The sequence below is a fragment of the Macaca mulatta genome, chromosome 6 (assembly GCF_049350105.2).
Source record: "Macaca mulatta isolate MMU2019108-1 chromosome 6, T2T-MMU8v2.0, whole genome shotgun sequence".
NCBI lineage: Eukaryota > Metazoa > Chordata > Mammalia > Primates > Cercopithecidae > Macaca > Macaca mulatta.
The window spans coordinates 2,560,170-2,670,356 of NC_133411.1; the positions used below are offsets into that span (position 1 = coordinate 2,560,170).

The window sequence follows — 110,187 nt, forward strand, 5'->3', positions numbered from 1 at the left end:
TCCCTCCCTCCCCGTCCGGGGCCCCTGCGGTGGCCCCGCGCTCCAGGGACCACGTCCCTCCCAACCCGCCTCTCCACGCCCTGACCAGCGGGCTCGGGACCCCGCTGAGGACTCCCCACGCTTCCCGGCGTGCGGGCTGCGGAGACGCGGGTCCTTCCGTGGCTTTGGGGTCTCCACGACCTCGAGGCGACCGGCCGAGCCTAGTCCTCCCCTTGCCGGCATCTAGTGCGCCTACATCGGAACCGAGGGGCTCGCCTCGCGGTCGCATGAGAAAACCATTTCCCAGGACTGGCCTGAAAGCACTGGCGATTGGTATCTGGCTCCAGGGCCGAATGGACTCCGAGGCTTTCCCTCCGAGATGTCCGGGCGGGATTTCTTCCATTCAGCTCGCAGAGGAATGAAGCCCCCGGGCCGCCAAGGCCCAGGATGTCCAGTTCCTTAGAAGGCACGGAGGTGAGTGGCCGCATCCAGCTCTGCGTGTCGCCCCTAGGGTCACCCAAACCCCGGCGTTCCTCCCCGTGTACCCTCCGTGCTCCCGTGAGCACCCTGCCCTGGGCGTCCAGGCGAGCCCTGGGGCTCTCCAGCCATTCCAGCCTGCAGCCCGCGCTCAGCCGTGAGGGAGGCAGGGCCCCTTGGTGCCTGACCCCGCAGTACCCGCCGGCAGCGCAGTGCCCCGCACTCCCGGCACCCCTCACCCCGGGGCTGGCACTCAGGCAGAAGGCACTCAGGGTTGTGCCTCCATGCTGAGTTGGAATCAAGTGGGAACCTGGTGATCCCCTGGGGCTGCTATGACAAACACTCCACAGCCTGGGGGCTCACACAGAAGCCTTTAGTTCTAACAGTTCTGGTGTCCCCAGGCCAAGGCCAAGGCCAAGTCCTGGCCGACAGGGCCGCTTCTGGGTTGCAGACAGTTCTCTCCCTGTATCTCCCCATAGTGGGGACTGTGGAGAGCTCTCTGGAGTCTGTTTTATGTGGGCACTGGCCCCATTCCTCAGGGTGGAGCCCTCCTGGCCTGACCACCTGAAGGCCTCCTGACACCACCCCCATCAGGGGTGGGACTTCATCACCAGGGAGGTGAGGGGACTTCAGGAGAGGGGGATGTGCCACCTCGAAGCTGTAGTGTGGCGGTGGCCCCCACAGAAGGAATCTCTCTACCCTATAAGCTCCATGGCACAAGTTTCAATAAAAAGGAGGGAGCAGGGGCTTGGCCCCGGAGCAGCAGGGTTGAGGAAACAGTCTCCCAAGGAAAAACCTTTGCAGGTGACTAAGGGAGGCCATTAAATAAAACACACAGAGAGAATGGATGTTCAGATATATTAAAAATACACAGGCCGGGCATGAGGGCTCATGCTTGTAATCCCAGCACTGTGGGAGGCCGAGAAAGGAGGATCTCTTGAGGCCAGGAGTTTGAGACCAGACTGGGCCACATGGCGAAACCCTGACTTTGAAAAAAATATTAGCCAGGCATGGTGGCCCACACCTGTAGTCCCAGCTACTCGGGAGGCAGAGGTGGGAGAATCGCTTGAACCTGGGAGGTGGAGGTTGTAGTGAGCCAGGATTGCACCGTGGGCCACAGGATGAGACCCTGTCTCAAAACAAAACAATACACAGAGAAACAACATTTCGGAAGGGATTGCAAGCACTGCAGGAGTGCAGAATTGTGACCCAAAGCTAACAGCATACAGGGCAGGAAGGAGCAGGGACCAGAGGTCACACAGACCCAGGCAGCCACATCCTTACTCACCTGTAGCACACAGAGAATGCACCTGCCACGCTCAGGAGGGACCACTGAGTGATCACACGCATGCAACCTGCACTCTGTCAAGACAAAAAGCATTCCTTCACCCCTGCCTCAACCCCGACCTCCAACCACATGAATTAGGATAAAGGAGCTTTGGGTGTTCTAAGAACAAACCAACTGTGGGAGTTGGGCTCGTGGATGACACAGACAAAGCGCAGCTGCCAGACCCATGGGTCTCCATCCTCCCCCAACAGGAATGCTCTTTGAACTGCACTGGTGGAAGCAGTGTGATTATGAGCTGATCAGACCTGATCAAACGGCCGACCTTTGCATGCTTGGAACTTTGCCCTAAACGCCAAATCGGCTTTATTATCATTGCGGTCGCTGCTGTGGCTGCTGTGGGCTCAGGGCGTTGGGTGCAGGCAGGTGGAGCCCCTCTGCCTCTGCACTTCCTGCCCATGCTCTGTGCCTCTCCCCACTGGCTGAGACCACAGCTGCAGAGACCACAGGGAGCCCCCGGCTGCTGACTGATGTCTCCAAAGCAGCCTTGCCCCACGGGTCTCCCCCTTCTTGGGTGCTGCCTCCTGGGAGGCCCTCAGTGCTGGACGTTGCCCCGTGTCCCCCCTGATTTGGAAGACAGCATTGGTGCTCCCCCCATGAGTGCTCTGAGAGGGGACAAGGACAGTGGGCCAGTGCGCTCTCAGACAAATGGCAGTGAGGTGACAGTCATTTACCTGCCCACGTGTTTACTCCATCGAGGGTGTCCTGTGTGCTTTCAGAGGAAGTTCCAGGGAGCCCAGCTCAGACTTGAAAGACCCTGACCTCTCACTGGTGCTGGGAAGGCCCTGGGGGCGGGGGGCTCGGGGAGGGCAAGGGTGAGGGGCCAGTAGGCAGGAGTGGCTTTTGTCCAGGGGTGAGGGAGGTCAGATCCCAGACCTTGTATGTCCAGGTTCTGAGAATGATGGAAGGCTCTGGCCCAGGCAGGAGGCCCTGCTCACTGCTGCACCCCTGTGCCCTCCCGGGGGCCACCTCAGGAGGAAGACAGTGTCCTCTCACACAGCAGGGACAGCAGTACACTTCCAATGTCTTCTCTCAGAGCCGTATCATTTTCCAGCTCACTGCTGGTTTTAATCACAGACATCATGATGGTCTTGCTACTGCACAGTATGTCACAGTGGTCTGCCACACTGATGACATCAGGCTGGGGAGCAAAAAAATGAAAAATGCCAAGATGCTTTGGTAAGACACATGCTTGCTAAAAATTGAAAGAAAAAAATAGCACATTTTCAAAGCCTGCCACCTTGGTGAAGTTTCTGTGGGTCCATTGGTCTGATTGGTCAAAATATATATCCAAAATGAAAGAAAGCATGCTGCCTCTGGCAAGCCTACCCCTAAGAAAGAAGTGTCGTACCTGGTGAGGCTCTTCGGATTTTCGAGGCGAGGTACAAGACACTCAGGGATGCTTCTCTGGCCCGTTTTGTGTGTTATTCATAAAGCGTTTGGTTTCGAGTAGGGCCCAGAGTAAGAAAGGTTCTGCTGCTGTACAGGCAGGCCACCCAATCTGGTGTTGTTCTCAGACTTTAGCTGGCATCAGAGTCACCTACATAAACCTTTCCATGCACAGGAGGCACAGATCACCTCGCTCCATCCTCAGAGTCTCAGGTTCAGTAGGTCTGAGGCGGGACCTGAGGACTTGCGTTTCTAGAAAGTTCTCAGGCGATACTGACGCTGCTGGCCCAGGAACCACACTTTGAGAAACACTGATCTGCAGAACCAGTGGGGCTTGGAGGGTCCGTGGCAGACGGAGATGTTGTAGGCAGTTGAGTAAGAGCTGAACCCTTTCCTGAAAATACGTCTTCTCCTTTGGAATAAGAGTGCCCCTGAGCCACAGCAGAAACTCAGGGAGCTCTGTCACCATAGCAGCGGAGTGGCCCCGCAGAAGCTATTTGTTATCGGACCCACAGAAGTTGTGTAGACAGCATCCTGCCTTCATCAGGCGGAATGTTTACGACACAAGACTTGAACAGGTCTGGAAGGCGCGGTAAGTTCCACAAACAAGCGCCCACTCTTGCTGCGTTGAGACCCCTTCCTTAACCCAGACCTCTAGCTACATGAGAGTTTCTTATGACATTGAACAGAGGAAATACATACATTGGGGCCTGGATTACATGGGTCTGTACACAACATACTGCCCCCAGCTGAAAGTGAAAGGTTGTGTCATTGTGGCCTCCTGTGAAAGGCCAGTGAAAGAAAGCTTCCCAGTGGGCACATATTCAAACCACGCGCCAGGTTCGTCATTCAGCCAAGGAAGGACGGCCGGAGGATGGCCCTACATGTAGTCATAGGCGGTGGCGAATGGCTTGGCTACAGAGCAGGGGACTTCAAAGAAAATTGAAATATTGATGACAAGATTTTCTTGGTAGATTTCATGTTTGTAGACAATCTTGAAGAATTTACAAAAAAACGACTAGAATTTATAAATGAATTTAGCAAGGCCGTGGGATCTGATAAAAATCAATTCTATTTCTATGTATTGGCAGCAAACAATTGTAAAATGAAACCTAAAATAATTTCATTTACAATAGCATCCGAAACAAAATGCTTGGGGATAAAATGTATCTGAGACTTGTGCACCAAAAACCTAGAATCCATTGCTGTGAGAAACTTAAAAACCTAGACTAGCAGAGGGGTGTCCATGTTTGACTGTAAGGCTCAATATTAATGAGATGTCAGTCCTCTATAAGTTGACATACAGATTCAATGCAATCTCAATCAAAATCGTAACTTGGTTTTTTGAAGAAATTAACCAGCTGGTTCTAAAATGTGTTTGGAGATGCAGGTGACGTAGAGTAGTCAAAAGAATCTTGAAAAAGAACAACATTGGAGGACCTAGGAGATACCTAGCACGATTCTGCCATCCTAACAAAACTAATTGGACTTTTTTCTGTAATTATATTGGCATTGGTGTCTTTTTAAAAACAGCCTTACCGAGGTGTAATGGATATGCAATATTCCAAGTAGTACGATTTGGTGAGTGACTGATGGGGTCATGGCAATGTGATCACATGCAAGATGATGGCGGTGCTCATCACTCATTGACTTCCCTCCGTCTGTGTCTCTTTACCTTGCCCCATCCCCAGGCAACCACTGATTTGCTCTTTTTTTTGAGATGGAGTCTCACTCTGTCACCTAGGCTGGAGTGCGGTGGCACAATCCCAGCTCACTGTAGCCTCTGCCTCCTCAGTTCAAGTGATTCTCCTGCCTCAGCCTCCCGAGTAGCTGGGATTACAGATGCCCGCCACCACACCCAGCTAATTTTTGTATTTTTAGTAGAGACAGGGTTTCACTATGTTGACCAGGCTGGTCTTGAACTCCTGACCTCAAGTGATAAGCCCACCGTGGCCTCCCAAAATGCCGGGATGATTTGTTTTCTATGATTATAGAACAATGTGTTTTTAATAGAATTTTATATAAATAGGATTATACGGTAAGTACTGTTTTCTGGGTCTGTTCTCTTGCATTCATCGTATTTGAGAAGAATCCACATCATTGCATTGGCAGCTAATTCTCTTTTATTTATTTGTAGTATCCAGTGTGTGGATATGGGATATGATGTACTTGGTTTTTCCATCTGCCTGTTGATGGACATCTGGCTGTTACAAATAAAGCTACTATGAACATTTGTGTGCAAGTCTTTGTCTGAACATAGGCTCTCACTACTTTGGGGTAGGTAAGAAGTACTTAGTTGTGGAATGACTGGGTTGTTTGGTAGATATATGTTTAACTATTTTTTTAAAACTGTTAAATTCTTTTGCAAAGTAGTTGTATCATTTTATATTTCCATGAACAGTGTATGAGAATTTTAGTTACTTCCTATTCTAATGAATACTTAGTATGGTCAGTCTTTTAAATTTTAGACATCCTAATATGTTTACAGTAATATCTCCTGTACTCCTCTAATGAGCACGATCTTTGAGCAATTTCTCACGTGTTAGCTGCATCAGTGCCACTTCGTGTCAAGTGTCTGTTCAAATCTTTTGCACCTTTGGGTTGTTTAATTGAGCTTTGAGAGTTCTTTACTATTCTGGATACCAGTCCCTTATGAGATACGTACTTTGCAAATATTTTTCCCAGTCTTGGACTGTCTTTTCATTCTCTTAATAGATTCTTTCAAAGAGAAGAGTTGTTAATTTTGATGAAGTCTAATTTATCCATTTTTCTTTCACAAATCCTGCTTTTAGTGTTGTATTTAAGTAATCTTTACCTAATTCATGATCACAAAGATTTTCTCCTAAGTTTTCCTCTAAAATTTTTTAAATTATTGATTGCATATTTACACATAGAATGCATTTTAAACTAGCTTGGTGTAAGACACCATTTGAAGTTCACTACTTTACCTCTGAAGAGCCAGTTGTTCCAGTGGTTTGTTGAAGGCAGCCCTTTCCCCACCGAGTTGCTTTTGCACCTTTGTTGAAAAGTCAGTTGTGTGTATGTGTGTGAGTTTATTTCTGCGCTCATTGTTTTATGATCTGTTAATCCATTTTGATGCTGATACCACACTTGCTGTGGACTGAATTGTGTACTCCCAAATTCATAGGTTAAACCCTTAACCCCTGAAAGGTGACTTTATCTGGAGATAAGGTCTTTAGGAGGCGATTAGGTTACCTTAAATTGTAAGGGTGGAGTCATAACCAAGGAGGACTGGGACCTTATAAGAAGAGGAAGCTCTCTCTCTCTCACTTTCTGCCATGTGAAGATAGAGTAAGAAGGTGGCCATCTGCAAGCCAGGAAGAGAGGCCTCACCAGGAATCGAATCAGCTGGCGCCTTGATGTTGGATCTCCAGTCTCCAGAACTGTGAGAAACAAACGTCTGCTGTTAATTCCCCAAATCTGGATATTTTGTTGTGGCAGCCTGAGGAGATGAAAGTAGCACTATCTTCATTATGGTCCTTTTGTAATACATTTTTAAATCAGGTAATGTAAGTCAGACAACTCTTTTCGTTTTCAAAGTTGTTTTGTGTATTCTCGGTCCTGTGCTTTTTCATATGAATTTTGGAATCAACTTTTCAATTTCTTCCAAAGTCCCACATGGGATTTCTTTGGGTGGTGGCTGCCATCAATTTTTCATCATTATTCCTTTCTGAGGCCGGCTTCATGTCTAGATTTTCTTCTAAGTTTTGATTTAGCCAAATTCCAAAAGGTTTGATATGTCATTTTGTTTTCATTTAGTTCAAAATATTTTCTGATTTTCCTTTTGATTTCCTCTTTGACCCATTGTTATTTAGATATGTGATTAGTTTCCAAATATTAGAATATTGTCTGGATATGCTTCTTTATTTTTTGCCAAATGTATTTTTCGTTTCAGTATCAAATTTATTTGCCTCTTCATTAGAGAACATGCTTTCCATGACCTGAATCCCTAAAGGGAATTGTATGGTCTGGACTGTGGTCTCTCTTGGTAAGCTTTTCACATGCATTTGAAAAGAATGTGCATCTGCTATTATTGGGTGAATTATTGGATAAATATCAAATAGGTTAAGTTAGTTCATACTGTTTTTGAAGTCTTCTGTATCCTTAAACGTTTCTGTGTATCTGTTCTATCAACTATTGGGAAAGAGGTATTGAAATCTCCAAGTATAATTGTGTGAACTGCTGTATGTCTCCTTGCAGTTCTGTCAGTTTTTGCTGAATTCATTATGAAGCTCTGTTATTAGGTACATAAACATTTGTCCTTTTGGTGAACTGACGCTATCATAAAATAACCTTGTTTAGACACAATCTTTTTTGAGGATTCCCATGGCTTGCATATCAGGTGGCTTGAAGTCCCACAGTTCTCTGATGCTTGGTTCATTTTTTTGTCTTTTTTCTTTATTTCATTTTGAACAGTTTGCCCTAACATCTGTGTCTTCAAGTTCATGTATCCTTTCTTCTGAGATGTTAAATCCACCCCTCATCCCAACCAGTGCATTTTGCATCTGAGACATTGTGGTTTTCATCTCTAGAATTTGGATTTGTGTCTTTTAAAAAATATCTGTCGGCCGGGCGCGGTGGCTCAAGCCTGTAATCCCAGCACTTTGGGAGGCTGAGATGGGTGGATCACAAGGTCAGGAGATCGAGACCATCCTGGCTAACACGGTGAAACCCCATCTCTACTAAAAATACAAAAAATTAGCCGGGCATGGTGGCGGGTGCCTGTAGTCCCAGCTACTCGGGAGGCTAAGGCAGGAGAATGGCGTGAACCTGGGAGGCGGAGCTTGCAGTGAGCTGAGATCCGGCCACTGCACTCCAGCCTGGGCGACAGAGCAAGACTCTGTCTCAAAAAAATAAAAAAATAAAAAAAATAAAATATCTGTCATGCCTCTATTAAACATGTTCAGTCTCGCCTTTGGCTAGCTCTTGGAATGAGGTAACAGTTATGATTGTCAAGGCCTCTCTAATTCTATCATTTGAGTCATCTCTGGGTCTGTTTCTATTGACTGTAGGTCACATTTTCCCACCTTTTTGCATTGTGCTAATTTCCAGTGGATGCCCAGCATTGTGAATTTAACCCTGTTGGTTTGTGGATAACACTGTACTAATGAGAATATTCTGGGACTTTGTCTTTGGCCACTGGTAAGGTCCCTGTTGTAGTTTGGTCATTCTTTTAGGTTTCGGTTTTAAGCTTTGTCCAGGAGGACCAGAGCAGTGCTTTATTCAGGGCTGATGCTTCTTCCCTGCCGGGGCAAAGCCCATCTTAGTTTCCTGCCTGATGACCACATTTCCCAACGAAGGGTAAATCCAGTCTCTACTCTTCCATTTTGACTGGAAGCAAAAATTGTGGACCCATTAACTTTTCTTTTCTTTGAGATGGAGTCTTACTCTGTTGCCCAGGCTGGAGTGCAGTGGTGTGATCTTGGCTCATTGCAACCTCTGCCTCCTGGGTTGAGGCAATTCTCTTGCCTCAGCCTCCAGAGTACCTGGGATTACAGGCATGCCCCACCACACCCAGCTAATTTTCATATTTTTAGTAGAGACAAGGTTTCGCTGTGATGGCCACACTGGTCTTGAACTCCTAACCTCAGGTGATCTGCTTGCCTCAGCCTCCCAAAGTGTTGGGATTACAGGCATGAGCCACTGTGTTGGGTCCCCATTCACTTCTCTTACATTTAAGGGAGTTAATCTGCACCTCGCCAGCCCTTGACAGTGTCACATGACAGACAGTGGCCTCCTCATCAGTATTGCTGTTTCTGCTGTCCTTCCTCAGCAAATGTTTTCCAGTTACTCTTATAGCTTCTCTGCCAAGTAGCTCAGTTCTGCCCTGGGGAATATGGGCAGAATTCATGACATTTAGCTTCATTTAGATGAAAGAACATACTCTGTGTTATTTAAACATCTTGAAATTTAACTGTGGTCAAGCATATGGTCTATTTTGTCAACTGCTTCATGTGCACTTGAAATGGCACATCATTTGGTGAATAGAGCTGTTTTTCTACACAACTACATTTTTCCCTGATGGTTATATCAGTTACCAAGAGATCTATGTTAAAATCTCCAACTATGTTTGCAGATTTATTTCTCCTTTAAATCCTGTCATTGATGCTTAATATATTTAAGCTATGTGATTAGATACATGCACTTTTAAGCACTGTGTCTTCCAATTAAATTGAACTTTTATCATCATGAAATGTCTGCCTTTAACTCTGCTAATGCTCCTAGTCTTTAAAGTACACTTAGTATGACAATCTTGCCAAATAAACTTTCTTAAGGTTCTGTTTGCATGTTATAAATATTTCCTATTATTTTACTTTCTTACCTTTTCATTTTTTAATGAAAATTAAAAAATAATTTTTTTTTTTAATTCTCTGTCTTGCTCTGCCGCCCAAGCTGGAGTGCAGTGGTGCTATCTCAGCTCACTGCAACCTCTGCCTTCAGGGTTCACGTGATTCTCCTGCCTTAGCCTCCCAAGTAGCTGGGACTACAGGCATGTGCATGTCCAGCTAATTTTTTTTGCATTTTTACTAGAGATGGGGTTTCACCATGTTGGACAAGCTGGTCTTGAGCTCCTGACCTCAAATGACCCACCTGCCTCGGCCTCCCAAAGTGCTGGGATTACAGGCATGAGCCACTGTGCCCAGCCTATCCTTTTACTTTCAATCTATATTTAAACAGCATATAGTTAGGTATTTTATTTTTTATTTAGTCCAACAAATGTCATTTAGGAGTTTTTAGTCTATATTTAATGTAACCACTAATATGATTGGATTTAAATTTACCATTTTGCTATTTGTTGTATATTTATATTCTCTGTCCTTTGTTCATTCCCTCTCACCTTCCTTCTTAGTTTGGGTAAAATTTACATTTATATTAGTCATACTTCTTTGGTCCTGTTTTCTATTGGCGGGGTGGGGGGGGGCGGTCTTACTATGCGTATTTTTTTTTTTTTTTTCTTTGAGATGAAGTTTTGCTCTGTCACCTCCGGCTGGAATGCAGTGGTACGATATCAGCTCACTGCAACCTCCACCTCCAGGGTTCAAGAGATTCTCCCATGTCAGCCTCTCGAGTAGCTGGGATTACAGGCACCCACCATCATGCCCGGCTAGTTTTCATATTTTAATAGAGATGGGGTTTTACCATGTTTGCCACAAGGTCTCCTGACCTCAGGTGATCCACCCACTTCAGCCTCCCAAAGTGCTGGGATTACAGGCATGAGCCACCATGTGTAGCCACTAGGTGTATTTTTAACTTACCACAATCTACCTTCAAATGCCAGATTTCTGCATGGTATTCTCATATTTCTGCCTGTAGAACTCTGAACATTGTTGGTCATTATGAACTACTGGCAGTGAATTATTTCAGCTTTTGCTGATTTCAAAATGTCTTATTATGCCTTGATTTTTAAAAGATGTTTCATTTAGCACAGAATTCTAGGGTGACCACATTCGCCTTTAGTCTCTTTGAAGATGTCATCTGTCATCTGGGTTGCACAGTTTCTGCAGAGAAGTCGACTGTCATTCTTAGCTCTGTTCCTTGAGAGTATGTTGTTTTCTCCAGCTGCTTTTAAGATTTTCTCCTTTTCAGTGGCTTGCAGCAGTTTGTGATGTGTGCCTCGCTGCGTTTTTGTTGTATTTTTTCTGCTGGGTGCTTACTGAGCTTCTTGAGTATCTTAGTTTATAGATTTGGAAAAAAATTCTGGCCATTATTTCATCAAATAATTTTTCTGTCCTATCCCCCTCCTTTCCTAGGGCTCCAATCACACAGGATGGGCCTTGTGGCATTATTCCACGGCCACGTGTGCCATTTCTTTCCATCTGTTTCTCCCTGTACATCACTGGGATCACACATAGCTGTATTTTCAGATTCACTAATATTTTCTCTTGTTGGGTCTAATCGACTATAGTCTCCACCAGGGTATGACACAGGCAGTGGACGTCAGTCTGCCTCTTTCCCAGCCCACCCAGTGTTTACCTAGTAGAACCATTCACAGACTGGCACTGGAAACAGGGTGGAGATAAGTGTGGATCAAAAACACAGCTGACCCATCAACAGCAGCCTAGGCCGAGGCAGTTATCACTGGACTCCCAGCATGTCGGAAGCAGGGTCCCGTACTTAGCCCCAGGTACCATTCCTGGGAAGGGGACTAGCAGCCCCCTGGAGACAGGCTGATCACACTGGACTCTTCCATCATTGAGGGGAATATCTCCTGGTTTGTTTCCATTATTCCAGATATGGATATGTCTTTGCTGTCAGTGTTTCTGCCAGTGCCATCTGTGGGCTTGATGAATGGCTTATTCACTATTGCCCACCTCCTATTGCATTGTTAAGGAATTTATGTTACAGCAAAAGCAGCATGGGAACAGGTACACACTTGGAATCCCTACGTTTCCCATCACCCAGAGGTGGCAAGTCTGAAAGCGTGAGGATGACTTCTTGACACTTCAGGTGTGCTGCCCATGGGGAGGCAGTGCCCTAGAACATTGGACTGCCATCCTGATGTAAAACACAGAGCCTCAAACTGTGGACCGAGACATGGCACAATTTCATAGCCAGAATAATGTCTGTAATGTCAAATGGGTGGAATTAAGACCAGCCCTGCTCACCACCACATCCAACACTTACTGCAGGGTGGCTGGTGCTGCTGTTCAGAAGATCCTTCACCTCCTTTGAGGGGCTCGCTTGGAGGACTGTCCATCCCTGGCTGTTGAATTTAGCTGTGGCCGTGTGGCTTACTGTGGCCTATGAACCAGGAGTGGACCTGCTGTATTTTGCATCTGTGCGTAAGATTTACCATCTAGGCAGGCTCGTCACTGCTCTCTTCCCAAAGTCATCTGACTGGCCAAGTCCCAGGAGGGGCTGCTGTGCAGGGCTGGATGCAGATGGTGACGTGGAGCAGAGCTGCAGCTGACCTGCCTGGAAGAGATGGGCGAGGACCACATCTATTTAGCTTGCCCTTACATTTTATTGGCTTACATTTGTTACTGCAGCATCAATGATCCCAGGTGGGCTGATAAACCCATTCACATATTTCTGCTTTTCTCGTCTGTGACGCTGGGCTCTTTTGCTTTCAAGGTCCTAGTTCCCAAGGCTGGAATGTTCTCACCTGGGACCTCAGCGATCCATCTGCTGCACTGAAAGTTCAGACAGTCATCAGCTATTTGGGCTGCTCATACCACTTAGCTAATAGTTCAAGAAAAGCGTGCTGTCTCAGTGGGGATTGCTAACGCCAGTGAAAGGGCTATCTTGGAGCTCAGTGGATTCTCTAGGTACTTCTTAGTGTTTTCACGACTAATATTGTGACTAATAAAGGCAAGACGACAACTGCTTCAGACACACTGAAATGAAAATCTGAGTCTTCTCACTGGGTAAAGACCCTGACCATCCCAAGTACTGCTTAGGGTCAAGAAAACATGGAATGGATAGTGGAAGAAGGAAGGTGTAGCTGCTTTTCACAGCGTCACAGCTAGCCACAGCATGAGGACAGTAGCAGGCATGCAGGCTGTCCTCTTTGGTGTGTGCATGTGTGTGTGAGCACGTGTGGGAGCATATGTGTGTGTGCATTAGTGTGAGCATGTGCATACATGTGAATGTGTCTATGAACGTGTGTGCACGTGAATGTGTCTATGAACGTGTGTGCACAAGAATGTCTATGAACATGTGCATGTGAATGTGCTCGTGAGCATGCGTGTACATGTGCGAGCATCAGCATGAGTGCATGTGAGCATGTATGACTGTGTGAGCATGTGTAGATGTGAACATGTGTTGTGCATGTGTATGTGCATGTGCACGTGAGCCTAGGGGCACGCATGCCATTTGTTAATTGATTACTCCTTTTTCCACTTCTCAGTATCCCCACTGTTTTACACAGGGAATATTAGTGGTGGCAGATGGTGAACTTTGAAACTTAGATTTTCATGTCAGAGAATATCCAGACGGGTTTGTGGCTGTACCAGAGAACCTGCGTCCCCCAGAGATGTCGAGGAAGACTCTTGGGTCTTTACTGTTTCTGGGGAAGGTAAAAGCACCTGTGTTGGGTGGTGTGAGTACAGCACTGTGTCGGGACCTGTTCGAGTGTGTGGCTTACCTGTGGACACAGAACAGCTGTGTGTGGGCAGTGCTGGTCCTTCACTACCTCGTTTGCCCTCAGCCCCACTTCCCACATCCCAAGCTCTGCTTCATGGCCTAGGAGGCCTCTCCTCCCAGCCAGCTTCTGGTTAGGATCAGCACACGGCAGCAGCAGCGGCTGGCCGGGAAGACGAGCCCATTCTCTCTGCCCTGGTTCTGATGGAGTCTCCGGCACAGCAGGTGCAGCTGTGTCAACTCTTGCGTGAACACCAGGGGTGGGTTCGCTTTTCCTAAGGGCCCCACCTTCATTTCTCCTGGCTCCAATGCTGGGTGGAGAACTGAACACACAGAAGCAGAGCATGTCCGATGACAAACACGTGTGCCCCAAATCACACGAGTTACCCTGCTGTGCACCTCCCCGTGTGCACATGCCAGGCACGGCCACCCTGCCCACAGCCTGCGCCTGGAGCCAGACACTCCTCCTCCTCGGTCTCACGCCAGCTGCATCTTAGCAGTGGCTGCCCCGTCCAGCACTGAAGTGAGACGTGCAGAGCTAGTCTTTGTTTTAACCCTTGCTTTACTTAAAAACTTGGACATATTTAATCAATTTCAAAGGCAGTATTCATTTATTAAAAATGGCAAATGCATACAAGCATGAAGAAGTAAAAATTGCTGTTGCTTGAAATAATGTCATTTTGGTGCATATTCTCTGAGTGAGGTCAGACTGCACAGCTCACTAGTAGCCCACGTCTGAGACTTACCTTCCTGAACAACAGAACGATTCCTTTTTCACCCTGTCAGTATCCCCCATAATTGTACACAGGGAAATGAGTGGTGGTGGATGGTGAACTTTGAAACTTAGTTTTTCAAAGTATTAAAAAGGAGAAAGGCCTGCAGATTGGCCGTTTGCAGGCTTTGCTCCTTAAGTTTTCTTCCATACTTGATGCTGGTGGAGACACAATCTTGATTCTTCACATGCAGTTTTGGGGAGTGTAACAGGTGAACTCCGTCTTTTACCTCTAGTTCCAAACCTTTTACTGATTCAGTAGGACTAAATGCCAGATCCATTTTCCTCTTTGCCTGACAAAACATGCTTAAGGTGCACGTGCTTACAACTGAGAAATTACGTTAAGTCAACCCACCAGGCAGGCAGACTCTGTAAAATGTCTGCTACCGTCCACAAAATACCAAAACACTCCAGAGCATCCCTTTGCCACCAAGACAGCGTTTTCCATAGAATTTCAATTCTTGTGTTTTCCAAACATGCTAGAACCACACTAAGAAAATCTCATCTGGATTGGCTGTCCTCTCACAAAGGCTGTTGTTGTCTTTCTAATAAAAAACCACACAAAACAACATCACTCCCAAGTATAGAATACTTTATGTTTTATTTATTCCATTGAAAATCCCAAGTTCCTTCGTGGTGACCGTCCCTCTGCCCTCACACCTCAGCAGGTCCCTGCAGGCCAGGGCCCATGCCCCACCTGCCCGTGGGTCTGGCTCCCAGGCCACCAGGGGGCCCACTGCGTCCCGTCGCACACACGAGGGATTTAACTCAATGCTATGTACATTCACAGTTCTGAATACCCGCCAACTCTAAGTCACCACAAAGAGAAGAGAGAATCAGGAGGAACAAACATCCATTCAAAGTCTGTTTATCAGAGATTTTTTTCTGAAAATGCACAGTGGCATTTCATTCAAAAAAAAACCCTTCATCTGCAGACCTGCGGAAGGGAGACGGCCTGGGTCCCTTCCCTCGGAATATCTTAGTTTATTTACCTCCTTCATTGGCCATTTGCAGGCTCTTCTCCTTGAAACATGAATCTTTACGCATTCTCCAATTATAAAATCAATGACTGTTAGCTACCAAAGGCTGCACTAGAATTTCTTCTGTATCCAACACGCCGAGAGCCCTGAAATTGACTTCGGTTTACTCCGTCCCTGTCTGTCCTGCTGGCAGTGTCCATGCTAGAAACAAGTCGAGGTGATTGATTGAAACGGAGCTGAAGGTTGTTTGTTTTTAAATGTCTGTCAGTGGAGAAACGCGTATCACGAATCTCTGAGGAAGTTAGTAAACGTTTTTCCTGTACTTACTGGCCTTGGTGGTCACTTTCTATAGAGATGCCCCAAATATAAAAATCAATTCATTTCAGAAATCAAAAAAAAAATTTCAAATACACCCGGAGCCTTTGCTTTAGGAAGCGAACTAAAGTCTGTGATGATGATTGTGCTTGAAGGATGGGTTTCTAATTATGTCATAAAAAATGATGAAACAAGGTGACGTCATGGGGACTTCAGGTGACACCAAAATACCCCCTTCCCAGGGCCTGGAAGTCCCTCTGCCTTTGACTCTAAGATGGGGCAGGACCCCTGCTCTCAGTGGGATATGCCCGCGACCCTGGCGCCGGGAGGCAGTGCTGCAAAGAGGAGTGGTGTCCACGCAGCTGTCACCAGACATCCTCGTCACCCTCTGCACCGCATGGCCCAGCGTCTCCTTCCACAAGCAAAAGACTGCAGCTCCCCTCTCTGCAGGAAGGTCAGCCACACTCAGGCGGCTGTGTCATGCCAGTCACCATGGAAACCAGGGCTGAGAGGAAGATGCAGCCGCTTCCAGCAGGTACCCGGCCTGAGAGCAAGGGAGGAGCGGCACGGTGGCGGCTGCCTTGAGCTTCCAGCTTGGGCCCTGCTCATTTGAACAATATTCAACTTCGGATTGGAGTTTAGGCTACAGTGAAGTGGATTACGTTATGCCGAAACAAAAACACCAAACTGCCAACGTTTATAAAAAAAGAGAGGACTGGAAAAGGATTAAGAAAAGCAGAAAAAGTGTTTTGGGGCTAGATCCTTGAGTTCACACCTCCCCAGGGGACCCAACGGAAGGAGAGGGATTACCTGCTGGAGAGAGGCCTGATGGAAATTTAAGTCAAAGCCCAAACAGCCTCAGATTCTATACTAAAAAAAAAAAAGGCCTATAAATAAATATCCTTTGACCCTAAAAGGAAAAATGAAGTAGAAAAACAATTTTCATTTTTAAAAAAATGCTGCATGTTTCCTGAAGTACCTAAATGGAGTTTATAAAATACTCATGAGCTCCAGCACACAGGTAGAAACACTGAAAACTCAGGCGACGGCTCTGCCAGGCTGTGGAACCAGAGAGGCAGACGGAGGTTTCGTGCCAGAGCGACACGCAGGCGCACGCTCCGTGTGGTAGGCGTGTGCTGTGTGCACGGAGGCCCGCCCGGTGCACGCTGCCGCTGCAAGAGGCTGTGACAGAGACTCGAAATCAGGACCCCGTGGGAGAACACGGGGCGGCACCGGTGCCCCCCGCCCAGCAGGGAACCTGACCCCATGGGGTCCAAGCCAGGCGAGGGATCCGCGTGCGCGCCCTCTGATTCTCGCACAGTACGCGCCGGTTCTGCAACAGAGACTCTTCACAAAGGAACAAGACACAAACAGCCCCCGAAGCCCTTGGAACTCGGGCTGAAGACAGTGCCTGGACAGCAGGAGTGAGGAGCGGAGCCCAGAGGTCACTCGCAAAGAGGCTCATGGCGGTGATGGCCACGCGGGAGGGGCCGCGTCTCTCCGCAACCCTCGGTCCTAATCCAGCTTCTTGCGAACGGGCTTCCGCCCAGCGTCCGAGTTTTCCGGGCTGAAATCGGCACAGAAGCCGTTTGGGATCAGCGCAGGCGGGGTCTCTGCACAGCTTTCGAAATGTGTCTGATCCGGGTACAGGTATTCCTCCGCAAAGTCAGGGTACATTTCTGCAAACCTGTGGAAGTCAGCTGGAAAGACAAAGGCACCTGTGGTTATGGAATGGGGAGCCGCAAACGTCTAGGATGTGGAGGCTCTTTTCCCAGGGCCCTGGTGGGTGTCCCGCTCACGCCCTTTGGGGAGCGTTAGAATCGTCTGTGAAATGGATGCTTTCAGGGTGGAGACAGGAACTTGCGCTTACTTTCTTTGCAGTGCACGAAGTCACCCTGACAACGGGGGCAGGCTGAGTGTCCTCCTAGCTACTCCTGCTTTGGGAAAACCTATAGAAAGCTTCTGGTTTTGGATTCGACAGATATATCCTGGGGACTTAGCACTTCTGAGGCACTGTAACCAGAGGAGCTGGCTCAGGGACATGACCAAGTGTCTGGGTAGTGATCTGGCACTTTGAGGGGGTGCCCTCGCCCACACCGGAGGAACCGGCAGGCAGGGGGCCGTCCTCACAGAGCCTCGGACTGCACTTCCTGGCCACTCTGTGCCTGGTTCTCAGGTGAGCACCCTCGGCTCCTACCGATGGCCCCATGGAGGCTTCTGGCGGTGCTGGAAAGATGGTGCAGGGGGCTGGTCATGCTAGGCAGCTCCAGAAACACTCAGAACCCTGGCCACGCGGCGAGGAATCCAAGGATGGCTGTTACCAGAAATTGTCTGCAGCTGGTCGGTGCCCGCTACAAACATCAAAGAGCCCAAACACACAAAGGGGCGTTGTGTGCTTTCAAAACTGAAATAAGCGCGCGCATGTGCACATGCAAACACACGGTAACTAAACACACATGCGTGCACACACACAAAACAAGCGCACGCACACAAACTAAACACACATGCGCTTTCAAAATGGAAACAAACGCACACATGAGCACACACACACAGAAAAGCACGCACATGTGCACACACACAAACTAAACACACGTGCGCTTTCCATACTGAAACAAGCACGCGAGCACACACGGTAACTAAACACACATGCACCCCTACACACACAAAACAAGCACACATACGGTAACTAAACACACGTGTGCACACACACACAAAACAAGTGCATGCACCCACAGGGTAACTAAACACATGCGCACACACAAAAGCACATGCACACACACAGTAACTAAATACACGTGCGCACACACCGACACAAAAGTGCACGCACACACACAGTAAACACAGGTACACACACACAAGCGCATGCACACACGGTAACCAAACACACATGCATGCACACACACAAAAAACAAGTGCATGCACACACACAGTAACTAAACACACATGTGCACACACAAGCACACACAGACACAGTAACTAAACACATGCGCGCACACACACAAGCACACGCACAGACACGGTAACTGAACACACATGTGCGCACACACAAAACAAGCACACGCACACACGGTAACTAAACACACGCACACACAAAACAAGCGCACGTGCACACACGGTAACTAAACACACATGCATGCACACACACAAAACAAGCACATGCACACACACAGTAACTAAACATACATGGATGCACACACACAAAAGTGCACACACGGTAACTAAATACACATGCATGCGCACATACAGAAAACAAGCGCACGCACACACGCACAGTAAACACACATGCACACACACACAAAAGCACAAGCACACAGACACGGTAACTAAACACACATGCATGCTTTCAAAATGGAAACATGCACACACATGCACGCACACACAAAAACTAAACATGCACACTTTCAATACTGAAACAAGCGTGCACATGCACACACACACACGTGTGCACACATGATAACTAAACACACATGCACACTTTCAATACTAAAAGCATGCACACGTGTGCACACACACGGTAACTAAACACACATACGCGCTTTCAATACTGAAACAAGTGCGCACATCTGCACTTCCGCCTCCGGACCCCACGCAGACGCTGTGCACGCAGCGCTCTCGCGTGTCTTCTCATTTGCTCTGAGGCCACACTTCAAGGTGGGGATTGCGGCATCCACCGTGAGGAGCGAGGCCAGAGCCTGCAGCCCTCGGAGCCCCGGGTGGATGCAGCGTGGCTCATTCACACTGCAGGAGAGGGAGGCGCCCCGGGCTCGGGTTTGCGGATTTTGCACAGCAATTTAAAAATATCAACCGCCATTTCCCAGACACCGACAGCTCGTGCTCTGGAAACAGCGGTGTTACCAGTCACTTCATCAGACATCCAGACAGGTGAGTTTTCTCGGGAGGAAGTCGCCCTGGGCGGCACGGTGGTCTGCAGTGCCCCTCCTCGTCTCTCCTGACAGACCCCTCCCCGGCCGGCAGTGACAAAGGCCACAGCCAGTGGCCTCGAAGGCTGGTGCGGGTATCCTCCACCTCCAGGCACCTGGATCCCAGCCTGAGGCCACGGAAGGCTCAGAGCTTCGGAACTGGGCTTGCAGTTTGGTTGTATAAATCACCAAAACAGATTGGAAAGCTCCCTACGAACTTTGCCGGGTCTCCAGAACCTTCCTTCTCAGGGGTTTCTGTGATACACAGGGCAGCCTGGTGAATGGAGGCATGGCAAGGACTCCACTCCCGTCCTGGACTCCCACGGAGACTCGCCCCACACTGCCTGGCCCCTGCCCAGGGGCTACGAGCACGACCCCACTCCTGCCGGCTCACCGAATGTGATCTTCCCCTTCTCCTCTTGGTCAATGGCTCGGAACAGGTCGGTCACGGTGAGCTCCGCCACCCCCAGGGCCGTCTTGAGGATGCAGGACAGGTCACCTTCGCCGACGCTGCCATCCTCCTGCGCTCCATACATCTGCAAGGCAAGCTGGGTGTCACCTTGCGGCCTCCTCCCCTGCCCACCAGGCCCCGCTGCCCAGGGACACCCCAGAGGCCCTGCCCCGCTTTCTCAGAACTGCTGGGCACCTGCAGGGTTGGCGGCTGGACACGGGGGACTTGAGCTTCCGTGTGGAGCCACGCGGCAGGGCCCTGTGCCTTGGATCTGGCCCCTCCAGGTGCCTTGTGGACACACAGCAGATGCTTCTCGGGCAAGGACTCAGACGCTGCCCACCCCACCCGTGATAGCTCAGCAAAGCAACCCGCACCTGTGGCTGTCATTGGGAGGCCGCAGAAGGGACCTGCCTGGGCCATGGGCGAGCGCGGCACAAGCCTGGGCTCCAGAGTCTCCCCACGGCCCTCTGCCTGCGTAAGTGCAGGCTACAGCGGAGGTGTTCACAAGCATCAGTAATAACATTTAAAAAGCCCCGATGGTTAGAAATCGACAGGGCAGATCAAGAGCAGAAATGAGAATGACCTGGGAGGGCCCCGGGCGGAGCGGAAACCAGGACTGGGCTCTCTCCTGAGCCTCACATGTGAGGCCTTCTCTCTTCCTCCTGCTCCAGCTGTGGAGGCGGAGGCTCCGGCCCTCTCTGTGCAGGGACCAGGGGCGAGGCACCTGCCGCCCGCACCCCCCAGCTCCACGGTGCTCCCCTCCTGGCTTCATACGGACCCTGTGACCTGGGGATCCCCCACACCCCTTGTTCAGGGCCTGCCCGTCCCTCTGTCTCCTCGGAAACACTTCAGCTCCCTGTGGGGTGCAGGGTCCTGCCCCAGCCCTTGAGGCTCGAGCCTGGTCCACGGGCTCTGTGGCAGCACCTTCGTCTCAGACGCCGCCGTGTCCTTCCGCTCCAACCCCTGGGCTCCCTCGGACCCCTCCCTGCCCCCTCAGATGGGCCAGCTCTTCTACCTGGTTCCTGCCCCCAGTCCTCTACCTGGGGATGCACTATCCTCCGCCGCCCTCTCTGCCTGGGGCCTGCGGTTCCCGGGACTCCTGACAGGGCCGTCGCCCTGACTCCGAGCTCCTCCTCCCCTTCTCCTGCTCCAGTGCGCTATTATCTTGTGAGCATTCACTCCACCCTCGGAGAAGCGGGCTGCACGTGAGGGGCGTTGCCCTCTCTTCAAGGAGGGGCTGCACGTTCACCTCACCCGGCTCCTCCTCGTGGTGCTCAGGGAAGAAACGCTGACGCCTCCAGCCCGCTGGCCTGGCAAGCTGTCCCAGGGATCACACCCTCTTCCCGAGGCTCTGCCTCTACTCCCGCAGCCTACTGCCGCAGGCTCTGGGGGCCCCATCCTCACCCTCCACCCTCCTCCCCTGGGCCTCATCCCACAGCGCTGGTGCACGCGGCCACCCTGTCTTCTGTGGACTACGTTTCTCTCCTGCTTTTAGATTTCCTGAATCAAACATCTGCAGACAAAATCCAGGCTGGTGCTGCTAGAGCCTCAGCACAGGCCCGGTCAAACCCTCAGGGCCATGGCCTCCAGCTCCTCGATCAACCCGGATCCCACTCAGCCCCCAGGGAGCAGTGCCTCCTGCCCCCCAGTGGCTGCAAGGCTGCTTCAGAGGGGACGACCTGACATCGGTGTCCGTTTGGACATGAGAACTGCAGGTGCGGACTTTCATCCTTCAGCCTGGTGTAGATGCTGCATGGGAAATGCAGAGGTAGGACCGAGGCTACTACAGGCGACAGACTTCAGGTTCTCACTGTCCATTCTCTGAGCCACTGCAATTTTTACCAGGACATCTTAAGGGTTTACACAGTAATAATAATGAAAAAGAACAAAAACAAGGGGCCCCAAGGCGTATGAAGCACGTCTGTGCGTTGCACATCTGGAAAAGTTGAGCACTGGCATGTGCCTCTGGGGTCCTAGGTGCTAGGAGTTCTGTGGCCACAGTCAGCCTGGGAGGCAGCGTCCTGCATCTGTATGTCCCACGGGCAGCACGCTGGTGCAGCTGCCATGCTCTCTCACACGAGACTGCTCCGTGGAAGCCCTTCCGGCTACACGCAGCCCCCCTAGAATGTGCCAGGGTCCCAGGGCAGCAGAAAAGCAGTGACCATGACATCAGGAAATGACGCCATGTAAGGTGTAGGCTGCAGAAAGGGGACACGGGGAGGCAGCCTGCAAGAAGGTGGGAGGAAGGCAGGTAAGCTGAAGAATGCCAGGGCATCTCCTGTCGGGGCAGAGCTGCTGAGGGTGGAGGTGAGGCGGGACCCAGGCGTCGTCGCCGGGACGCAGACGCAGCCACATCAGCCGGCCTGGAAGCCTGTGAGACGGGATCACCCATCCTGCCCCTAGGGGTCACTGTAGGGCAGCCTGGGCCTCACCCATCACCTGGTTCACCTGAGAAAGACCTCCCAGCCCACCCCAAGCAGGGACCCCGTGCACACTGTCCTGCCCGGCAGGCGTCCTCAACCCTACCACAGCCAGTTACCCTGCCCACCTGCAGGCGGGGCCTCTGCGGGGGGACGGTTGGGCTCCACAGCCCACTGTTTGAGAAACAAGGCAATGCCACCCCCACCACTGCTATCATTCAGTTCCAGATTATACTTGTAGCTTTAGAGCAGGGGCTGGTGGGGCCAACAGAACAGGGGGCGGTGGCTCACGCCTGTAATCCCAGCACTTTGGGAGGCCAAGGTGGGCGGATCACTTGAGGCCAAGAGTTTGAGACCAGCCCGGCCAACATGGTGAAACCCTGTCTCTTCTAAAATTACAAAAATTAGCCGGGTGTCGTGGCATGAGCCTGTAATCCCAGCTTCTTGGGAGGCTGAGGCACGAGGATCGCTTGAACCTGGGAGGCAGAGGTTGGTTGCAGGGAGCCAAGACTGTACCACTGCACTCCAGCCTGGACAACAGAGTGAGACTCCGTCTCAAAAAAATTAAAAAAAACAAAAAACCAGGGCACGGTGAAAGCAGGGCCAGCGGGGGCCGTGAGGCCACAGGGCCTGGCTGAGACCAGGGGCCCTGGGACGCAGGCTGCCTAGGCCTGGAGGAGGCGTGGAGGCCGGGCTTTCTTACACAGGGCCGCCAAATGTGGAGGTCATCCAGTTCATCCTGCCTGGGGTGACCCCCACAAGCCACCTTTGCATGTGGGGACATTCCCCAGTGTTGCTATGGAGAGGGTGTGCTGGCGTCAGAAGCGACAGAAGGGAGTTCTTGGAGCAATGAGAGACAAGCAGCTTCCTGACTCACACATCAGGCCCTCGAGAGTCTGGCTGATGTGAGTCACACCCTGTGAGAAGCCTTGGTAAAACTGCCTCTGTTACAGGAAAAGCCGGCCCCGCTGTATCCCAGATGAAATCCACATTGGTGCTGCTGGAGCCTCAGCATAGGCCAGGCCAAACCCTCAGGGTTACTTAGCCTCCCGCCCTCCAGGCCTGACCCAGACCCCACTCAGCCCCCAGGGAGCAGCGACTCCCTTCCCCTACCCCCTGCGGTGAGGCAGGTCCTAAGGGCTTCCCAGGAGTCTGCAGCTGGGCTGGGACCCCAGACTCCGCCAGTGGTGAATGACTGGGCTCTGACATGTAGCCCCTGGGGTTAGCCGAGGCGGGCAGCTCCTAAGCCATGCTTTCTTCACCAGTCCACAGTCCGAGGGGGAGAGAGGGCGAGGCGTGTGGCCCCTGTGTTAGGTGCCCTGCAGTGTGTGATGGGGTGTGACACCACCAGCCCCACCCAGGTGCCCCAGGACCCAGGAAGAACCTCACCCATGCCTTTCTGATGAGTGTGGATTGCTAATTCCAGCAAGAAATAAATCTGGGAGTTTTTTTGGGCATTTTACAAACAACAGCTAGCATAAAAAGCTTATGTAAAAATAGCAGTTGGGCAAATGATCAATTAACTGATATTATAAGGAACTAGAGAAATGAACAGTGGTGCTGACGTGACTGCACCGACCTACCCCCAGTCAAATCCATGTGAACTGTGCACTCACCTTGAAAGCCAGCTGGATGGTGTCCAGGGTCCGGGCCGGCCGGCAGACGACAGACAGGGCAACCACGCACTCTCGCAGGTCCACCTGGCCGCTGCCGCTCTATGGAGAGAGACGCTCTCAGCCACAGCTCGGCCGCCGCCTTTGGCACTGGAGAAATGCCAGGGCTTCCCACGGCTCCTGGTGTTAATTAAGGGCCAGTCCCGCTCTCACTCGGGAACGCCTGCCCACGTGAAAAGGGAATCTTGGAAGGACATTCCACCAAGTGGGTTCTCCAAGGTCACTGTGCTGCGTACACTTTTTGGGGCCATTACAATGAATTCCCAGAGTTCACAAGGCTGCCACAGGAAGCACCTCAGCAAAGCACACGCAATGCAGTGCCTGCCACCTGCCGAGACTTGCATTTGAGAAAACCCCACAAGCACCAAGGCTGCTTCTGGGCTCTAGGAATTTAGTCTGTTTATGGCAACCCATCCATCCTGCAGAAAGAAGGTGAACCCGGAGCTGTGAGGTGGAGCTAAACGCGCAGCCTGGGCCAGCTGTGGAAGCCAGTCGGCCCTGCGCTGACCATTCTCAGTAACTCCTCACACCCAGCGTCTCCAGGGACATGCTGTGAGTGAGCAGGGTGGTAAGAGGCACAGGTCAGGGCTGACAGGGTCTGCACTTCTGATGATGATGGGGACGATCTGCACGTGGCTGCAGGGTGTGCCCAGGCCACAGGAAAGAACCTCCCAGGTCAGGGCTGGAGGAGGTGAGGAGCACCCTGGACAGGGGGAGGACTCTGTTCAGAGAGCAGGAGATGAAGGGCAACCAGGAGTGTAGGGAGGACTCCCTGGTCATAGAGCAGGAGGAGGTTCCAGGAGGACAGCAGGAGGAGCAGGAGGAGAATCCAGGGATAGAGGGAGGACTCTCAGGTTGGAGAAAACAAGGTGGGGAGCACCCAGGGTAGGGGGAGGACTGTGGCCAAGAGCAGGTGAGGAGCACCCAGAGGCAAAGGAAGGACTCCCTTGTTGGAGAGAGCCAAGAGAAGATGAGGAGCACCAGGACAGGCGAAGGATTTTGGCCAGAGAGCAGGTGGTGAGGAGTACCCAGGACGGGGGAGGACTCTGGCCAGAGAGCAGGAGGTGAGGAGCACTCAGGAGCAGAGAGAGGACTCTAGTCAGAGAGGTGGAGGTGAGGAGCACCTGGGGCAGAGGGAGGATGCTCTGGTCAGAGAGCAGGAGGTGATGAGCACCCAGGATAGGGGGAGGACTCTGGCCAGACAGCAGGTGAGGAGCACCCAAGAGCAGAGGGAGGACTCTGGTCAGAGCAAGAGGAGGTGAGGTGAGGAGCACTCAGGGGCAGAGGGAGGACGCCCTGGTCAGAGAGCCGGGGGTGAGGAGCACCCAGGAGCAGAGGGAGGACTTTGACCAGCAGTTGCCCCTCTACGCTTGTGTCAAACACAGGCTGTAGGTGCTAGGGGTGAGGCGCACACAGGTCCCTGAGGGTCTTCTGAGGGAACTGACAGCTTTCTCTGCGCTACGCCACACCCCTTGCAAGGCATGGGCACCGGGACTGGGGCTTGGGTATCTGGCAGGTGGAAACGACGACAAGTCCCTGGCTCGGGGAAGGTCTCAGCCTGGGGGTCTGAGGTCCTGCGTATAAACGGAGAATATTCCTACCTCGTAAGATCATGCGCATTTGAAATTGCAGAAAATAAAAAATTAACCGCACAGTGTCATAAGTGACCTCGGAATGCTGCCTGTGAAACCAGCATTCACTATTTCGCATTTCAATTCCAACACCGTGGTAAAGCCCTGGGTGCAAACGCAGCCGCAGCTGCACGGACACCAGGCAGGCCTCGCATCCGAGACGCCATTTCCAGCTGCCCCGTAGCAGAGGCCCCGTGGCTGGGGCCCCGTGGTACCTGTGGGAGAACGCCCCGAGCCACACACTGTGATCCTTGGTTCACGCTCTGCACACGCGCGGGGCGGCCTCCTTCCCGTCCTGGGTGCTCCTCATCTTCTCCTGCTCTCTCCAACCAGGGAGTCCTTCCTTTGCCTCTGGGAGCTCCTCACCTCCTGCTCTCTGGCCAGAGTCCCCCTGCCCTGAGAGCTCCTCACCTGCTCTCTGGCCAGAGAGGCCTCCTGCCTGCCCGGGCTCCACCCGGGGCGGCACTACAGCTGCTCTGTATTGGTGCAAAGCACATATCGCACTGTCACACGGGGAATCCCACGACGCTGTAGCGGGACAGTCAAGGCTGAAGGAGCCCTCTACACATACCTGGCGTGTCACCGGCTCCTCTAGGACCGCAGCGTAAGTGTCCATGCTGTGACACTGACACCCAGAAAAGACCAGGATTGGCCGACCTGTGGCTCGCCGTGGCAGCCTGTCCCGCCCCTGCATACCACCTTGCACCTTCCTAAAACCCCAAGGCTGCCCACATGTTCAGGCCCAGCTGGCATGACCATGGATGCCTCATCAGTTACGATGAGGACCTGGGGATGACGTGTGGAGGGCGGAGGGGAGTGGGCGGCTGCGCCAGGAGGAAGCCCTCTCACACCCACAGGCTGGCGGGGGGCCTCCAAGCCCATCATAGAGGACGGGCGCATTACTAGAAATTCTGACGCTGCAAAGAGCAGCTCTGGTGAGCAGGGGCCCTGCAGGGGGTCCCTTTGGAGACCCCAGGCTGGGCGTCAGCATTTGATATTGTTAGACTCCATAATCAGACTAAAAAAACCCCCAAACCACAGGCACGTTCATCAGTAAAGGGCAATTTAAACGTCTAATGTGTACATGTATTTAAAAGCACGGGAGGAAACACCCTCACAATGACAGGGTGGGGTAGTGAGGGGTGGTTTCCCGTCTCTGCTTTCAAATTCGTGTGAAAATATATTTATATTAGAATGAGAACAATCTATACTTCAAAAAGCAGGAGGTTTTGCGGAGACCCCGCTCCTCAGGCGACAGCCCCTACCTCGTCAAACAGTGAAAACATGTCTTCCAGCAAGTCAGAAACAGGAACTTCCAGGGAAGCTGCAAACTCCGCAATGCCCATCTTCTCTCCTCCCTTCTTCCTGGCACTTTCTGAGTATTTGTCCAGATCTTTTTCAAGTTTTTCCGGTTTTAGCCTAGACAAAAAGAGAGGGAAAGCTTTCTTTCTCAATAAAATGGCGCACGTTAACACTAGATTTAGTTGTCAGATGCATCAAAATATTAGAATTATTTACAGAAGTAGCAGCAAGTTAGTTTTCAAGAAAAGGCATTCTCCTAACTGGAAGGTGTGAGATGTGTTCTGTCCAAGTGTCAAGCCAGGTGCCTGTGCCCCTGAGACCCGTTCTCTTCCCCAGGGCAGGTCTCGCAGGACACAGGGTGGCCCTCCTGGGGCGCCACCCACACAGACAGCTGGTGCCAGGCACTAAGGGATTTAAAGACACTATGTAGGCTGAAGTTGATGTTTGAAAAAAGCCAAGCAAACACCAGAATAAACATCATTAATAATTACTTCCTTAGCTCCCCGCCCTGCAACCCCAGGGAGCCCCCGCCGGCCTTGGCAGCACGGGTTCTAGCTAACGCTCAGGTAAGGAGAACCAGGTACTCACCCGAGGCCCCGCACGAGCCTGGCAAATTCTAAAAGGCAAGTGTCAGCGGGAAGACGGAGCTGTCCTTCCGCCAGGGCCAGCTGGCAGTCCTCGAATGTGTAGTCCGTTACGGAGACGCCCAAGGCCCTGCAAAGAGGGCAGCACCCCCGTCAGCCCAGCCCCATGGCGGCCAGTTCCCACCGCCCCACCGGAGTAGCCGCCGATGGCTCAGGGGAGAGGAGGGCTAAGGAGAGGCAGTGAGACAGCGGAATGGCCTGTTGCTGGGGCAGTCACACATGTATCGATGAGCTTCACTCTCATAGGGGTGCTCTGAAACAATGGCAACAGTCATACCAACGGTCACCGATCACAGACTGCCATCACACGAGAACCGTGAAAAAGTTTGAAACACTGTGAGGATTACCAACATGTGATGCAGAGACACGACGTGAGCTCATGGTGTGAGAATTACTGAAATGTGACCCAGAGGCGCCAAAGTGAGCTCACAGTGCTGGAAAATGGTGCTGATAAGCTCAACACAGGGTTGCCACAAACGTGAAGCAACTGTCTGTGAAGCACCGTAACATGAAGCAGAGTGAAGCGGGGGGCGCCCTCACTCCCACAGCTGCCCTGGCCGTGCCGTGTGTGCTCAAGTGATGAGAAATCGGTGCCTCTCCAGTCCTATTTGAGAGCCGCTCAAGTTCCCCTTGGCAAACCTAGGCATCACCATTTGGGAACAGGAGAGTCTCAGGCTATCCACAGGAAAGAAGGACAAGCCTAACTGAGGGGCTGCCCATGAAGCTCACAGGAGCCCTGGCTGGGAGAACCACCCACCTCCGCCAGCCACACCTGGGGCCATCCCCGGCCTCTCCTGATGGCCCGTCCTGGGTGGCACCTCTCTCCAGGCCAGCACTGCACATGTGTCATTCATCTCAGAACCCTGAATGACACGGAGGCCAGCCCCATCCCAGAGGAAAACCAAGGTCAGGGAAGGATGTGTGCGCTCTGCCACCCTGGGGTGCCGCTGTCCTCGCAGCGCGCAGGGGAGGAGAACGTGCTTCCAGCACTGCCTCCTAGGACCCGCTACGGGATTGGAAAACCAGCCGGGAGGCGGCACCGCCAGGGTCCCTCTGCTCGTGACCAACTCCACGCCCTGAGTGGTGCTGCATGGGGCACCCGCCCAGGCCCAGGAGTCTGAGGCTGCTTCTCCCTCCCATGTTCCTTGATGGGGGTTTTGCTGATGGTGGTAGACCCCTCAATGGCCCTGACGTGATGAACACAGCTCCTGGTAATTCAGAGTGGGGTTTTAAGAGAATTCTGAATTACTACAATGGAAATGGCGGCACTCTCATACCCTGAAAAAAGGTGCAGGTTCCTCAGAGTCCGTTTGAAATGGAGGGCTCTAAAATAATCAGTGAGGCCCATAGGCAATCTCTCCTTGAGTTCTGTAAAATGTGTTTTCCTCCTCCCAAGTCCCCAAAAGTAGCAGGTATTGGCAGCAGTCCGGATCACAGGTGCTGGGCTTGGAGGTGGGAATGCATTCCCCTGGCTTGGCACCTACTCAGCTTTTTGTATTGTTCAGAGCGGCCTGTGGTGCGGTTGTGTGGAGCTTTGGGGGACAGAGACTGCAGGACCCATTTTTACCCTCGGGTACATGCCCTGGGAGGGAGAGGACGGGAATGTGAGGGAAAGGGCCGCCCAGCTGAATCTGCAGGGTGTCAGCCGAGTGCGAACAAAGTGACTGGGAGGTCAGGGCCAGGTACACTCTGCTGGCCCAGCCATGGCTGTGTTCCCCTCTGGGCTCTCTGGAGAGGCAAGTTCCCAGCCATGCCCCATCTGCTGCAGCAGGAGCCTGGGGGTGGGGCCGGCGGACTGAGGTGGATGTGGCTCCCAGGTGGCTCCTGCAGCTCAGGTCTGGCAGCCGCCTGGTGGAGGGGAGGCTCCAGCTCCACTGGACAGAGCTTTGCAGGAGGAAGCACTAGGGAGGTGTCCAGGTGGGGGTAAATTCAGGTGGGAGGACCTGGTTGCAAGGACAAGTTTTAGGGGAATGGGACCCTGAGGGATGGAAGGTGTTGAGGGAGGGAGATGGGGAAGGTGTGTGAGAGAGGGAGGGGGGAGGGCGTGTGAGCTGACGGCACTAAGGGAGGAAGAGGGGAAGGGCGTGTGACCTGACGGCACTGAGAGAGGCAGAGAGGAGGGTGTGTGAGCCGACAGCACTGCTGGCCATGCAAGCAGGGGACCTGGGACCATGGGAAGCGAGGACATTCCCTCTTCCTAACTGCATGCATGAGAATTGTGTAAGTAGCACAAGTCACCTTACAAGATTAAATGTGCAGCCACCGCTCTGCCCTGCCAGATAGGGTAAGGGCACTGGTAAGTATCACACAGGCGGATGAGCAAAGGCAGGCGTGGAGGCCACCACACAGATGTGAAGTTGGCCCAGGCCAGTGCCCCGTTGGATCATTTAGGGTGCAGGGAACATAGGGCCTGGGGTGACCAACAGCTGCAGGAAGGTCTGGAAAAATCAGTCATGCATCTTCCAAACATCAAAGGCGGTGAAATGCCATCAGAGGGAAACAAGGGACGTGCAGCCCAAGGCCAAGCACACTTCACCAACATGCATGGAGCTGGTTCCTGTGCTTCAGCAAGAATGCCTTTTCCTGACACTGTTGGCTATTTTAAACACACAGGGAGCAGCACTCCGGGAGACGCCCCTGACTCAGCAGCGGGGCAAGGAGCTGCTCACTTACTCGGCCATGACTCGCCGCACGTTGCTGGCATACAGCGCGGGGCTCCTCTTCTCCTCCTCAGAAGGGCTGTACACGGGAAGGAACTGAGCACACAGAGAAGCTGCGTTAGTATCACCAGACGCTGACCTCAGCAACATACCATAACGACAACTGGGAGGCTGACAAATTAAGATCTGTCAAAGCAATGCCCATTAGAACCGTCTTCAAAGTTGTCATGCGCACACGCGTGCACGCACACACTCACCCCAAGATGCATGAACTGCACACGTGTGCACCTGAACACTCACGCCCGTCCGTGCTCCTAGGAGCACCTGCTGCCTACGGCAGAACATCCAGCTCCCTGATGTACACTCACCCCATCAGTGCTCCTAGGAGCACCTGCTGCCTATGGCAGAACATCCGGCTCCCTGATCTACACTCACCCCCGTCAGTGCTCCTAGGAGCACCTGCTGCCTACGGCAGAACATCCGGCTCCCTGATCTCACAGAGGGCTTACGCCAACTTCTCACGGAATCCGTTTTGTAATGGGGATACTGCAGCACGTTATTCCGACATTTGGAACAGATTATTGGCACCTTGTGCATTTTGAAATTAAAAGAAATTGTCCAATGAACTTGTCCTTGCCTGAGTGACACTTACACAGCAGTTTAAATGAATGTGACCCACAGTGCACACGGTGCAGGAAAGGGCAGAAGACCACCCTGGACGTCCTTTTCTCTCATATGGAATATTTCAGAATACAGGAACATCCTGAAACCCCAGTTCTCGCTGTTATTTCTAGAACTTCCGTAAACTGCCATGGCTCCTCGCATCAGCATTTGCATCTTGTATGAACAACGTAAGGACAGAGCAGTTTTGCAAAGCCATTCACTTTCTTTTCAACTCTTAAAATTAGAAACCAGGCCTGTAACACAGCCGTTCAACACCAGGGAGCCCTCAGGAGCTCAAGCTCAGTCCCTGTGTTCTGTGCTCGAGGCCTGGCCTGCACCCTCCCAGCCACTGCCCATCCAGCCACATAATCCTGCTGGGTGGGGGGACTGCCGCCCTCAGGCCTGGGCCGAGGCCCTTCAGCCCAGTCCTCTGTAATGAGAGTGGCTTATCCTCTGTGGAAGTGAACAGCTGGGCTGAAAGCCGGGCTCATCGGTATATTTCGTAATGCTCTGCAATATTTAAGGCAGCAAATTGTTTTATTAAATATTTAAGTTGCATGTGACTCATCTTTTATTTCCAGTTGCAAGAAGTGCATATTAATTCCCCTTTCAAACAAAAAAAGAACGACTCCTCATTGACTTAGATAAAATTGTGCAGGCTACACAGAGGTGACTATTTAGCCCAAGGTCTTGACTCTGGAGACCTGGGTCAGGCTGAGAAGGGGATTCTTTGACTATGTATTAAACAGAGCAAGGTGCTATGACAAGCTCAGCAGTATTAAATATGTCAAGTAAAACTAAAAGCCAAGTGAGTAATTCTTTGCATGTGGGCCAGCTTCATATGCCCTTAAGCTACAATATCCATAATAATGAATGGTAGGTTTAAAAAATTCCTACACAGCTGGGTGTGGTAGCTCATGCCCGGGATCCCAGCACTTTAGGAGGCTGAGGCAGAGGACTGCTTGAGCCCAGGAGTTTGAGACCAGCCTAGGCAACAAAGCGAGACCCGTCTCTAAAAAAATTAGCTAGGCATGGTGGCGTGTGCCTGTGGTCCAATTACACGGGAGGCTGAGGTAGGGCGATCGCTTGGGCCCAGGAGGTAGAGGCTGCAGTGAGCCCAACGCTATACTCCAGCCTGGGCAACAGAGCAAGATGCTGTCTAAGAAAAACAAAGAACAAAAACCCAAATCGTATCCAAGTGGTTCAGACTCATACAAGAGACATAAAGTCATTGATGTAAAGTAACCAGAGGCTCCTCTGCCAAGCCCTGAGAAATGGAAAGAGGGAAAGCAAGACAGGTGCTACGTCACATTGTACAAGGCTTATCTGGGCATCCTGGTGTAACCTTGTGTCTGCATCAGCCACTGTGAAGAGCACTGTGTAACTCCGTATCCATACGAACCTCGATTTCCACTTGGTTGTGAAACTGACACAGCGTGAGCCACAGGATTTCCAGCCTTTAAAACAGATTGCGCAATGTTGAGCAGATTTACAACACAGGTTAAGAAGTAAATTACTTCTAATTCTGGAGTGAAACCTCCAGACGCGCCCTCCAGAGGGCACTACCGGGCAGTCAACGCTCCCGCGGAGGGGGTGCTGTGCCCACCCAGCCCGAGCCCCAGTGTGACATGCAGCTGTGGGTGGAAATGCTGCTTTTCTGATTCAACACCTGCTGATGTCTTTGGTTCATCTAGCAAGACACCATCTCCTGCTTGTTCTCCAGCTCAGGAGACCTCGTACAGCCCACACCCATCCCTCCTCCCTCCACACCTGTCCCTCCTCGCCATCCCCAGGCAGCACAGGCCCTAAGTCATGCCGCCCCTCTAGCCTGGACCCAGAGTTCCCAACCTCAGAACCAGGATCTCCATGCCTCTGCTGCAGGAGTTGACATGGGAGACATTCGGAGCTGCTCCCAGGGCCACACGCCCCCAACAGACAGCCCACCGCCCCAACCCTGTTTCTGCCCTGTCATGCCAACCCCAGCCCTAGGCCCCAGGGACCCCAGAGCGCCCATACCCCCCAGAGTCCCTTCCCAGCTCTGCTCCCAGCTGGGAGCCTCCACACGCCAGCCTGGGAAGCACGGACCCAACACCTTCACCTGAACGCACCAGCGGACCCATGTCCTCCCAAGCGCCTGGGATGCAGCTGCTCTCTCTTGGACTTCTCCACTCCCTCTGCCCTCCCTCCCGACGTCAGCTCAGACATCAGCACCCAGGAGGCCCTGACGAGCCTGTGGCCCCGGCTTCTCCTCTGGGGCTCATTCCCGTTTCCGTGGGGTTGTTCATCATTGCATAACTGACCTTCAGTGTCTGTGCCGGGGGACAGGGACACTGACTCACAATAGGGGCTGGCCTCCCACCCAGCACTACTCAGTCCTTGCGCCTGTGCAGACGGGGTCCCCCCAGACACCCCTAAATCTCCACTTTCCTTACCAGGGGCCGCCAGGTGGACGACGGCAACTACTGAGCTGGTGAACTCAAGAGCAGAACGTGAGACTCACCGTCCCCTCCCTGCTGGTGCTGAGGACGCAGAACTTAAGACCCCAGAATCCAGGAGTGTCAGGACGGGGCCACGTCTGTGCGTTTAGTTTTCACAATGGGCTGAACCTAATGGCTGTCCCACAGCTGCTTTCACAACTGCAAAAGTAACTAGTGTGCACAGCAGACCCCAAGCAGCCCCTACGTGTTCACGGAACAACAGGACAAAGAGGATGACACGGCGTTCGACTTACGCTCCAGGTCCTTGCCACGTCCACGTGATGGTGTCCTGGGGAGGAAGAGGCAGGGTCAGTCAGCACAGGGCCTGAACCCGGGGCTGAACCTGAACCTGTGTGCTGGTGCCAGCCTCTCCCTGCACCTCCTACCCCACAGAGGCGCTGCAGCCAGGGGAAGGGAGGAGGGTGCTAGAGCTCCAGCTTCCCAGAGCCCCTGAGGATCCAGGACTCAGACTAGCCCCCAACCTGAGGTCCCCAGAGCCTCTAAGGACCCAGAGAACTCTGGGTCTCTCTTGGACTTCCCCGCTCCCTCTACCCTCCCTCCTGACGTCAGCTCAGACATCAGCACCCAGGAGGCCCTGATGAGCCTGTGCACCCAGAGACCTCCTTACAGGTCCCCAGAGTTCCCCCAAGATCCCCAGAGTCCCTGAGGACTCAGAGCCCCCTCTTACAGGTTCCCAGAGGCCCTAGGATCTGGGAAAAGGGTCCTCCCTCCCTGCTTGCTCTCCTCTTTCCTCATAGGCCTGGGGACACCGATTCCAGTGTGCGCCCAGGACCCCAGCCCTCCCCCGCTCCCCGCTCTCTCCAAGTGCCCTGGGTATTCCCCCAGCCACTATGCATGTGCAGGGCCCCCCCACCCCGGGTGCTCTGGAAGTCCCATCTTCAGCCTCAGCGCCGCCGGGCAGGGACCACACAGCAGGGGCCCTGATGGCAGAGGCCCGGACACTGTCACCCTGGGGTGGACCTTCTGCTCCCCTGACGGCCATGCTGGGTGCTTCTTGGTGCGTCCAGCAACAGTGTGTTGCTTTAAACACTGATGAAACAATCTTAAAAAGTGGAAAATCCAGAGTTCTGCACAGATCAGAGTCTGTTGTCCTTGGGTTGATTTTTTTGCCCATAGGAGTTGCACTGGGGCATGGTTTCTGCAGCAGAGGCAGGAAGGGGCCCTTGGCCAGGAGCCTGGCTGACAAACGCATGCCTCAGTTAGAAGGACGAGGCCTTTCAGTCGTGTGACTACCTGCCCCGACTCCATTTTATTACCTGACCATCAGCCCTCCGGGCAGCATGAAACCCACAGGCATCGGATGGGACAGGCCCTGAGGCGGATGGGCCAGAACCCCGGCACCCAGAGGTCACCTGTATTTCTGCCCCACTGTGTCCTGACCCGCGAGGTCTTTCTTTCAGTGCTTTCCTTTGCCATCACAAAGAGGAACTGCGATAGACGGGAAGCTCCCTGTGAGGGACAGGCCCTCCTCGGCGCTCTCCCAGATGGATGCTCTACCAGGAACCTGCAGTGAGCCCAGCACCAGTGGGCTGTAGGAACCTTGAGTCCGCCTGGGCCGTCTTTATGCTCCAGGAGCCCATGAAGGGGCAAGGACGTGCGGGAGTGATTGCAGTGGAAGGGGAAACACAGCTGGCACCAAATGAATGCCCTGAGCTCAGCCGCAGCCTGTGAGGCGAGGCCGCCTAAATGGGGGGCCGATGGAACCGGAAGTATTCTTAGCATCCAAGAGCTCCCAAAGGAAGGTGCAGCAGCCACCTTACAGGTGTGGAGACTGAGGCGGGACATGGGCAGGGGCGGGGCCAGGGGGTGGGGCTGAGGCCAGGGGCATAGCCAGGGCAGAGCCAGGGGATGGAGCAGGGCCTGGGTCAGGGGTGGGGTGGGGCCGGGGCATAGCCAGGGCAGAGCCAGGGCAGAGCCAGGGCAGGCTGGGATGGGGTGGACCAGGGCAGAGCCAGAGCAGGCTGAGCCTCCTCCAGAGGCAGCAAGTCCCCATGAGGAACTGCTCTGAGGCCTCATCCAGGCTTTCTCCCCAAAGGTGGGGTCCACCACCTTCACCCAAGGAGCTCTGGACCCCAAACGCCTTCTTAATTTTGTTCTCTTAAACCAAACAAAACCTGGGCACTAAAACCACAGAAATGACAGTCACCTCCTTTCTCTCCAGCAGCCTCTGCCTTCCAGAACTTAAACGTTCTTAATTTTTAAACTTCCTGGAGCATGAAGTTTAATTTTTAAACTTCCCCGGGTACTGAAAGCTGCCGGGGACCCTGGCCGGTGACGCGGGGTTGGGGGGTTCCCTCTCCAAAATGTCAGGTTTGGCCACACAGAGGAAAGAGCAGCTGCTTCAGGACCTATGGAAGCAGGGCTCTGGGATACTGGGGACCACTGTGGAATCACGGGGTTGATCAGGGACACGTGTGTAGAAAAGGCCGCACTCGGGAACACGGCGCACCGAGCCCAGGGCCCAGGCCTGTCCTGCCCTCTCCAGCGCTGAGGCCAGATGGACTCAGCACAGCCGAGCGTGGGCCGTGGCGCAGATAAAGGGTGTGGAGAGGTGGAGACACAGGTGCACAGAAGCAGCTCGCAGTTCCCATTCCCAGAGAATTCCCTGGAAGCCGACCCCAGGAAAACACAACTCACCAGTTTATTTGGATATCGTAAAACCACAGGCTGGACGGGTGCTCCCGGGATGAATGCACCTGCCGAGAAAGGAACAGTGGTGTGACCACGGAAGCCCACGCAGGACAGCATCTGCTGCGTTTCTCATGCTGCTCTTGGGATAAAAACGAGCTTTTCTGTCTAGGCCTTCCTGGTCAGCAAGGGCACTCCATGCCTGGACTATCTCAACATCTGTCCTGACCGTAAACACCCAGCGCCACAGCACGGATGGGCGGGAACCTCGGCCAGGGGCGCTCCCCGGCCAAGGGACACTTTCTGTTACAACATCTCGCACCAGCTGGAAGGCGTCGGTGGGAAGTGAGGGTCCTCATCACTGGCCATGCCCATCCACCTGATGGGGTCAGGGTCTGCCCCCACCAAGCACACACATCTGCCTCGGGGCCCCACCCACCACCCTCACCTGCCCTGGGGCTCAGCTCGAAGGATAGGCGGACTTGGTCACAGCTGCAGCAGGACCTGCCTGGGACCTGCCACTGTCTCTGAGCGGCTGCCACCTGATGGGCTCCCAAGGAATTAGGAGGAGCCCCAGCGAGGCCCAGCTAGAGCCACAGGCCACGGAGACTCAGGAACCTTCCCGTTCCCAGTGGAACTGTGGCCGCACCCAGCTGCCGCTCCGCCTTCTCACTGGCTGAAGCTGTGCCCTTGCAGGCTGGAGCAAGGCACCATGGACTCTGTGGATTCTGTTTCTATTTTAAATTCTATTTAAATGTCTATCGAAAGATTTTGTTTTTAACTGGAAAACTCAGGCATTAGAAGTACTCAAGTTTTAGAACAGGACAGGCGGTCTGAGAAGGGCTCCCCCGCTGCCTGACAACCTGAGGCCACACAGGTCAATCCCCAGGCAGCACGTTCCTCCCAGGCTGCCAGCGAGTGCCACTGTGGTCAAGAATCTTGGGTTGGTCCTGGCTGCAGGATTCTGCACGATTCTGGGAGAATGGAGCCCATGTTGGCCCCTGGAGCTGCCAGGAGCATCTGTCCCCAGGGCCATTTCTCCTTTCGCGGTGGCCTGAGGCCAGAGGCCCGTGTCAGGGCTGAAACTTCGAGCTGACAGCCCAACCCACTCAGCTTTCGTCTCATGCAGGACATCCGCCTGCAGCCTTGGTGTCCAGCCAGCACCCCAAGTCCCTGGCCTGTGTGCCGTAGCTCCCCCATGTCCAGTGCTGGGTTGCCCCTTTCCTGCTGTGGGCTCAGCAGCATCTGGGAATGAGCTCACGCAGTTCACCCTGCACTTCTGTGTACCCAGGTGGACGGCTGGCTGTGTCAGGGGAGGCGGAGGACGGCAGGGCTGGCACAGACCCAGGCTCAAGCCCCAGCTCCAACGCCCGGCAGCCGAGCCCCAGCCCCTCAGACATGCAGTGTGGAGAAAACAGTCCTCACTGCCCAGGACCGAGCCCAGGAGCACACATGGAGTGGCGAGAGCTGCTGCGGGTGATAATGGCTTTGCTGCTGCAGCTCAGCTGACCGTCTCAACCACATGTCAAGGGGACATCACTGAAGAAACTCAGTAAGAATCAAAGAACACCTCAACACACTGGGGACCGCTTGGGAAAGTCCCCAAGAGCGCAGAAACCCCCCCACGAGCCTGAAAGGTCAGTGACTTCATGGAAATCCCGGTGGGAAAGTCTGCAGGGGTCTCCGGCCTCCCTAGTCTCCCAGGGGCCCCTGAGGGTCAGCAGCACCCAGACCCCACCAGCACCAGGCACCCAGGGCAGGCTGCACAAGGGTCAGGCTGGGAGAAACCAAGACGAGGGAGTCAGAGCCCAGGGCTCCTGAACGCAGGAACAAAGCTGAGGGGAGGAGGCGCAGGCTTCTAAACTGCGCAGAAACCTCCATATTCACACATACCTTGTGCTGGGCATGGGTCTAACTTCACTAGTTGCAACAATGAGGCTGGAAGATGGCTCAGCAGAGACCCCTGAAGCCCCCAGAAGGCCATCACCCCTTACTCATAATGCCCATCCCCCACAGCCCACCCCACAGGAAGAAACAGTCCACCATGGCCCAGAGAGAGCCATGTCCACATTTGGGCACAGCCCGTGCAGGGAGGCCACCGCGGCCCAGGGAGAACCGCAGCCATGTCTGCTCACAGCCAGTGCAGGGAGGCCACTGTGGCCGAGGGAAAGCTGCGGCAGCCACATTCGGCAGGCCCAGCCTCTGCATCCTCAGGCAGTCGGTGCCATCGCTGGACCCACGCAGCATCCTAGGGCCTTCTCACTGTCTGTGTTCTGCTCTGAGAGCTCGGAGCTGGCAGGCAGGTGGGGTGTGGGCATGTGGAGGGTGTGGGCCCAGGACCTTCCAGGAGGGGGTCTCCAGGCACCCAGTCAGCCGATCCTGCTCTAGTGCCCTCTGACAAAGAGGGTGAGTGTGGACACTGGAGAGGAAGGCCCCACATGGGCCTGTTTCAGGTGCAACTCGATCCCTGCAGAGCCTGAGGGTCCCAGCCCTGCCGGAACCCACCACATCCAGCAGACCCCACGGGGCTCTGCTGAGCTCTGTCACTCCCACCTCAGAGGCGGCCAAGCCCAGGGACTCCCTGGCACCCCTGGCCTGGGTCTGCAACAGGGGGACTCAGGTGGACAGTGCAGCACAGACAGGAGACGCTCAGGAGAAAGAAGGCCCCCACGCCCAGGAGGACCCTGGCAGAGGCTCCAGGAGCCTGAGGCTGGAGGCTGGGCCCGATGCAGGAAGGTCTCCGGGGATGAAGGCGGGGAGTTGGCAGTGGTGCCCAAACAGCGGTGACCCCAGCAACGTGACCCCAACATCAGGCGATCTGATGGAAGGTGGAGGGAGGGGTCTGAGTGGGCGGGCCACCATGGAGCTGGGGCAGCTTGAGCCCAAGACACCAGGGAGGTTGTGGGTGCCTCTGGCGTCAGGCTCAAGGCAGGAGAACCCCACAGCTCTGGAGGGCTCCCCCATGAGGCGTCAGGATCACGCACCACACACCCATTTCACCTCCAAACAGGAGGCTCCAAACCTCACTAAAAAGTACCCAGCTAAGACCCACGAGGGCCTGCGAGATTCCGAACACGTGACTCGAGGCAGCCGGAACCCTGTGCCTGAGGGTGACATGCGGAACTCACAGCTGGACCCACTGGAAATGGAGACGGGGATGGGATCAAGCTGCCGTGTTGTCTCCCCAGACGCTGTGGAACCCACGTGCGGCACAGTGAGCGCCCTTCCTGGACTGCACGCAGTGAGCTCCCACCGGGCACCGCCGTGACACCCCTCGGTTTTGTGATATGTGCTGAGAGGTGCTCACACGCCCTCCTCACGTCTACACGAGGGCTGCCAGCTCCAAAGGGCAAGGCGATGGCCCTCCCCAGGGGCCTCCCCGCAGGCACGAGGCTCCACTCCCGAGGAACGCCTGCCCTTGAAGACAGGGCCCGGCACGGACCCCGGCCCCACACCCGCCGAGGAACAAGACCTGACGTACTTGCCAGCTGTCTTCTCCCTGGAGCCTTGGAAACACAGCCCACTTTCAGCCTTCATCAAGGTTGCCCACAGGCCATGCCCAGGCATGGGCCCAGTGTGGGGGGGGCACGTGGATTCTTGGTCACTGGGTGCCGCCTCCACCCTCTGCATCTCTGGTTCTGATCAGAATGACTCAGAACCACACGTGGTGAAGACAGTGGAACGGGAAGACCCAGTACCTCCCATGGAGCTGCACTCTGAAGGCTCTGCTAGCAACAAAACCTGCCATCTGCCTGCTGCACCAAGGAGAGTGGAGGGTGAGAGCACGCGCATCTGAGCAGGAGGAGGATGGCCACAGGCCCGGAAACCACGGCGGCACACGTAGGCAAGCGACTGCACACTTCCTCGACCCAGCTCCCATAAAAGCCCAGACACTCAGGTTGTGCGGCCCCACAGGCAGGGCGGCCGGTGCCAGTCCGAGCGAGGTGCTGGCTTTTCCACGTGGCTCTGACCCAACCCCGGAGAACAGGTCTGCGTGCCCCAGTGTGGACACAGTTGATGAGAGCCACGACTTTCTAAAGTAGCCCAAGGGAGACGACAGGATCCGGGTGGACCCTCTGACATGCCCAAGGGTATGCAGAATTCCAAACAGACTCAGCGCAGAAAGAACAGTGGACTCTGCTGCCTGCTCACTGCCACGCTTCCCACATCACGGGTGCAGACACAACACTAGACCCGGGTGACCACCGCGGGAGAGACCCAGTGCCTGCTCACGGCAACACTTCCCACGTCACGGGTGCAGACACAACACTAGACCCGGGTGACCACCGCGGGAGAGACCCAACGCCTGCTCACGGCAACACTTCCCACGTCATGGGTGCTGACACAACACTAGACCCGGGTGACCACCATGGGAGAGACCCAACGCCTGCTCACGGCAACACTTCCCACGTCACGGGTGCAGACACAACACTAGACCCGGGTGACCACCGCAGGAGAGACCCAACGCCTGCTCACGGCAACACTTCCCACGTCACGGGTGCAGACACAACACTAGACCCGGGTGACCGCTGCGGGAGAGACCCAATGCCTGCTCACAGCAACACTTCCCACGTCATGGGTGCAGACACAACACTAGACTCAGGCAACTGCTGTGAGAGAGACCCAAGTTCACATGCATTTGAGTCCCCGCTTCCCAGGGAGAAAGAACTGTCTAACTGGGGACCTGGGGACCTGAGGCCCTGGGCATCTGAGGATGGCTCACAGGGATCTGCACCTGGGATTCCCAAGCGGGTGTTGGGGGTGAACTGCAGGCCAAGAAGGGCACCCTGAACCATTCAAAGGCAAGGAGGCCCCTTGTGGACCCAGGACTCCCCTAGCCTGGATCTCAAAACAGAGGCAAACCTCTGTCTCCACCTCACTGGAAACGACCTGAAACCATAACTTCTCCATCTTCCTGTAAACACGATAATCCGTGACTCAAATTCTCCAAGTTATTTTGTGACTTTTCTTAGGAATACCTCTAAGAACCCCAGCATACAGGATAAAAGCAGAAACTGTTCTTATGGGCACAGCACATTCTTCAGAAACATTACTTTAACATTTTCCTTTTCTCTAGAAGAACAATAAACAATTAAGAAAACTACATACCAGGTTTGAAGGTAATTAGGCAGGTCCTGTTCGTACAAGTTCCTTCTGGAAAAATCATTATCTGGAAGTGGGAGGAAGAAAAAGATCAGCATTAAACTGTACATAATTATAATTCAGAGCTTACAGACGCCAATCTTCGCAATATATTTTCTTTGCTACTGACATAAGTTAGACACTGGAATCAGATTCAGTATCTAAATTATTAAAAAGCATTCTGGAAGCACACACTGACTTCCGCTCTGCTGGTTTTCTGAAACTGTGGCAGCAGCGTCCACGCACAAACGGCATCTGTCTTCTTCAACTACAGCTCCTGGAAAGCCGGGTCATCGCGGCGCCCACCTCTCAGACGCTATGAGAACCAGGTGCAACTAAATAGAACCCACGGTTGGCACAACATAAACACCCCCTGGGGGCAGCACTCATTCTCCTCAGGACGAAGGCGGAGAGGAGAGCAAAGACCCACGCATGGCAGTGCCTGTCTGATGGAGCCGAAGGAGGGCTGGGACCCCAGCAATGGGCTGGATGAGCAGGGGAGCTGAGCCCCAGTCAGGCAGCACCCTCCACACTGGGGTTTCGGTTCCTCCCATTCACACCGGCCTGCAGAAGCAGAAACTGCACTCAAACTCCCAGCCCTGCAGGCTGCTTTCAGTTCCGGGCCCCGCGAGGAAGACAGACCTCAGGCGGGCCGGCATAGGTCCACCCAGACCTCAGGTAGGCCGGCATAGGTCCACCCAGACCTCAGGCGGGCCGGCGTAGGTCCACCCAGACCTCAGGTGGGCCGGCGTGGGCTCACCCTGGCAAGCCCAGGGCCAGGCAGGCCAACTGGGTGGGGGAGGAGGCTGCCTGTGCTTGTGGGGGCAGAGCTGGGGCACCCTGGAAGTCACAACCCTCTAAGGGGCTAGCTCCAGCCAGACCCTGCAAAGCTTCCTGAGCAATCAGATCCCAGACAGTTCTGTGAGTGTCCAGCTTCTAATGCTGGCTCAGTCGGAAGGAAAAGAGCGTCCAAGCTCATGTTGGCCGAGCTGCCCCTACAGCTGGGGTCAGGGTTTCTGAATGATGCCTGGGAACCAGCACACAGACCAGGAAGTTTACTCCGGGACTTCTGGAACCACCCAACACACAGCAGGCTGACACATCAACTCCAAAATCAGACTGCAACAGGAGGGTGGATGAGCAATGCTCTGAGTCAGAACTTAGTTCAAAAAAGATGACTCAGGAAGCTGAGATGCGTCTGAGAATTGTTTTTCCTTACTTTAACTTTAAATTTTGGATGCCAAAACCAAATGTGCCTGGCAGCACTCTCCTGAGTTCACGTACTCACTAGGAGAAGAGATTCGGAATCCAGCCCCAGAGGAAGGGCCCCGGTTTCTTCCTCCCTACTCTCGAAGTTCGCATCTTTCAGAATAAAACCACTGAAACACATTCGGGGCTGCGTGCGTTACCTGCGGCCACTTTCCGTTTGACTGCGCCCGTCTCTTGATTTCTTCTACTGTTTTCCTGCGAGAATCTTGGTCTGACCGGGACACGAACACAGGCCGTATATACCGGATCAGAGCTGGAAGAGAGGAGGGGAGACGGATCACGTGGAATGCATGGCTCCTGCCAGGCAGGGCTGGGCAATGAGGGGGCTGCTGCACGGTGCCCAGTGGGGCAGGAGTCTCCAGATGCCCCAGGGGCTGTGCCACGGGTGGGCTGTGAGTCCCTGACTGAGGGAACGGGAACAGCACCTGGCCTTCCCACATCTGTGACAGCAGGAAGCCCTGTGTCCTCAGTGCCACAAGTAACAAACACCAAGTCCACGGCACCCACTGAGGACACGGAGCACAGAACGGAAGTCAATGAAAGACAACCGCCAGGAAGCAGAAAGTCTTTAGTCCTGGTCTTCACAGAGGACAGGGTGGAAGGTGCCGGGTCGCGTGGATTGGGCCCCGCCCACCCCGTGTGGCTTGAACTGCATCCCCTAAAAGACAAGCTGAAGTCCTCGCTCCTGGTACCGGGAATGGGACCTCATTTGGAAACAGGTGGCAGCAGATGCTTAAGGTCCCGGATGAGAGTCCCTATGGGAGGAGGAGACAAAGCAGACGATCAAGCTAAAAGTCCCAGATGAGGGTCCCTGTGGGAAGAGGAGACGAAGAAAGGGAGAGAAGGCCAGTGATGAAGGAGGCGATGGGAGGATGCGGCCACAGCCAGCATCTTCCCGCCAGGAGCCAGGAGGGCTGAGGGAGCTTTCAGAAGAGCCCAGTGCTGCCAGCACTTTGTTCTGGTGCTTCTGCTTCCAGACGCGGGAGAATACATTCCTGTTGCTCTAAGCCACCAGTTTTGTGGTGCTTTGTAGCGCAGCCCCAGTTCTAACCACGGCACCCCACGGCCTCCTGGAAGGTGCAGGGTTGGGGTACAAGGGACACCCTGCCATGAAGGCTGGTGCTCAACCAGGGCAACACGGCCACGGCACCTGTCTTTCTGCAAAAGGATTTGAACGTGGAAACGCAATTCTCAGAAGAGCAAACTCTGAAGACTTTAAAACGAAACTACCCGAGTGGAGCTTCCTTTTTGAGGACGGTGAGCAGGATCCACCCACAGCGCCCCCCAGGCCAACTGAGCGTGTCTCCGACCCCACCATGGGCTCCCAGGCTGCTGCAGGTCAGCTCCACCTCCCCACCCCAGTTCAGTTTCCAGTTCAGCTTCTTTTCTTCGTGTTTTTATTACTTGTAAGGAGTAGCATTTCATGACTTTCATTCTTTCTTGGAGGTTCTTTCCTCCAAGAACAATGAGAAAATTGAAGCCAAAAAAAGAAAATTCCTTCTGTCCTGTGGCTGCCTGTTGGGTCTGTGGGAACCTCCTGTAAAATCAAACACACACGAGGGTCTCTGTGGTCTTTCCTATGTCTTGAATCATTTTGCTTTTTCACGATTCCAGGACTATTTCATCTTTACTCATTGGTTATTCCCAACTCTGCCAAAAAGGACGAAATCAGAAGGGAAGAATGACAGAGTTGTCTCACAGGATGGTGCACGCGTGAAAGAAATGGCCCAGACTGCGTGGTCTTTCGGTGCCCACTGTTTTGGCCAAAGCGTCCCATGGTCATCCCGAGGGCACACGGGGTCTGGAGATGCCACCCTGCCACCTTCGCCATCTTGTCAGCTGGTTTGTTTCATGAACAGAGTCAAGATTTCAGAAGTTGTCTATAACGGCGAAGAAAAGAACAGTGGCATGGGGGCATTTCACGCTCCTGTGGGGTCCGGGGTAAATGTGGGGGACGCAGGGTGAGGACTCTGCATCCCAGCGAAGTCTTGGGCCTGCATCTTTGGGTGGGTTGCCCGGGGTGCGTTTCACACTCGAGCTCCGAGAACTGGGCGGTGAGGACAGCAAGGAGATGCAGCCCCTCCCCGGGAGCCCTGAGGAGCGAAGGGCGTCACCACGCCGTGTGCACACCACACTGGGACTGGCGCACTTTGCCAGCAAGAAGGTGACAGCGTTCTGCTGTCTTTTGGGCATTTGAGCCTCAAACTTTCCTTGACAAGGTTTGTAAATAGATGGTACAGATATGAAGGTCACTGAAAGGAAACTAACAACGTGAAAATGAAAAAAATCCACTTGGTTGATCACTCTAATTGGTATTGATACATCTAAAAATGAAAATATTGGCCGGGCGCGGTGGCTCAAGCCTGTAATCCCAGCACTTTGGGAGGCCGAGACGGGAGGATCACTAGGTCAGGAGATCGAGACCATCCTGGCTAACACGGTGAAACCCCGTCTCTACTAAAAAATACAAAAATCTAGCCAGGCGAGGTGGCGGCGCCTGTAATCCCAGCTACTCGGGAGGCTGAGCCAGGAGAATGGCGCGAACCCGGGAGGCGGAGCTTGCAGTGAGCTGAGATCCGGCCACTGCACTCCAGCCTGGGCGACAGAGCGAGACTCCGTCTCAAAAAAAAAAAAAAGGAAAGAAAATATTTTGAACATTTTCAACACTCATGTCTTCAACAAAGTTGTGAGCTGTCACAGGGTCCACGAGAGGAACCAGAAGTCACCACGAGCCGGGACCGGGGAGACGTCTCTGAGCTGGGACCTGGGGAGACGTCTCTGAGCTGGGACCTGGGGAGACGTCTCTGAGCTGGGACCTGGGGAGACATCTCTGAGCTGCAGCCTGGGGAGATGGTTCTGAGCTGGAGCCTGGGGAGATGGTTCTGAGCTCCCGAATCAGAGGGTGCTCCAGGGGCCCAGTAGAGGAGTCATCAGCCACGCCCCAGGATGATGGCCCTTTCAGGTCAGGACAGCAGGGAGCAAAATGTGGTTCCTGCTAAGTTTGAATCCTAACAAAAATTTCTGACAAGCCTGTTTGTCACTGTCCTTTCCCTCGCAGGTCCGGGGATTATCTCTGAAATGACGAGAAGCACACAGGGCTCCACGAGGGCCCCGCACACAGCAGCACGGCCGCGGCCATTCTTCCTGCTGCGCCGAGATGAAGGGCAGTGCTGGGCCACCTGGGTTGGTCCTGAAGAGGTGGACTCCGGGCCTCTAGAAAGATGGGACTACAACGTCCAGCATCACCGTACCAAACACTCCTTCACGCTGGTGATCTCCACAGGGAAGCACCAACGGCACGGGGAGAGCCCGGCCAATGCTCAGGTTCACTCTGGGTGGGCAGCCCCCTCCCCAAGGACCCCTGCAGCTGCGAGGGTCCCTGGGCACACAGCTCCACAATCCCCCTCCCTGAGCGGATGACGAAGGACCACGGGCCTTTCGGTGGGGGCACAAATGTGGTTTCCTGTGTGTGCCGGAACCACAGGATGCAAACGGTGCTGACTGGAGCTGGGGCTGCCCCACGGGCCAGTGGAGCTTGCAGAGCAGGGTGCATGTGAGAGCCAAGGCCATCACTCGGATGGTGCCTGCAGTCCAATCTCCCTCCACTGCCGGCCTGTCCAGCCTCCTCCAGGCTTCCCCAGCCAGCTGAGTGCAGCCAGCCCTAGAACCTCCAGTCCCACGAAGGACCATCCCTGATTTCCAGGCCTGTCCCAGGCAGACTCAGGCCACCCACAACTGCCCAGCTGCAGGCACAGTCTGGACACCCTCTGGCTGCTGCAGGCCCAATCTCCCACCGGCCGTGCCGGGGCTTCCTCACCCCACTTCCAGCCTTCCTATCCCAGCTGTGGCCGCCACCCTCAGTGGTCAGCACCACAGAATGTGTCCCCCCCAGATATTCTCTAGAAAACTGTCACATGAATGCTCACGTTAGGTGCTGCGTGGAAACAGCCGGCAGGAGCGCCCAGGTGAGGGCCCCGGCCACAGACGACGCCCCTCCTCCCTGCGGCTCCTGCCCGCAGCACCGCCCACTGCCAACCCAGGACCGCTGTGCCCCAGAACCTGCTGTGCTGTGCTGATGGCACCTGTGAAGGAAGCACGAGGACAGAACAGGCCCAGCCGCCCTGAAGAGCACCGAGGACAGAGCTCTGGCTGTCAGGGCTGCACACAGCTGGGTGAGGGGCCACGCAGGGCTCCAGGGCTCCCTACAGTCCTCCCAGAGCCGTGAGTCCATGGGATGCGGCCCCCAAAGATGGGTCCACATGCTGACCCTGGAACCTGTGAATGGAACCTTATTTGGAAAAAGGTTTTTACAGAGGAAACTCGTTAAGGATCTCAAGACAAGAGCATCCTGGATCATCCAATGACTGGTCCTTATAAGAGACACATGGAGGAGAGACACTCGGAAGGAGGCAGGCTAGTCGACCACTGAGGCAGAGGCAGAGCGATGCAGCCACAGCCCAGGATCGCCTGCAGCCCTCAGAGTGGGAAGAGGCAGGAAGGGGCCCCACAGGGTCTTCGGCCCAGAGACGCCTTGATTTTGAACATCTGGTCCCCAGATGACGAGAGGGTGGGTCTCTGCTGCAGTGAGCCCCCGGCTTTGGTGAGGGGTCACGGCAGCACCAGGTGCTCAGGCCCCTGGGTTCACGGCACAGCCCGGGTGCACTGCCGCCCTGCTCCCAAAGACTTCCAGAGCTGCCATCTGATAAAGGAGAGCCACCCTCGCCAAGCAGACCTGGAGCAAGCACTGTAGCCTGTTATGATGGTGAAGGCACTCAGGTGCCAATAAAAATAACAATTACAACAATGAAAATCACACAGGAAACCACAACACAGAAAATGGGGAGAAAGGCCAACGTGCCCGGCGGTGGGGGCTCGATCACTCCCAGCAGCGTGGGGTGGTCCCTCACTCCTGGCAGGGGGCTCTCACTCATTTCCAGCAAGTGGGGTCCCTCGTTCCTCGCAGGGGAGGGATCTATCATTCCCAGAAGAGGGGGGTCCCTCGCTCCCAGCAGCAGAGGGGGTCTCACTATTCCCAACAGAGGGGGGACCCTCACTCCCAGCAGGGGGGGAATCTCTTATTCTCAGTGGCAGGGGGCTCTCTCATTCCCAGTGGAGGGGGGAACTCTCATTCCCAGCAGGGGGGTCCCTCACTCCCAGCAGGGGGGGAATCTCTTATTCTCAGTGGCAGGGGGCTCTCTCATTCCCAGTGGAGGGGGGAACGCTCATTCCCAGCAGGGGGGTCCCTCACTCCCAGCAGGGGGGTCCCACTCACTTCCCCAGATCGGGATATCTCTGCTCTCTGCCTTCATCACGATGGAGGACATCGTCATGGTCACAGGGATGGCGTCGAAGTAGGATGAGTGAGGCGCGAGCGTGAGGATGGCCGCCTCGGTGGGCAGCGCCTGCCGCCCCTTCACGGCCACCCGGTGGAAGCCGCCGGCGAACCACATGGTGCGCATGATGGCCTTCAGCAGGAAGTCCACGACCCTGCAAAAGAGGGCGCTGCGTCACGCGGGCACACGGGCATGGGTCCGCGGTCTCGGAGGCTGTGTGAGGCACGGGGCAGTCCCACGGGAGGGCCCTCCACGGCGCAGTCCAGGCCACGGGCTTCGTGCGGTCGCCGCTCCTGGGACATCTGCGTGAGGGAAGACAAGACGCCGCGCCTTCCTGGCCTCCGCCGTGCCCTCACTGGCTGCGCTCGCTCCTGTGAGGGAGGTCGGGGCCCTGTGTGGCGGTCACGGCCACGCGACAGGCAGTGCTAAAACAGCATGAGACTCCCGAACACAGACAGCACAAGCCCCAGGCCAGAAGACCTCGGACCTTCATGTTAGCAACTTATTTACCAGCGTCCCATCATTTTGAAATGGGAAAAACATTAAAACCCCTAAAATGCATATCGAAATATGGAGGGGCTCAGAGCTGACAGCAGAAGCTGAGACCTGCGTGCGAATGTCCCCACCTCATCTCCACAGGAAGCCCGGGGTTCCCACAACCAGGCATTGTGTTATTACAGTGAGCTGTTTCTGGAAGAAATTAGATGGCCAATAATTTGGAAAATAAAGTAAAAATCAGCCTAGGTTAACTGAATTTGTGTATCCTCGATCTCTTTTTAAAATAGATACAAATTGGCCGGGTACGGTGGCTCAAGCCTGTAATCCCAGCACTTTGGGAGGCCGAGACGGGAGGATCAAGAGATCAGAAGATCGAGACCATCCTGGCTAACACGGTGAAACCCCGTCTCTACTAAAAATACAAAAAACTAGCCGGGCGTGGTGGCGGGCGCCTGTAGTCCCAGCTACTCGGGAGGCTGAGGCAGGAGAACGGCGTAAACCCGGGAGGCGGAGCTTGCAGTGAGCTGAGATCGCGCCACTGCACTCCAGCCTGGGCGACAGAGCGAGACTCTGTCCTCAAAAAAAAAAAAAATACAAATTTAGCCTTTTAAATGTGTGTATTTGCTTTCATATGAGGTTACAGATGAGGCTGTTATTCCACACGTCAGGGAATTGACAGGCAGCAGACAGCCATGGTGTGTGAGAAGCCACAGGCCACGCACACCTTAGTCCACAGAGAACATGGTTCACCCTCGTGAAAAGCCACGTCTCACTCGGCCACTGGGTTAAGTGGGGGATCACACTGGGTAAAACCACGGCACAGAGAAGCAAGAGCCTGAAGCCTTACTGGATTCACATTCCCCTGGGATGGAGGATCCTCTCAGAAGACTTCCAGGACAGGGGTCCCCATGGATCTGAGCCAAGGCGGTTGCTAGGAGAGCACAGAGCCTCTCGCGGGGCCACCCTGGAACGGCCTTTGTGTATGCAGATGATAAACAATGGTGTAGTTACGTAAGGAGACGCTGGGGACCAACCCAGGATGCTGCTTTTCTAAAGGAGAGGGATTACACAGGCTTGCACTTCTCCACCACCTGTTCAGCTGAACATTTAAAAATGTACTTTTCTGGCCAGGCAAGGTGGCTCACGCCTGTAATCCCAGCACTTTGGGAGGCCAAGATAGGTGGATCACCTCAGGTCAGGAGTTCAAGACCAGCCTGGCCAACATGGTGAAACCCTGTCTCTACTAAAAATACAAAAATTAGCTGGGCATGGTGGTGGGCATCTGTAATCCCAGCCACTCAGGAGGCTGAGGCAGGAGAATTGCTTGAACCCAAGGGGCGGAGGTTGCAGTGAGCCGAGACTGCACCACTGCACTCCAGCCTGGGCAACAGAGTGAGACTCCATCTCAAGAAAACTAAACTAAACTAAAAAATAAAGATGTACTCTTATGTACGCATGTTATTTTCCACAAAAAAAAAAAAAAAAAAAAAAAAAAAAAAAAAAACAAGCACAAAAACAAAAGCCAACAGACAGCAATTGATGCCTAAGATGGAAGAAACAAGGCAACGGGAGAAGGAGAAGTGAGGCTGCAGAGGAGGCTGTGGCAGGCACAGGAGCTGGTTCCGGGCAGGGTCAGGGGCAGGAGAGAGGACAGCAGAGAAAAAGGGATCCAAACCTGGGCAGCCCTTGGAGGAACATACCTGCCAGCCCCCAAATCGAATTGCAGGGTCAGACCGTGCTCAGGGGAAATGTACTGGGTGTCGGGGAAGGGAAAAAACAGCCTCTGCTTTCTCTCTAAAGATCTTGGAGGACTTTCATACCTAAACCATCCACGTGTGAAAACCCGGCCTGCTGGTGCAGATGACGGCCTTAGAGAAAAGCTCCGCTCGCTGTGGGGTGGGGGACCCAGGACCCACTCACCCCAAGGCAAAGGCAGCCAGCTCAAGCCCAAGGTGCTCAGGTGCCTGGGCAGCCCGTTCCCAGGCGAGTGTGAATCAGGAGACGGATCTATCTGCATACACAGGAGCGGGGATCTCCATCAGCACCCCCGGGAAATCCACTCGGTCCTACCGTCCTCACACAGACGACACCCAAGAATCCTGAGACGTGTGAGCAGAGCGGCTGCATGGCAGAGAAGCAGAGGCCTGACCCCAAGGAGACAGAAAGGGTGGGCATCAGAAGAGGGGTGCAAAACATCCACCATCGCGAAGAGAGTCAGGAAGAACGGGGGTTCTGAGGGGCATCAAGGAACAAGAAAACACTCTCAGAAACCAAGACTCTCACTGGGGAGACAAGCAACTCACCGGAAAGCCTGGGAAATGAGGAGGAGGAAATCTCCAGAACATGCAGGGGAAAAAGGAGAAAGGCCGCTGAGGCCTTCATCCCCTCAACCCAGCTGGCGTGTGGAGGTGGGCGGGGGAGGCCCACACAGCCAAGCGTGAGGGGCATGCCCAGGCCACGGCTCTGCAGGTTCCAAATGTTCTGCTGCGACCGGAGGCAAGAGGCGGAGAGGGCCCTGGAGAGGACCTGTACGCAGGTACACAGCCTGACTGCTGGCTACGGTGCCGGTAGGGCAGGGCAAGGGAAGGGGCCCTGGGGCCACATCTGGCAGGGCCTCAAGGAGCCAAGTCTGGTGCTGCATGTGGACCGGCCTAGCTGGGTCAGGGACAGCCCCTGGGCAGTTGGTGGGGGAGCTGTGTTGGGCTGCAGGTGTGGAGGGGCAGTCCCAGGCTGCGACACAGGTGGCAGGAGCTGCTGGCTTCTGGGAGACTAGATAAAGTGGATCGATGCTCAAGTTCAAGCTCCAACCTCCAGGCCGACGTACGCGGAGTACCTAGAGTCATCACGGGGATGGCATCCCCAAACTTGGGAACGGACATTCCCACACAGAGCATTCAGGAAAGGGCACCATCATCTGAACCGTCCAGTCAGCCAAGGGACAGCCCCTGGAGGGCCTGGCCCAGCTCAGGACTTGGCCAGCGGTCAAGGATCCAGCCCCAGATGGTCGGGTTTTGCAAAACGATGCTACGGGTTTTACAACACTGTGTGTTTTGAAAGTAACTTAAAATAGTGCCTTTCGCAAAACTGTGTCATTCTTTCACTGAAAGCCTAAGATTTTTATTTTAGGAAGGTTTGAATGACACTAACTTACATTCAGCAAAAATGCTTTAATTCAACATCAATCTATTCAAAACTGCAGAGCAGAGCATAACGTGAGCCAACTGAAGTCCCCACCGACTACGTAATTATTATTCAGCGGTACACTCTGAATCTGCTACTTCAAATCCAGCTTTCTCCTGATCCCCTGCGTCCCTAACTACGGTGCTTTTGTGACTAGGTTTCCCTTTGGGGAGTTCAGAATTCAGGGTTTGTTCTCTGTTTCCCTTCAAGCACCAAGCCAAGCCCAGGACTGTGCACCAAAGAGCTTTCATCGGTGCTGCTGAAGGAGACGCCAGGAGCTCCAGGGGTGGGATTCAATGCCAGGCAGCACGGGCAGCTTGAGTGCCCACGAGCATCCGTGCATACTCTCTGACATGCACACACGTTCACCTGCACACACACAGGCACACACTCACACACATACGCACACATCGCTCTCATATATACTCATACACACATGCACACACACTCATACATATGTACACACATATACTCTCATACACATATGTACACACATGCATATGTGGACACCTGTACACAGGTACGCTGCACATATACACACATACACACACGTACACAGTCACAACACTCATACACACGTACATGCCATCATACACGTACATGTGCACGATACATAGACATCCATCCATACACACATATATATGCACTCACATGTACACACATGCAATACACACATGTACACAGCACACACATATACACACTCTCATACACACGCATACTTGCACCGGCTGCTCTCATACACACATGCAACCACACACCTATGCACATGTACCTACTCTCGTGCATGCACATACACACGTATGCACACTGACATGCACATATGTACACACATACACACACGTGTGCACTCTCACATACACCCTCTCTGCACACATACACAGAATGATATACAGTGAGTCTCCACAGACCCAGATGCCCAAAGATCTCATGAAGCAGAGGTGACAGGAATCCCAGCGTGTCACTGTCATGGTACGCTGTACGTGTGCATGAGATGTACACAGGAAAGCGTCTCTGAAGGACAGCTGCTAGAATAAGAGTCTGTCGTGGTCCATTTACCGCCTGATGAAGCCAAGTCAATTATTCATAGATAAGAAAAGCCACCAGGGTTAGCACGGGGAAATGGAAAATTGCCCCAAGCCGTCTATTTTTGAAAAGTGGAGCCTGTGCTTGCACTGGGCTGCTGCCTCCCGAGATAGAACAGAGGAGGCGGGGAGCTCAGCCCAACAAGGACACAGGGGTAAAGAGAAAGGGTGCCAGGAAAGCACCATGAAGCCACTGCGACCCACAGCAGCACACTCAGCCAGGTCACCTGCAGCTTAACACCACAGAACCCCCACTTCCTAGCTGTGGCTTCTCAACTCAGCAAAACTCAAAGCCTGACTTTGATATGGCCTTGATCTATTTTGCTTGGTTATATATTTGATACCCAATTCCTATCTTATGGTTAAAACATTTCAAAAACAAACCTCAAGATAAAGCATATTCTTCAAACAGAATTTTAAAAATCTAGAAAGGCAAAATGAAGAACCAAAGCCAGTGATAATCCCATCACCCTAAAGAACCCAGGTTGCCCCAGGTTACCACCACCCAGCGAGCTGCTCAACGTCCACCCGCTCAGCAGGGCCCGGAGTGAGGGGACCCCAGCGCCCAGGCTGCCCTCAACTACGACTGCACCATGTCTGCACGCAACGGGGCGGCAAACCCGGGACCCTAAGTGGCCGTCTTTCCCCTGCACCTAACTGCGTGTCTGAGTGTGGCCCTGGGTATCGAGGAGAACCGAAGCTCAGGCAGATGTCAGCTCCCGTCAGCCTCTTGGCCATGAACACTTTGGTGTACATACAGCTCACAGATCAGACACTTTCCAGAGAAAGGAGGGGCCTGGGCATGTCCACTACACCTGTCGGCGGCCAGGCAGTGAATGCATTAGGCTCTACGGCCACACGGCCTCTGTCCCAACCACCTGGCCCGGCTCCCCACCAATGCAGCCTGAACATCACGCAGGCGAGTGGGCGTGCCCGTGCTCTGGTAAAACTTTATTTACAGTCAGGCAGCAGCCTCCCGTTAACTACTAATAATCCTCTTTCTGAATAAAAGATTTTGGGAGCCCCTTCAGGACGATGAGAGACGTTAACAACACATGGAAGGGTTGTCAGAGCTGTGGTTATAGGACATGAGTGATAACTTCTAAGACACTGAAAATATTTATCAAAATATTTATGATATCTCAACATTTTCATTTGCTAATGGCAGATACTTTCAGGAATTTAAATGAAACAAGAAAATATTGTGATTTAGTTTAATTTTTTGTGGTCTGTTTTGGATCTTTAGTTTAGATGTACTCCTCATCGGATAGCTGTGCTTTATTTATATTCTGTGCTTAAAAGCAGGAAGAGTTTAGGTCCACAAAGCAAGGAGAAGACGGCCCTGGAGGGGCGGTGCCAGCAGGCAGCAGGCCAGGCCAGTGTTGGCTGACATGCAGGCTCAGAGGGTGGGGAGGGCCCGGGCCTCCTGTCCAAAGGCAGGGCTGGGGCCTGGCTCCTGCCAGTTGCTGGCCCTGGGGAGCAGTTTCTGCTTTTCCAAGCCTGGCCAGAAATGGTGATTCTGATGTCAAGTCACTGAACCTTTATGATGCGGCAACCTGTTCCCACTTAGCCCACTTTTAATAAGACCAGGTTGGCAGGAGATGTCACGGCGGCCACCTGCTCCCCGAGCAGCCGTTCCCCTCATTGCTGCTGCGCTTACACCTGGAAGACGGCCCCTCCCGGGCCCACAGCAACCGTATCAGGTCCAGCTGCCTCTGCATGGGGGCCACTCCGGTGGGGACCTCCCTAGGCAGGAGGCCTATGTCACTGTGGCACCCTGTCAGTGCAGCCCAAGAGGTCGTCCACTCACAGCCTGAGGGTCTGGGGGAGGCCACTATGGACAGGGCCAGAGCTGAGGGCCTGAGGTGGGAGGGGTAAGGGGGCTGGAGTCACAAAGCCAGGAGAGGGTGTCCAGAAGCCTGACTTCCATCAGCAACAGGGAGCCCCGGCAGGTTCCGGAGCAGAGAAGGCCACGGTGTAGGGGGATCTCTGTGCTCAGGGATTGAAACAGTGGCCACACGTCCTGCAGAGCACTGGAAAATGAAGCCTCAGAGCAGGACTGTGGCGGAGGCGTGGAAAAAGGAGGCAGCAGGGAGGTGGCCGAGTCCCCACTGGGAGGTGGCAGCCCTGGTGGATGCTGGGCTCGGAAGGGAAGGACGGATGGGCTAGGGTGGAGAGACAACCCCACTGGGAGAATGGGTTCCCACTGTTTGGCCGCGTGACCCCCCCACAAGGAGAGCACAGCACATGCTCAACTTACTTCCTCCACAGGGCCAGGGGCTGCTCGGGTTCCTTCTCCGCAGAGCCCAGGGATGCGACAAGTGCGAGGGGCCAGGCCAGCAGCATCATGGCAGCGGCAACCAGGAGGCGGACCGGGAAGAGCGTCAGTGTCATGAGGGCCACCTGCGGACAGAGGGGGGCGTTATCCAGAGAATCTATGTGGGACACCAGGCAGCTCCCCACCCGGCGGAGGTCAGCCCAGGGGGACAGCACGCCCCGCAGAGTGGAGAACTGGGGAGGGGCTACAGCTGGCACACAGCTGACCAAGGCTGACCAGCACTGACTAAGGCTGACAAAGGCTGACCGGTGCTGACCAGTGCTGACCAAGGCTAACCAACACTGACCAGCACTGACCAAGGCTGACCGGTGCTGACCAGTGCTGACCAAGGCTAACCAACACTGACCAGCGCTGACCAAGGCTGACCAGCTGACCAAGGCTGACTGGTGCTGACCAGCGCTGACCAAGACTGACCAAGGCTGACTGGTGCTGACCAGCCCTGACCAAGGCTGACCAACAGTGACTGGCACTGACCGGCACTGACCAAGGCTGGCTGGTGCTGATGCTGACCAGCCCTCACCATGGCTGTGGACACCGACCAGTGCTGACTGACACGCTCCACGCCCACTGCCGGCTTCCTACCTCCTTACTGGAGCCGCCAAGCGAGTGGCTTGGGAACAACACAGTGGAGCTTCTCCTGCAAATTCAAGGGCCACTCTGACCCACGGGACACATTCCCAGGCAGCTCCGCCCCCCAGGACACAGCCCCCAGCCCCCCAGGCCTCACTCAGCAGTTTCCCCTGAAATCGTTTATGTGGGCATGAGAATGCACACGCCACCCTAGGCAGTGTTGGTGACGTGGGGAGGTAGCTGGTCCAAGGTTGGACCTCGGACCACAGAGAAGGCGGCAGAATGAAGCTGTGACTTTCCAGCCAATGGAAGACCCGGCGCAGGAGAGTGGACTGGCAGGAGGGCAGGGGTGCAGGTCAATATGGGGGCTCAGGAAGGCCCCCCATGCCTAGGGCAGGCCCCCACGCCAGGGCAGGCCAAGGCTGCAGGATCCCAGGCAGCCCAGGGTCTGAGGATGGAGGTCCCTCTGGGCGGCGGGCAGGACTCCATGCAGAGGGGCGGGAGGCTTTGGGTGAGGGGAAACACCAGTCCTGAGGTGCAGGTTTTGTGTACAGAGACAGAAAAGACCCAGGAGACACAGACTGCAGTCGGCTCCCAAGCAGAAGCCATCCCTAATTTCTGATGCCTGTCATGGGAGCGCTCCCACTCTGTTTCCTTGGTTTGTCCCTAGATTCTTTTGGGTTCTCAACAGAGACCCAACATAGTCCAAGAGAAACATGCCGGCCACATGCGTCATTTTAAATTTTCAAGGGGCCACATTTAAAGGGAATGACAATTTAATATATAGTTCATTTTGCCCGATATATCTGAAATATCATTTCAACACGTACTCAACATAGAAGTTGCTACTGGCTAGTTTGCATTTTCTCACGCTGTCTTGGATGTGCAGTGTGCATTTCACTCTCACGGCTTCACGCCACCCGTGTCTCCACCCTGTCAGGGTCCAGCGGTCAGGTCAGCCTGTCGGGTACGCAGATCTAGACGATGTTTGGTTTGCGAGAGGTGGCGACCTCGAATGTGCCTCTCCTTCCCCCGCTTCCGGGGGCCCCCGTTTCAGCATGGCCCTCGCTGCGCCAAGCAACCACAAACCTGTTACCCCGCCACTGGGGACGCCTGTCACTGTTCCACGTCATGTTATGTTACTGGTGTTCAGCAAACGTTCTTTACTGCCAAGAAACCTTCCCAGGCCTCGTCCTCCACGAGCTTTGTCTTGCTTTAAATCGTGAGTGGGTGCTGAGCGTTATCAGAGGGTCTTTCCTGCACCTGTGGGGGCAGCCACGTGCTGTTTCCCACTTTAATCCGCCACTGTGATGCCTCACGGCCACAGTCTCTCTAACACTAAAAGCCAGCTTCAGTACTGTGCCGCTACCTGTGAGGATTGTTTTTTAAAAGGAATTGCTAGGTCTGTTGGGTAACAGGTGCTTGGGACTGTCACCACCTGTTGAGTAAGCCGCGCCTGTCACTTCCTCCCGGCAGCTTCCTCATGCGGTCGCTCTACGAAACCAGCGTGCGGCCATGCCTGCCGGCAGCTCCTGACCACTGCCTCACTGTTTCCAACACTACTGCCTAAAAGCCCCTCTTTTTCCTTGGCTTGACCTCACTATTTTTGTCAATGAGGAAATCTCTTCCTGGAAGCTTCTGGCATATTTTCCCCTCCCACTACCAAGGTCTCCCCCCAGCTGCCTTTAAGATAATGAAGTCAAGTTGCCCACCACACTCTCCTTGAGTTTACACCAAGGCTACTCTCTGGTTTCATTTCTAACGTTATCTGTGCCTGCCAAAACTTCCAAACCCACGTCGCCAGATACTTTTCTATTTTATCAATCTGCTTACAGAACCATTTCAGATTTGTTCATTCTCTCTGTTGTGACCTAATCATATTAATTTTGGCTCTTATGAGTTCCTCTTTCTTCTGCTTTGAATTTAGTCAAATGTTCTTTTCAACTTTTTGAGGGAAAAGCCCACGTCGTTATTTTCAGAAACACCTTATTTCCTGATATTCACATTTAGATCACAGCTTCCCCTAAGGACCACCTCGATTTAATCCCACAAATCTAAGGGGCAGCCTTTCCCTTTATTTGTAAAATTTAGTTTTAAATATTTCATCCATTCCCATCTACTGGTACTGTTTCATATTTTGTTGCAGTGGAGGAGAGCACAGTGGAGGAGACCGTAGCCTCGGCCTTCAGCCCGCCTGGTCCTGGGGCTCCAGGGCCACTGGCTGGGAAGAGGCCACTCCGGGGTACACAAGCCTGGCTCTGCTGTTAAAGCCGACAGCTGGGCCGGGCATGGTGGCTCACATCTGTAATCCCACAGCCTGCTTCACTCCACCTCTGGCGTTCCTGAAACAGCACTGCCGGCCAGGCCATTCCATACGGGACCCCCACTGGAAAAGGCTCTGGGGCTGGGGGAGCAGTGCCCATCCCCAAACAACACGGGGCATGAATGAGCCCTGGGTGGGGAGGCCCTGCCTGCATCTAGGGTAGTCAAGCTGCTGGTTCCTTAGCACGTGGGGTTTGCTGGGCCACCCAGTGGGGGGACACACTGTGCGACCACGTGACCCTAGGCCCATGCACCCCTGCGCCTGCTCCTGCGCACATAGGGGAGACAGGGCGACCACCCAAGCCTCAACTTACGCATCCCTGCACCTGCTCCTTCCTGCACGGGTTAGACTGCATGACCACCTGACCCTCACCCCACACGTCCATGCATCCCTGCACCTGCTCCTCAGTGCACGGGGAAGAATGCGTGAACAAGTGACCCTCTGTGCTGGCTCCTTCCTGCATGGGAAAGAATACCTGACCAGGTGACCCTCCCCACCCGTCAGTGCACCTATTCCTGTTGGCGTCCCAGAAGACGGCGTGACCATGTGACCCTCAGCCCATGCATCCTTGCGCCTGCTCATGGTGCATCAGGGAATGCAGCCTGCGCTTCTGAGCTTAGTGGCAGCAAGGAGAGGGGCCTGTGGGCCACAATTGCAATCGCTGACCCTCGGCAAACAGGGCTGATGAGTGGAGGGTGGAGCGGGAACACGGCCAGGGAGGAGCTCCCCAGGCCTCCAGGAGATGGGGAGGGCGTGGCTCTGCTCTGCAGTGCCATGAAAACTGCTTGGAGAGGGGGCCTCTGGGAGCCCCAGGTAGGAGGAGGAGCAGTGCTCCTAGTGAAGAGCCCAGGCATCTCCACCGCTCTGTCTTCACTTCACCCAGCTCTGGGCCTGTGCGCTCTTTCTCTGCCAGGCTCGGCCCGCCCACAGGAGCCCAGAGCCCTCGCCAAGGAGAACAGGGCTTGGGAGACTGCTGTGGCTCCTTCCAGAAGCTTCTATGCCCCTGCACCTTCTGCCCACCCTCCTCCACAGGCCTCACCCCTGCATCCAGTCTCAGGCCCACCCATTGGGATCCTTCCATTCCTCATGCTCCCACGCCCTAGTGCAGATGGGTCTGGATGGACTCTGGCCCCCCCGGGAGATGCCAGAATGGCAGAGCTGAGAGAGAGAAGCTGGCTGGGGCAGCTGCGGCAGCCAAGCCCTCAGCACCGGCAGGGGTGGCCAAGGGAGGTGCTGGGTAGGCAACGAAATTCTTAGAAAATCCTGGCTAGACCTGAAACTCCCAGAACAATGGCCCTCTAAGGAAACGGGCCTGGCCGTGCGGTCTCCCAGGCAGCGTCGCTGGAGACTCAGGTCACTAAAGTGGAGGCACTGGGCACAGCCATTCCTTCCCAAGGCAGCTCTGCAGTGTCCACAGAGAGCAGGCGTGCGTTTTCAGACCTGAAGCCACAGGGACACATGGCAGAGAGGGCAGAGTTCTCCTTACCTAAGCAAGGGCCAGCACCCTGGCTCAGAGGCTCCCACAGAAGCTCCCTTGGCACCTTCACCAGAGGCAGCAGGGGCAGCGTGCGGCCCAAGACATCACTGCAAGTCACGGACAGGGATAAGCAGGCTGTCTCATGACCAAGGCGGGCAGCCGTGGGGAGCCGGAGCAGCCTCCAGGCAGTGTGGCCAGAGGCTGGATGCGGGGAGGCGGAGGGACTCAGAGAGGAGAAGATGGACCACACTCCGGGTCACCACAAGTCAGGCCTCCGCGCGGCAGCTAACTGGGGAGGACACTGTGGACGCCTGCAGATGCAGAGACCTGCAACCTGGCCCTCCTAAGACAAGCTGCTGATGGCTGTGAACCGGCTGTCACCATAGGACCCTGATTAACCTGAGAAATGCCAGTTGGAGGAAGCAATATGGTCATCCTGTGTGTGAGCCATAAATGAGGGTTTATAGCATAATCCTATGAAGAACTTTGTCTGAAGTCTGAACTATTTGAAAGTTGGCTACGATAGACCAGGGCATCCAAGCAGTGACCTGCCCACATGCATGGAGAGCTTTGGTGCAGACTGCGGCCACTAAATACCACTTCCCAGCAGAAGGCCCGGGGGTCCTCAGCCAGGCTTACTCCAGGTCACGGGTGGGAAATGCAGAAAGGAAGATGGGACAGCACGGCGCAGCCCACATCAGGGAAGCTGGCGCGGGGGCTCACGCCTGCAGTTCCAGGAGCATGGTGCAGCCCAAATCAAGGAAGCTGGCAGAGGCTCATGTCCTGAGGGCTGGCTCGAGGCCTACCCAGCTCACACACACTCACGTGGCAGGGGTGCAGCAGCAGCCAACCGAGCCTGGTGCAGGAGCAGCACAGCAGACCGGTGGGAACTGACCCTCTCTGGGTCTAGATGCAACCACCAGCTTCCAGAAAACCCCAATGAAAACAAGGAGATGCAATCAATCAGAAAATGCAGAGAACTCCACAAAACACAGGACTCCACAAAACACACAACTCCACAAAACACAAAACTCCACAAAACACACAACTCCACAACACACACAACTCCACAACACACAAAACTCCACAAAACACACAACTCCACAACACACACAACTCCACAACACACAAAACTCCACAAAACACAGCCCAAATCCATTGCAGCAAACAAGGAGGAGCTGGAGGACCCTCATGATCCACACGCACCAGCGGCCCGAGGCAGCTCGCTCACCCCTCCACCTTGTGGGGACACAGAGGTGCCATCTATTGACCTGGAGGGGGCCCTTGGCAGACACCGAATCTGCCGGCATCTTGGACTTCAGCCTCCAGAAGGGTGAGAAATCCATGTCTGCTGTTTAGGAGCCACCTCGTCTGTGGTCCTTTGTGACAGCAGCCGCACCAAGCAGGGCAGGCACAGTGGGAGTGCACGTGACCACACACCGTCATTCTCCAGGCTGGGGGCAGGTCCCAGGCCCACCGTATTATCACTGCTTTGGTGTTCTGGGTTGAATTTTGGTCCCCTTCCCCAATTCCTGTTGATGTTCTGACCCCCAGGGCTCCAGAGCGTGACTGTATCTGGAGATGGGGCCTTTACAAAGGTGATGAAGGTGGACTGAGGTCATCTGGGGGCCCTGAGCCAATCTGCCTGGTGTCCTTATAAGAGGAGATGAGGACACAGACACCCACGGAGGGACGGCCCTGTGAGGACGCAGGGAGAAGGCGCCGTCTGCAAGCCCAGGAGAGGCCTCAGAAGGAACCAGCCCTGCTGTGCCTCCATCTCGGACTCCAGCCTCCAGGATGGTGAGAGAACAATATCTGTGGTTTAAGCCCCATCTGAGGCATTTTTATTAGGGAAGCCTGAGCTGAGAAAGACATTTGACCTATGTTTGAGATTTCCCATGACAAAAAGTATAAAAGTGATGACTCTTGGTTTAAATGTAAACAAGGCCATCCTAATGTTGGCCTGGAACTCTCTGGAAGTCTCTGAGTGAAGGCACCGGTGGTCACAATGCCCAGGCCCAGGCTCTCTGATGTCAGGCAGCTGGCAAACCCCTCCCTCGTCTCTGCCAAGGCCACCAGGGCCAAAAGCAGCCCCAGGCCCCAGCATCGCCCAGCGTTTCACAATCAGTGCTGAACCCAAAGACACGAAGGTCTCCAGAGAACATGTGGTCCCTCTCGTGTGCACTCACACCATCGTGGTGCCCGGCAGGGGAGCTGGTGAGGCGCACCAGGCGCACTCACACCATCGTGGTGCCCGGCAGGGGAGCTGGTGAGGCGCACCAGGCGCACTCACACCATCGTGGTGCCCGGCAGGGGAGCTGGTGAGGCGCACCAGGCGCAGTGATGCTGCAGCCCCTCCGAACCCGCGTGTTGGGGATGTCACACTGCAGTGCCCCAGTCAGCGAGGGGCTCCAATGCACCTGCAACAAGGCGGGGTGGAGGGGAGGCTGCCCGAAGGACGGGGCCCGGAGACTCGAAGGACGCGGGGCTGCATCACCCCGCACAGGCGGCCGCGGCAGATGCTCAGTGCCAGCCACTCCCTAGCTCTACGGTTAGCGCAGTGGAGGCAGCTCACAGGAATCCTCCCTCCTGAAGGTGCATCCCGACACTGCTGCTTTAATTCTGGAGAAAAAATTATCCCGACTCCACAGGATATGTGACAGTGCACTTGCAAATCCACAAAAGTACGTTCACTCCTCCCACGGTGAGAGGGCGAGCGCCAGCACACACGGGCGCCTGCTGTCCAGGGGCTGCTGCCACAGCCACATCCTGGGCCGTCTTTGCTTCTCAGACGCTTTCGATTTGTCCATAGAAACAGAGGGAGACTGTGTTCACAGGGGGAGTGTTCAGTCTACCCCATCTCCGGAGGGCACTGAAAAGCACAGACCCAGAGACGCGGAGGAAAGACGTTCCTCTAGAGTGAAGCAGAAGGGAGGGGAGGCACGGGGATGGGGGCTGCAGGCTGCTCCTGGGAGCCCTACGGGTCAGGGCTGATGCCCTTATCCCACAGCACACGACCTGGGAGTCCAGGTGCTCCACAGCCGGGGAAGGAGGGAGGTGCTCAGTGGGAACTGGAAAGGTGGGCTCTGGGGAAGGTGAAACAAAGATTCTGGTAAAACACCTCGCTGCCAAATTAACCTGCGCTGGGCTGGACAGATGGGGAGCGCCCGCCCTTCCGGGGAGCCCTGGGAGGCACTCCTATGTCCGAGAGGGCTCTGCATCCCCCTCCTTTGAGAAATTCCATCGGCTCAAAAGAGGAGGAGAGCAGGTGTGTGGAGGGCGGGCACCAGCCTCCTGTCATGACCCGTCCAGGGCACCACGCTGGTGGTGTCCGGGCTCAGCAGGAGACCGCCTCTTGGGGCGCCTCTCTCTGGTGGGTTTTCCACCGAGAGCCCAGGTACGACCTGTGCCGCTCAGAGCAAGGTGCCTCAGAGGGGCTGGAGGGGAGGGAGGCCCTCGCCGAGGCCGGCAGCAGGCATCCCAGGAGCTGAGCACACGGGCTGGGCAATCGGGAAGGCGGCCCCAGGCTGTGGATTTCATCACTAGTGGCAACAGGGCAGGATGCTACCCAGGGTGCCATGGGGGACAGGTGAGTCGGGGGTCACCTGTGCAACAAGCACCTCGAGCCAGTCGAGGGAGAAGCTCCGAGCCACACAGGGCACCAGGGATGGATCCCGAGGTGGTTGAGTTGGTCAGAAGCAGCACAGGGCTGGTGCCTTGTGCCACTGGGTCAACGTTCAATGGCAACCCAAGTATCTTCGAGGCTCCCAGTCCCAGAGGAACACGCAGAAGTGCGTGACTGGGCAGTGAAGTCACGCATTAAGCGGGGCCTGGGTGGGGAGAGGCACAGCACAGTGAGGGGCTGCCAGGCCCAGTGCCCGCTGAGCCGGCCTCCAGAACTAGCAGGTGCCCTGACCTGTGGGCTCCCCCAACCCCTGAGGACACTGCAGGCCAGAGCACAATGCGGCCCAGGGCACAGAGTCATCGTTATCGTGGCCACCCTCAGATGCTGAGGGGACGCACCAGAGGCCCGGAGGCCCCAGCCTGTGCCCAGTCCAGAAACCCAGAGCAGTGGGTGGCAGCCAGCCAGAGCTGATCATGGACAGTGCCGAACAGAAGGAAAGGCCGGTGAGACCCAAAGACGCGGTTTAAGGAACAATACAACACATTAATAGCCAGCCCCCAAACCAGTTAACTCCACACCCAGAACGGAGTGCACACGACACGCTAGAATTTGCTGAGCGAGATGTAGAGATGGGGAAGGCCAGGCCACACTTCACTTCCTGCACGTCACCCAGAAGGTCACCTCACTTGCCAAGGGAAAGGCAGAGAAAATCCTGCCAGGGGATGCGGCCGTGTGCCCCAGGAGCCTGTCCAACCCCAGAGAGCAAAAACACCCACCCACTGTGGGAGCCTTGTACAAGTGGGGAACCTGAGGCCAGAGGGGGACAGCAGGGCAGCCTTCCCAGGTGGCCGGCAGGTCAGCACACAAGCCACAGCTGCAGGGTGGCTGGAGTCAGGGGCCGCCCTGGGGGAGGTGGGTAAGTGGCAGGGGATCCACAGGCCCGGGACCCCCTCCGCTCTGTGCACTCTCATGCCCTTGGGCGGTGGCCAATACCATCACATTGATGTCCTCAAGCTGCTACTCAGCCCCCTCCAGTGTGCAGGGCCCGCAGGCAACCTACCATCCCACCAGCCGATGTCCCAAACCCAGCCCTACCCGGGCCCACTCCAGCCTTCCCTTCTCAAGGCACCGCCATTCCTACGGCCCACTTTCTCTCTCACCAACTCCTGTTGGTACCCCCTGCAAAATGAACCCAGCACCCACTCCCTCAGACAGCTTCCTAGCCTTCTGCAACTGGGACCACTAAGGACGGCTGGCTCTCCTGCAGGGGAGAGGGGGCCCAAAGCTTCATCGACCCCTATCCGGCAGGGCAGCTGGAGAACAGTGCAGTCCCACTGGGGAGACCAGGGCTCCTCAGGAAGCGAAGGGAACGGCAGCTTCTGGGGCTGTGCAGTCCTTGAAGGCCACCCCGGGGGCCTGGCCTCAGTCATCTCCAGATCCTCCCAAGAGGCCCTGAGGACAGGGGCACAGGCTTCCCGAAGCAGATTAAAGAGGCGAGAGGCAGAAACTGGAAGACCTCGAGGCTGGTGGGGGTGGGCAGGACCCACTACTCAGGGAGCAATCTTGGTTGCTCTTATTGTTACTTAGGAATTAATAGAAAGCAAGCTATTTGTAGCCTGATTTAGATGAGACACAACGCCCAAAAACCGGGAACGAGCGAAGGACTCTGGGCAGTGTGAGGCCCCACGCAGCCTTCACAGACTTTCAGCAGACCCACCTGGGAGCACTTCAGATCCTAGGGCCACCCCCGACACGGGCAGGAGGAAAAAGGTACGTCTAATTTTACTTTGCTTTCTCCTTTTAGAGAAAGAACAACTTTTGAAAGCACAGCAGTTCTCTGAGGCCTCCCGTCGGACGGAGCTGGCACTTCCACCAGCAACCACCACCAGCCCGCCCTCGGCACCTGAGAGCTGGCGGGAGCTTCAGGAATCACCCACTCCCGTCCAGCACCCACAGACACACCCCGAGCAGGAAACGCCCTCCTCTTCTGTCTCCCCAGTCACCAAAACACCTTTATTCATGTAACGTGCCTTCTGGTCCAAACCAAACGCTGCATTCAAATACGGAATCAGCGGTCACGCCCACAATCAATTCTCATAGTTACGACGCCGAACGCAGACGCGAAACGTGAGAAACTGGCATCGCGAACCACTGCTGTGGGCTCTCTCTCCACACACAACCGCTCTTAGCTTTGCAGGTACGGCCCACACCCCAGGCGCTGCAGACCCCAGGTGAGACCTGCAGGAGGCGGGAAGGGCTGCCAGGAGCGCAGGCCACATCACGGGGACAGTTTCATCGGGAGGAATATTTAATGTTTAGCGGGTATTCCCGTTTCTGTTTGCGTCATTTGCTCATTTGTATAAATGTATATACATCTTTTGCCAAATTTATGTTGGGTTTCTTTTCTTTTTCTCACCCCTGTGAACACCCATTGTCTCCTTGATCTTAAATTTCGGTGAGGTCGCACTCTGGAGCTTTTCACCCCCACCCCGTGTGACTACAGGAGGATCTGCGCCTCCCCGCAGGAACCCCTCTCCCCCAGAACCCATGCTGACTGCTATTTATAAAGCTGTTTCTTCTTCGCTCTCCCACTCAAATCTAAAATTAAATATAGCTTTTCTAAAACTGAACTATTTTTCCTTTCAAAGCCTCAACCAGCCACACCGCCTCCTGCCGCTGTCATCTCTACTCCACCGTCCTCACCAGAATCCTCGGCACGTCGCCTACCCGAGGCTCTCGCCTGCGAGATGACAGTGTGTTCAGTGATTCCCTCTGAATTTGCAAATCGGTCCTGCAGTCCCACAGCACAGCGGTTCCCCTAGACCACTCTATTTACCATTTTCAACCCACTCCAGTCCATGGGCGTCTTACGAGGATGCTGCAGTGTTGAATGGGATCAAAGCCAGTCTGGTCTTGGTCATGCCCTAAACCATGACACCCTGTGACTGGAGAACCCCCATCAACACCCAACCAGCTCCCCTGCGAGCCAGCTTCCGGGATACAGGGAAGGTCCCGGGACCGCTGGCACCAGCTACGTATGGCCCACGCCTTCGCCTGGAGTCTTCCTCCCATCAGGGGGCTCTGCTGTCTGGACTAAGGGCTCCCTGAAGCCCTGGCACACACCCATGATGCCAGCACAGGGCACAGTGCTCACGCCCTGGTGCTGTTGGTAAGTAACCAGTAAAAAGGTGTGTGAAAGAAAACACGTTTACTCATTCTGCAGACACTTCCTGAGCACCTGCGACGTGCACTCTGGACAAACGGTGTCCAGGTACAGGGAGAACGAGACCGACAGAGACCGCAGCACCGCCTGGCTCAGACGGCACGCGCAGGCGTCCAGGTGTGGGCCTGTGGGAAAAGGGCGTGGGGTGGGGGTGCAAGCTCAGCTAAGAAATCAGGAGTAGAGAGTGCAGAGTCCCATGGAGGAAGGGCCCAGGCAGGGTGGTTATGTGGGCATCACAGCCGATGCCCCAGTTCCTGCTTCAAGATGACCGATGGCAGGCAGGTGCCGGAGCCGCTCCTCTGGTCCCCAGGCTGGCCTCCCGGTCCTGCCCACATGCTCTCCTGGACAGTCCTCATGCCTCCTCACCCGCAAAGCTCTGCACAAATCCCCCTTCCCTGAAGTTTTTGGGACTCCCAGCCAGAGTTCTGTCCCTCTGGTCCCTACATATGAGGTCCCCCATGTCCAACCTGCAGCCCCACACTCTAGAGGTGAGATTCCACCACAATCCAGGCTGCAGGCTGGGAGGCCCTTCCATCGCTGCCTGGTCACCCCGAGGACTCAGCTCCTGCAGGGCCTGGCTCACAGCAGCTGCTCGCAAGAAGAACACAGGAGGAAAGAGCAGAAACTCTGAGAGGTGTAAGCTTCCGGGCTGCACACGTTCCACTGTGGGAACAGGCTAAGCTCCAAAAGCAGAAACTGGCTGCAGATTCCTATTTGGAGGCTGCAGGGACTCAGTTACACTTGACCTATTTCCACAGGCTCTCACCCGTGGGGCAGGACACCTGTGATTACATTTCCTTGGAAGGCAGCTTTCAAGGTATCAAGCTCCCACGTGCAGAAACGGGCCCTGGAGGCGGGAGCCCCAGGAGCAGTAGAGAAGCTCCAATGAGAACGGGGCCAGAAGGGCAGCCCAAGAGCAGGACCCCCACCACCAGCAGCTGGGGAGAGGCTGGAGATGCCAGGGCCCTCCTGGGAGGTACCAGCTTTGTCCTCGAGGCCAAGGGGAGGAGAAGCACAGGAGATGCTGAGGACAAGGAGCCTGGCACAGGCCAGGCACAGGGAGGGCCCAGCCTCATCTGCCCATTGAGCGATATCCAAAAACAACAGGGTCAAAATGCCAGCACTGCAGCCACAGCAGCACGAGGGGCCATCGCAGGTGCACGGGTCTCACAGCTTCACAAAGCAGAGCCATGCCAAGCACTCGCTGTGAAAGGCAGCCTATTTCTTAAGTACTGTTCCTTCAACAGGTCATTCCTGAGCCCCAGCCTGTGTCCCAGGACACTGGGGGTCTGCTCCACACTGGGGGACTCAAAGTCCAGACGGGGCCCACAGGTGGTAAGGTGAACCAAAGGCCCACACCCTGACTCCCAAGGTGCACATTTTGCACATTTTAATTCCGAGGTTGGGAAAGGATCTTACAACACGGCCAGGCTGAGGTTTGCAGCAGCATTTCGCTCTGTTGGTATCCGAGGACCTCGGGGGCTGGGGACCATGGGGGTGCTGCAGATAGTGACATATCGTGGGGGGCTCAGGAGAAGCAGGCTCCTGGGACCATTCCAACAAAAAGGTCCACCTGCGTGCTCCGCCAGGACCCCGCCTTCCATGTCCAGCCAAAACAGGACCGTCACACATACCTCAGAACTGCACCTCCCTCAGGGGACCCTTCCCCAAGGCAGCACACTTCCCATTCAGCCCAGGCCCTGAGACAGACCCTCAGGAGCTGTGGCCCAGGGAAACGCCAATCTCCCCGGATCTCCCGCATGGTCTGAGTAAAAAGAATCCTGAAATTCAAGATCCGAGGCATTTCTAGCTGCTCACATTTGTTTAACAAACATCTCCAGATAGCCCTGATGCTTTCTGCCTGTAATGAGGCCCTCGTGGAGAGCACCTCCCAAGCCCCCTGTGGTGGGAGCCCCACCCCCAACACATCCTGTATCAGGGGATCCTGCTGCAAGAGTCCCCAGTGTGCCTGGCCCATCGTACTCTGAACTGCCCACAGATATGGGGAGCCCCCCCAGCACATCCTGGCCCAAGCCCGCAAAAGCTGCAGGAGCCCCCAGCCTGCCCTGTACACCCTGCCCCACACGACCTGCAGATACAGGGACCCCCCAGAACATCTTGGCCCAACCCCCTGGCCTGCCCTGTATACCCTGCCCTGCACTATCTACAGATACTGGGACCCTCCCCCACCTCCCAGTGCCGCCCGCCCAGAACATCCTGGCCCAAGTCCCGCCCCCTTAGCTGCAGGAGCCCCCGGCCTGCCCTGTACACCCTGCCCCACACTACAGGCAGATACAGGGGGCCCCCATGGAACATCCTGGTTCACCCCCACTTCCCCGAGTTGCAGGAGTGCCTCTGTCCCCACAATTCTGGGTCTGTGCCACCATCTCCAGGGAGCCCACCAAGCACATCCTGGCCCTGTCCCCGGCTGTGGGAGACCCTCCACCCAGGACATCCTGCTCCCCCCAGCTGCAGGGAGCCCCTGGTCCACCAGTAATGTCTGTGTGGCAAGGCTGAACCCTGGTGCTGGCCAGCGGGTAGAACGGGAGTGGGCAGGGGAGTAGGCCCTGGCAAGTATGTCCATTCCTCTGAGTGCAGGGAGGGACAGAGGTGACCAGCCTGATGTGCAGCTCTGGACAGAGCGGGAGGGCTGCTGGGGGCCGGAGGCCACTGCCCGGTGGCAGTTGTGGGAGAGGCAGAAATGACCCGGATCGCTCTAAGGTGAGGGAGAGGAGAGCCCACTCTTTACAGAGACCTCCCCACAGGCACGGGCGCCACGTGGTCCAGGGGCCACTGACTGGGCAAAGACAACCTGGCACAGGGACAGGTCGGGTCTAGTCTGGGATGTGCTGAGCTTGGTGGAGGCACGGGACCCATGAGGATGTCACAGTGATGACTCACATGGCACAGAGGTGACCATGACCCTGCCCTGATGGGGGCAATGACTTGCTGCCGCAGAAAGGTGGATCTGACCCCAGCGGGGTAGCCTAGGAGAGCAAAGGGACTCCACCCTAAGGAGCCCAGGCATGCCATGTCCGATCCACGCCTGCCCAGCCTGGTGGCATCCCCGCTGTCTGTGCTTGGACACCAGCCCTCCCCGGCTCCAGGGCCCTGGCCCTCCAGTACCTTGGCCCAGCCTTGGTTCTACCCCAAGGATTTAAAAACATTTAGAACTGGGAGACTGTTTTCTTTCTTTCCTTTTTTTTTTTTTTTTAAAGCTTGTATGTGGCAAATACCTTCTTTTAAGAGGAAATAACTCACTCCTCTGGCTCTAAGAGGGAAGTGTGAAATTCAAGAGTAAAATCAAGGTTTGGAAAAGGTTGCTGTCCCCAGGTACCAGCCCCATCCCGGCAGTGCCTCCCCACACAGGGGACGAGGGGACAGGGGACGAGGTTGGAGGGCCACCAACCAAGCAGAGGAAAGACCGCACAGAGGGAAGCTGGGAGCTGACTGTGGTATAAGTTCAAGAATAGCCCTCACCTTTAACACACTAAGCTCACGCTGCTGGAACACGGCTGAGAAGCCAGGGATGCGCTGGTTTTAATACAACAAGTATCCCTCAGGGTTGCAGAAGGACGTGGGTTTCAGAGGGACAAACACTGATCACATTAGAAAATAGTGTTATTTCCAAACACAAGCCTAGCATCATGCTTTTTTCCCGGGCTCATTTTCAAAATGATTTACACCTAGACTGAAGGTTTACACTGGCAATGCTGGAAACAGTAACTGGGAATGGTAAGCATGCCCCAGCACCCACAGGAGGCCCACAGGACTCGGAGGGGATGGTGGTGGCCCCGGCCATTCTGAGAACCATGGTGCTTTTGTCATGGGCCCCAGCACCCACAGGAGGACCACAGGACTCGGAGGCGATGGTGGTGGCCCCTGGCCATTCTGAGAACCATGGTACTTTTGTCATGGGCCGCGTGGGGATGAGGGCCCTGGAAACAGGAAGAGGAAGGTCAGAAGGGCTCCTCCTGCGGTCTCTGTGTCAGAGGCAGGGACATGGCTTAGCAAGACGGGTGACCTCGTGGAAGCCTAGCTTGGACACTCCCAACCAATCATGCCCAAGCAGCACAGCCCAGGGCGCTGTCTTAGACAAGAGCGGTGAGAGGGAGCCACGTTCTCCACTGCCTGGGTGCGGGCACAGGAGGCACCGGGCATGGGCCAGACACCCAGCAAGTGTGGTAGTCGAGTCCCACACCCGGTTCCTGCAGCAGGTCTCCTGAGTGGCCACTTTTTCAGGCACAAAATCCTAACATTTTTATACGAGAAACAAATAATTCAACTGCAAAAAAATACCAATGTTAGGAAGAAATGATTTAAATGAAATGGAAGCAAGTCGTGATCGCAGCTTGACATTTTCTACAGACTACAGTTCATATAGGAACAGTGGGGACGTGTGAAATTCAAGAGTAAAATCAAGGTTTGGAAAAGGCCGCTGTTCCCAGACAGGAGCCTCCACCCCTGCCAGTGCCTCCCCACACAGGGGACGAGGGGACGAGGTTGGAGGGCTCAAGAGAGCTGCATCCGGAACACTCTGAACGCAGTTGTGGGCCGCCTGCCGCCTATTATTAAAGAAACTGGACATCAGAGAGGAAGCGTTTGCAAAGTTTGGTGACGGCTCACACGGACTAACGCACAAGTGAACCGCGGGGCTGACGGACGCCTCAGGGTTCCCACCCCACTCAGAGCACAGCCCTACAGCCTCTCTCAAGCCTACCCACTCCTGAACCTGGGTCCCACAGGGCGGGGGATGCGCTGTGGCCCCATGCATGGGATGAAGGGCTTGGGCTGGGTGACTGGCTGGACACCTTCCAGAGAAAAGGCAATGCGTGGTTTAAAGCGGGAAAAAAAAAAAACACAGCTGCAAAAAAAGAGAAAAATATAAGACAGAGCTGATGTCTTACCCCAGGTTTTTTGTCCCTGGCATAGTAAAAACTTAAAATGCACCTGCTGCGGCCAGCACCGACCACAGCTGTGAACAGCAAGCAGAGATAGGAGCAGAACCCACGTGGCCCCGTGTTCCAGTGCGAGGAAGGAGCGGGCCCCCAGCGCCGACGATGACAGGGGGCCGGCTCCAGGCAAGAGGCCAGCATCATTGTGAAATGTATAAAAACATGTGCTCCTTTAGAGTTCCGGAGCCACGACCACAGGCAGCAAAGCAGGCGCCCTGGGTGTCATCTCCTGTCTGGGAATGGGAAGGTGCCACCTCACTTGTCTGAGAAGGGAACCGTGCCTGCAGGAAGTGCGCAGAGCAGGGCACATGCGTGGGGGAAGAAAGCACCTCCCATGGCTCACGCCAGCCTCGCGTGGAAGAAAGCACCTCCCGTGGCTCATGCCAGCCTCGCGTGGAAGAAAGCACCTCCCGTGGCTCATGCCAGCCTCGCGTGGAAGCACCTCCCGTGGCTCACGCCAGCCTCGCGTGGAAGAAAGCACCTCCCGTGGCTCACGCCAGCCTCGCGTGGAAGAAAGCACCTCCCGTGGCTCACACCAGCCTCGCGTGGAAGAAAGCACCTCCCGTGGCTCACGCCAGCCTCGCGTGGAAGAAAGCACCTCCCGTGGCTCACGCCAGCCTCGCGTGGAAGAAAGCACCTCCCGTGGCTCACGCCAGCCTCACGTGGAAGAAAGCACCTCCATGTCTCACGCCAGCCTCGCGTCCTGAAACAGATCCAGAAGCTGCAGAGTTTTAAAAGTTGGCACAGCCGGGCGCGGTGGCTCACGCCTGTAATCCCAGCACTTTGGGAGGCCGAGGCGGGCGGATCACAAGGTCAGGAGATCGAGACCACGGTGAAACCCCGTCTCTACTAAAAATACAAAAAATTAGCCGGGCGCGGTTGTGGGCGCCTGTAGTCCCAGCTACTCGGGAGGCTGAGGCAGGAGAATGGCGTGAACCCGGGAGGAGGAGCTTGCAGTGAGCCGAGATCGCGCCACTGCACTCCAGCCTGGGTGACAGAGCGAGACTCCGTCTCAAAAAAAAAAAAATAAAAAAATAAAAGTTGGCACAGATGAGTGCTGACAATATAAAGATAAAGGACTCTTTCTCACGATGAAACAGGAGTGCAAAGACAGGATCCATTTAAGACGAGCTTTGGGCCACGATCATGGGCTTCCGTGTGAAACTGATGGTGCTTTGCTGTCAGCTGTAAAACGAAACTATGTGTGTGCGTTTGTGTGTATGTGGGTATGCTTATGTGGATGTCTGTGTACACTTGCATGTATATGCGTGTGTATGCACTCACATGTATGTGTGTATGCGTGTGTGTACACACATATTCTCATACACATACTCATATTAGAAATCCAAGTTTTAGGACAGAATACTATAAAAAATGAAGAGTAAAGTCTTTTCCAATTTCGAATCCCCTTTCCCATTCTGCAAAGTTAACCACAACTGTTTCATGAGTGCATCATTCAGCAAATTAGACAGGATTACAGGAACGCTCTCGATGACTTTGAGAAAAAAAGCCAGTTTCCTAAGGTCGGGCTCCTTGTGAGGTCAGGGCAGGCATCCACGCTAAGACAGCCCATGCTGCCCTCCCTGCCTGGGAGACGGCATAGCACCTGGGCTTCTGTGTCCTCACCTGTGCTTCCTGGGGCGAAGGATGACACTGACCAGAGGTGAGGATACGGGAAAATGATACATGGGCCTCTACTGGGCCAGAACAGTTGGCACCATCACACCCAGGTCATCAGAAGGCAGCTGGGGGCCATGGGCCTGGCACCGTCTCCAAGGCCTCTGTGGCATCCAGGGAGGGAACAGGCCCTGTCCAGCCCTGGCCTTCTCCACCCTCCCCAAGGGACAGGCACTCTCCTGCACATCCTCCACAGGGTGTGGCTGCCCTGTGCTCCCGCTGGGTACGCTGCCCAGGGCTCCTTGGGCCACCCCACCCCTCCACACCCACTGCCCAGCACTGGGGCTGAGCCAAGAGCTGGTCTTACTGAATCCAGGCAGGCAGCACCCGGGGACCCCATGGGCAGCAGGAGCAGCTCAGAGAAGCTTGAGGAACCTCCATCCCTGTGCATGTGTGCCTGGAGGGCACCACAGGTCAAGAACACACGACAAACACAGTCATCCACATGAGGAACCTGGCAAGGTGTGCGGGCACATGATTTCCTGCTCGGGAGTGGCCACGCTGGACTCAGGAGCGAGGATGAGAGGGCAGAGTCCTGCTCCTGAGTTTGTTTAAAAAAATCACAACTCAGGCATTTGTATAAAAATATGGAGAAAAAGATGGCCCACTTTTGGGTAAATTCCATGCAGGGCCACCAGGCAGGGAGGGGCAAAATCTGTCCCTGGACTCAACCCTCATCATAATCCTCTCTGTGGATTAGCCAGCGTGGGCAGGCGGGCACCCAGCAGCCTCCTCCACTCTGAGACAGCGACGCACGTCCAAGGGCTCTGCCACAAGGTGCACAGGAAGGCGTTATGCTTTCCAGAATGTAAGTTCTTGCCGACTCTGGTTCTGAGCAGCAGAAGACTTCAGAAATGGGGAAAATGCATCAGAACCAGGGTGGGAAATACTCATACCCACAGCCTCCAAGGAAAGTACCGAGAAAACCCTGGGTGATAGACAACCACTCACGACTCCAAAACAATACATGAATGTGTGACTACAAAGAACTTCAGCTGAATTCACCGAGATCCTACAATATACTATTCACTGCTCTCTGCTAAATCTATATCCTTGCTTTAGCCCACGGATTAAAACATTGCACGCATTACAGACCCTGATGGCTTTGATACCTCTTTTCAGATCTTAATGTGCTGTTTTCTGTCCAAAGAGGTAGTTAAGCTCCTCATTAAATCTGTAGTTAAATGACAGATGGGCTGGCTGGGGAGGTGTCCCCGCATGGTGTTAATCCGAAGCACACAGCAGCCCCTCCCAGGTGGCAAATGCTCACAGGTAAATGCAGGTAGTCACTGGTTTATCTCAACTGGGAACTTAGCTGGGTTCCTGAGGGTTCTTGAGTATGTCAGCCACTACTGGACCCATTTCTTTCTTTGGGGAAGAAGGCTCTCTTGGCTTAAAAGATAGGCTATTTCACTCTGTGGAAACTTTACAAGAATATATTACATAAAAGTAAAAGCTTTGCAAAGCAATGCTTGGTGAAAAGCAAAATGTTTCAAGAACATTTACAAACTATACCCTCGAGCCACACATTGCAGACATCCAGCAGAAACAACTGGATGTACAAACACACCCAGTTACTCAGATGGGGCCTCTGAAGTGACAACGAAGCAAAACCCCTTCTTCTCAGAGGCCCCAACAGCTAAAGCCAGGATCTCTGCCTGGCTTCGGCTCAAGGGAGAACAGCTGCCCGAAGCCTTCAATCTTGGGACCAGGAGCCTCTCCATGACCCCCTGCCCAAGAGCCACTGGGAGCAGCTTGCACCCTGAGGTCTCAGGGAGGAAAGCAGGCCCAGGGGCTGGGCACTCTGGCTCTGTCCTGACATCTGTACCTACCCATGAGAGTCTCTGCCCTGCTTCTCGCCAGGGCAGTGGGTGCACACTTTTGGACAGAACACACCTCAACTGGGGGGCTGCAACTAGGACAGGGATGACAAAGTCACTTCTGGGGACCTCCAGGGAGGAGGGGCTTGATGTTTCCCCCAGGGAGTCAGGAGGGAGCAGGAAAGGCAGGAAGAGAGAACATGCCTGATGCAGGCAGAGCTGGGGCAGGAGCAGGGCTGGGAAAGCCCTGGAAACCACAGCAGGGGTTCACATTTCATCGGGGCGTCAGGGCTGAGGGCTTCCGAGCAGCAGAGTGCAGGAGGAAAAAGCCTGCTGGGAGTGATCCAGGTAGAGAGCCTGGTGGCTGGGTGGGGGTGAGGACTGAAGAGGAGGAATGGTTGAGGGGCACAAAATGAGCGACCGTGTCCCAAGCCCTCCTTTGAGGGGCACAGCACACGGCAGCTGACAGCATGTGGCAGAGGGAGGGCCAGGCAGAGCGGTGGCCGAGGGGTCTGCACGGCCCCAGCCCCAGAGTCCAGCTGCGACACACACGGAGCCGGGGGAGCGGGGGGCGGGGGGGAGCGGCAAAGGGCCTGGGAGCCAAGCTGGGGATGACCTCACCCTGTGGGTCACCAGGAGGGGCGGCACCATCGGGCTCTCTTGCTCCCCGTCCCCTTCCATACCCTGAGGACCAGCCGCATCAAGGAGCTTTGACCTAAAGCAGGCGTCCTGGGAAAATAACAACCTCAAACTGGCGTCAGTAACTTTTCACTTTAGTGTTCTTTCAGATAAAGTACTTTATGCAGGAACACATGTCCATCTTCCCGGAAACTGTATTCTCACAATTGGAAGTGTGCTCCCTATAAACCGGACAGCCCCATAGGCCCTGAAGCGGTGCTTGCTTGTAGGAATTATTCTGGAGTCAAAAGTAAGGTCCTCTTGAGAATGGATCTCAGGCAACTGCAAACCCAGCTGGTAGCCAGGTAGCGGGAAAAGCCAGGCTAAGCCAGCACATCTCCGGCGCAGTTTCCCGCAGCGAGCGGCCCCCTCCCCACGACGCCCCCGGGTCTCCCCTCACCACTGTCCGATCGCAAGATCTCAGCAAACCGTTCCCTCCCACGTGGCAGCCCAGGCTGCATAAAGTTGATTCTGGTCACAGACCAGCCCCGAGAAAGCATCCCTTACAACAGGAGCGAAGCATGCACCCCAGAAGGCAACGTGCGGCCGTAGAGCAAGGGGACCCGTGCGCCTACAGGGGACCCGCACCGCCTGCGCGCCCCGTCCCGGGCACCACCAGGCCCCGCACACGAGGCTCACCCAGCGCCGCGGTCCCCTCCCGCCCGCGGGCCGCGTCCAGGGAAAGCCGCTCCGGAGTCCCCGGGCTGCGCGCAGGGCCTGCCAGGGCGGGCGGGGCCCGGACCAGGGACGAGCGCGGGGACCGGCGATGCAGGTCCAGGCTCCCGCGGGGGCCGAGGTTGGGATTCTGGGAGGCAGAGAAAGGGTTGTGGGCCCGGTTCAAGGTGCGGGGGCCTGGGGGGAGGAGCAGGACGCGGGGCGGGGATCGGAAGCGGGGACCCCGAGGAAGGCGTTGAGAGACCAGGATGCGCGTGCGGGCGGCGGGAAGCCGGCGCAGGGACCGAGGCATCGGGTGCGGGCAGCGGGGACGCGGGCTGAGGGGCGGCCGCGTGGAGAGAAGGCGCCGCCGCTCGCAGGGCCGCGCCGCGCCCCAGGCCCCCTCCCCGGCCCCTCCTCCGCCGCGCCTCCCTGGTCCCCGCATCCCTGGCGTCCGCGCCGGCTCCTGGGGCCGCGCGCCCGGGGCACCCACCTGGGCCTTCTGCAGGGCGCTGAGGCGCAGCTCGTGCACGAAGGGGTTCCGCCCCGGGGGCGCCAGCAGCCGAGCATCGCCGGCCCCTGCGCTGGAGGCAGGGGCGGCCCGGGGTCTGCATCCCCGCAACCTCATGGCCTCGCCGTCCCGCCGCGAGCGCAGCCGATCTGCCTGGGGCGCCGAGCGGGGCCGCGGCTGGCTGGGCGCGGGTCTCTGGGCGCGAGCCGAGGATGCGCGGCGGCTAAAGCGGGCCGGGCGCGCAGGCGCGGGAGGTGACGTGGGCGGGGCGGGGGCGCCGGCCGGGGCGGGGCCGGGGCGGGGCGTTCCTGGAAGCCTCGCCTCCCGCCGGCCGGCAGGGGCGGCACCAGCGTGAGTTTCGCGCACGGGAGGCTCCTCTGGGGTCGGTGGGGGGCCTGGGCGGTGGGAGGCCGCGGGCGCCTCCTGCAGCCACTGGAGCACAGGGATCCCCGGCGGGGTCTGCGCCGGGAGAAAGGGAGGTCTTCGGGGCCCGCGAGGCTGCCACGTCGTCCCCTTCCGCCGCTCGGCCCGCCTGCTCGCGGGGACGGAGGAAGGGGCGGGCACGCGTCCAGCTTGCGCGCAAGGCGGGCCAGGCCCTGGGTGCCGAGCCCCGGGCTGTTCCGGCCAAGGCCCCGCCATTCTTCTTATTCGTCGTGCTCCTAGCTCGCACCGGCGACCCTGGAAGCTGCCCCGGGCTGAGGGAGGTTCTTCCAGCCGCGCCTCAGCCCTGGCGACTCCCGCCTGGGGGCCACTCGACCTTAGGACCCCTCAGACCTCAGGACCCCTCAGAACTGAGGAACCCCCAGACCTCAGGACCCCTCAGATCTCAGGACCCCTCAGGCCTCAGGACCCCTCCGACCTCAGGACCTCCCAGGCCTCAGGCCCCGCAGGGATGGCCCAGGCAGGAGGTGCACACAGGGGCCCTGACTGTCCGTGCTGGTTCTGCGGGGGCTGCGATGGGACCCCAGCCCTTTCCACCCATAGCTCCTCTGGCGCGGGCATTGCCTCTGGTGCTCGGGAGCCTTGTGAGGAGCCCCAGGGTGGGGCCCATAGTTAGCCAGGGCGAGAGTGGGGTGGGCTCCTGCCTCCGGGTGAACACGCATGGATTTAAGAACCCACGCAGGCGTTCGGTCACAGTGCTCACGGCTTCCTCACCCCGGCTGGCACTGTTGGTTCCTGCACGGCCACTGGACCTCACCCAGACAGAGCCGGTTTGGGTCACCTGGCCAAACCCCAAGGGTCCTGGCTCCTGGGGATGTCACTGCTGTGCAGGCCTCAGCTGGGCCCCATCCTCAGCAGATGCCAGGGAGTGCCCCGATCCCTCCGATGACCCTGCCTGCGCCCTTGTGGACCTCATAGTGCAGTGGGTAGGCAGAGACCCTTCTGTGTCTGAGACCTGGGTGAGGGCCAGGGGTCTGTGCCATCCACGTAACATGCAGAGAGAAGGCCCTGGCAGGCCAGACCCGCTGCATGGCCTTGTTCCTGCCCCGTAAGAGTCCCAGCCTATGCCTAGCAGCAGCACCTGTCCCAAGTGCCACACCCACAGAGATGGGGTGAGCTCTGTGGCCCTGCCACCAGCGTTGCACCCACCTCCTGGGCTTTTAGTGGCCACTTGCTCTGATCCCCAAAACCAGAACCCAGCACCCAAGGCCACGCAAGGCTCCTCACAGAACTGATCATCAAGAAAGCCCAGGACACAAAGCCTGCCAGCCACAGGGCAGCACCTGCACCCCAGCGATCCAGACGGCCCCACATGCTGCCTGAGTGCTCTGGAGAGGAGGGGCCCTAGGGTGTCCCAGTCCTGGGATGAGAGCAGCCTCAGGACCAGGCTTGGAGAGCCATGAAAGTGGGGTCCTTCCAGAAGCACAGGCCAGAAAGTGGTGTGTGGTGGAGGGGAAGCCTGCTGGAGATGGTGCGGAGCCAGATTCAATGGGGAGAGCTGCCAGAGAGTCATGGCTGTGTCCCCAGAAGAAGCACAAGTCCTAACCCACAGCACCTGTGGCCTCGACCTTATTTGGAAAGAGAGTCTTTGCACATGATCAGGTTAAGAGGAAGTCATTAGGGTGGGCCCTAGTCTGAAATGGCTTGTGTCCCTATGAAGAGGGAGATTCGGACTCAGAGACAGACACAGAGAGAGCTCCACGGGAAGGCCAGGGTTCTGCTGCTACAGGCAAGCAGCTCCCAGGAGCTGGACAGCCCTGGAGCAGGTCCTCTCTAGTGTCCTTAGACGGAGCCTGGCCGTGGGGCACCATGATCGCAGGCTTCTGACCTCCAGACTGGGAGAGAATAAATTTTTTCTGCTTTAACCTGCAGAGTGCAAAGTGAGTCGGACCCCAGGGAAGGAGGTGGGGAGACTGGGGGAAGAACCTCATACTGCCCCACAATCTAAGCAGGGTCGGCAGGCTGTCCTTGAGCCAAGGTCAGTGGAAAGAGGAGTCCCTCTCCCAGCAGAGGTCTTTGGTGGAGCCGCTATGGGTAGCGTGGCCTTGGTGTAGAAGCTTAGTGGATCCTTGGGTCACTGAGGCACCATTTGGAGGAGGCCCAGAGGCCCAGCTCTGGGGTCAGTACACAAGAGGGCACAGCTGGGAGGGTGGGTGAGACAGGGCCAAGGGCAGAGCAGAGCAGGGGGCAGGACTGGGGCACACTCTTCCTCATCAAGCAGAACCCAAGGAGGCCCCAGAGAGCAGCCAAGGAGCAGAGGCCCCCAGAAGGGCTGAGTCCACAGAACTGCCCCTTCCAGGAGGACTGGCCAGGAGAGACCTGGGAAGGCCAGCCAGTGGTAGTAGCAAGCAGTGGAGACCACCACCTTGCAGGGTGCTGTGGAGTGGACAGGAGTTACAGAGCTTCTTTCCCAGCTACTCGAGAAAGGAGGAAGCGTGAAGGGCAGGAGGAGGAAGGTGGAGGCTTGGCGGGAGGCTGGGATCCAGGGCAGCAGCTCAAGGAAGGGGCCCAGGACATGTTCCTGGGTGGGAGGCAACAGGCCAGCCTCACAGGAGATGTTGAAAACCCCTATGAGAGGGGGTGTGATGGGCCCATCTCAGTCAGGAAGGAGCCAGCGCTCAGGGGAAGGAAGGACCTGGGGTCTGGAGTGGGGACTTCTTTGCTGCTGCAGCTGGAAAGGGGTGGGATGGTCCACAGGGTATGTGCCCAGGGGGTGGGGAGCTGGGGCACTCTTGTGTGCAGGAGTCAGTTTTCTCCTGGGGACTGTGAGGGGTGGAGAGGCGGGCCTGATTATGGGGAAATCAGTGCAAGCCTGGAGGAGCAGCAAGGAAATTCCTCAGCCCACACCGGTCCTTCAAACTTAGGCTTTAGTTCTTCTGTGTAATGGAATGTTCTTAAGACCTGGAGGGTTCTGGAAGCTTGATTAAGAGAAGCTCGTCTTGGGCAGGGAGGTATAAGCAGTTTTCTCACTGTAGCAGGGGAAAAATGAGTTTATCGTCAGGACTTAGTTTTGGGAAAACTACCCTAAGGGTCCTTTAACTACAAAGGAGTCCCCACTGTGGTTCCCAGGAGCCTCCTGGAAGCCCCCCAGAGCTCCCTGGGGCTGGTAACCACACCCTGAGGCTTCTGGCTCTGGTTTTGTTTCTGTTTTAAGAGTGTAGATTCACGGAGAGGTGTTTCCTACACTCCAAGTGCATTGAGAACATGAGGTACCTGCTTGTTCTGGTGAGGCTGGGTATTTTTGTGTTGTTGGTTTAATTTTTGAATTTTAGAGTTATCTCTAGGACAGAAAGAGATGTTCTCCTTCATTTTCTACTAACATCTTTTTTCAGTTCTGCCTTTCATGGTTGTATTTTAATCCATTTGAAGATTTTTTTTCTCTGCATGGAGACCCGATATTCTCAACACCAGGTATCAATCACGGACTGCCTCTTGTGGGTCCACTTCCAGCATGAACAGAAGGGTTCCTGAGGCTCCTTCTGGCTGCCCCATCTCACCCACCGGTCTGTGTACTCATTTACTCCCGTGGTGGCATCTGGCTGCTTCAGTGACTACACCTTTCAACCGTGTGCAGAGGGGGTTCCTTCCTGTTGGCGCTTCTTCCCAAGAATTGTAGTAGGAATTCAGGGAATTTTATTTTTCCATCCAAATTTTGGAAGCAGTTGTCCCCATTGCTAAAAATTCCCACTGGAAGCTTCCTTTTGAATCACATTAATTGTACAGGGTACTTCAGTAAGAATGTTACTTCATTCTTAATGTTCATTCTCCCCGTTCCATAAGAAGGTTACTTCAGTAAGAGCTGGCTGGCCCTGGGAGGGGCCCTCTGAGGACCAGCAAGGCTCCAAGCTTTCAAAGCACTAGAAAATACAAAAAACGTTGTTTTAAATGGATGACGTGGCATGGACACTTTACAATTTTGAGAATTGTGTTTCACCAACATGGTTATTCCACCATTTATTTAGATCTTCTTTCATGCCCTTTGACAGCATTTAAAATTTTTCTACATAAAGATTCTATATTTTTGTTAATTCCTTGATGCTTCCTACTTCTGCAGTGGTATAATAATCATTTCAAAAATTACTCTTGGGCCAGGCGTGGTGGTTCATGCCTATAATCTCAGCACTTTGGAAGGTTGAGGTGGGCAGATCATCTGAGGTCAGGAGTTCGAAACCAGCCTGGCCAACACGGCAAAACCCCTTCTCTACTAAAAATATGACAATTAGCCAGGTGTGGTGGCACTCCTGTAGTCCCAGCTACTTGGGAGGCTGAGGCAGGAGGATTGCTTGAACCTGGGAGACAGAGATTGCAGTGAGCCAAGATCACGCCACTGTACCCCAGCCTGGGCAAGAACAGAGCGAGACTCTGTCTCAAAAAAAAAATTACTCTTGACACTATGGATTATATGGAGAACCACTATTGATTGTGTTGGACTTGTAGAGGTTGTATGAAGACAGACCCCAGGGTACAAGAGGACCTGTGGATGTTCCAGCTGAGGAGTGCACAGCCCCAGAGTGAGGGACCCCATCATGTACAGTGGATGGACTTCCTAGAGAACCCAGAATCACGACAAACAGAACATTGTGGTGGTTTTCAGTCACTGAGATGAGTTTGTTAAGCAGTGATAGTGTCTTTCAAAGAGCTGATATTTTAAATTTTGATGAAGTCCAATTTATCAGTGTTTTCTTTTAGGGATCATGTTTTTGGTATCCTCTTTTATAAATATTTACCTGTATCAAGGTCATTAAGATTTTCTTATTTCAGAAGTTTTATAGTTATAGCTTTACCATGTAGTTCTGTATTCCATTTCAAGTTGACATTTGTACATGGCATAAAGTAAAGTAGAGGCAGAAGCTTTTTTAGTTTCAAATTTTTTCGTCTGAGTATTCAACTGTTTCAGCACCATTTGTTGAAGAGAATATTCTTTCTCCATTGAATTACCTTGACAACTTTGTAAAAAAATTAAGTGGCCATGTATGTATAGTTGAGTCTATTCCTGGACTCCGTATTTTGTTCCATTGATCTATACATCTGCAACTGCCAACATCACACTATCCTGATTACTAAAGTTTTATATTAAGTCTTGAAATTAGACTGCACTGCCCTGGAGTGCAGTGGCCCGATCTCGGCTCACTGCAGCCTCTGCCTCCTGAGTTCAAGCGATTCTCCTGTCTCAGCCTTCCAAGTAGCTGGGACTACGGGCATGTACCACCACACCCAGCTAATTTTGTATTTTTAGTAGAGATGGGGTTTTACTATGTTGGCCAGGCTGATCTCGAACTCTTGACCTCAGGTAATCCACCCGCCTTGGCCTCCCAAAGTGCTGGGATTACAGGTGTGAGCCACCATGCCTGGCCAAAATTTTAGAATCATTTTGTCAACAAACTGAAGTATCCAGGAACAAATGAACAAAAGGTTGGTGGGATTTTTAATGAGATTGTGTTGAATCTATTGATCAATTTGGGAAAATTGCCATCTTAGCAATTTTGAGTTATCCATCCATGAGCATGGTATAGAGCTCATTTATTTAGATTTTATTTAATTTCCCTCAGCAATGTTTCATTATTTTCACTACATAGGTCTTACATAGGTTTTTCTAATTCTGTTCCTATTTCATGTTTTGATGCTGTTGTAAATGATACTGCTTCTTAATTTCAATTTCCAGAAGTTTGTTGCTCGTATATAGAAATACAGCTGATTTTGTATATTTACTTTGTATGCATTAACCTCGCTAAATTCATTTATTAGTTCTAGTGACTTTTTTTGTAGATTCTTTAGGATTTTCCCCATTTCACGATCATAATACCTGTGAATAAGGAGCTTTATTTCTTCCTTCACCAGCAACACGTATGCCTTTTGTTGTTTGCATTTCCTCTTGTTCCACTGACTGTGACATCCTCTACAGAATGTTGGACAGAGTGCTGAGACTGGGCATCTTGTCTTGTTAACAATCTTGGGGATTGTTAGTACCCAGTGCCCAGTCTTGAGGTGAGCTGTGGGTTTTCACAGATGCCCTGAAAAAGGATGAGGGTGTTCCTTTCTATTCCTAGTTTACTGAGTAGTTTTTATCGTTTTGGCCAAAAATCTTGCTTGTGTCTATTGAGATTGTCTTAAAATTTTCTTCTTAATCCTGTGAATATGGTGAATTAAATTGGTTCATATTCCAATTTTAAACCAACCTTGTTTTTCTGGATAGGCCTCACTTAACCATACTACACGACTGACTTATATATTACTGAATTTAAGTTGATAAATTTATGTTAAAGATGTTTGTGTCTGTGTTCATGAGAAATATTGACTGTAGTTTCCTTTTCTTCTAATGTCTTTGCCTGACTTTCTAATGAGGATAATACTGTCTTTCAAACATGAGTTAGGAAGTATTCCAAATTCTCTATTTCTAAATAAAGAGTGAGTAGGGTTGGTATTATATCTTCCTTAAATGTTTGTTAGAGTTCATCAATGAAGCTATCTGTAATGAGAGTTTTCTTTTTCAGAAAGATTTAAAGATTATGAATTTGAATGCTTCATTAGATATGGTGTTATTCATCTTTCTATTTCTTCCATCTAAAAACCTAAGTTTTTTTAGTAATTTAGATATTTTTTAGTAATTTAGAATTTGTCCATTTTATCTAAGTTGTTGATTTATTGGCATACAATTGTTTATCATAATCCCTTTTATCCTTTTAACATCTATAGGAGCTAGACTGATGTCCCTTGTTCACATTTATAATATTGGTAATTTGTGTCTTCTTCCTTTTTCTTAATCACTTTGGCTAGAGGTGTATTTTGTTATTGATCTTTAGAAATAACTGCCTTTTGAATTCATTGATTTTTTTCATATTACTTTTCTGTTTTCTATTTTTGTTGATTTCTGTCTTTATCTTTATTATGTTCTTTTCTCTCCTTCTTTTGGGTTTAATTTGCTCGTTTGTTCCTACTTTCTTAAGTTGGAAGTATAGACCATTGATTTTAGACCTGCCTCATGTAATACCACAAATTTCCTTCTAAGTTCTGCCATATCTGCATTCCACAAATGTTGGCAAGCTGATTTTTCATTTTCAGTCAGTTTTCAATGTACTTTCTTTTTTCCCATGTGGCTTCTTCTTTGATTCATGTGGCTTTTTTGTTATGTGTTAATTTCCAAATATTTGGAGAATTTCCAGTTAATTTTTATTATAATTTATTTGTGGTCACGGCTGGGCCCGGTGGCTCAAGCCTGTAATCCCAGCACTTTGGGAGGCCGAGACGGGCGGATCACGAGGTCAGGAGATCGAGACCATCCTGGCTAACACGGTGAAACCCCGTCTCTACTAAAAATACAAAAAACTAGCTGGGCGAGGTGGCGGCCGCCTGTAGTCCCAGCTACTCAGGAGGCTGAGGCAGGAGAATGGCGTAAACCCGGGAGGCGGAGCTTGCAGTGAGCTGAGATCCGGCCACTGTACTCCAGCCTGGGCCACAGAGCGAGACTCCGTCTCAAAAAAAAAAGAAAGAAAAAAAGAAAAAAAAAATTTAATGTGGTCACAATAGATACTCTGTATGATTTCAATCCTTTTATAGACTGTGTTTATGACTGTTGAGATGCATATTATAAGATAGGGTTCTCTGTTGTTTTTGTTTGTTTGTTTGTTTTTTGAGACAGAATCTCACTCTGTCACCCAGGCTGGAGTGCAGTGGCTGGATCTCAGCTCACTGCAAACTCCGCCTCCCAGGTTTACGCCATTCTCCTGCCTCAGCCTCCCGAGTAGCTGGGACTACAGGCGCCCGCCACCTCGCCCGGCTAGTTTTTTGTATGTGGGGAAAAGAAAGAAAGATCAGACTGTTACTGTGCCTATATAGAAAGAACTAGACATAAGAGACTCCATTTTGTTCTGTATTTGAGATGCTGTTCATCTGTGACCCTACCCCCAACCTTGTCCTTGCAAGAGACATGTGCTGTGGTGACTCAAGGTTTGATGGATTTTGGGCTGTGCAGGATGTGCCTTGTTAAACAAGTGCCTGAAGGCAGCTTGCTGGTTAAAAGTCATCACCATTCTCTTAATCTCAAGTACCCAGGGACACATACACTGCCAAAGGTCGCAGGGACCTCTGCCTAGGAAAGCTAGGTATTGTCCAAGGTTTCTCCCCATGTGATAGTCTGAAATATGGCCTCGTAGGAGAGGAAAGACCTGATTGTCCCCCAGCCTGACACCCGTGAAGGGTCTGTGCTGAGGAGGACTAGTACAAGAGGAAAGAAGGCCTTTTGGCGGTTGTTGGCAGTTGAGATAGAGAAAAGCATCTGTCTCCTGCCCGTCCCTGGGCAATGGAGCATCTCGGTGTAAAACCCGATTGTATGCTCTGTTTACTGAGATAGGAGAAAACCGCCTTACAGCAAAAGGTGGGACTTGCTGGCGCAATGCTGCTGAATGGTTTATGGAGATGTTTGCATATGCATATCAAGGCACAGCATTTTCCTTTAAACTTATTCATGTCACAGAGATCTTTATTCATATGTCTTACTGCTGATTTTCTCCCTACAATGATCCTATTATCCTGCCACTCCCTTATATTTAAGATGGTAAAGCTAATTATCAATAAATACTAGGGAACTCAGAGACGGGTGCCGTTGCGGGTCCTCTGTATGCTGAGCGCGGGTCCCCTGGGCCCACTTTTGCTTTCTCTATACTTTGTCTCTGTGTCTCTTTTCTCAAGTCGCTGGTTCCACCTAACGAGAAACGCCCACAGGTGTGGAGGGGTAGGCCACCCCTTCACTGTATTTTTTAGTAGAGACGGGGTTTCACTGTGTTAGCCAGGACGGTCTCCATCTCCTGACCTTGTGATCCGCCTGTCTCGGCCTCCCAAAGTGCTGGGATTACAGGCTTGAGCCACTGCGCCCGGCCTCTCTGTTGTTTTTGTGTGGAGTGTTCTATGAACGCCAGTCGACTCCATTGGTTGATAGTTTTGTTCAAGCTTCCTGTATCTTTGTGCTTTTCTGTTACTGTTACATGAATGACTGAAATACCAACTATAATTGTGGATTTGTTTATTTCACTTTTCAATACTGTTAGTCTTTGCTTCATATATTTTGAAGCTATGTTATTAGGTACATATATATTTGAAATTGTTGTGTCTTCCTGGTCAATCAACCTTTTCATCATCATGTTATGTCTCTCTTTTACTCTGGTAACATTTTTTTTCTTTTTTTTTTTTGAGATAGAGTCTCACTCTATCACCCAGGCTGGAGTGCAGTGGCATAATCTCGGCTCACTGAAACCTCCACCTGCCGGGTTCAATGATTCTCCTGCCTCAGCCTCCCAAGTAGCTGGAATTACAGGTGCGCACCACCATGCCCAGCTAATTTTTGTATTTTTAGTAGAGATGGGGTTTCACTGTGTTGGTCAGGCTGGTCTTGAACTCCTGACCTTGTGATCTGCTAGCCTCAGCCTCTCAAAGTGCTGGGATTACAGGTGTGAGACACCGCGCCCAGCTTCTGGTAACATTTCTTGTTCTGAAGGCTACTTTGTCTGATATTCACATAGTCACTCCAGATTTCTTATGTTTAGTGTTTGCGTGGCCTGTTTTTCCATCCTTTTAATCTTTCTGTGGCTTTATATTTAAAGAAGGCTTCTTGTATACAGCATAGAGTTGGATCTTGCTTTGTTATCTAATCTTAAAATTTTTGTCTTTTAATAGGCATGTTTAGATCATCCATATTTGATGTGTTAATATGGTTAGATTTAAATATACAACCTTGCTATTTGCTTTCTATTGTCTTATCTGGTCTTTTTATTTACTCTTTAACTGCATTCTTCTAGATCAATTTAGTATTTTATCTCCACCATTGGCTCATCAGCTATACCTCTTTGTTTTAACTTTTTAGTATCTGCTTTTAATATGTGTATTATTGGAAGACATCTTTATATACTGCTTCACATATAATTTAAGATCTTTACAGTATTACACTTTTGCTTCCCTTTTCATCCTTTAGGCTAGTGCTTTCATACATTTCACTCTTACATACGCTGTAGGCTCCACAATATATAATTTTTTTGTCTTGAACAGTCTTTTCAAGAGATTTTTAAAAAATTAAGAAGCTTTTGTATTTATCTGTATGTTTGCTATTTCAAGCACTTTCATTGCTGTCTTGAGATTTGAGTTTCTTCTCTAACACTTTTCTGCCTTCTGAAGAAATTTTACTAATATTTTTTGCCATGCAGAGCTGTTTACAACTAATCTTTCGGACTTGATTTGTATAAAAAACCTTTTTATTTTACCTTTGTTTTGTAGGATTTTTCCCCTGATAAATAGAGAATTCTAACTCAACAATTTTTTATTTTGTTTGTATATTTATTTGCTTTCGAAATTTTGTCTTTATTACTGTTTTCCCGCAAATCAATTATGATGTACCTGTGTGTGAGAAATCACTGAGCTGAGCTTCTTTGATTTATGGGTTTATACTTTTAATAAAATTTGGAAAACTTATAGTCATTATTTCCTTTTTATCATGACTTTATTGAATTATAATTGATATATAATAAACCATATAAATTTAAAGTGGACATTTTGCTGTTTTTATATATACACAAACATGTATGTACACACACACACACAGACACACACACACATCCTATGAAATTGCCACTGTATTTAAGATAGGAAACATATTTATTATTCCCAAAAGCTTTTTCACTCCCTTTTGTAATCCCTACATCCCACCCCTACACATTTCATCCTCAGGCAACCCCTGTTCTACTTTCTGTTGCTGTAAGTTAGTTTGCATTTTCTGAAATTTTATATAAATAAAAGCATACCGTTTCTTCTTTGGTTCCAATTATTTCACTCAGCATAACTATTTGAGGTTCACTTTTTTTTTGTTTTTGTCAATCATTTATTTGTTTTTATTGCTGAATAGTATTCCATTGCATAGATATTTGTTTATCCATTCTCCTGTTGATAAATATTTGGGTTGTTTCTAGTTTGGAACTATTACAAACAAAGAGGCTGTGAGCATTTGAGTACAAGTCTTGGTATGGATGTGTGGTTTTCATTTCTGTTGGATAAATACTTACCAGTGGGAAGCTGGGTGATAAATTTTGAAAGAAATGGTCAAACTCTTGTCCACAGTGGTTGGACCATTTTATATCCCCCAACCCAGACTGTGAATGAGCGTTTCAGTTCTTACATATTTTTGCCTACACTTAGTATGGTAAGACTTTTAAGTTTAGGCATCCTAATACATATGCAGTGGTGTCTCATTGTGATTTTAATTTGCTTTCCGTTTGAATAATGACCTAAAACATCTGTGCATGTGCTCATTTCTTGTCCATAAATCTCCTGGATGATGTGTTCAAATATTTTTCTCATTACAGTATTTTTGTTTTATTATTAATGGGTCTAGAGAGTTTTTATATATTGTGAATACAATTTCTTTACAGGATATGTGACTTGCAAACATTTTGTACCATTCTGTGGCTGCTTTTTCATTCTTTTAACAATATTTCTCAAAGAGAAGTTTTTAATTTTTATGTTCAATTTACCTTTTTAAAAAACAATCATGCTTTTGATGTTATATCTAAAAATATCTTTGCTTAATTCAAGGTTATGAATAGTTTCCCTTGTTTTCTTCAAGAAGTTTTATAGTTTATATTTTATAATTAGGTCTGTAAACCATTGTGAGCTAACTTTTACATGGTATGAGGTATAGATACAAGTTTTTTATTTTTATTTTTTTACCTATGGATGTAGAATTCTTCTATATCATTTATTATAAGACTATCCCTTCTCCACTGAATTGCCTTTGCAGCTTGGTGAAAAATTGATTGACCACATCTGTGTGTTTCTGTTTCTGGGTTGTCTATTCATTGCACTGACCTATTTATTCATTTGGATGCAAGTCTTGACTACTGTAATTTTATAACATGTCTTAAGATCCAGTGACATTAGTCTTTAAACTTAGTTTTTCTTTTTGAAAGTTGTTCCAAATTTTTGAGGTCCTTTCCATTTCCATATGAATCTTAGAATCAGTTTGTCAATTACTACAGAAAAATTCTGCAATTTTGAGATTATGTCAGCACCATACACAAATTTTGGGAGAAATAACATCTTGACAATATTGAGTCCTTTGACTCACTATCATGGTACATCTCTCAGTTCATCTCGGCTTTCTTTCATTTCTCTCAACAATGTTTTGTAGTTTCCAATGTGTAAATCTTACCCATCTTTTGTCAGATTTATCATTAAATATTTAATATTTTAAATGGTACTTAAAAATTTTTGTGAACTTGTGGAGAACGTATGTTCTATATCTGTCGGGTGTAGTGTTTTATAAATGTCAGTTAGCTCAAGATTGTGGATAATGATGTCATGTCTTCTACTTTTAACTGATATTTTTGTCTGATTGTCTTTACTGATGTGTTGTTCATATTGTGATATGGTTTACTTCTCCTTCTAATTCTTTTTTCTTTTTACCTGTACTTTTGGTGATTTGAAGCTCCGTTATTAGGTACACACATATTTAATTATGTCTTTCTGATGAGTTGAGCCTTTTAACATTATGAAATATCTCTATTTCTGGTAATACACTTTGTTTTGAAGTTGATTTTTTCCTGATATTAATAAACACACTCCAGTCTTAGTTTTGCCTGGTACCTTTACTATCAACCCATTTGTGATTTGTGTCTTTATATTTAATATGGATCTTTTGTGGACAGTATATAGTTTTTTTCTTGATTTTTCATTCTTTCTCTATCAGCCCTTTTACCCCCATTCTTCACAGAACACTTTTAATGTGCCTTATGTCTACATTGATTACCTACCCTATAACAGAATATAATAATTTTTGCTTTTAACAGCCCTATGTATTTTAAAGAAATTAATAGTAAATTAATAATCACTTGATTTACTATTTCTGAAGTTCTTTATTCCTTTCTGAAGTTCCCTGTTTCCATAAGGTATAATATATGTTCATCCGGAAGAATCTCCCTTAACGTTCCTTACAGTACCTGTCTGCTGCACACGAATAGTTCTTTAAATCTTAATTTTTAAATCTTTGTTTTGCTTTCACTATTTTAATGATTTTAGAAATCTAGGCTGACAGTTTATTTTCATTCTGCCCTTTAAAAATCCTGTTGCCCTGTCTTCTGACATCTGAAAATGCTGGTGATAAATCGGCAGTGATTTAAATCTTCGTCTTGTGTGTGTCATGCGTCATTTTTACCCGGCTGCCCTCTCCTTTTATCTTGATCTTTGGTCTTCGGCAGCTTGATGTTAATCTTCCTAATTGTGGTTTTCTTAGAGTGTATCCTGCTTGTAGGTTTTCTGAGATCCTTGAATCTGAAAGTGTATACACTACATTTGGGGAATTATCTGCTACTAATTCTCTTTAGATTTTTTTTTCCTGCTACTTTTTTTTTTCTCATTTCTTCTTCTGGAGCTCCCATTACAGATATATAAGCCTTTTGATACCGTCCCATAGGTTCCTGAGGTTCTGTTCATTTTTTTAAAAATTTCTCTCTTTCTTCTTTATATTGGGCAATTTTGAATGATCTGTCATCCATTTTAATTCATTTGTCATTGCCATTCTGCTGTTAAGCCAACCCGGTAAATTTGTATTTTCAGATATTGTGTTTCTCAATGTTAGTTTTTCACTGGGTTCTTTTTCATAGTTTCTTTTTCTCTGCTAATATTCCCCATCTTTTTATTTATTGTGAGTATGTTTTCTTTGCTCTAAGCATAGCTGGAATGGCTGACTTAGAGCCCGCATCTGCTGTCTCCACACTGGCTCGTCAGGGCTTAGCTTGGTTGGTCGTCCTTTTCTTTGAGACTGGGTCACATTTCCCTGTTCTTCACGTGGGACGTAGGAGGCTCGGGGGTGCTCGTTCTCTCAGTGAATGCTGGTGGTTTCCCTTTAGTGCTGTTTAGTTGGGTCTGACTCGCATGTGAACTCTGTCTCCTGGGTGGCAGCCTCTGTTTTGGTTCAGTTCAGTCCTTGGCTGAGCTGCTTTGGGTCACTCCACACCTGGTGACCCTGCTGTTAACCAGTGATGTGACACGGATAGAGCTTATGCACAGAATTTGGGGTTCTTCTTCACGTCTTTTCTCTTTTTAAGGCTCCCCTTACCCTTTAGTGGATCTTCTGTCATAGTATTAGCCACTCTATGTGGTTTTAACCTCTGGCTCAAAGCTACAAAATAGGACGGTTCCCTGTGTATATCTCTTCTTACAAGGTTTACCTCCCATCCACAATTTACCAGCTTTTGTTCATTCTCCAAGACAGGTTATCGAAACGTAAAAAAGAAAAAAAAAAAATCTCAGGAGTCTTGTCTCATAGCAGCTTACATGGACATACCCAAAGCGGAAAACTCCAAACTTATATTTTTAAAAATGCTGAACTGTTCTCTCTCCAGATATCTTAATGTACTTCAGAAATTTTTTAAAAACGGAATCAACTGTCACTCTCACTTTCACTTTTATTTCTCATCTATGATAAATTTCCATTTAAATGTAGTTGAAATCCACCCCGCTAAACTATTCCATAGGAAATAATATGGGTACAATTATTGTAATTGCCTACAATTTAGGCTTTTTCTGAGTTCCAGAAAGGCTACAAATGAAAATGTTTGCTCGGACGTTTACTTCGTACCTAAAATAAGAAGGATGTGGTCCATCTGGTCCCTGTGGCCCTGTTTGTGGTAGGGCTGGTGTCAGTATTCCAGCGTCAGCGGTGACCTGGGTACTTTCACGTGAATTATCTTCTTGTTTATTAACTCCATCAGGTGGTGTTAACCCCAGTTTTCAGAGGAGGACGTTGAATCTCTGCAGGTTGCACAACACAGCCCAAGGTATCAGAGGAGGCCAGGAACAGCACTGAGGTTGGAAGCCAGATTTATGCCTTGAAATCCTGCGCCCGTCCCACCACAGGGACTACCTCGCAAACTTCCGGGTTCGAAATCCCTTGGTTTCATTCACTGTATGACAGTTGTAGATAGAAATTTAAAAAATGGAAAAGGTTGCCACAGAACCCTCCTAATTTAATAACATCTGTAACTCGAGTCTTCTCTTCTGAGCTGGGGTCGGAAGATGGCTCTTCCCCCGGGATGGAGCTTGTGGAAGGGCCGGAAGATGGCTCTTCCCCCGGGATGGAGCTTGTGGAAGGGCCGGAAGATGGCTCTTCCCCCCGGGATGGAGCTTGTGGAAGGGCCGGAAGATGGCTCTTCCCCCCGGGATGGAGCTTGTGGAAGGGCCGGAAGATGGCTCTTTCCCCCGGGATGGAGCTTGTGGAAGGGACACACAGTTCTGGGGTCTGCCTCTGAGTGAACCACAGGGTTGGGGGATTCTGTAGTTTGTAGTTTGCTAATGTTTGGGTTGAACTAATGACAGAATTTTACCTTGGCCAGTGTACTCACTTCTTAGGGCTGTAGGAACAAATTACCACAAAGTGGGTGTCTTAAAACAACAGAAATGTGTCGTCTCACAGTTCCGGAGGTCAGAAGTCTGAGATCAAGGTGTGGGCAGGGCTGGTTTCTTGAGGGCTGTAAGGGACGGTCTGACCCAGGCCTCTCCCAGCTCCTGCCCCTGCCTCACTGCCCTGCTGCCTGAGTTCACTTGGCTGCTCTCCTGTGTCTGTGTCTACAGTTGTCCTCTTCCTTTTCAGACAAGGACCCCAGTCATGGGATTTAAGGCCCACCTTAAATCCAGGATGATCTCATCTCGAGATGCCCCTCCTAGTTACATCAACAAAGACCCTGTTTCCAAATAAGGTCACATGCACAGGTACCAGAAGTTAGGACTTGGACACATCTTTTTGGGGCCACTCCCCAACTCTACAGCCATTCAATCTCGTACAATTTGGGCAAAATCCGTGACAGATGTTAGAGATGAACTGTGGTCCCTGCTGGCTGCCCGTGTCCCCTTTGCCGTCCGCTCCTCCTCGCTGTGAAGGTCAGTGATAAGGCTCCCTTCTCGTGGCACTGGGGAGTTCTGATGGTGCTCCAGGGCCTTTGCTACCATCACCTGGGCACTCACGTTGCCCACACAGCAGGCCTCGCTGTGAAACCCTTTCTCCTCGGACTTCAGGTGGAGAGGCTGCTGTGGTCTCTCCAGGCCACACAGGGCCACACAGGGTCACACAGGGCCACATAGGGTCACACAGGGATACACAGGTTACACAGGGCCACATGGGGCCACACAGGGCCACACAGGGTCACACAGAGCTACACAGCGTCATACAGAGCTACACAGGGTCACACAGGGTCACACAGAGCTACACGGGGCCACACAGAGCCACACAGCGTCACACAGAGCTACACGGGCCTCACAAGCCCATGTGGGAAGAACCCGCCAGGAGGCATTTCAGCCGGGCAGGGCAAGCAGGCTTAGGGTTGACTCACTGGATTAGTCTGTGGTTCCACGGGGTCCAGGGCACATGTAGAAGCTGCCCCCTGCTGTCCAACACCGGGCCCTGGGGTGGGCAGGACAGGTGGGGAGCGGGAGGCAAGGGCACCCTGGCCTGTTTGGGTTCCACATGGAAAGTGATGTGGGTTGTCTGTGTCCCCACCCAAATCTCACCTTGAATTGTCATAATCCCCACACGTCAAGGGTGGGGCCAGGTGGAGATACCGAGTCATGGGGATGGCCTCCCCCATACTGTTCTCATGGTAGTGAATAAGTCTCACGAGATCTGATGGTTTTATGAATGGGAGTTCCCCTGTACAAGCTCTCTTGTCTGCCACCATGTGAGATGTGATTTTGCTCCTCATTCACCTTCCGCCATGGTTGTGAGGCCTCCTCAGCCATGTGGACCTGTGAGTCAATTAAACCTCTTTCCTGTGTAAATTACCCAGGCTTGGGCCTGTCTTTATTAGCACGTGAGAACAGACTAATATGGAAAGTGTGCTTACAGGTAAGCGGCTTCCTGACTCCAGGTGCTGGCCAGGCCTGGGAGAGGTGATGGCTCCAGGGTCAGCAAAGCTCCAGAGTCAAACCTCGGAACATAAAGACGACTGGGACCCATTCCCTTCTCGCCGCACCAGCACCTCCTGCCTGGGGAATCTCTGGCTTCCTGGCTGGCCCTGGCTGTGCCCCGATTTTTCATCTTTGTGGCCAGGGGATCCTTCCAGACATCAGTGGGTGGATGGGCTTCCTTGCCTGGGGCCACCAGTGGCACCCACCTCTCCAGCAGGGAGATGCCTCTGGGCCTGGCTGCCACTGTGGCCCCTCATTCCTGACCCCTCTGCCTCATCCCTACCCTTCCTGAGGGTCCTCCCTGCCCCCCAGGCAGCCGTGCTCTGACCAGTGGGCTCTTGCCCCTGCTGTTCCTGCAGCCACTTCTTTTGGGTCTTGACCCAAAAGTCCGGCAGACAAGCCCTGGGCCCTGCTGTGTGCACAGCTCTTGTGAGCCCACGCACTCTGCCTGCATCTTAGAGGAGGCTTCATTGCTTGGTATACAGTGGTTTCCAAGGCACCTCAGTGAGTGAGTTAGACCCTTTTATAGTCAGGGAAACTGAGGCACAAGAGACTGACCCGGATCATAGCCAGGACCAGTGAAGGAAGGTGGTGACCTCCTTTCCAGTCTTTGGGGTCTTTCTTCTGGGCACTCGTCCAGCGTCCCTGGTGGAGTCTGCCCTGCGACCGTCCATTTCTGCAGGTGATTTCTCGAAGGAGGCTCTGGTTCATAACACTTGGTTCCCAGAAGAAACCGTTTTTCTCAACGGCGGGACATTTGGCATCAAATAAGGACTTAGATACTTGACGTTGTTTTTATATCCTATTGGGAAATTTTGACCTCATTTACTATATTGTGATAAGCATTTAAAGCATGTGGTAGTAATTGTGGCCGCAGGGCCAGGATGCTGAAGCTGATTCTGTGGAGATGCAGCTCTTGGGGTCCCAAGTCATATTAAAAAACACTTGTGTAATGAACACAGTATCTCCCTCAGCGGCTGCGTCTGTCCCATTTTCTTTGACGTAAAATATGTGATGCTCTGTGGGAACATGAGCTGGAATGATTATCTCGTCAGTGGGTCTTTGTGAAAACTAAAAAGATTTTGAAATCTAGAGGCGCGCAGCTTTTTTCAGCATTTGAATGCATCTTTCTTCACACTTTGGGTTTGCAGAACAAATGTTTGCATGTAATTTTGCTTCCCAAAATGTCAAAAATAGCACAAATATGAAAACAAGGATTCTCAAAGAGTGATCTTTTATGGAAAGACTGCTTACAGTAACTTGTCCCAGTTGGCTTTGAAAAACGCTGGTTGGAATTATCTTCACACACTTGGGGACAGGGAGTGTAAGGGAAACCCCTGCCTCACTGTCTCAGGAACACTGTGACGAGGGCCTCTTCCTTTCCTGGCCCCCCACAAGCCCCAGCATCTGTTGATCGAATGAGGAAGGTGTATCTCCTTTTTTAAAATCATGTGTAATTTTATATTGTCAAAAACATAAGCATGGCTAATTGTATGATCTCTTGTGTCATTTGTAAGGAATTCAGCATAAAAAAATATTTTCTCAGCTGGGTGCAGTGGCTCATGCCTGTCATCCCAGCACTTTGGGAGGCCAAGGCGGGCAGAACACGAGGTCAGGAGTTCGAGACCAGCCTGACCAACATGGTGAAACCCCTGTCACTACTAAAAATACGAAAATCAGCCAGGCGCGGTGGCACGCACCTGTAATCCCAGCTACTCAGGAGGCTGAGGCAGGAGAATCACTTGAACCCGGGAGGCGGAAGTTGCAGTGAGCCCAGATCTCACCATTGCACTCCAGCCTGGGAGACAGAGCAAGACTGTCTCAAATATATATACACACACACACGTATGTATATATGTATACACACACATATATATAATATACACACACATATGTGTGTATATATATACATATATATAATTTTTTTTTCTCAGAGTTGCAAAGACAGAGACCTCCTCTGGTTGGGAGGAGGGCAGGTTCCGAAAGGAGGAACTTTGCTGTGGGGAGGAGTCAGTGGCCAGGCCCCACAGAGTCTGACGGCCTCTCCTGGCATCTGGCCTTACCTCCTTCCTAATGATACAACCTGCATGTTTTAGCTGGACATGTGGCTACCCAGGGTGAAGAAAGACTGCATTCCCAACCTAGGTGTGGTTGTACATTGGATATGATCCCAAGATTGTGGAGCTTCTGGGAAGTGCCCTTGAGTAACTTCCTGTTGGCTGGAAGGTGGCCGTGTTGGCTGGAGCTACAGCATCCATCTTGGGCTATAAAACAACTTCAGGAAGGGAAATCAGGCCAGCAGCAACTGGGGAGAAGGAGTGTGCATCCTGGAACCTAGGAAGGGCCCTCTCAGTTCTGGACTGGCTACCTCTGGCCTTACTGAATGGGAGAGAGGAATGAATGGGAGGGGGGAATGAATGGGAGGGGGAATGAATGGGAGGGAGGAAGGAAGTTCTAACTCATTTAGGTGATTATTGTTTTGGACATTTCTGCTACTTGCAAGTACAGCTGATTCTAATGGACTTGCTGGCTCCTGGAGACGCTTGGACTGAAAAAGCAAAACCAAGGCCCATGACATCTATCTTTGCATATTGAAGCAGATTTAGAAAACCCTTTCGAATCCTTCTGAGTACTTTTATTTGCTGCTCCCTCTCAACCTCAATTTTGTTTCTCATCCCACTTTCTATTGGACTTTTTGACCTGGCCCTTTGCCCTCCCTTCCCTTTGCCCTCCCTTCCTGCACGCTGCTGAGCTGTGGCTCTCTCGGTGGTGCCCGAGGACTCCTGCCCTCCCAGCCCCACCTCCCCTGCGCTCGCCTTAGCCCTTCCTCCCCACTGAACCCCCATGCCTTGCTGTCTGCTGACTGTGGGGTGCTGCCTCACACTCCAGAGCCCACCTCCTCCTCAGGTCACCACTTGGCATCTGACACCCCCGGAACCGTATTCACCTTCTCTGCAGCTCCAGAGCCCAGCAGAGCTCTGTGCCATGGCAGGAGAGCAGGAGGCATTTCCTCAGAATGCTGCCTTTGGCTCTGATTCCCAAGACATTTTGGTTGTATAATATTCATTGTCTGAGAAAAGAAAGAAAAGAGACTCATTTGGAGAATTTTAAAAAATTATTCTAGAAAGATTTCATTTAATAAATCCTCATTCTCATTAGTATCTAAGTAGCCATTTTACTGTCCTAAATAGATGCCAGGGCAGGAACCAGGGTGCAGAGGGCTCTGGCCCTGGCGGCACACTGGGACTCACATTGCTGCAGGTGGGCCTAGAGGCTTCAGGGAGAAGCCTGGCCCCTTCTATCTGCCCCCTTCTCTTGAGAAGAAGTAGCTCCTTCCTGCCTGGGAGTCCCAGGAGATCTTCGAGGAGGGGACATTTGAGAAGGATGGGGGAAGAGGCCCAGGAGAAAAGCAGGGAGCAAGGAGGGAAACCCATCATCAGCTCTGGCCAGGGCCAGGCTGGATGTGTACCACGTCTGAGCACGTGGAGGGGGGTTGAATGTATAAGAGGATGCCCTCTCCCTGCTTCCCTCCTTCCCTGTCCCCTTCTATCTCCCCTCTTCTCCGTGAGCAGGCACCAGCTCCTCAGAAGGGCCTCTCAGTTGGATGATGATGCATTCCCCACTCATGCCCGGAAGTAAGCGGGCACAGCCGCTGCGGATGAGTTGGCAGTGGAACCATGAGTGTTCCTGCATGTGGCCTGCACCTGCACGCACACTGGCACACACGGGCATCTATACACACACTTGCCCCTGTGTGCACAGACCTGCACCTGCAAACACACCTGCACACATGGGCACCTACACACACTTGCCCCTGTGTGCACATACCTGCATCTGCACCCACACCTCCAAACACACCTGCACACACATGTGCACCTCTACACACACTTGGCCTGTGAACACACACCTGCATCTGCACACACACCTGCACAGGCACCTACACACACCTGCACCTATACACACATTTGCCTCGGTGAACACACAACTGCACTTGCACACACACCTGCACACACACGTGCACCTGTACATACACGCCCCTGTGCACACACACCCAGACCTGTATACATACTTGCCCCTGGGCACTCACACCTGCACACACACCTGTACCTGCGCACACACCTGCACACATACCTACACACACACCTGCATCTATACACACACTTTCCCCTGTGTACGCACACCTGCACCTGCACTCACACCTGCACCTGCACTCACACCTGCACACACACCTGTTCCTCTATCCCCAGCTGTCTACATCACCCCACATGTTCACTCTCACCGAAGCCGGAGCAGCCCACAGGGTTTGCTCATTAAGTGCTTCTTGCTTGAGCAAACCGGGAAGTCATCTTGAGCGGAAGCACCTGGTCTCTGGTAACAGATGCCGAGAATCACCTGATTTGACCCTTCAACAGTGAGATGACTGTCGTAACAGAACCCTTGTGCGTATTTTCAATATGAGTTGATAAGGCCAAGAGCTCTTACTGGATCGGAGGTTTATTTCATAAGCCACTTGATTTTAAAGACTCAGCAAAGAGGACATATTTCTTAGTACACTGAGTAAGACATTAACATCTGTGTTTGAGGGAGGACATGTGGGCCAGGAGTTTGCAAACATAATTGGTTTGCGGTCCTCGACTCCTTCGAGTGTTTGTGTCAGTAGGATTGAAACAGCGTATATTTACCTTTATTAGTGTGTTTTTAGAATGATCTTCTTTTAGAAAATGCATCGATAACCCAGAATGAACATATCTTTGCGGTGATATTCTTTGAGCTGAAAATGAAATATTTGCTTCTACACCATTTAGTTGTGCCAGTTGCCTTTGATTTAGCGGACGGTTTCGCTCTGGCTAAGTTGCTCTTTCAGACAGACGTTTGTATGGGCAACGTTTTCCAGCAATGTTTTTGGCAATTCTCCGTTTCTCCATGTTCACGTTTCAAGGACTGTCTTAGACACCCATTTGCAGCCAACAGTGATCCCTCCGCTGGGACAAACGCAGCAAGTCAGGCGCTTCTGTTGAGGAAGTTACTCGTCGTGACACGGGAAGGCAGCGACACAGGCAGCGACACAGGGAGTGACAGGGCTCTGAGCTCTGTCCTGTGATCTTGGGAAGTGACTCGGCTTTTCTGCTTCACTTTCCATCCTCCGCAAAGCAGGGGCGAGGTGGAACTTACCTGTAGGACCGAGGAGTCCGGAGGGAGCGCAGCTGTCCAGAGACAGGGCCTGGCTTACAGTGAGTGCTTACTTGGTGCTGCTGATGTCTCAGCACGTGCTTCATGTTCCGTTCTGGAGTCAATCGTCTTCCATGAACACGGGGGACATTTTGGGGTGGTCAAGGGTGTACAGCACCAGATCCAGGTGGAGTTTTCCAGGTGGAGTTTGAGCTGATGTGACCGGGTAGCTGGAAAATGTTGATTATTTTATGAGGATGAAGAACCAGCCACACTTTTTGCGGTGTTGGATCTCAGATTGCAAACTGCGTTTTGCGAAAAGCCGGGCGTTTCAGCTTCAGCTACTGATTAAATTACCACAAAAAAGCACTGCCAATTTAGGGTATTTCAGTAGAACGAGTACTTCTGATTTCTAGAGGAAGAGACAGCAAATTCTGTCTTGGACAAGTCAGCACCTTCTCTTGCAGCAAATTATTTCTTCTACTTTCACAGCTGATTCAGAATTCGATGGGCCCAACGATGTGTCCTCAGTTCTTCATTTTGACAGTCTGGGCTTGTTACTACTCAAAGCACACGGGTATTTCCCTGGACATACATCCCTCGTCCATCTGCCCAGCGACAGGGCTTCAATGTATCGACGTGCACACATCAGGCACTAGAACCGGAGGCTGTCCACTCTGCTCTGTGGCTCCCCCTGCCCTTCAGGGTCTCCCGGGAGACAGTGACACCGTAGGGTGTGGGACAGGCACCAGGACCCTGCAGCCAGAAAGGCCCGGGTTCAAACCCCCGTGCTGTTTTTACCACTGGGATAACTTTGGAAAGGGATTTCCACTTCTAAGCCTTGGTGTCCCCTCTGTAGAAAGGGGTTAATAGGAAGACCTGTCTTCAGGGCTATTGGAATAGCATCGTGTAGAACGTGCTTACTCACCAGCCACTGTTATCGTTAGCACCATACGTGTGAGTCTCCTCTGACCTAAACATAAAACTCTGGTCTTTTTCCCTCATTGTGCCAGCCAAAGGGAATGTACTCTTCACCACCCATCAGGTTTGGAGCCGCGGCTTCTTTTTGTCCAGGAGTCTGCTTGGTGCTTGTGGCTGAGTTCCTCCAACGTCCTTGTCAACACGGCCTCCTGACAGTGGTTCTCTCCAGAAACCAAGTGCACTGGCGTTCTGCTGTCTTTTTCTTATTAACCATGAAATCAGAGAATGTTTCAGCAGTTGATATCATGTTGGTATTATGTCTTTAAAAGCGATGCTTACTTTTTTTTTTTTTTGAGGTGGACTTTTGCTCTTGTTGCCCAGGCTGGAATGCAATGGGGTGATCTCCGCTCACCGCAACCTCCGCCTCCTGGGTTCAAGTGGTTCTCCTGCCTCAGCCTCCCTAGTAGCTGGGATTACAGGTGCATGCCACAATGCCCGTCTAATTTTGTATTTTTAGTAGAGATCGGGTTTCTCCATGTTGGCCAGGCTGGTCTCGAACTCCCAACCTCAGGTGACCCGCCTGCCTCGGCCTCCCAAAGTGCTGGGATTACAGGCGTGAGCCCCTGCGCCCAGCCAGCGATGCTTACTTTTATTAGAACACGTTAGCTGGCGTCTGAGTGTCACAGGGATGCAGTGTGACAGCCAGCCCGGGTAGCTGGCGTCTGAGTGTTGCAGGGATGCTGCGTGACGGCCACAGCCCGGGTAGCTGGCATCTGAGTGTTGCAGGGATGCGGCGTGACGGCCACAGCCTGGGTAGCTGGCGTCTGAGTGTCTCAGGGATGCGGTGTAGCTGGCGTCTGAGTGTCGCAGGGATGCGGTGTGATGGCCACAGCCTGGGTAGCTGGCGTCTGAGTGTCGCAGGGATGCGGTGTAGCTGGTGTCTGAGTGTCGCAGGGATGCGGTGTAGCTGGCGTCTGAGTGTCACAGGGATGCCGTGTGACGGCCACAGCCCGGGTAGCTGGCGTCTGAGTGTCGCAGGGATGCGGTGTGACGGCCAGCCTGGGGCTTGAGTCACAGCTCAGCTCTGCTTCTCGATTCTCATTCCGTCCGTGTTCTCTGGCGTCCTGCGGGAAAGGCTGTTGCTGGATGTTGTCTCTTCTTTAGTAGCTGTCACAAGAGATTCATGAAAAAAGCGAGTAGGTAAATGGCCCAACTATCTCACTGACCAGTAGCCCTAGGAGATAAGCTGGGGTGGCTGGGGGCACAGGATCCTCTAAAGGAGACCCCAGGGACCCAGACGCATGTGTATAAAATCAGCCAACCACAAATCAATCTGTAATAGGCAAGAAGGTCTAAGGAAATGTTCTCTTTTCCTTTTTTAAGAAGAACGCTGGGAAAGCCATGCACATGGCAAAACAGTGATGGAAGGGCTGATAAGCGGCAGGATCAGGGGGACTGATAAGTGGTGTGATCGGAGGGGTTGATAAACGGTACCATCGGAGGGGCTGATAAACACTGCACAATGTTGCTTGTTGTTCTGCGTTGTCGCTGTTTCTCAGAAAGTGCCCTCAGACAGTGACACTCAGAGCCCTCTTCACTGCAGGCCACAGGCGTCTCCCTGGAGAACTGCGGAGGGGCCTCCACAGCACAGACCCTGCCTGTGTCATGGGCATAGAGAAGAATCCACGCAGGTTTCCCAACGGGCAGGATCCTGATGAGGGGCCGGTTCTTCTGAAGCAGGAGCAGCTGACTGTGTAGGGAGACTGCTGACCGTCCTGCCCCGTTGTCTTCCGCAGCCACGGTTGCCTTGAGCAGGCATAAAGAAGAAATACCTGTGAAAATGGGACTCCTTGCGCAAGAACCCACATTTGCAAATGGAGCAGGTCCACCCCAGAAGAGTGCTGAGCAAGTTTAGATGTCTGGGACTGGCCGGTCCTGCTGTCCGAGGGGTCCTTTCTCAGGGCCAGGCTCAGTGGGGAGAGGACGCCGGGCGAGCTGTCTGCACAGTGGGCCGGTGCAGCCCCCAAGCGGACAGCCTGCCGTTGGAACCAAGAGTCATTTAATTTGTTTAAAGCCCAAGTGTAAAGAGACACGGCGACTTTAATGCTGAGGGGCCCAGAGTTCTTCAGAAGACGCATCCAGAAACAATTTCCTTCCTTAAAACTGAATTCTGCCTTACGATAGGAAACTCGGTAAAATCCGTGAGCAGGAGACTTGCAAACTTTTCCTCTCGACATCTTTGCAATGGCCGTTTCTCCTCTTGGTCCACCTCTCAAGCTGCACTGCACACGATAACGTTTCTAACGCTCCAACTTAATCTTTTTCTCTGAATCTTTTCATTTGCTGATATTTTGGTTTCCTGTTTTTTCTCAGTAATAAAGTTTCTAATGAGAAGGTTCAGCAGAGAATGGGCCGTGCGGCCGTGCTCCTGTCTCCCTGGCGTTGCCGGCTCTGTCAGTTGGCTGTGGAGCCCCCGGCATCTTCCGCGACCCACTCCTTTCTTGTATACGTGGGTCACGGTTGGTTCTGGGTCATCAGACTGTTCTGTCACTGCTGTGAGCATCATGATGGGCCCTGGTAGACTTCCCTCCAGATCTGCCCGGCTGCCTCCATCTGTCCAGCAAACATGGGAGGGCTGCTCGGGGAAGCAGGCAGGAGTGAGGCCACGGATCAGGAGGAGACGCAGCCCCGAGAAGGAAGAAGAGGAGGGTGTCACTTGAGAGGCCCCAAAGAGTCTGCCCTGCCAGGGCCCTGAGTTCAAGGGGCATCTTGCGTGCAGGAAAGGAAGTGCCTGCTGCTCCCTAGGGCACCTTGGTGGCATCCACAGAGGCTGCGGTGACAGCAAACAGCCAGGCGGCCAGGGAGGCCCCTGCGGTGACAGCCCCAGGTCACAGGGTCAGAAGCGGCCCACCAACACCTGGGGCCTGGCAGCCTGGCTCCTGGTCCTCCCTGGTGTAGATGATCGATCCACATGGCAAGACCAGGAGCGTTCCAGGGTCCCGTGGACATGCGTGATGTGCCACAGGCCTGTACAGTGTCCCGCCCACTGGCCAAGCACCTGGCATTGCCACTCGGAGTTGAAGAAGGGCAGCCTCACCTGGGAGAGGCGTTCCTTGAATCCCGCATCTGACACGAGGATTCCAGAAGCATCTTCCCAAGCAGAGCATCTTTCCTAGCTACATCAGAGGAAACACCATCCCCTCCCTCCTCACCCAAGAGTCCTAAGAGGGGTCGTCTTCAGGCATCAGGGCTTCCCCTTCGCCGGCCTTCCAAAATGTTCTCCAGGACTCCCCTTCTCCAAAGTTTCCAGAATGTTCTCCGGGGCTCCCCATTCTCTACGTCATCTAGAATGTTCTCCAGGGCTCCCCCTTCTCTGGGTCATTCAGAACGTTCTCCAGGGCACAGCGGGGACGAAGGAGCTCCCACCTTGGCCCAGGAGCCCAAGTGTTGCCCCAGCCTGGGGGGCAACCCCCTCCCCTGGGTGGGCTTTTGGGCTGCCTCAGGACATGTGGGTTGCCTCATTTCCTCCCCTGCCCCCAGGCCCCCTGGCCCACTTGCCCATGTGGACTCTCCACGCTCTTTGACCCCAAGGAAAAAGGTCAAATGCCATGTTCTCTGCTGCCTTCTTGAGGGACACTTCAGATCTGGCTGAGGGAACCATGCCAGGTGAGGTCAAAGGGCATGACTTCTTCTAAGGCAGAAAATCCACCTGTGGAGGGTGCAGGTGTGGTGTCAGCCCTGAGTGAGCTGTCTGCAAAGCAGAGACCTTCCCCAGCTTCCAGTGCCAACAAAACCACACTGCACAGCCACTGGGAGGTGAGGCCAGGCTGGGCTCCACGACCTCTGTCCGTCCGTGGACAGCAGCACACCCCAGCCCAGGATGAGATGCAGGGAGGACGCAGCCCCAGCGCAGGTCGCCGTGGGATCTGCCAGGTCTCGGCAGGTCAGTGACAGCCCCGGGCAGAGTCTTCCTCCCGGGTGATGCAGCTTTGAAACACCTGCCTTCAGCCGCCGTCTCTTTCCTCATTCTGCATAAATATTCAATTTCGTATCAATTTAGCATTGGTGATTATGTACCATTTCTCTTAAAGAAAACCTCTGGCGTTTTCTAAGGCCCAGGCGCTGTGAAATGTGGACCAGAGTGGGAGTGGATCACGGGGAGCTGCCACCTTCGCCCAGAGTCCCTGCGGCTTTCAAGGATGACGGCCCAGGGCGTGTTCTGCAGAGGCGGGAGGAGACAGTTTCTGAGGGCGGCAGGGCAGGGCAGGGCGCTGATGGAGCCTGCTAGTCTCAGCCATGGACCCGTGGAGTCGCCTTCCTGAGGCCAGCACCTCCGCTCTCCAGCCACATGGCCACAGGCCGGCTGCTGAATCCTTGGGTCCTTGGTGTTCTCATTTGGAAAATGGGGCATAAGAGCTGCTTTGTGGGGTCATGGGAATGTCAGAAGCCCCCGCCCAGCGTGTGGCACTAAGTATGTGGGGGGCTTTCTCCCTCTGCTCCTGGGCCTGAGTGCCGTCAGGAGTGGGACCCGCACCCCGTCCGTTCTGTCCCACATCCTCCACCCCTAGCTACGGCGATGGTCATCCTGTCCCCGTGGGCTCAAGATGGCCTTGGGTTTGCATTTAACCTGAGTGTGCCTCTTCCCAGGTAAGAACACGGCTACACAGAAAACGCCGGCTCCTGGAGAGGACCTTCGGCCTCTGACCTCTGCTCTGTTCCTGCCTCAGGGCCTTTGCCCCTACAGCCCCTCCCACAGAAGGTTCTCAAGGCTCGTGGACTCCCACTGTCCTTGCTAAGACCAGCTCTGGCTCCACCCCACCCTGTAGGCTCCCTGCCTTTTCCTTGGGGTCGAGCTGTTTCTGTCCCCACTAGAAATGGGCCCTGTGTAGGCAGGGATGGGGGCTCAGTGGGTACATGGCGTGGTCATCCCTCCGCAAATGTCAATGGAGGCAATGAGCTCAGTGTTAATAACATGAGTTCTTTCTTTAGAAGTCTGCACGACAGCCCCATCTTGTGCCTCTTCCTTACCAGCTGGAACGGGAGTCTCATCGCTGCACCCAGGAGAACAAACATCATGAGAACTGGGGCTGAGGAGCACAGCTGGGGGTGGACACGCAGCACAGTCACCGCCCAGGTCATGGTGGGCTGTGGCCCTGGGAGCAAAGATTCCCTCTGCAAAGCCATCCAGGCTGTCCTTGCCCAGCCCCAGGCCCTCTCGTTCACTTGTTTGCGGCACCCATTGTGCCTGTCTGTCTGCCTCCCCTGCTAGAGAGCAATCCCCCTGAGGGCAGGGCCCGGCCATTAAGAGATACTCATCCAGTGCCACTGAATGTCGGGTTAGAAAGTGAATGAATCTGTCTGGGTGATACGGAGCTTTGGCAATAGAAACGGCCATGGTCGCACAACATTGTGAATGCCACTGACGGGTAACTCAAAGATGGCTCAAATGGCAAATTTTATGTTATACATATTTGATATTCCATAGTTCATAAAAACCCAAAGGAAGGTGTGACTCAATGTGAAAAGTGTAAATCTTAAAGTTAAAAACTAGAAGGTTTTCTTAATGCCTGAGATAGAAAAGGATTTCTTAATAACTAAAAGCATAGAGCAAAACGTTGGCAAATTTAAACAACGCAACATTGTTAAAGTCACCGTAAACCAACGGAAAATAAAAACTGTGAACTGGACAAACAGTAGTTACAGTGAATATAACTGGAAAAGGATTGGCATCCATAGACTAAAGAAGTTCCGGCTCGGCCGGGCGCGGTGGCTCAAGCCTGTAATCCCAGCACTTTGGGAGGCCGAGACGGACGGATCACGAAGTCAGGAGATCGAGACCATCCTGGCTAACCTGGTGAAACCCCGTCTCTACTAAAAAAATACAAAAAACTAGCCGGGCGAGGTGGCGGGCGCCTGTAGTCCCAGCTACTCGGGAGGCTGAGGCAGGAGAATGGCGTAAACCCGGGAGGCGGAGCTTGCAGTGAGCTGAGATCCGGCCACTGCACTCCAGCCTGGGCGACAGAGCGAGACTCCGTCTCAAAAAAACAAAAAAAAACAAAAAAAAACAAAAGAAGTTCCTCGTAGCTATAGGAAAGCAAAGCACCAAAAAAAAGGCAGAGCTCATGAACAGGAGACTTGCTGAGAGGAGACCCACTGGGCCACGGAGACAGGGCACCCGCCGTGCTGGAGATGGCTGGGGTACCAAAGCTGCAGTGGGCGCCTGGCCTGGAGCTGCCTGGGGTACCGGAGCTGCAGCGGGTGCCCCGCTGGGGATGGATGCACCTCTCTCCCCTCCACTGAGGAAGGAAGCAGGTCTGACCAGGCCTAGAGCCGCTGACTGCCGGGCAGTCACGCTGAATACAGAGACTGGAAGCTCTTCTCAGGAAGGCCATTTGCAAATCTCCAGCAAAGGAAGCTGCGAGGCTGAGATTCGGGAACAACACTTGCAGGGATATGCCCTGGAGAAACTGACACTGAGAAGAATTTTTATTTTGGAATTGTGAGAAACTGAAAATGCCCATCTGCAAGGAGAGTGATAAACGAAGTGGAAGAAGCGATAAGAGTTTTGGACAGTAGTACACGGAACACTCAGTCGAGCTGATGCATAACCACGACTGCCCGCACCTGCTCCTGTTAGCAGCATCACCGTGCAGCCCAAGCCAGACAACGGGATGGGGATCGCTTTAGAGGCCCTGCAGTAACCGTGCTGTGCGACCAGAGAGGAGAGACACGGTTCTGGGGGACTTTGAAGGCAGCGCTTTTCATGGAGGGCTCTGGATCTTCGTAAGAGACGGAGTAGAGATGGCAGAGAAAACACCACTTGGAAAGAAGGAGCAATAGCAGATAGACCCTGTGTGGCTGAGCCTGGGGACACGGTGCACAGAACGGGAACGGGGTGACCTGGGGGGCCCTCAAGGTCTCACATGCCAGGTTGTGTGGGACTCGGGAGCGGGACTGAGAGGGGTGAGGTGCTAAGATACTTCACAAGTGTTCATTTATGACTTTAAGGCCGGGCGCGGTGGCTCAAGCCTGTAATCCCAGCACTTTGGGAGGCCGAGGCGGGTGGACCACGGGGTCAGGAGATCGAGACCATCCTGGCTAACATGATGAAACCCCGTCTCTACTAAAAATACAAAAAACTAGCCGGGCGTGGTGGCGGGCGCCTGTAGTCCCAGCTACTTGGAGGCTGAGGCGGGAGAATGGCGTGAACCCGGGAGGTGGAGCTTGCAGTGAGCCGAGATCGCGCCACTGCACTCCAGCCTGGGTGACAGAGCGAGACTCCGTCTCAAAAAAAAAAAAAAAAAAAGATTATACATTTATGACTTTAAGTTTTACCCATTTAGCTTTATTTGACAATTAAATGATGGTTTTGTATTTTTATTTTAATTTTGCTTTGTTCAATTCTATTTTAAATTTCAAAGTAAAACCGTTTTCCTAATAATAAGTCATTTTACTGCTAACAGCATTGATAGGCATCTGGTTTTAGCTTCAGTTCGCAGCCAGCCCTTTCACTTTCAGAGTGAGGCTTCAGTTCACTGGCGTGGCTATGTCTGGCAGCGTCAGCACCTCTGTGACAGGCAGCCTTTCTCTGGGCTTAGAGTGTCAGCGAAGGGATTATTTCAGGCCCACACTTGGCACGGAGAGTTCTCAGGCAAATGCACTTTTGAAGAGTTAGATTTGATCTCAATTATTCCATTTGGCTTTGTGAAAGGAGAGGGAGGGAAAACAGTTTACCCAGCTTCTGGCTCTGTCATATTTTCATTTTAAATCTAAAGGCAATGATGCTGGCAGGCAACCAGTTCTCGGCGTGGACTGACACTTCAGCTACTCTGGGAAAAGCAACCTCATTCAAACAAGCCAGAGCCTTGGGAGCGGCCGCCCCACTTTCCCGCCGGGCTGCGCTGTGATGCTGACCCTGCCCGACACACAGATCCCTTGTGCCCCGCTGGACGCTGGCCCGGTGGCCGTGGCCTATAGAGCGGTCTCCTCGGTGCATGAAGCCAGCACAGCCCTGGAAATCGCATGCAACAAAAAGCCTCTGTTCCACCAGACGAGCTCTGAGCAGAGAGGGCCCCGCGGAGGCCTGCCCGCGAGGGACTCACAGATGGGCGCCCGGAGAAAGCAAGCTTTCATTAAGTCAGCCCAGGGGTGGGGGACGCAGACGGCACCACCGGGCTTGGCTGGGGAAAGAGGCGCCCTGAACCTGGAGGAACTTCAAGAGTTTACAGGACGCTCAGGAGCCTCCTTGTCTCTGCCTTTTCTTCACGTCCTAAAGTGCACGGAGCTGGTCTTTAGTTTTCAGGCAGTGAGCGTTGGCCCAGGCGGGCTCTCCTCTGCCAAAGAAGGTCCTGAGAGGACCCTGACGACTTAAGAGTCCCCACCGCTTAGAGTACCCACCGCTTAGAGCTCCCACCACTACAGCCCCCACCACTTAGAGCCCCCCGTTCCTTTGGATTTGGGGGAATTGCCCCCTCCAGTTCCCAGTCTTTGTGGCTCTGTAATCTGAGACGTCCGGATGGTCCTTTGGTAGAAAAGCCCAGCCCTGTGCTTTCCCCTGCAGCCCATTGATGGGGGAAGAGGGGTCCCGCAAGGCTCTGGTGGGCCTGGAAGCTGGGCCTGCTGAGCCACAGGGGCTATTCTGATCACCTCCTTCCTCTCTACCCTATCGGTGAGGGGGACCCGCTGTCCTCAATAGCACCAGATGCCTGAACGCCTGGCACCCAACCCTGCACAGCCGAGAGCGACAGCAGGCCATGGTCACAGGTGCTGATGCGCTGGTGGAAGGCAGCCCACTCCACTCGGGGACAGGGTGAGCCCTCAGGGGCTGCATGGCCTTGCAGTGACCGCCCGCAGGGTGAGGGGACCCTGGCTCTGTGGGGCATGGGGCAGGGTGTGGGGAGAATCCTGTGGGCTGGTGGGATCTGAAGCCCAGTGGGCTGAGGACCGGGTGGATGCTGCTAGTCCCATTGGTGGAGGAACTGGCAGGGTGGGAAGCCTTTCCCCCTGGGGGGCACATCCTATGAGGACAGCAGCTCCCAGGAGGCCTCCAGAGGCAGGGAGGCCTTTCAGCGTGAGAATCTCACTGGCGACAGGTGCTGCTCAAATGAACGCTCTGAAAGTCCCAGCAGGTACAGCACAAGTCTCAGTGCTGGAAACTGCTGTGCTGGGGGGGAGGAGGGGTGGCCCCAAGGGCAGCCAAGGGCTTTGTGGGGGCACCTGGGGCCCAGGGGCACAGGAAGGGCCATGCCCACATCCAGTGCCCCCAGGTGTAACCCCGCTCCTCATGGCCTGAAAGGTTTTATGCATGGATGGGTTTTAAGTGGATGTCTGGAAGCAGGTCCAGTTGTGTCTGAGCTTGGTAAGGAGAGGCAGGGTGACAGGGAGGGACACCTTGGAGGTGACGTTCCTGATGCAAGGTCTTTGCCAAACAGAAACTCCACAGGCCTGCCGGGCGCGGTGGCTCAAGCCTGTAATCCCAGCGCTTTGGGAGGCCGAGACGGGAGGATCACGAGGTCAGGAGATCGAGACCATCCTGGCTAACACGGTGAAACCCCGTCTCTACTAAAAAATACAAAAAAACTAGCCGGGCGAGGTGGCGGGCGCCTGTAGTCCCAGCTACTCGGGAGGCTGAGGCAGGAGAATGGCGTGAACCCAGGAGGCGGAGCTTGCAGTGAGCTGAGATCCGGCCACTGCACTCCAGCCCGGGTGACAGAGCCAGACTCCGTCTCAAAAAAAAAAAAAAAAAAGAAACTCCACAGGCCTGACCACATCTGACCAGGGCACAGGGCAGCTGAGGCCAAGGGACGGGTCCTAGTTTGGGGTCACTGCGTGTCCTTGATCAAGGCGTTGGGTGCTCAGCACCTCATCTTCCTTCTCTGCAAGGTGAGGGGCTTGGTCCCCCCCACACCCCAGTGCATTTACGAATTTTAACTGTTCTACAAGGCTACGGCCAACATGTGTGCATCGAGGCTCAGCCTGAAGGCAACACGCGGGGAACCTGGCGGGCTGAGGCCAGGCGCGTGCCGGGAGGCGTCCCTGTGCCGCGCTCATTAAGTTGTGATGGTGACTTGTTAGCAGCTTGTTCTACTTCAAGATACTTCACTACACAAAGATTTTCAGCTATAAGACAGATTGAGGTGAAAACAGATTTTTCTAAGAACAGGGATTCTTCTGTTTTGCAGAAATGATCCTCAGCTTCAAAGCTTCGTTTTTTAATGAGTGCATCCTTTAGGCATTTGGCACGTCCGGGCTCCAAATCCTTGTGTTCATCCTGTGGACTTTGCAAAACGCACGGTGCCTCATGCCTCCTTCTGAACCTGGTCTGGTGTTAGCAGTGAGGAGGGCAGTGTCTCAGGCCCCCACGGGCTGAAGATGTTCTCCGAGATGTCCCTCAGCCCACAGAGACAGAGACGCACCTGGAACCTCCAAGCCACGGGTCTTGTCTGCAGCTGGGCCGGGTGGGCTGCACCTGCCAAGGGAGCCTCCAGGGTGGGTGCTGGCTGGCCGGGCGCCCTC

The 110,187-nt window shown here is 53.2% G+C and overlaps 1 protein-coding gene and 1 long non-coding RNA gene across 9 annotated transcripts; one reads left to right on the top strand and one right to left on the bottom strand.

The window, feature by feature from the left end:
• Nucleotides 1-14,641: 14,641 nt before the first annotated feature.
• LPCAT1 (lysophosphatidylcholine acyltransferase 1) lies at nucleotides 14,642-76,453 on the bottom strand. 8 transcript variants are annotated; one of them, XR_013418253.1, is made up of 16 exons: nucleotides 76,189-76,453; nucleotides 54,616-54,758; nucleotides 47,535-47,749; nucleotides 42,403-42,515; nucleotides 40,961-41,021; nucleotides 35,861-35,919; nucleotides 33,457-33,491; nucleotides 32,128-32,182; nucleotides 30,076-30,158; nucleotides 27,347-27,472; nucleotides 26,722-26,875; nucleotides 26,028-26,081; nucleotides 25,672-25,932; nucleotides 23,769-23,867; nucleotides 19,676-19,817; nucleotides 14,642-17,061 (listed from the first exon to the last, which is right to left on the bottom strand). XR_013418253.1 is itself a non-coding variant. In XM_078004595.1 (15 exons), the coding sequence occupies exons 1-15, from the start codon at nucleotides 76,321-76,323 to the stop codon at nucleotides 16,877-16,879; spliced, it is 1,659 nt and encodes a 552-aa protein (XP_077860721.1). In that variant the 5' UTR covers nucleotides 76,324-76,453; the 3' UTR covers nucleotides 14,642-16,876. The 8 variants fall into 8 exon arrangements, 6 of the variants coding, with proteins under 6 accessions (XP_077860721.1, XP_001097638.2, XP_077860725.1 ...); XR_013418252.1 differs by having other exon boundaries at nucleotides 25,672-26,081; XM_078004595.1 differs by lacking the exon at nucleotides 25,672-25,932.
• LOC144341376 (uncharacterized) lies at nucleotides 45,090-47,072 on the top strand. Its single transcript, XR_013418258.1, has 2 exons — nucleotides 45,090-45,224; nucleotides 45,321-47,072. It is a non-coding gene; the product is annotated as an uncharacterized LOC144341376 (long non-coding RNA).
• Nucleotides 76,454-110,187: the final 33,734 nt, after the last annotated feature.

Coding starts and splice junctions, on each gene's coding strand:
- LPCAT1 (XM_078004595.1), bottom strand. CDS start 76,323: ATGAGGTTGCGGGGATGCAGACCCCGGGCCGCCCCTGCCTCCAGCGCA. Junction 54,759..76,188: donor GCGCCCTGCAGAAGGCCCAG/GTGGGTGCCCCG, acceptor CTCTGTCCGCAG/GTGGCCCTCATGACACTGAC. Junction 27,473..30,075: donor GTGCGGCGAGTCATGGCCGA/GTAAGTGAGCAG, acceptor CCCTCTTTGCAG/GGCCTTGGGCGTCTCCGTAA.